The sequence below is a fragment of the Solanum dulcamara genome, chromosome 10 (genome assembly GCF_947179165.1).
Source record: "Solanum dulcamara chromosome 10, daSolDulc1.2, whole genome shotgun sequence".
In the NCBI taxonomy this organism is placed as follows: domain Eukaryota; kingdom Viridiplantae; phylum Streptophyta; class Magnoliopsida; order Solanales; family Solanaceae; genus Solanum; species Solanum dulcamara.
This window is the reverse complement of record NC_077246.1, coordinates 35,964,676-36,108,854: the sequence shown is the minus strand read 5'-3', so window position 1 is coordinate 36,108,854 and position 144,179 is coordinate 35,964,676. Positions and strand designations below refer to the sequence as shown.

The window sequence follows — 144,179 nt, the reverse complement described above, 5'->3', positions numbered from 1 at the left end:
CAAAGTCTAACCGACCATCTTCCATACTTTGTTTTTGTTGCTCCACATCTTCATACTCATAATCAGGCTCGAATAGGCATCACTAAATCATCCTTAAGCAAGAGCCGATATTTCGAACCCGACAGTTACTTTTAATGCGGAAGGAATAGATCAGAGGTAAATAACACTTGATATGAATAAATCGCACGAAGGGAGTAAAAACAAAGAAATTCTCCTATTAAGTATCTTGTAGCCTCTCGAAGATAAGTACGGACGTCTACGTACCGATCCGCAAGACTCTACTAGACACCCTGCTCTTTAACTTATAAGACCGGTGAACCTAGTGCTCTGATACCAATTGTCACGACCCAAAAACTGAGGTCATGATGGCACACATCTCAAAACCCAATCTGATGTGTAACCCTAAAAATAAAATTCATACAAGACTCCCAAAGGGGAAAGTGATTCCACGATTTAAATAAAAAGAAAGAAAAACAATGAAGAAATTATCCCAAAACCTGGTGTCATAAGTATAAAGAGCATCTAATACAAGGTTCGAATCTGAAGATACAACATAAGTCTCTGAATGATACAAAAGACTGAAAAATAAAGATAGACTAGTGACGATCCGAATTCTGGGACCTCACCACTAATCTGAGAATTACACAATCCGCTAGAATATTAACTGCCACGTGGGGTACCCCGACTAGTATCTGCATCAAAAAGGGACACAGAAGTAGGGGTGAGTACAATTCACATGTACTCAGTAGGTTTTAGCTGACTGAGTATAAGGAATTAATCAAACCTATGAAATAAACTAAGGAACGCTTCCACCTGCATATAGAAAAATCCCACTTTGGCATCGGTGCCGCCAGTTTATATATATAGTGGCACGAATAAAGTATAATAACAACTCATAATCACAATTAATCAAATAATTCAAGCAGCACAAATGTCAATGCAATGCAATGCAATATGATGATGCAATGATGTGGTGGTACGGTGGAATCAAGACTGTCGCACAGCCTGTCGTATACACCTGCTGAGCTGTGCTACCAAGCAGGACCCATGGGGGTCTCACAGACCATATACCTCAATCACAATATCTCATTATCCTTGCCACCTCCTCGTGGTCAAGGGATCACAATGCATCCACTACCCTGCCGGAAAACTGCCTCGGTCAGGGACTCAAGATACAAAGGTTAGGATCACAATGCATCCACTACCCTGCCAGAAAACTGCCTCGGTCAGGGACTCAAGATACAAAGGTTGGGATCACAATGCATCCACTACCCTGCCGGAAAACTGCCTCGGTCAGGGACTCAAGATACAAAGGTTTAAAGGTGTTTCATTTTCTTTCTCAAAAAGAATTTCCATATTTCTCAACTTCCCAGGTTTCATGATATGATGAATGAGGATGAATGCATCAAAACACATATGCATGGAAGTAATAATCAACTCACATGTGGTATAAGGTTCAAAGTTCTCAAAACTTAACCTACACATGATATTCACCCTCAATAAATAGTAATGGGAAGAACACACTTTCATTTAAATATTCACCCCTTTCTCAACAATATTTCAATACTCAAGTATGCTCAAAACCCCCAACTCAATCTCTCAGGCGGCATCACAAGTCAAATAATATACTCAAGCCTCTCTCTTAGGCAAATCATAATTCACATGCTCTCAAAGCAAATAAGATAACAAATAAGGCCCCCACACGGGCTATGTAATACAAATAAACCCCGTCACGGCAACACATTAATAAATAAGCCTCCACACGGATATCACAATATATATAACATTCTCAACTCATACTACAACCCCATCCCAAAGTCTATAACATATGAATGATTAATTACCCCATCTCAATCTCAAAGAAAGATAGCCAAACCTACCTCAATTGCCGAAACCGCACTCGAATACCTCCACCGGACAAGTAACTCTCGAATTCAGCGCTCGGAATGACAACCCACTATCAACAATGAAACATACACGTCACAAGGAGTCCAATGACACCCATATTGATAGGTTTCGGAATCGGGGGTAAAATAGTCCAAAAATTAACTATTTTCGAAAAGGGTCAAATCTGTAAATTTATTGAACAATCCCATTCTATTGGTAATAAGGAACTCATGGTTGAAAAACCCAAAAAAATAGAGCTCAAAACGAGTTGGAAATCACAATTTTCCTTAAATTCGGATTAGGGAAGAAACAAGGATTTTTGGGGTTTGAAACTAAAATTTAAGAGTTAAAATCGTCGAAAACTTAATGAAAAAGGAAGGTTTTAGGTCAAAAATCACTTACCCAACACTTTGCCTCGAAAATCTCTTCTCAAATCACCTCAAGGAGTTCAAGAACTCAAACAAATGTTGAAAAATATTGAAATGAGAAGAAAGGGGCATTTTCTGCCCAAAAAGTTACTGTTCACGCGTGTTACTGTTCACGCGTGTTACTGTTCACGCGTGTTTTGTACAAATTTACGAAAATCACCCTCAAGGTCATTACAATAATCCTTCAACAATTCAAACTATCTCCTTTGTCGAAAATTCAATTCCTTTTGAGTGAACACATATTGAAAGCTCTTATGATCAGTGAATGAATCCACATGGACATCATATAGATAGTGTATCTACAACCTCAAGGCAAATACCACAACTGTTAGCTCCAAGTCATGGGTCAGAAAGTTTTTTCATGCACCTTGAGTTGCCTAGAAGCATAGGCTATCACTTTACCATTATGCATTAAAACACCACTAATATCAACTCATGAAGCATCATAATAAACAACAAACCCATCAGAACCTTTCGGTAAGGTCAACACTGGACCGGAGTTAAGCCTATCCTTTAACTCGTGTAAAGTCTTCTCACATGCCTCGGGCTATTAGAATTTCACCTTATTTTGAGTAAAAGTAGTCAAGGGTGAGGCAATGGAAAAGAAACCTTCCACAAATTATCTATAATAACCGACTAATCCCAAGAAACACCGAATATCAAAAGGAGATAATGGTCTAGGCCAATTCTTAATCGCTTTGAGCTCAACCAGAATCCACACTTACTAAATTTAGCAAATAACTGACGATCCTTGAGAATTTTCAAGACAATCATCAAATGATCGGATGCTCCTCCTCACTCTGATAATAGATCAAAATATCATCAATGAATACAATTATGAACATATCAAAAAATTGCTTGAATACCTTGTTCATCAAATCCATAAAACATGCAGGAGCATTTGTTAGTCCAAAAGACATAACTAAGAATTCAAAGTGACCATACCGAGTTTTAAAAGTCATCTTCAGAATGTCACACTCTATTACTCGGAGTTGGTGCTAACTCAATCAAAGATCTATCATTGAAAAGTAGCTTGCTCCTTGAAGTTGATCGAACAAGTCATTAATCGTTGGAATAGGATACTTATTATGTTACACCCCACACTCTTGAGCTTGGAATATCTCTTAAGCTTCTTAGAAGTTACTATGTGAGCTGGATAGTCTACAATGCTATTAAACAACTCCAAGGAAGGAAGAATACGATACCTATAGTAGGGAAGGTTGGAAATAGGGTTACGAAAAGTCAGAAGAAGCGGGAGGCAGAGTAAGGAGTCGTAGGACTCGACTTACCTGTGTAAGCTACTAAATTAGAAGTCCTACACACTTAAGCTACTTGAGTACACATCGAGCTTAAGTAGCAAGGAGTGCATAGGCTCTTGAAGTAAGACGAGATTATGAGCTCATGAAAGAGAAATAAGGAAATGACGCGCCTACTCAAAGAAAGTAGGTGATGCACCTACTTGGACTAGAAGATGATGCACCTACTTAGGGTCAAGTAGGTGATGCAGCAGCTTGGGGTGGACCCCACTACCACATGGCAGCATGTGATTGGCCATATGGGTTTAGGTGGCACCCTAAGAGGCTGCCACGTGTCCCCCTAAGGGGCTGGCACGTGGAAACTTCTAAATATGTGTATATATATGTGTTAAGTGACTCTTAGTAACATTTTTCATCCAAATCTCCAGCCAAAATAAAGGGAAAAAACGTGAAGAACACAAGGAACAAGGCAGCCACAATTTTGAGAAATTAAAGGTAAGTTCTTCAATTTTTCTCCATGAATTAATTATCTATGGTGTTTCTTAAAAACATGGAGATGTACATATGTATATTAAAATACCTATGGAACCATATCTTCAGCTTTACACCTAGAAGAGGATGAAAGAACAAGAGGAAAACGCTAGAGGGGCAAGGGGAGGAGCTACGGGTTTGGGGGCTGCCAAGGTAAGCCTCTGAGTTTCATTCCGCAAATTAATTATTTGAAGTGTTACAAGGTTATATAATATTATTTTATAACCAAAAATTCCAATTTGAGGCAGCGGAGAAAGGACATAAACAACCCGCTTAATTTTAGCACGTTTGGAAAAGTTCCGAGTTTAATTTGGCAGTTTTGGCCAATTTTGGGTAAGGTAAGGTTTTTCCTCTTAATTTGGAGTTTATGGTATTGTTAAGAAGTGTATTATATGTTGTTTAAGTGTCTGGAAATGTGAAAACATCATAGATATGATTGACATTCGAAATAAACTAAAATGGAGTCGCTATAGTTGAATTGTCGTCGAAGTAAAGTGTTGTGCTTGTGGTATACTACTGAAGGTGTGTGGTGGTTTTTTGCAGGGCCTAAATGTGTTCTAAAATGGGTGTGGGTGCTTCTGTTTTAATCCACATGACCCATCGTTTCATATAATTAAAGGTTCTACAAAATAAACACTAGACACCCTATTTTGGTATCGTAGCTCCGAATGAGTCATTTTTGAGTTTATGTTGTATATTGTTCATGTGAACTGCTTAAACATATGTTGCAGGTTGTTGTTGGTTGGATATAGGTATTAGGAGTGGAATTGGAAATCCGGATAGGGCACATTATAGGGGAGGTGTTGCCTGATTTTCATAAACTCTTTAACTAGTTAAGAAACTAATCGAGAAAGCAAGCGAAGGGTTGAGTTCTATGAATACTTATGTGTAGCCTAAGGTGATGGAAAGCCAAGGGTTGTTAATACTTGTATTTATTTTATGTTACTTAGGTTTAAAGGATGACGAGATGAACGGGATAAAGAGTAACCCCTAAGAGGTATATGAAGCTTCTCTTGGTATGTTTTTGGTATAGGTATGTAAAGCCTATATTTTCTCTTTATTTTGTCATGTCTTAGATATAAGCAGGATGTGATATGAGCTTTGGAGTTAATTCCATTCCCAGGTTCTGAATGTGACTTCAGGACCCTCATTTTTGAATGTTAAACTTTAAAGTAGTAAGCTACTATCTTCGAGTCTTCGATAGGTTAAATAATAACTGGAGGTATAGGCCTTTATCCTTAAGGGCTCTACGAGGACAGACATCTAGATCCTATAAGTTGTTTGGTAATATTGTGACACATGTCTATGGTTCCTGACGCTCTATACAGTCCTCCGTGACACCTAGCAGGTACTTCAATTACTTCTAAGTAACGGTTCACTTGATGACTTCATTGAGTCTCAGATAATAATTTAAATTGTGTTTGGTTTTTCACTACTCTACTCGTGCATACTATAACACTTCTTTCATCGACCCCGAGGCCGGGAATAGTAATCGTGCACAATTCTACTATATTGTTCATCACGCCCTCACTAGAGGGCCCGGTACATATATATATATATATGATGTTATGATGATGTGTTGTAATAAGGAGGTGATGTTACTATAGTTATGATTCACCGGATCCCTAATAGGGCCGGCTATATTAAAAATTTGAGTATGCATTATTTTACTTTTCCAGGTACAGGTTTTTGATTTGATATTTTATCCCCTGCTTCTCTATTTTAGATGTGCCTCTAGTCGTATTGTGTTATGTTTTACATACTCAGTACATATGTCGTACTGACCCCCTTTTCTTGGGGGCTGCATTTCTTACCCGCAGGTACAAATACAGGTTTTGGGAGTCCGTCAGCTTAGGATTCCATGCAGCTCATCTAGAAGAGGATCCATTGTATCGGAGCCTAGTTTTTGATACTAACCACTAATGTATAAAATTATTTGGTCTATTCAGGGGTAAGGCGGGGGCCCTGTCCTGCCATATGTTGTAATAATATTTAAGAGGTCTGCAGACATATATATGTGGGTTGTGTATATCAGTTTGATTCAGCTGGGTCTACATGTTGTATGGTATATGTTATTATGTTATGGCAGCCTTGTCGGCTTGCATACCCTTTCATGTTACAACACAAATGAAAAGGGCTACAGGTTTATAAAAATATTATCGCCCAATGGGGCTCTGTTATGTGATATTATTTTATTTACAGTTCAATTTGACCACAACTGATAGTTAGGCCGTGGCCTATGGGGTTGGGTCATGATAGAAGTGGTATTAGAGCAGTTCGTCCTTGGAGTATCTACAGACCGTGTCTAGTAGAGTCTTGATTATCGATGTGTTATGCGCTACATCTATAAACAATAAGCTACAGGACATTTAGGATGTTACCTTTCATTTACATCTGAGATTGTGCTATAGATCCGAGTCATAGGACAATTCCTTATACTAACCTTGGATCTTAACAGAAGGACGACACCAACAGAAGGAAGTAATTGACGACATGGGCAGTTACGAAGCACGTTGGCAAGAAAAAGAAAAGACCCAAAAGACATCTATTTTGTAAGGTATTGACATGTGATTGAAATGTAAAGTTGAAACCTAAAAGGAAAGCAGAGAGGAAGTGCAATAGATGCAGTTTGAAGTTGGACATACGAGGTAAGTCCAGTATTTTTATATTATTATTGACATTGAAATCCCTGTGTGGCTGTAATATGAGATGATATTGAAATCCCTATGCGGCTGTGATATGATACAAATATATATGTGTTGGCCCTGTGAGGCATTGTTGGTATTTTCTATGTGCAAGTTTGGGATAGTAAGGAGTGTAGAGGAAACTCTGCCAAAATTTTCCAAAACAAGAAAAAGGGAATAAAACATAGCTTTATAACATGTCTTGAAAATTGATACCAAGTACTCATATTATGCCAAATTAAAGCTGTGAAAAGCACTTTTCATGTTGTCGATAAGAGGTACCTTTCAGGTCGTCAATAAGGAATACCCTTTTTACTTGGGGAAGTTTATTTCAGAGAAACAGAAGTCTGTCTGAGCAGTACAGTTTAGACCACAGTATCTCCAGCCGTAATTATGCTGTAGAAAAAAAAACTCAGGTTGAAGGGTAAGATGTCTAGTAATTGATATTCAATCATTTTGAAAGTACCAAGCCCCCAACTCCTAATTGTAAATTAGATAAGTTGTTCATAACTCGAGATAAACTCAGAAGGAGACCAGATAGGTCAAGTATTAAAAGGAAATACTGTGATGTTTAAGGGATTCTAGTTTCTTCCGACAATGGTTGGAAAATGGTTTACTATGACAGTTTGTAGTTCTCCACCGACTAATTGGGGAAAGAACTTCTAAATAGAAGCACCTCAAAGAGATGTCAGAAACTGAATATGAATATGAATTTAAACGTGTGGTATAGCAGTACGGGGACAAAGTGAAACCGCTAATAAGGCGCACTTGGTAGATGCTAACTAAGTTAAAAGCCTGCGTGGAGTACACAGTAAGAGCATGGAGCTTAAGATATAAAGGAATGACGCGTGTACACAACATCGCCCCAAAAATAGTGGAACCTTTAAAGGACGAGGACGGCAAACTTAAGAAATAATTGGTGTAACCTATATTCACCCCAAGGAATAAAAGATATAGGTTGGGGTAAAGCTACTATTTCAAAAGAACCTTGAATAGTTATCGCCGGAATACTAGCATCGCCCAATTGAAATTGGAAATACTACAAGTAGTAATTAATTTTTGATAAAGATAAGTAGAATGTGGCCTCAAACGAGTAGTCCCATGGGTCCCATTACTCAAGTACTATTATACCCCGCACTTTTGAACCTTGAAAGTGTCCCTAATCATCTTGAAAGTAGCCATGAGACCCTTATTATCCACACATATCAAACAATTCTAAGGAAAGAAGATTGTGATACCTCGTGAGAAGGAAGGTTGGAAATGGAGTCATAAGAATCCGAAAGGAATTGGAGGCCAAGTAATGAGTTGTAGGACTCGATTTACCTATGTAAGCTACTAACTTGGAAGTCTTACATACTTAAGCTATTGGAGTACGTACCAAGCTTGTGAATCATGGATTACATAGGCTCTTAAAGTAAGACGAGATTACAAATCCATGAGGGAGGAAAAAAATTATGACATGGCAGCCTAGGAGAGTGACACGTGGCAGCACCTCAAGCAGGAAGGTGACCCACCTTCTTGGGGTAAAGTAGGTGACCCACCTGCTTAGGGGAGGTGGACCCCACTTCCATGTGGCAGCACCCCATTGGCCGCATGGTTGAGGTGGCCCAATAAGGGCTTGACACGTGTCACCCTTAGGGGATGACACGTGTCACTTCCTAAGGGACCATATATATGTATGTTAATGACTCTTAAGTCATTTGAAGTCTAAAAATCAGCCAAAGTATAGAGAGAAACGTGAGAGAAAGAGAGTACACAACGGCAGCCACAAATTAGAAGAAATTAAGGTAAGTTCTTCACTTTTCTTCTGTGAATTAATTATGCACGGTGTTCCCTAAGTACGTGGATATTTATATATGTGTTTTATGATGTTTATCGAAATGAAAAATTCAGCTTTACAATTGGAAATTTGGAAGAAAAAGAAGAGAAAAATGTTAAAGGGGCAAGGAAAGAGGGCTACGGGTTTGGCCCTTTTGGGGTAAGCCTCCGGGTTTCATTTCGTAAATTAATTATTTGAAGTGTACCTAAGTTTTATAATGGTTTTTAATAACATAAAATTTCAATTTGGGTCAGTGAATAAGTAATACAAACAGCCCGCTCAATTTCAGCGCGTTTGGAGAAGTTCTAAGTTGCGCTTTGACAATTTTGGCTAAATTCAGGTAAGGTAAGGATTCTCCTTTTATTTTGGAATTTATGGTATTGTTATGGAGTATATTATACACCTTTTGTGTGGATGTAAGTGTGTAAATATTATTGTAACATTGACGTTCAGAACAAATTAAATTGGAGTCGCTAGAAGTGAATTGTCTCGAAATAAAGTGTCGTTCTTGTGAGTTATTGATGAAGGGGTGTAATGTATTGTTGCAGGGACTAAATTCATTATAAAATGGGTGTGGATGCTTTTGGTTTCATCCACATGACCCCTCGCTTCGTATAATGAAAGGTGTTATAGAATAAAGACTAGACGCCCTATTTTGATATCATCTTTTTGAATGAGTCATTTGGAGTTTATGTTGTATATTGTTGGTGTGAATTGCTGAAGGTTGTTGTTGTTGGTTGGATTTAGGTCTTAGGGACCTAATTAGAAATTTGGATAGGGAACATTATAGGGGAAGTGCTGCCTAATTTTCGTCGACGCCTTAGCGAATAACAGAACTAGTTGGGGAAACGACTAAGGAAGTAGATTCCATTAACACTAAGGTGTAACCTAGGGTGATGTAAAGTTAAGAGGGGTTGATATTCATATTACCTTCATGTTGAATAGGTTCAAAGGACGGCGAGGCAAACAGGATAAGGAATAATTTAGACAAGGTATGTGAAGATTTCTTTTGGCATGTTTTTGGCATACGTATGTAAAGCTTATCTTGTTTCTTCTTTTGTCATGTATTCAAGTTAAGTAATGAATGATATGAGATTGAGGGTAAATCTACTCATAAATGCCAAACATATTTCACGGTCCTTATTTACTTCTTGATGAAAGCACTCTTAAAGTAATTGAACTAGGGCTTCTCAAGCCTTCCATACGTTAGGAAGTGATGAGTATGCTTTATATACTCAGTACATATATCGTACTGACCCCCCGTTCCCTGGGGGGCTACGTTTCATGCCTGCAGGTATAGATGTTCACTCTAGAGATCCATCAGCTTAAGAGTTCCTCTCAGCTATGTCGGAAGTTCTTCACTGTTCTAGAGCCTAATTTTTTATACTGGACACTTAATGTATATATTTGTACATTAAGGGGTACGGCAGGAGACCTGTCCCGCCATATGTTGTTGTTACTATTCCTAGAGGTCTGTAGACATATGGATGTGGGATGTTTGTGAGTTCGTTCCGATTATGCCTATACGGCATTTTGTGAATATAGTTATATTACAGCAGCCTTGTCAGCTTGCATGCCCTTATGTGCTATGAAAAGAGTGAAAGAGGCCGCACGTGCATGAAAAAGCTTTAACTCATTGGGGTTTTTGAGAGTAGTATCACCTTGTTCATAGTTCAGTATGACTACAACTGATAGGTAGGTATACGGGGGTCCAGGTCGGACCCTAGTCGCGACCTACGGGGTTGGGTCGTGACAAGTATGGAGTAATAGATGAGGTGTCACACTATATATGAAAAGGTTCTCGTTGTTTCATAATTTAGCCAAGATTTTGTACGCGGATAACCAGGTTGTAAAATATACAAGAAGACGGGGACTTGATGCAGTACCAAGTAGATAGGAGAAAGAGATTGGATGAAATTGAGACTGGAAATAAATACATATAGCAAGGTATAAGCAGATACAGGTATAAGTACCCTCTAAAGAGGGAAGCAAGTGAGAAAACTGCAAGGGTAAGATAGAGGCAATTGATGGAGCAATATGCTTGAGACGGACGCGTAAACTATAGTAAGATCCCTTGCTGAACCAAGTTAGAAAGATCTAGAAGACACCGGTAATTGGATAGAAGTCATAATGGTATGTAAGACAGCGTTAAAACGTTTTGACAAGACCCTAAATGATATAACACTAGAAGGTGGGTGCGTATAAAAGCAAAAGAATTTACCAATGAAAGGATATCGAACAACTCAAGGGATACTATGAAGGATAATGATAGCAAGCTAGATCAAAATCCATATGTTGGCTGTAGAGTTGGTCGCAAATGATATTTCGATAGATAAATAACCAAGGAAAAGAAATAGCAAGACTGTTATGGTAGGAGATAAGATGAGCAAGGAGTAAATAAGGAAATATAGAGAGGGGCGATAAGGTATTTCTTCCACTCTCTCATATTCTCGTAAAGGTAAAGAATGACATGAGAATGTGTCAAGAAGGTTACAAGGAGGGGTAAGGAAATATTGTAAAATAATTTAAATAAGACGGGTAGAACTAGCTGGTTACTACAGGATGGCGAGTTCATATGCCAAACTTCTTTGGGACTATACCAACTAAGGATAGATGGAACTCAAAGTAGCTCTAAAGGTCACTATATGAATGAACTTTAGCGCTACGCAGTAGCCAACCCCAATGAATGGGTGCGTACAAAAAGGGGTGAATACAATAGGAGGAGTTAAACCAAAATGACCGAAAAAGGGCATGGTGATGGTGGAACTAAAGATCTACCCTTATACCAGTTGCAAGTTAATAGAGGAAATGGAAAGGAAACACATAAAGACTAGTTAGACGACGCTAAGATAAATTTTAGGCTAAGTTAAGTGCCCCGCACATTATTGCAAGGATTACCATGAAATATGACATGACGACTTCCCAAGGAGGTCACCCATCCCATTATTACCCTCGCCCAAGCATGCTTAACTTCTAAATTCTGGTGGAATTTAGTGCGATAGTGAGGGTGTGGTCACGCGAGATAGAAGAATCTGAACTAGCAGTGGAGAAACGACATGAGATTATATTCCTAGAGTACTATAAGTTACGTTGAGGTTATTGTAAAAAGGACTTAAGCAAGACAAGAAGGATTAGCAAAGTGCTAACTGACGACGCACTCGAATGCCACAGTTCTTCAACATAGTTAATGAGAGGCAAACCACAGAATGGCTATATGGTCCAGTGGGCGAGGGAATTTAGATACCACTTGGCAACCAACTCTTAGGGCAAAAAAAACCAAAAGGTAAGGGTACCAGTTAATATAATTTATGGAAGATAGGAAGTAATACGTGAGGTCGAAAATCCCACAATATGACCAAGGCTACAAGACTCACTTCGCACTCTAGCGCCAGATGACTCTGGAGGGAATATTACTTGTGGATTATCGATATTAGCCCCTACTCTATCAATCAAAGGCTACCTACTCAGCCGAGAAGGTGAAAAATTATAGGGTAAAAGTGTAGTAGGACCTTACGGAGTTTCCATAGCTATTATCCCAGAAAAAGGAGGCCGAGTTATAATTAACTACCGAGGATCAGTCCATGAAGAAACTGGGAAGATAGATAAGTCTTCATACACTACTTTACCCTCAAACCTGATGAACAGGCTAAAGCGTACCACTTAAATGATAGAAGATATGTCATGAGCTAGTGTTGTTAACTTTGAAGATAGCTGGGATGATTATCTATCACTTATCAAGTTGCCTACAATAATAATTACTACTCCAGTGTCCTAATGGCCCCGTACAAGATGAGTAAAGTAAGACGTGTAAGTCTCCTATTGGATGGGTCGATGTTAAAACGACTAAGCTAAAAAGACCATGACATGATTAAGCAAGCTATTGACTAACAGCCCAGAGTCAGCAAAAATGATATACAGATAATCGCCATCAACATACAGAGTTCAAATTGATGATTGGATGTTCATAACAAGGTCACCTAGAAAAGGAAACTTAACCCAAAATACATTAGATGGTATCAAGTTGCTCGTAAGATGAGCACAGTGATCGGTAAGTTGAGCTTACCATCTTATTTGGAAACTATACGCCCAACCCATAATATAAGAATGCTTCACAAGGGTACTGGCAAACCACCTGGGATATGTTCCATATATGATGTCCAGAAAATAAAATCCTATGACAAAACACCTATCGCCATCTTAGATCGGTAAACAAGAAGATTGTAGACTAAAATACATGCCTTCCATCAAGATACTATGGAAAAAAACCAAAACTCAAAAAGGGGATGACCTGAGAAATTGAAGAGGACATAAAAAAAAGTATTCGAACCTATTCCCGATGTCTACAGGTAACCCTAACTCCTGAAACTCGTATATTAATTACTTGGATGAAAATATGTGTGATCACAACAGAAAACAATCTCCCTACAATCGGTATAAAGTCTTGAGGGAAGTTTTATTTAACATTCGGGGATGAATTTTCTAAAGGGGGGAAAGATGTTACACCCCACACACTTGAGCTTGGAATGTCTCTTAAGCTTCTTAAAAGATACTATGTGAGCCGGATAGTCTACAACGCTATTAAACAACTCCAAGGAAGGGAGAATGTGATACCCCATAGTAGGGAAAGTTGGAAATAGGGTTATGAGAAGTCGGAAGAAGCGGGAGGCTAAGTAAGGAGTCGTAGGACTCAACTTACCTACGTAAGCTACTAAATTAGAAGTCCTACACACTTAATATATTTGAGTACACATCGAGCTTAAGTATCAAGGAGTGCATCGACTCTTGAAGTAAGACGAGATTACGAGCTCACGAAAAAGAAATAAGGAAACGACGTGCCTACTCAAAGCATGTAGGTGATGCACCTACTTGGACCAGAAGGTGATGCACCTACTTAGGGTTAAGTAGGTGACATAGCAGCTTGGGGTAGACCCCACTGCCATATGGCAGCATGTGATTGGCCACATGGGTTGAGGTGGTACCCTAGGAGGCTACATATCACCCTAGGGGGATGCCACATGGCACCTTCTAAAGAGGTGTATATATATGTGTTAAGTGACTCTTAGTCAAGTTTTTCATCCAAATCTCCAGCCAAAATAAAGGGAAAAACGTGAAGAACACAAGGAACAAGGCAGCCACAATTTTGAGAAATTAAAGGTAAGTTCTTTAATTTTTCTCCATGAATTAATTATCTACGGAGTTCCTAAACAACATGAAGATGTATATATGTATATTAAGATACCTATGGAACCATATCTTCAGCTTTACACCTAGAAAAGGGTGAAAGAACAAGAGGAAAATATTAGAGGGGTAAAGGGAGGAGCTACGGGTTTGGGGGCTGCCAAGGTAAGCCTCCGAGTTTCATTCCATGAATTAATTATTTTATGTGTTCCAAGGTTATATAATAGTGTTTTATAACCAAAAATTCCAATTTAGGGCAGCGGAGAAGGGACATAAACAGCCCACTTAATTTCAGCACGTTTGGAAAAGTTTTGAGTTGCAATTTGGCAGTTTTGGCCAATTTTGGGTAAGGTAAGGTTTCTTCTCCTAATTTGGAGTTTATGGTATTTTTAAGAAGTGTAATATATGTTGTTTAAGTGTCTGTAAATGTGAAAACATCATAGAGATGCTTTACTTTCGAAATAAACTAAAATGGAGTCGCTATAGTTGAATTGTCATCGAAGTAAAGTATTGTGCTTGTGGTATACAGCTGCAAGTGTGTGGTCATTTGTTGTAGGGCCTAAATGTGTTCTAAAATGGGTGTGGGTTCTGCTGGTTGAATCCACATGACTCCTCGTTTCGTATAATTAAAGGTTCTACAAAATAAAGGCTAGACACCCTATTTTGGTATCGTAGCTCCGAATGAGTCATTTGGAGTTTATGTTGTTTATTGTTCATATGAACTACTTAAACATATGTTGCAGGTTATTGTTGGTTGGATTTAGGTATTAGGAGTAGAATTGTAAATTCGGATAGGGCACATTATAAGAGAGGTGCTGCCCGATTTTCGTAAACTCTTTAACTAGTTAAGAAACTAGTCGAGAAAGCAAGCGAAGGGTTGAGTTCTACGAATACATATGTGTATCCTAAGGTGTTGGAAAGCCAAGGGTTGTTAATACTCGTATTTCTTTTATGTTACTTAGGTTTAAAGGATGACGAGATGAACGGGATAAAGAGTAACCCCTAAGAGGTATGTGAAGCTTCTCTTGGTATGTTTTTGGTATAGGTATCTAAAGCCTATCTTTTCTCTTTCTTTTGCCATGTCTTAGATGTAAGCAGGATGTGATATGATCTTTGGGGGTAATTCCACTCCCAGGTTTTGAATGTGACTTCAGGACCCTCAATCACTTTTGAATGTTAAACTTTAAAGTAGTAAGCTACTATCTTCGAGTCTTCGATAGGTTAAATAATAACTGGAGGTATCTATCCTTAAGGGCTCCACGAGGGCAGACGTCTGGATCCTATAAGCTGTTTGGCAACATTGTGACACATGTCTATGGTTCCTGACGCTCCATACAGTCCTCTGTGACACCTAGCAGGTACTTTAATTCTTTCCAAGTGACGGTTCACTTGATGACTTCATTGAGTCTCAGATAATGATTTAAATTGTGTTTGATTTCTCACTACTCTACTCGTGCATACTGTAACACTTCTTTCATCAACCCCGGGGCGGGGAATAGTAATCATGCACAATTCCACTGTATTTTTCATCATGCCCTCACTAGAGGGCTCGGTACGTATGTATATATATATGATGATATGATGATGTGTTGTAATAAGGAGGTGATGTTACTACAGTTATGATTCACCGGATCCCTGATAAGGCTGGCTATATTAAAAATTTGAGCATGCATGATTTTAATTTTCCAGGTATAAGTTTCTGATTTGATATTTTATCCCCTGCTTCTCTTTTTCAAATGTGCCTCTAGTCGTATTGTGTTATGTTTTACATACTCAGTACATATGTCGTACTGATCCCCTTTACTCAGGGGGCTACGTTTCTTGCCCGCAGGTACATATATAGATTTTAGGAGTCCGTTAGCTTAGGATTCTACACAGCTCTGCTAGAATAGGCTCCAATGTATCAGAGCCTAGTTTTTGATACTGACCACTAATGTATAAAATTATTTGGTCTATTCAGGAGTATAGCGGGGGCCCTGTCCCGCCATATATTGTTGTAATATTTTAGACCGAGTATCTCTCCATAGAGATAGGTTGAGCATCAGGGAGAAAATCAATATTGAAGTCTATTTCCCTTTTGGGAGGGATACCTAGGAGATCATCGTGGAAAACTTCAAGAAACTCATTAACAATCAAAACTGACTCAAAAGTAGGAGCTTTAAAATTTGTATATCTAACCTGGACTAGGTGATAAATGCAACCTTTGGAAATCATTTTTCAACCTTTAAGGCACAAAATGAATTGACATTTAAATACGGAATTACTACATTTCCATTCGAGGACTTGCCCATTTGGAAACTAAAACTTGACCACATGGGTCCTAAATATATAAAAGCATAGCACAAATGAAGCCAATAAATATTGAAAATAACATCAAAATCGGTCATATCAAGAACTACAAGATCAACTAATTTAATTTTATTGAAAACTGAAACTGGATAATTTTTATAGACTCTTTTAGCCATAACTAAATCACCAATAGGAGTATAGATCGAAAAAGGCTCTAACAAGATCTTGGGAATAACAAAGAATTTGATATCAATATAAGGAGTAAAAAATGATAGAGTATCACTCGGATCTAATAATGCATAAATATCAAAGTCAAAGACTTTCAACATACTAGTCACCACATCGGGCAAATCCACTAACACCTAACTAGTCTAATGGACATAGAATATGTGTTGGCGTTGTCCTCCACAAAAAGTAGTGGCAAGCTGATCTTGATAATTGGTAGCTTGAGTCTAGTTATGAGGTCTACCACCACACTTATACTCTTTCGAATAATGACCAGGCTTTCCACACTTATAGCACACATTGGATCCCGCTAAGCATTGTCTGTTGTGGTTTCTCCCACACTTGTTACATGAAGGGATGACTTGACCACTCGTATCTCCTCTTTGTGCCTTAGGATTAGGCATCAACCCTTATCAAATTTTGAAGACAGAGTGTTAGATGAAGCTTGGCCAAAATACTTTTTATGAAACTGAGGACAGCCACCATTCCCATACTTATCATGAGACAAATTACCATTATCAGTTCGAGCCCGCTTAGAATCCCTTATAGACCTTTCCTTCAACTTTTCCTCCTCATTTTTCTTGTAATATGACATAAACTTCAAATATCCATCTTATTGATAAGTATGGCAGTTCTACATTCTTTAACCATCAAATCAGACACACCCAAAACAAACTTTCTCATACGAGCCCTTGGATCCGCAACCATGAAAGGAGAATATTTTTACAACTTAGTGAACTTGAGGGGAAACTCCCTCACAGTCATATTACCTTGGCGAAATTTTATGAACTCTTGCATCTTAGCCTCCCTCAACTCCAACGGAAAGAATCAATCAAGAAAAGCATCTTTGAATTCTTCCCAATCAATGGAACCATCATATCTACCTCTTTCCATTGGTCATACCAAACTTGAGCAACCCCTTTGAGTGGATATGTTTTCAAGTTAGCTTTTTCCACAGGACTAACACCCATAATGTAAACAATTTTACCAATACCCTCTATGAACTCTTGTGGGTCCTCATCCACCTTCGAACCATGAAACTTAGAAGGATTCATATGGGTGAAATCACAAACTTAGCTAGCCGCCGTACCTATTTTTTTATTTCACGAGAGCTACCACCTCTCAATTCACTTAAGCTGCCATGGCTTGAACAAGAATTTAGAAAATGACTTAGAACTCCACATGAGATACTTGTTCATTCAAAGGTTCATTTGGAGCTTGTTTCTCCTCCTCTACATTCCTTTAGACAAGGTTTCTTCTTAGAGGAATATTTCTGAAATCACAAAGGGAAAACATTAGGAGAAGAAGCCTTAGATTTCAACTCTATCGTACGATGATATCATGAAAGAAGTGATGTATTTTATAAGATGCCTCATAGCCTCCTATTCATATATATGGTGTGCTTCACACCGATGAACAATACTTTACTCCATGCGACATGTTAGACTCTCTATTACACTTGAACCTTGTGCTCTGATACAAAGTATGTCACGACCCAAGATAGACCCAAAGTGTGACACGGCGATTAAAATCTTGAGGCACCCCAACCAAACATCTTACGATATCATTCATGAGTATACTTAAAGTAAATAAATAATAAATAAAGACATAGATGCAGAAATAAAGCCTCTACATGAAAGTCTCAATAAAAGAGAACAAGTCTCAACTCGAAGTGAAAGACGACATAAACTCCATAAATATCCAACATACCTCTACTAACTAGATGGGATCTTAGGACAAGCTCCTAGCTCACCCAATATAAAAGGTAAAAAAGTTATATGACGTAAAGGAAATAAAATTTCTTGTCCTCGAAATAGAAGACTCACCACAAGTATAAACATAATAAGCTCTAGCCACAAATAAGAGGATGAACATGATTGTCGGATCCTACATTATGATATAATGTAGGTAAAAGTATGCGTTAGTACATGGAATGCACTAAGTATATGAGAAATATGCATGAACAATGAATAAAGGACATAATAAATATGAATCAAGAGATGGAAGACCAATATCTTAAAATATGAGTAAAACCATGAAAAACTTTAAAACATCATCATTATTGGTCAATGCAACAAACATAATCATGAGAACTTTATACTTTTTCTTTTACCATAATGTGGGATAGGAAATTTAACCGACATATAAGATCATTTGAGCTATAACATGGAATTTGATGATCCCCGCATTGAAAAGGGAGAAGGCTACCTTGCTAGGGTAGACTTTTTGATGGTACTCTCTCTAACTTTGTGCTATAGTGGATCCACTAGCTTTGCCATAATGTCATCATAAACCTATGCAGACAACATAAATAGGGACTAAAGGTTGTTACTAGGATTCCCTTGGGTAGTTATAATGGCTACCGAACAGAACTCTACCTTAAAGTCCTCTCGGTGCTTAGTCATTATCCCAATGAAACTTCATAAAAACATGATAATTAACATCATATAGGAAATACAATAATACATATCAATACTCATCATAAGAAAATCATATGATAGCTTATTAACGAGATTGATTCATAAGAATCCATTAGTTGGTGAGAATTGTCCTTTCACCTGCTTAACATGATTGTGCAAGAATTGTCCTTATTTTACTATAACTCATTTACTTAAAGCATCATTGAAATACCAGTCATAACTTGTTGCTTAAAGCATCTTTAAAACATCATTCATAGCTTCTCATTAATAACTAATTAACCTTGGTAATAATTCATAACCTTTCATTGAAACCACTTCGAAATCATGATCATAATTCATTAAAAACATACTTGAAACTACCATATAGCATGGGTCAATGAAATTCATCTCAAAATAATGTAATATGATGTAAATTATGTATAATTTAATCAATAATCATAAGATATATCATGAGTGAGAAGACCCAATGTAAATTCATGAAACTAGGGCTTTAGTTGAAGAATTCATGAAAATATCACAAGAGATTTTGAGAGAAAACTTAAAATTCCATGGGTGAAAGAGCCCAAGGAGGAATTCTCACATACCTTTGATCTTAGGAGCCCTAAATTGCAGATAATTGAAGCTTGATCTTGAAGATATCCTTTGGATTACTTGAGGAAAAAGAAGATTCTTGAGAAAACACTTTTAGAGAGAGAATTTTGATTTTGAGTGTTTGAACGATAATGAGAGGGTTAGGAGGGTTTTAGTTAATAAGTTAGAACAAAACCCCCAAAATCATCTACATTCTTTAATGGAAACATGGGGATAAACAAAAACACCCCTGAACTTAAACTGAAATTCCACCTAGATGAGGGAACCATCAGTGTCTATGAAGCTCACCATGGCCCGTGGTGGTAGTTGTGGTGAAGGACCCTATTTTTGGTCTGAGGGAGGTGACCTACACAGAGGCCAACATGGCTTGTGGTGCTCACCACAGCCTGTGGTGCCTCTCGTGGTCCTCACCTTAGCTCGTGAGTCTTGGAGGTTTAGTTCATGGGGACTTCACGGTTTGTGATACTCCCTACGGGCCGTAGAGCCCTCCGTAGATCTTCTCAGTTACATTCCCTCATCTTGGAAACCTACACAAATGTTGTCCATGAATCATGGTGCCCACTACGGTACGTTGTGGATCCCGTGGTAAGCCTCTATTGAAAATTTTCCTGTATCTTCCTCAAATATACCATTTTTCTGACTTTCCAAGTTCCAGGGTCTTACAATAAATAACTAAAAAATTGCACTAGTAGACTCTATAGAGATCACGAATAGGATTATTAATTTTCAATATGAAGCTTGACAAGTAATACCTTATATAAACAAAATAATAACTCAATAATATTTTAGTAAATACTTTTTATAAACAAAATTTTCTCAATTTTTCTAGATATGAATAACACTTCTTTGACTCAAATTGTACTAGTAGACTCTATAGAGACCATGAATAGGATTATTAATTCTCAATATGAAGCTTTACAAGTAATTCCTTATATCAACAAACTAATAACTGTAACATCCCTCAAAATATGTTCACAAATACCTTAAGAATGCCTTGCGAATAGGCCGCTAATGTACTGCATTATTCTTAATCTTTTTGGAAAATTTGAGTTCGGAATATCAATTAGGGGGTCAAAACCTGTGGGAAAATGGTCTCTGTAGATTTTTAGGACCCGTATATCGGAAGATAGATTTTTGAAAAAATTCATGAAACAGTAGGGCCGACGACAGGTCCATGAAGGAAGAAAAAAAATCTTCGCTCGATGATTATTTAGTTTCTCCTGTTACCTTGTTTCAAAGCTAGCGCCCTGGGAGATTTTTCTAGCCGAGTGGAGTTTTTAAGGGCATTTTAGATTTTTCTCAAATTATTAGTCAATAAACCTAGATGTTTTTAGGGCCTAATCCAACTCTATAAGTTCATCTAAGCCCCTAATTCTATTCAGTCTCCTACAATTCATCTATCAAATATTTCTCTCTTTACAAAAAGGGCTCTGAAGGGTTTCCATTGAAGAATTCAAGTAATCTACTCAATTTCTCCATCAAACTCTCAAGTTCTTCCAATTATTTGGTGTTATCACTCAAGGTATGTGGGTATTGTTTTATGGATTCTTTCATCCATGAAGCCCAATCAATTTCTCAAGGTTTTCTATTAAATTAAAGTATGGTATTTTATGGGTTTTATGATCTCTATTCCTATTGCATGAATTATGATTTAAAGTATGATCATTATTCTATTTTGATATAAATTGATGGTTAATGCATTGAATTGAAGAGTTTTCCCATGAATTCTCCTATTTTGATCTCTAGGGTTCATGATGTAAATTATGAGTATTTTGAATTATACTTCCAAAGAATATTATCTATACGAATTATGTATGGACTGATATAAAATTGACGATCATACATGTCTTCAAGTTAATTACATGATTTTCAAAGTCAATTGATTATGAAATTGAGTTTTACTCTAAGTTCAAGGTATGAATTTCATGCAAGTTATGAAGTAGAGTGACATAGGGCCCTATGTGGTGACCTAAGGCCTAACGATATGAATTATGCAAATATGATTATAATTATGAAAAGACAATTCTCACATTACAAGTATGTTATGAAAATGAGCTACTCTATGATTTCAAACCTATGATTATGACTATGATATATGAAATCATGATCTTATGTTATGTATGTATTCCGTGGAATTTGACTTAGCAACGAGTAGACTTCAGGTGGAGTCCCTACCAAAAGCCTTAGTAGCAGCCTCATGTCCCATAAACTACGTATCACTGTAGATTGCCTTTATGGCCTAGCTAGTGGATCCACAAATAGCACATGTTCATGATCAGGAGTCTACCTTGGCAAAGTAGCCTCCTTCTTCTCGATGTGGGTATCATCGGATTCCATGTTATAGTTTGCATAGTCATATTATCGGTTATGGTTCCTATCCCACATATGTATGATCTCAAGTATGTTATGATTTTCAATTTATGTTTTTAAATGCTTTGATCAATATGATTTTCTCATGACTTTATGTATTCTATCTTATCATGTGATTTACTTGACCTTTGCATTCCATAATTTACGTTTCATGTCACGCCCTCATACTTAGTACATTTCAATATACTAATGCATACTTTTTGCCTACATTGTCTTATAATATAGGGGTTGAGGTTGAAGATCTTAATCGTCCACGTAACTAGTAGGCGTTCTCTATCCGACTGTGTTGTGGTGAGTCCTCATTGACCGGGGACTAGTTTCAAGTTGGTTACTATTTGTTTTTCAAAAGACTTTTATTTATGTTGTATATTGAGGGTGAGCTAGGGATATGTCTTAGCCCCCGCCCATACTCATGTTTAGAGGCATCTAGTTGGACATATGTTTGAGTCTATGTTGTCATAAGACATTTTCAGATTTCTATTCATGTTTTAGACTCTCTTATGATGTTTCTGCTTTTACATTTCACCTTGTGTATGCTTATGATATGTACAAGAGGCTTGGTTGGAGCCCTTCGGGGTTTCGATTGCCATTTTACGACTAGAACCTAGGTCAGATCATGACAATAACTCAATAATATTTTAATAACTACTTTTTATAAATAAAATTTTCTCAAGACTCGACTAGAATTTTAGAAATTTGATAAACAAAACTTATTCTAACAAGTGTGAACAAGGGATAAGCTTGATTTATATAAAGTATCAACCAATGCGTAGCTCAATTATGAATAAGTTACAATAAATACATAGCTCAATTACGAATAAGTTACAAGAGAAACATCCATATCCTTAGTAGCATACTTAACATGACATATTTTTATTCTCGATAATAATTCCAACAATAATCTCAATTTCTATGATCTCAATACATCACAAAATAATAAAGGCATACTAACTCTTTGGTATGTATGGATAGAGCATACAAAGGTATCAAGAAACCAAGATTGCATTGATAGTGCTCAATTACACCTCTCGAAAGATATATAGAATATCGTTAGCAGTTTATTTTACCCAACTAAGAGTCGGGGTCGAACCCACAGGGAATAGGTTGAAACAAGAACTATTAGCTATCATTATTCAGTTTTAATTACTACTTTCCAAAAATAAACTTGCACAAAATAAAATAGGGGGTTTTGTTGTTTAATTTAGTAGTCACTCAATAATCTTTTGGCGAAGTAACTAACAATTACGTTGTGAACAATATGAAAATTTAGCTAAGATTGTGTTTCCCATTACATGTAACTCAACGGACAATTTGTATTCATGATATCGCTCAATGTATTGCATGCAAAATCTATCGATTTATGTAACATCTAATTTACCTCCCAATCCTTCTTAGACATATCCTATTCAGCTTCTCCCAGTCTCAGAATGTATGCTTTACTAAGCCTTGCTCTAGATCTCGGATTACTATCTCCTCCTAGTCTCAAGTAACTTAGACGAAGTTTATCGCTTCTTTCAAAGTCAAATTCTTCAAAATACTATTGTGATATTCTTTTTCTAATCACTACCTCCCTTTCGGGCAAGCAATAAATATGGGAAAGTTTTTAATGCGTGTAATCACTAAGAAAGACTTTTAAAGTAAGAAACCACAATAGATGTAAAAAAATCACAAATATCAATCCTAGGTTTTGCCTATTTAATTAAATTGTCATGGTTTCCCCAAGCCTAGTTGTGGTCTTAGATACACATAATTGTAAGTAAAAGAACAAGAATTTGTGTAGAATTCATGATTAATACCTACACAAATGAAGAAGTAAACATTGAATCAAACACACGAACCACAAATCAAGAATGAAAACCAAAATGGTATTTCAAGAATCAATCTCTAGAAGTAGTAGAGTGTAGCTTCAATATATTCACAAAGTACTCAAAAAACTAAAAAAATGCAGAATCCTAAAAATAAAATAAATTTGGGTATTTATAGAAATACAAAATTAAATCCTAAACCAACTAGGAAATTTGAGTCAACGCATGGCACGGTGACACTTCACAGGTCGTGGAGCCATTCATGCTCCATGGTGTGTAGTCGCGGTCATCTCCTTCGAAAATATGTTGCATTGATAAGATATTCACAGGGGAGCTTTCACAATCCGTTCAGAAAACCACGATCTGTGAATTGTTTAGTTGACATCTCCTTGAACTTTTTCTTTGAATTTCTATCATCTTTAAGCGCACTATTCACAATCCATGAAACTGTATACGACCCGTGAATTGGTTCATAGGGTCTTCCTTGATATTTTTCTGAATCCCATTTTTTCTCACAATTCATAGAACCTTTCATGGCTCGTGCAAACTTACACTCCCCAAGAAGGGTGTCGTGGGGATGCACCTTGAATAATTTCTTCAAAACAGTCTTCAGCAGTTCTCTTCACTAGGCCCTACTATAGAGTTTTCACTAGTCCACGATCCGTGAAGCTCTCGTGAACCCACACTTGGACAGGTTTTCCATAGAAACTTATCGATCAGTCCAAAAACATGCACGACTCCAATTTCCTAAAAAACAAACAAACCACACATCATATCTACTAAAATGTGTTTGTAACGTACACTAATCCACCTTTTTGAGTGTCAAAAGTGTCATAAATACACGACACATCAACGCCCTCAACTTAGAACTATTGTTGTCCTCAAGCAATGACACAAAAAAACATAATATGACACAAAAATAGGACTATAAATAGATATATAGCAGCCTCACACATCAAATCAGACCCTTCTATTCAATTTTACTCAATTATGCAATACACTGGCAGTCCAACAAACTCAGAATAATCAATTTACGACATTGCACTACTCATAGTCAACCAAGAAAATGCAAACGATAGTGAACTAGTAAACATAGAAACTCAACAATATAATCATAGTGCCCTCCAACAAAGAATTCTCTCACACAGCATTCAAAAACAAAATAGAGACTGAGATGAACTCACTCACACTCATAAAAGAAGTTCAATAAATGCACACGTACAAACCATAGGTTTGCCCTTATTTTCTACACTGCACTTTCGAATAGCTCTCTTAGGATCACATTAGGACTTTCTTTGCTTGTAACGTTAGCTCAAGCTTAGGTAGGATGAATTTAGGATTTAAGTGACTACTTTTTCCCACCTTGACGCTACTTTGACTAAGCCAAACTATTTCCCCAGCGGCCACACCCCCTATGCTTATTATTTTTCTTTTCATCACACAACTCTTTTTATACCCCACTTTTCTGCTTTTTCTCTATAGTAACCACCCTCAACTTAGGCTTTTGGTCTGAGTTAAAGTACATAATCTCCTAGGAGGGACCATGGCCAAGATAAGGGATCATAGACTGATTCCCCTTATAGTAGCCACCCTCAACTTAGGCTTTTATCCTGAGTTGAAGTACTCATTGTCCTTGGAGAGACTAGGCTAAAATAAAGATTCACGGACAAACAAGAAAGGTGAATTGTGGTTAATCAAAGAAAAGGTCTATTCAGACTCAAATATTTGGTTCAAAGGATAGCTTTTATTTGGTCAGTTATTTTTAGGCTAAATGACTCATTTTCAACAATGGCCTATGATCCTGTCCTAATCAAACTATTCAATTATTTCAGTGACACTAACTAAGCAAGTTCTAGCTTACAGATGCATTCGAACTAGAAAGTTAAGCCCACACACACATGGCACATATGTTACATTGTTCATCACTAATCAACACAGTTATATCCTAGCTAGTATTTGACTGACATGACAATATGTACAATGTCCTATAAAGATCATAGAAAGTCAGTTTTCATAATCTAGGCCAATCACATAGCATTTCACAAGAGTTTGAATTAGTCATTTTTGTTCAGTTCAACTCATTCTTTTTCACAAGATACTATATATTTCGATAGACTCTTGTATTTACACAGAAACAACCTAACCATGACAGTTCTACTATACATATGTTTGCAAAAAAAAAGAAATATGAAAACAAAAACTCCAAGCATCAAGATGCCCCACCCCCTATCAAAAAATATATACATTATCCTCAGTTGCATGTCAATATGGTCAAAAGTAAATACAAGGGAAGTGATCATACCTATGAAGCCCTAGGCATTAGTTTGTGGTAGTGTAGTGGCACTAAATGATGGAGGCTCTCCCAAAATGTCATCACCTGCAATAGGAGTAAGAGTGCTAGGAAGCACGTCACTCACAGACTCTACTAGAGCCGAGATCTCAACAGTCCTAAAAAGTGCAGCTCCACTAGATAATGCCCCAACCTTAACAACTTCAACCTGCTATCTCAGTAGCTCTGCCTTCTCCTGGCTTCCTTTGCTAAGATGTGATTTGCTCTCTTTTATGCTTTCTTCTCAACCCTTATTTTCTTTTCATCCTCATCCGGGGAGCTGCCTCTCTAGTGTTATTTATTGCCTTTGCCCTTTTTATCGGACTCAGGGGAAAGAGTAGAAACCCATGCCTCTTCCAATATAGTGGGCCTAGAAGGAGAAACAAGGGTAGAAAATAACTGTAATAAAGCACCAGTGGCAGCTGGAGGTAGAGCTGCGGTAGATCTCTCCTGAAGCGCAACCAAGTCTCTTCGTAGGTCGATCAATAAAACTCACATGGACTCTATATCTACAGAACCCAGGATAGCTATCTGTGCAGTAATGTGGTCCTCTAAACCATCAATACGACCTTGTAATAGTGAAATCGCCTATTTGGGATTTGAGCAAAAGTGGGTCTCAATCTACTGACCTTGAGTTTGAACCACTTGTGGAAAATGCTTTATGATCTGGTCTACTAGCGCCCTAGTCTGACGCTGCTCATCTACAAGGCATGTAAGGAAATTGTACGACACAATCACCATTATCCTAGTATTTGTTATAGTTGGAGGAAGTTGACTCTCTCCCTCGACCAGATCAGAAGCCTCACTGATCGGTGGGGCAAGAGAGACTCCTTTTAATAACAAATTAGTTGGAGGTGGACCTAGTGTGATAGTCACTAGGACAACTGCTCAGGATGTCTTGACCTTATAGATGTGGTTCTTGATATCTTTTATTAGGTAAATATTAGTAGACTGAGTAACTATGGTGTGTTTATCCAAGAATCGACAAAAATGAACTTTGTAGCAGACATATAGCGATCGAATCAAGCAAGGAAAGAGGAGACCGGATTTTTTAATAAGTGCTCGATCTCATATCTTTGTCGCTATCAACCAACCCACATTTAAACCTTATCGAGACATGAGGCAGGCGACCAAATATGCCTGAGATGGGAGAAGGGTATTATCATTAACAGTGGACTTCAACTGGGCATGAACTATGACACACTAGAATGTAGTCGTGAAAGTGAGAGATCCCCTGGTAATTGGATGTCTCAAGTTATTCACCCAAGCTACCTCGTCCCCTTGATAGAAATAATTTGTGCAATCCATCTCAGAATCTCAGTTTATTATGCGGGATGATCCATCAGCTCCTTGTCTATCGTTAAGTGATGCTGATGCTCGTACATAATGTATGGGCGTGGAGTATATTCAAGACCATGCAAAAACCAGAGAATAGTGGCCTTCGATATGTTGACTCAAGCACCCTTCAATTGTACTATATCTAGCAGAGGCAGCTTCAAGGCCAGGGACTGACTTCTTCTTCTTCTATGAGGTCTCATTAGTATAGAGTTTAGAATAGTGGCCATATATGCAGATAGAACTTTAGGATAAGATGCTCAGAATATCTCTCCTGCGGTCTACTCATCCACCCAAACTGATGGTTGTCAAACAAGGCCTTTATCTCGGGCATTGAGGAAAAGTTATTCGGTGACAACTTTGATCTATGGAACTATGGCCCATTTTCTTAGACCGCTGGACCATTTGGTCAGACCATAAGTAAATATTTTTGACCCCTGGGACTGACCATCGAGTCTACAAAAATTTTATGAGAGCCCTTCGTTCGACCTGATCAAATGTCCAAATGATTGCATACCACTTAATACTGTCTCTACTCTCAACTTCTTCTTCACTGCTTCCGAAACCATTACCTTCTTCACCGGACTGCTCACCCTCACTACTTTATTCATTTCCCGACCCTACCACCTCCTTTTTAGACTGGGAGTGAGAAGTTTTGGCCTCGATGGTAGCTATTTCTCTAGTAGTGCATAGTGGGTAAGGCAAGATAGTCTTGTCACATCTGACTTCGTACCTACTAGATTCCCCTTCTCCCTACTTCTATTCAGAGTTTGCTTCTGATTCTGGGGAGGCAAGTCATGGAGTCGAGACTTGGGTTTTGTGTGTTTAGGTACCATGGTACCTGGAAATAAGACAAGTGGTTAGTATCTAATCAACAAAGTGCGACAAATTTTAAATTGGTACTCAGACTTCCCCGCTAATAAACAAGCATAGAAATAGCCCTTAAAAAGTGACTTCGCTCAATCCATCATACACTAGCCAAAACTTTTTTTTTAGTTTCAAGTGTTTTTACACAGAGCTCATTACGAGCCATCAATTGCACCACATATCATGGACTATATCATTAAGGGGATCCAGTGAGGGGTGTTTAGAAGCAATGTGAAAATTCTTCCAAGTGATGGACCACGATTATCTTAACGGTCCGTGAAGATATTTATGCCTCGTAAAGAGTTTTGTGGTCCTTAACTTAAAAAGTTTCCCAATTTTACCTATACTGAAGACCATGGGAACTTACCACAAACCGTTAAGTGCAATGCGGCTCATGGAGGTACTAATGCCCTAAGCAAGATAGGTCAGCAATGGTGTAATTTAACCTCTTTTCCATTTTTAACCCAATCATACCAATATCAACAAAATAACCTCAAATTCAAGCAACTACATTCAATATCATGCAAACCCACCTTTTACACATTTTATTTCCATTCAACTCAAGAGTTTTGACCCACACCAAATGCCAATGAAGTGCTTTAAGCAAAAAACTCAATCACATTATGAAAATTCACCAAGAGTATTACTACATAGCCCACAACACCATAGGAAACTAGTAAAAATATGAAGTGGACTTACTTCGATAAGGAATTGACCGAACTAGGACTGGGTAATACGTTGAATTTCTTCACTGATGCAGACTTGATACACTAAACGAGTGGAAAATTGATGGCGTGGAGTTATTGTTTTAAGTGTGGGAATTTAAAGGAGAGTGATTCATAGTGGAAGTGTAGGGGTTTACCCATGTAATTTGTGAAATATGGGTAAAATGTAACACCCCCTAAAAACGTTGTATATGGTGTTTCAATTCTCGACAAAAATAATACTGCTTCTGTATTTTGGCATAACTTTTCATAGGATGGTCTACATTAGGTGATTCAAATTTCTGAGTAACACCCCAAAATAATTACCTACAACTTTGGTGAGACCATAGCTTAAGCTTTAGAGGCTAAGTAGGTTAAATAAATTAATCTTTGTGAGACCTGGTGATGTGACAAAATAGAGTATTTGTAGAAGAAAAACCATATCTTACCTTAGGATGATACCATTTAGTTGGTTCTTAAATGACATGAAAGGAGACTTCTATAGCTACAATTTATATGAAGACACCAAATCCAAATTAGAAAGTTATCTTGTTCAAACGTAGCTCTGAAAAAGGGTATTCCGTTGAAAAGAAGATTCATCTCACCAACCATGGAAGATATAGATCCATTTGACATCACCCATAATATCAATAGTCCTCCATTTGACATCACCCATGATATCACAATCCTTCATGAAATTTTTAGATTTTTCATTATAATTATTTTAATTGTTGTTAGGTCATTCCTTCACCCCTATAAATACCCACCTTATTTCATCATTTTGTTCATCAAGCTTTCTCAAGCAAATCTTCTCTCTATACACTTCTTTACTCATTCTCAAAATATAGTTTTAGTTCTTAGTAGTGTTGAAATACTATTCTGGTGATTCATAAACTTCGGGTAGTACGCAAAATGCTCCGGCGAGAAGAAAATTCTAGGATTCAAGAGTGTTCATTAAGTCCTTCGATTCTGAGTAAAGCTTTGGATTCCAGGTATGTAAAGCTTCAATGGGAGTATTCCTTCTACTCTCATGCCTAAAGTATTTTGATTATATGATAAATTATATTTATTTACCCAATTCGTTTCAAGCTTTGCTCTAAGGTATGTGAGAGTTTATCCATGGGTTTTTTCCACCTATGTAGTTCAAAACTCTTTCAAGTAAATCTCTTGATTTTAAGTAAGATTTTCTTATGGATAATTCTTATTTCTACTTAATAGAATAAATCATGGTTAAACTAATGATTAATGATCTATTTTGATGCAAAATAATTTCATATGTATGAATTGATTATTTTCAAGCAATTTCTCTATTTATCTCTTTAAAGGTTCTTGAAATTCATGGTGGGTTGTTTAAAGCGGGATTTTTAATGAATGGATTTCAAAATATTTATACATAATTTTATTTACATACATGTTTGAAAGTTGAAGTGATTTACACCCACCTAGTTTTACTATATTTTCAATAAAATTTGACTTGAAAGCTTTGACTCCAAATAAATGTTTATGAAAGCAATTTCTATGATAAAAGGGGATTCTTATAAAATAAAAGAATGACAAAATACTATGAATGATGGATTATTTATGCTATAAGGACAATTCTTGCATATTTGAATCACTAAAGGCTTTAATGAGCTATTCCACAGAATGTGATGTTTTGAATTCTCAAGTTATATGCTATGACTATTTTAAAGTATTAAACCATTCCATGGGATTAATTTAGCACCGAATGGGGCATTGACGTGGGATTCGGTAAGGGAATCCTAGTAGCAACCCCTTGTCTCATTAACTATATGCCAACATAGGAGCCCTTGTAAGCTTAGGCTAATGGATCCATGAAAGCCCTTAAATTTAAGGTTAAAGAATAAATGTAAAGTTGACGGAGTTCTACCCTAGGCAAGTAAAGTCCCTGGCCAACATAGGGGTTTATGTTGGATTCCATGTAATAGCTCACATGGTCTTAATGTCGGTTATAGCCAACTCCCCACAAACGAACATTTTGAATGTTATTTACATGATTAATCATGCATGTATATATCCACATATGTATGATTTAAATTCTATCTACTTGATTTCTTATGCATACACTCATTTATGTACTTTACCTTATAAATGTCCTAAATATTTTGCTTTGTAATACATGCCTACATACATAGTACATTCAAAGTACTAATATTAGCATACTCTCTTAAGCCGAGGGTCTTTCGGAAACAGCCGCCCTACCTTTTAAGGTGGGGGTTAGGTCTGCGTACACTCTACCTTCCCCAGACCCCACATGGTGGAACTATACTAGGTTTGTTGTTGTTATTGTTGTTGTTTTGCCTAAATGATATTACCTTGTAGGGACAGGTGTTCCTCTTTATTCTCCTCCATGTGCCTAGTTGAGATTTCTTTTGAAGGCTAGTTTTGGTTAGTTCCCATGTTCCGAGAACAATACTACTTCATCTTTCTAGCTTATGATATGTTGGGACCTTCAGACACTTACTATGGTATTTCTTTCTATTATGATTGAAGGTGAGCTAGGGACTTGTCTTAGCCCCATTAAATCTAAAAGCTAGAGGTATTGTTAGACATATGTAAGTTGAAGATTTACTATTATGATTTTTACTTATTTAGTTATTTTCATTACCTATGAAAGTCTAAAGAAATGCTAAGAGGCTTGTTTGAGGCACTTTTAGGTTTCATTCACCATGTCATGTCTAGGCCCTAGATTTGGGTCGTGACAAAATTGATATCAGATCCTGAGGTTTTGAATGGTCCTCAGAGTACAATATACCACGTCAAATAGGATCTTGTTCATAGTTGTTGAAGTGCGCCATAACTATGAATAGGAGACTATGGGATGTTTGGCAAAGTTTTCACTTTTTTTTCAAATTCATGTCGTGCCTTAGAGTTTCCTAAGCTTTCCTCTAACTAATGACCCATTTCATATTCTCTATAGAATTATTATGAAAGAGTACCTCCAAGAGCAAGGGTTAACAATAAGGATGAAAATCCTCCAATTCCCAATGACCCGTAGCATGAAGAAGGGGTAACCCATGCCAAGTTTTGCAATATCATTATGTTTTTGGCTCAAGTCGTAGCCAAATAAGGGCATCAAGATTTTCATCCTCCCCAAATGAAAAATCTGGCCTCTAGGATTCGAGATTTCTAAAGGATGAATCCTCCCTAGTTCAATGGTTCTAAACTAGATGAGGACCCTATGGAGTTCATTGATGAGATGTACCAAATTGTGGCTATCATGGGTGTGCCACCAAATAAGAAGGCCGAGCTAGTGGCCTATCAACTCAAAGGTGGCTCGAGTGTGGTACGAACAATGGTTTATTGAAATAGATAAATAAATAGGGCCGATAGGATGGGAAGAGTTCAATGGTATTTTCCTAGACCGCTTCTTCCCATTGGATCTAAGGGAGGCTAAAATCCAAGAGTTCATCAACCCCTATCAAGGGAGTATGAGTGTGAGTGAGTATGCCCTCAAATTCACTAAGTTGTCAAAGTATTCTCCCTTCATGGTCTCCATCCCAAGAGCTAGGATGAGCAAGTTTATTTTTGGTATCTCAAGTTTGGTGTCCAAGGAGTGCAAAATGACCATATTTGTCAAGGAGGTGGAAATCTCTCAGTTAATGACTTATACGGAAAAAATTGAAAAAGAAAAGCTGAGAGAGAGATCAAGGGGGTTCAAAAAGGTTAGAGTGGATGGTTGAGGGTTTAACCCTCAAAGGTCCGATTATGGTAATAATGGTAAAGCACAAAGTGGGAAATGGTTTGTGGGATAAGGTTCCACCAATACTCCTCATCTAAGGTTCAACAAGGACAAGGTTGCTAACCCAATGGTTCCAAGAGAGAACTTTGGTGCTCAAACTTTCCCCGCTTGCAAGAAATGTGGAAGGACTCATAAAGGGTAATGCTTAGCCAGCTCTAATACATGCTAGGGATTGTTGAGATGGTGGTGGTAGGCCTCAATGATAAATTTCTCATGGTCAACAGGCTCAAGGAGGTGGCCAATGCACCAACAACTTTTATTCCTTGCATGGGAGATAAAAGGTTGAGGACGCACCCAATGTCGTTACCGGTATGTTAAAGGTTTTTGCTTTTGATGTGTATGCATTGTTATATCTAGGTGCAAAGTATCATTTGTTACTCTATTCCTTTCTAATAGGTTTGATGTGTCACCCAAAATATTATTAGAGCCTTATTTAGTGTCTACCCCTCTTGGTGAGTCGGTTGTTGCTAGAAAGGTCTATAGGGGTTATCCCATGTCTATCTTGTATAAATTTATTACTTGTGATCTCATTGAGCTTGACATGGTAGATTTCGATGTGATTCTTGGGATGGATTGGTTACATGCATATTATGCTTCCATTGATTATAGGACTCATCGAGTCAAGTTCCAATTTCCAAATGAGTCCATTATTGAATGGGAGGATCGTGATTCGGTAGTGAAGGGTAAGTTCATTTTTTGTCTTAAGGCACAAAACCTGATTGCTAAGGTTTGTATTTACCATATTATGAGGGTTAGGGATGTCAACTCCTAAAGTCCTCCACTTGAGTCAGTTCCCATAGTCAATGAGTTCCCTGATATCTTTCTTGATGACCTTTTCGGTGTTCCTTTGGAAAGGGAAGTTGATTTTGGTATTGATCTACTCTCTGATACCCAACCTATCTCTATTCCTCCTTATCGGATGACCCAAGCGTAATTGAAAGAGTTAATGGAACAATTAAAGCACTTCTTAGAAAATGGGTTCATAAGGCCAAGTTTTTCACCATGTGGTGATCCTATATTATTTGTGAGAAAGAAGGATGGGTCGCTTTGAATGTGCATAGACTACCGGTAATTAAATAGGATGACTATTAAGAATAAGTGCCCAATCCCTAGAATAGATGACTTATTTAATCAATTGCAAGGGGCAAGTCACTTCTCCAAGATCGACCTTCGGTCCGATTATCACCAACTAAGGGTGATGGAGTGTGACATTCCCAAAATGGCTTTCCTAATAAGGTATGGTCACTTCGAGTTTGTGGTGATGAGTTTTGTGTTGACAAATGCACTGACGATGTTCATGGACTTGATGAATAGGGTGTTTAAACCTTACCTTGATACTTTTATGGTGGAATTCATTGACAATATTTTTATTTACTCTCAAGGTGAGGAAGAACATAAGAATCACTTGAGAGTTGTGCTTTAAATATTGAGGGATAGACAATTGTTTAAAAAATTTAGTAAGTGTGATTTTTTGTTGAAAAAGGTGGCATTTCTTTGTCACGTAGTATCCGGTGATGGGTTCATGGTTGATCCTAAGAAAATAGAGGCAGTCAAGAATTGGCCTAGACCGTTGTTTCCTTCAAACATTAGGAGCTTCTTGAGTCTAGTCAGGTACTATAGAAGATTTGCCGAAGGGTTTTCTTCCATCTCATCTCCTATAACAAAATTGAGCCAAAAGAAATCAAAATTCATATGGACAGATGAGTGTGGGAAGAGTTTCTAGACCTTGAAAGATCAACCTACCTCCACTACTATTTTGACTCTACCGAAAGGATTAGAAGGGTTTGTGATTTATTGTGATGATTCAAAGATTGGTTTAGGTTGTGTCTTAATGCAAAACAGCAAGGTCATAGTCTATGCTTCTAGGCAATTAAAGGTGCATGAGCGTAACTACCCTACCCATGACCTTGAATTGGCGGCCATTGTTTTTGATTTAAAGATTTGGCAACATTACCTCTATAGGGTGCATGTAGATGTGTATATGGATCATAAAAGTCTTCAATATTGTTCACCCAAAAGGACATTAATCTAAGGCAAACGAGGTGGCTAGAACTCCTCAAAGACTAATGAAATGAGTGTGCACTATTATTTGGGTAAAGTTAATGTGGTTATCGGTGCACTTAGTAGAGTGTCTATGGGAAGTGTGGCCCATATTGATGAAGAGAAGAGGGAGTTGGTGAAATATGTTCACCGGTTGGCTAGATTAGGGGTAAAGTTGTGTGGTACCGAGTATGGCGGTATGGTTGTTCAAAGTAGGTCCGAATCATCTTTGGTGGTGGATGTTATCCATTATCGTTAGCGCAATAGGCTGCTCGATTTGCCATCTCAGCGCCCAAAAAGGTTTTTAAAGGGCTACAAAGTCAAAGCGAGATCTTGACCAGACGTTTATTGAGTTAAAGAAGTTGGTGAAGGAAAAGAATGTAGAGATTTTTTTCCTAAGGGGGAGATGAGGTGTTATACTACCAAGGTTGCCTATGTGTTCCGGATATGGATGGTCTAGTTTGATCTTGATAGGGTCTCAAATTCTACATACTCTATTCATCACGATTCGACGAAAATGTAGCGAGACTTAAAAGAGTTCTATTAGTGGGGTGGCATGAAGAATTACATAGCAAGTTCATGTCTGAATGTCTGAATTCCAACAAATGAAGGCCGAACATCAAAGGTCGGGTGGCCTAGCCCAAGATAATAAAATACCTACTTGGAAGTGGGAAGATATGAATATGAATTTTGTAGTGGGTTTGCATCATACCTGGAAGTGTCATAATTTGATTTGGGTAATTATTGATAGAATGACTAAGTCGGCTTACTTCCTACCGGTTAAGACTTCCTATAGTGCCAAAGACTATGCCAAGTTGTATATTTGAGAGTTGGTGAGGTTGTATGGTGTGCCGTTATCCATTATTTCGGATTATTGTACTGTAACATTCCTCAAAATCCTCACAAGTGCCTTAATAATTCCTTGGGAATAAGGTGATCATGTAATGCATTATCCTTAATGTTTTTGGAAAATCTGAGTCCGAAATATCGATCAGGGGGTCAAAACCTACAGGAAAATGGTCTCGGTGGATTTTTAGAACCCGTATGTCGAAAGATAGATTTTTCAAGAAACTGCACAAAAATGTAAGGTGTGCAGCATCTCCGTGTCATGGACTTGCTCAAGTTCAGTAAAGTTTTTCCTCGTGTCAAAATCTGGTCAAAATCTCATTCGCTCAAAATTGGCCTATCAGGGAATACCTCTGCATCGCAGACCTTGGCGATGTTTTTGTCTGAATTCAGTTTTTAAGTAAGGATACTTTAGACTTTTCTCTAATTGTTAGTTAATGAACCTGGACATTTTTAGGTCCTAATTCTACTCTACAAAATTACCCTAAACCTCTAATTCTATTCATTATTCTATAATTCACCTCTCAAATATTTCTCTATCTACAAAAGACTCTCAAGGACTCCATTCAATACTTCAAAGAAATTCACTCAAGCTCTCCATCGAAACTCTCAAGTTCTTCCAAATTATTTGGTTTTCTCCCTCAAGGTATGTGGGTATTGATTCATGGATTCTTTTATCCACGAAGCCCAATCAATTTCTCAAGTTTTCTATCAAATTAAAATATGGTATTTTATGGGTTTTATGATCTCTATTCCAATTGCATGAATTATAATTCAAATTATGATTATGAGTCTATTTTGATATAAATTGATGGTTATTGCATTGAATTGAAGAGTTTTTCAATGAATTCTCCTATAGTGATCTCTAGGGCTCATAATGTGAATTATGGTTATTTTCAATTATACTTCCAAATGATATTATCTTTATAAATTATGTACGGACTGATAGAAAGTATATGATCATGCGTGTTTTCAAGTCAATTTCATGATTTTCAAGTCAATTGATCAGACATTCACGTCTTACCTTAATTTTAAGTATAAGTTATGATCTTGAATTTTCAAGTTATATTCTATGAGAGTTTTATTTAATGATTTCAAATGTATTACCATGAATCTTATTCAAATGGATTATGCATTTGAGTTTTACTCTAAATTCAAGCATGAATTGTGATCAAGAATCTCAAGTACATTCAAGGTATGAATTTCATTCAAGTTATGAAGTAAGGTAACTTAGGGCCCTATGTGGTGACCTAGGACCCAGCTATACGAATTTTGAAAATATGATTGTAATGATGAAAGGATAATTCTCACATTACAAATATGTTATGAAAATGAGCTACTCTATGATTTCAAACCTATGATCGTGACTATGATAGACATCATTATGATATCTATGCTATGTATGTTTTCCATGGAATTTGTCTTAGCACCGAGTGGACTTGAGGTGGGGGCCCTACCAAAAACCCAAGTAGCAACCTCATGTCTCTTAAACTACGTGGCACTGTAGGTTGCCTTCATGTCCTAGCTAATGGATCCACATATAACGTATGTATGACCCGCCTACCAAGGTAGAGTCTACCTTGGCAAGTAGATTCCCCTTTTTCTTTTTATGGGGAGACAATGGGATTTCATGTTATAGATCGGATGGTCTAGTGTCGTTTATGGTTCCTATCCCACATATATACGATCTCATATGCTGATATGCCCATAGAGCATAATCTACATTCATTGCCCAATCAGTCCTGTTGGCATTTACAGACTTGGCTAGAATCTCCTTGATTTCTCATTTTGACACCTCAACCTGTCCACTAGACTGGGGATGATATAGAGTAGCTACCTTGGGTTGTCGCACACCATATTTCGCCAGTAGAGTCCAAAAAATCTTATTGCAGAAATGGGATCCCCCATCACTGATGATAGCCCTAGGTTTCCCAAACCTGGAAAAAATATTTATCCGTAGAAAACCAGCAACACTCTTGCTCTCATTATCTGGTAAGGCGACAGCTTCCACCCATTTTGAGAAATAATCAACCGCCATAAGAATGTATTTCATCCCATATGAGCTCATGAGCGGGCCCATGAAATCGATGCCCCATACATCAAACAAGTCTAATTCTAGGATTGGTGTCATAAGTAGCTCTTGACGCATAAATATGTTCCCCTGCCTTTGGCACTGTGACAACTCTTCACCAAGTCATGTGCATATTTGTAGATACAAGTCCAGTAGTATCCACATTATAGTATCTTTTGCATTGTACGGCTCCTACTATGGTGTCCACCTACCTGTGAGGAGTGACAGGCCTCCAAAATGCTTAACATTTCTGCTTCTGGGATGCACCACCTGATGACATTATCAGCACGCATTCTGAATAAGTATGGCTCATCCCATAAGTACCTATTAATATCATGTAAGAACCACTTTCGCTGGTGGAAAGTAATATCTTCAAGCATAAGATCACTAACAAGATAGTTAGCATAATTATCAAACCAAGGTATAAGATCAAGAGTGGCAGCCAAAACCTGTTCATCTTGTAAACTCGCAATTGACTCTAAAATCATTGTTGATTACTCCAATGAAAATAAAAAAGGCCCTCAAATTACCCCCGCTAGCCTTTGTAAAGTCGATATTTCTATCGAGTATCGGCAGGACAATTGGCACAGGCCTACAGTCGTTCTACAAGAGAGTCACTTTTGTTTTCATAATTAATCGATTTATATGCTAAAAGATCATATCTATAATATTTTTGAAAATTCTCTTTTGCTGGTGTTCCCCTTTAGGAGGTACGAAGTTGCTCGACCAACGTACGAAGTAGATCGACTGAAAGGAGAGGGGAGAGGAAACCCTCAAACCTTTTGGAATGGGGGATCCCCGTTGGCAACAACCACGGTAGTAGTTGCGGAACTATTGGGCCGGGAGAGAAGCGGAAAATCGTTCTTACCTCTATTTTAATCTCCAAACCTGGACAAGTGGTCAGCTACCTGATTTTAACTTCATTTACTGTCCTTCACCTTAAAATCAAATTCCTAGAGCAATAGTACTCATCTGATTATGTTACGACCTGACCTAAGGCCTAGTCATAACACGTCGATCGAAACCCCGAAGGGCTCAAACTAAGACTCTTGTTCATATCATAATCATACATAAGGTAAAATAATAGAAGAAATATCATAAGAAAGTCTAAACTATGGATAGAAAACAAAGAGTGTCACATGATAACATAGACTCGAAATATTTGTCCGACTAGATGCCTCTACTCATGAACTTAGACGGGGGCTAAGACTTGTCCCTAGCTCACCCTCAACATAAAATATAACAAAAGTGTCTGGAAACAATAGCCAACTCCGTAACTAGACCCTGATAAATGATGACTTACCACAACTTCGCCGTATAGGAAAGCTTAACTAGCCACATGGATGGATATGATCCTCAACCTCAACTCTTACATTATAAGACATTGTAGGTAAAAAGTATGCATTAGTACATTTGAATATACTAAGTATGAGGACATGACATGCAATGTAAATAATGGAATGCAATGGTGAAGTAAAGTACATGATAAGATGAGTTAAGTAAACCATGAGAAAATCATAATGACCAAATCATTTCAAGAGCATAATTTAGATCATGAAATACATAAGAGATTATAAAAATGTGGGATAGGAACCATAACCGACAATAAGATCATGCGAGCTATAACATGAAATCCCGATGTTACCCCTACATTGAAAAAAAGGGAATCTACTTGCCAAGGTAAACTTTACCCCGCTAGGCAGGTCATAACGTACGTTATATGTGAATCCACTAGCTAGGCCATAAAGGCAACATATGGTGGCATGTAGTTATGGGACAAGAGACTTTATATAAGGACCTCATATTTCAATTCACCCCTCAAGTCCACATTCAGTGCTAAGTCAAATCCCACGGAATACATACATAGCATGAAAATCATCATAGACATATATCATAGTCATGATCATAGGTTTGAAATCATAGAGTAGCTCATTTTCATAACATAAGTGCAATGTGAGTATTGTCCTTCCACATTACAAATCATATATACATAATCATAATTCATACTTGGAAATTAGGGTAAAACATGAATGCATGATCAATTGACTTGAAAACATGCATGATCATATACTTTCTATCAGACCATACATACTTCTTAAAGATAAAATTATTTGCAACTATAATTGAAAATACCCATAATTCACACTATAAACCCTAGAGATCAATATAGGAAAATTCATTAAAAAATTCTTCAATTAGATGCAATAACCATCAATTTATATCAAAATAGACTCATAATCATAATTTAAATCATAATTCATACAATTGGAATAGAAATTATAAAACCCATAAAATTACATACTTGAATTTAATAGAAAACTTGAGAAATTATTTGGGTTTCATGGATGAAAGAATCCATGAATCAATACCCATATAACTTGAGTGAGAAGACCAAAAAAATTGGAAGAATTTGAGAGTTTTGATGTAGAGGTTGAGTGAATTTCTTCGAGGTCTTCAATGGAGTCCTTGAGAACTATTGTAGAGAGAGAAATATTTGAGTAAGTGAATTGTAGAAGAATGAATAGACTTAGGCCCTAACAACGTCCAGATTCATTAACTACCAATTAGTGAAAAGTCTAAAGTGCCCTTATTTGAAAACTGAATTTGGATAAAATTTCTTCCCCAGGTCCGCGACGCGGAGCTGCTCTCTAATAGGCCAACTTTTAGCGAATGAGATTTTGGCCAGATTTTTCCTTGAAGAAAAATTACACTGAAGGGGAACAAGTGGGAGATGCAGAGCTGCCGCGCACCTTACTGTTTTGTGCAATTTTTGACAAAATTTATCTTTCAATACACGAGTCCTAAAAATCCACTGAGACCATTTTTCCACAAGTAATGACCTTCTGATCGACATTCCGTACTCGGATTTGCCAAAAAGAATAAAGATAATGTGGAACGCGAGCGGCCTATTTCCAAGGCATTCTTGAGGCACTTATGAGAATTTTGAGGAATGTTACAATATCTACCCCTAGCAAACATTCGTCCTCGAATGAGATTCAACTAATATAGGAAGAACATAGGAAGAGAACTAGCAACCCAACATGTACATGAGGACACTTTGGGAATGCATAGAGCATGTAAACTACATACTTAACATAAAACATGGCCTTCTTGAAAAATTATTTTCATGAATCATGCATGCATATGAATGACATATAGAACTAAAACGTAGGAGTTTAATCGATTTGATCATGAACAACTTAGTACCTTTAAGCTTGAGTGGAAGGAAAGAGATACGGATAACTCTTCATCATGTCCACTTCCGCTTCCCACGTAGAACTCTCTACTTGTTGATTCCTCTATAAGACTTTAACGGACACAACGTCTTTATTACTTAACCGCATAACTTGCTGATCTAAAATTTCAACCAAGACTTCCTCATAAGTGAAATTCTCTTCAACTTTCACAATTTCCAATGGCACAATAGAGTTTGGATCACCCACAAATTTTCTCAACATTGACACATGAAATACCGGATAAACCATAGCCAACTCAAATGGCAAGTCTAACTCATATGGCACTTTTCCAATACGCTTCAATGTCCTATAGGGTCCTACATATCTAGGACTCAACTTTTCTTTCTTACCAAATCGCCTCACACCTTTCATAGGAGATACCTTCAAATATACCCAATCATCCATATCAAATTCAAGCTCTCTCCTCCTAGTGTCCGAATAGGACTTTTGACGACTTTGAGTCATCTTCAATCTTTCTCTTATAAGCCTTACTTTCTCCATTGCATCAACTACTAAATCTGAACCAATCAATGTCATCTCACCCACTTCAAACTATCCCATCGGAGATCTACATTTTCTGAAGGCTTCAAAATGAGCCATTTGGATGCTAGAGTGATAACTATTATTGTAGGCAAACTCAATCAACAACAAATTCTCATCCTAACTTCCTTTAAGATCAATCACGCATGCCCTTAACATATCCTCCAAAATTTGAATCATTCTTTTGGCTTGTCCATTAGTTTGAGAATGGAAAGTGGTACTTAGCTTGACTCTAGTACCAAGACCTTTTTGAAATAAATTCCAAAAATGTGAAATGAATTGAGTACCTCTATCCAATATAATCAACAAAGGAACACCATGAAGTTTCACAAGTTCACGAATGTTCAACTTAGAATAGTCTTCGGTAATATAAGATGTCTTGACTGGTAAAAAATATGCTAATTTAGTCATTGGGTCCACCATGACCCAAATAGAATCATGTCGTATCTTAGTATGAGGCAAAACCGTTACAAAGTCCATATTCACATCTTCCCAGTTTTAAGTAGGAATCTCAATGTCTTGAACTAAACCTCTCAGTTTTTTATGCTCAACTTTAACTTGTCGACAATTAGGACACTTAGCCACAAACTCTACTATGTTTTTCTTCATGCCATTCCACTAATACACTACCCTCAAATCACGATACATCTTGGTGGATCCCGAATGAATTGAATACCAAGAACCATGGTCCTCATTCAATATCAACTTTCTTAATCCAATAATATTAGGAACACACAATCGACCTTGGTAATGTAATACCCTATATCCCCCTTGGGAGAAAGCCTCAATGACATTTTTGACAACCAACTTTTTCAATTTTGCCAATACTGTATCATTGTCTTGTTTGGCCTTAACATCTGGCACAAGATACAATTTCGAGACGTTATGTACGAGAATACCTCCATCATCGGAGTCAACCAAATGCCCACCTGAACGAGCCAATCTATAGACATCTTTAACCAACTCCCTCTTACCTTCCTCAACACATGCAACACTATTCATAAACAACCGACTAAGAGCATCAGCTATAACTTTTGCCTTACCCAGATGGTACAATACACTCATGTCATAGTCTTTGAGGAGTTCAAGTCACCTCTTTTGCCTAAGGTTCAAGTCCTTTTGGTTAAACACATATTGTAAGATTTTGTGGTCGGTAAACACATCAACATACACCCCATAAAGATAATGGAGCTAAATTTTCAAAGCAAACACAACCACCGCAAGTTCAATATCATGGGTTGGATAGTTCCTTTCATGCACTTTAAGTTGCCTAGAGGCATAGGCTATAACCTTACAATGTTGCATCAAGACGCAACCCAAACCAACACATGAGGCATCACAATAAACAACAAACCCATCCGAACCTTTGGGCAATGTCAAAATAGGAGCCAACGTAAGACAATCATTCAATGTTTGGGAACTCTTCTCACATTCATCCGACCATTAAAATTTCACCTTCTTTTGGGTCAACTTAGTTAAAGGCGAGGAAATAGACGAAAACCCTTCAACAAACCTTCTATAGTATCCGGCTAAGCCCAAAAAGCTTCTAATGTGCGAAGGAGATAATGGTCTAGGCCAATTCTTAACCACTTCTATTTTCTTTAGATCTATTTTAATCCCATAATTGGACACCACATGGCCAAGAAATGCAAATTCCCTTAGCCAAAACTCACACTTACTAAATTTGGAAAATAATTGTTTCTCTCTCAATGTTTGCAACACAATCTTCAAGTGACCTATATGATCTTCCTCATTTTGAGAATAATTTAAGATGTCATCAATGAACACCACAACAAATATGCCCAAGTATGGATTAAAATTATGATTCATCAAATTCATAAAAATAGCAAGAGAATTTGCCAAAGCAAACGACATTACTACAAATTTAAAATGACCATACCTTGTCTAAAATGACATTTTAGGAATATCACACTCCCTTACCCTCAATTGATATAACCGAAATAGAGATCAACCTTAGAAAAGTAACTTGCTCCTTGTAATTGATCAAATAAGTCATCTATCCTCAGAATTGGATATTTGTTCTTTAAAGTAACCTTGTTCAATTGTCAGTAGTCTATACACATTCGAATTGACCCATCTTTGTTCCTAACAAACAACACGGAAGTACCCCATGGTAAAATACTTGGCCTTATGAAACTCTTATCCAACAAATCCTTCAATTGATCTTTCAACTCCTTAAGTTCCGTCGGAGCCATAAGGTAAGGAGGATTAGAAATAGGTTGGGTATCGGGAAGGAGATCTATGCCAAAGTCAATTTCCCTTCTGGGAGGAATACAGGGCAAATCATTGGAAAACTCATTAACTATAGGGACCGACTCAACAATAGGAGTTTTGAAATCAACGTCCCTAACTCACATAATATGATAAAGGGATAATTATGCCACATGACCATTCGATAAAAGTAATTTACCAAAAAAATGGCCATTCGCTGTATAGCCATTTATAGTCAATGTATATTTCATGTATAGTAAAACTATATTCAACTTTTGAGTGTATCATAATGTATATTTAGTGTATAGTTCATGCATAAATAATGTAAATAAAACATGGCTATACTTTTTGTAAACTAATTAGTTTATTGTATGTAATTGAAATTGTCCCTATGATAAATGCACCCTTTGGAAATTATTTTTCGGGCCTTAAGACATGAGATGAATCGACCCTTAACCACGGAATCATTATCCTTCCATTCAAGAATGGGTTCATTAGGAAAGTGAAACTTAACCACACGGGTCCTACAAAATATAGATGCATAGGTGGCATGTAACCAATCCACACCAAGAATGATTTCAAAATAAGTCATGTCAAGTTCAACAAGATCATATAGAATAACTTTGTGCAAGACTGACACAGGACAATTTCTATAAGCTCTCTTGGCTAATACCGAATCACCAATGGGAATATAAATCAAAAAAGTCTCTAATAATATTTCGGGGCACACATCAAATCTCATAGCAAGGTAAGAAGTAACAAAAGACAAGTTGGAACCCAGATTAAGCAATACATAAAAATCAAAATTAAAGACCCGTAACATACCTATGAACACATCATGAGTTTCATCAACATCTTGCCTAGCATAAAGAGCATAGAATCAGTTGTTGCGTTGACCATCCTTAGGTTGAGTTTGGGCGCGTTGTTGCACTTGGCTTCCTCAAGGAAGACTTTCTTCACCCTTGTTGGCAACATAAGGTCACTTGGATTGCTTATGGCCCATCTTGCCACATCCATAACAAGAACCCGTCCCCATCAAGCATTTTCCTTCATGATTCTTAACACACTTTACACACTTAGGAAAAGAAGGGCTACTAGTATTCACACCTCCTCCTCTTCCTTGAGCTTTAGGGTATCACACCCTATCTTTAGCAAACTTCTTCCCCGATATTGGCCTTGTTGAGAGCGGCCACTACTACCACCGGTCTTACTATTAGAGAACCATTATATTAAGGAGTCGGGGGAGCTTGTGCTTCATTAGCATTGTTTCCCCTTGGCAACAGTAGTCTTCTTAGATCCATTTTTCTAAAAATTGCAAAGACTAATCGTTAGGGAAAGAAAGTCTTAGAATACACTCTACTGCATGACATGGATCAAGAAGAAAGTAAAGATTTCCTAAAAATGCCTCATAGCCTCCTACTCATAGATGTGGCGCGCTTCACACCCATGAATAAGACTCTACTTGATGCGGCATATTGGACATCCTAGGACACTTGAACATTGTGCTCTAATACCAAGTTTGTCATGACTCAACCTAGGACCTAGTCATAACACGGCGATCAAAAATCCAAAGTTCTCCAACCAAGCCTTTTATTCATATCATAAGCATACATAAGGTAAAGTAAAAGCAAAAACATTATAAGAGATTCTAAACCATAGATAGTAACGAAGAGTGTCATATGACAACATAGACTCTAAACATTTGGCCAACTAGATGCCTCTACTCATGAACTTGGATGGGGGCTAAGACATGTACCTAGCTCACCCTCAAAATGAAATATAACAAAAGTGTCTGGAAACAATAGCCAACTCGATAACTAGTCCCTGATAAATAAGGACTCACCACAACTTCGTCGGATAGGAAAGCTTAACTAGCCATATGGATGGATATGATCCTCAACCTCAACCCTTGGATTATGAGATAATGTAGGCAAAAAGTATACATTAGTAACTTTGAATATACGAAGTATGAGGACATGACATGCAACATAAATAATGGAATGCAATGGTCAAGTAAAGTACATGATAAGATGAGATAAGTAAAACATGAGAAAATCATAATGACCAAAGCATTTGAAGAGCATAATTTAGATCATCAAAATACATAAGAGATCACACATATGTGGGATAGGAACCATAACTGACAATAAGACCATACGAACTATAATATTGAATTCCGATGTTACTCCTACACAGGAAAAAAGGGAATCTACCTACCGAGGTAGACTCTACCCTGCTAGGCGGGTCATAACGTACGCTATATGTGAATCCACTAGGTAGGCCATTATGGCAACCTACAGTGGCACGTAGTTATTAGACAAGAGACTTTATATAAGGACCCCATATTTTGAGTCCCCACCTCAAGTCTATATTCGGTGCTAAGTCAAATCCCATAAAATACATACATAGCATGATAATCGTAATGGACATATATCATAGTCATGATCATAGGTTTGAAATCATAGAGTAGCTCATTTTCATAACATAAGTGCAATATGAGTATTGTCCTTCCAAATTACAAATTATACATACATAATCATTATTCATACTTGGAAATTAGGGTAAAATATGAATGCATGATCAATTAACTTGAAAATCATGAAATTGACTTGAAAACATGCATGATCATATACTTTCTATCAGACCATACATACTTCATAAAGATAATATCATTTGAAAATATAATTGAAAATACTCATAATTCACATTATGAACCCTAGAGATCAATATAGGAAAATTGATGGAAAACTCTTCAATTAAATGCAATAACCATCAATTTATATCAAAATAGACTCATAATCATAATTTGAATCATAATTCATTCAATTGAAATAGAGATCATAAAACCCATATAATCACATACTTGAATTTAATAGAAAACTTGAGAAATTGATTGGGATTCATGGATAAAAGAATCCATTAATCAATACCCGCATATCTTGAGTGAGAAGACCAAAGAATTTAGAAGAATTTAAGAGTTTTGATGAAGAGCTTGAGTGAATTTCTTGGAGGTCTTCAATGGAGTCCTTGAGAGCTCTTGTAGAAAAAGCAATATTTGAGTAGGAAAGGTCTAAAGTGCCCTTACTTAAAAACTGAATTTGGAAAAACTTTCTTCCCCAGGTCTGCGACGCAGAGCTTCTCCCGGATAAGTCAATTTTTAGTGAATGATATTTTGGCCCGATTTTGACTTGGGGAAAAATTACACTAAATGGGAAAAAATAGGCGACGTGGAGCTGCTGCGCACCTCACTATTTTATGCAATTTTTGACAAAATTGATCTTTCAATACACGAGTCCTAAAAATCTACCGAGACCATTTTCTGCAGGTTTTGACCCTTTGATTGACATTCTAGACTCAAATTTTCCAAAAAAAATAAGAATAATGTGTTATGTGAGCGACCTATTCCCAAGGCATTCTTGAAGAACTTATGAGCATTTTGAGGAATGTTACAGATTAATCTATGCTTAGTATCCTTCTTGGTCATCAAATATCACAAGGCTTAATGGTCAGTGTGCACTATCACCTTGTTACCCAAAAGGTACGCTCTAAATTTTTCGAATGCATACACCACTGCCAACAGTTTCTTCTCAGTGACAGTGTAATTCTTCTGGGCAGCATTTAGTGCTTTTCTAGCATAGTATATGGGATGAAAGATCTTTCTGCGCTTTTTGCCTAGCACAACCCTCAAGGCAACACCGCTAGTATCACACATGATCTCAAATATAGAAGACCAATCAGGGGCAAAAATCACTGGAGTTGAGATCAACTTCTCCTTCAAGCACTCAAACGCTTTCATGCACGCCTCATCAAAGTAGAATTTTATCTCCTTCTCCAATAATTTGCACAAAGTGTGTGCAATTGTAGAGAAATCCCTAATAAAACACCTATAAAAACCTGTATGACCCAGAAAGCTGCGGATACCCTTTACAGAGATAGGGGGAGGCACATTCTCAATCACCTCTATCTTTTCCTTGTCAACCTCCAACCTCTTTTTAGAAATCTTGTGTCCTATCACAATATCCTCTTTGACCATGAAGTGGTATTTTCCCAGTTTAAGACTAGGTTAGCCTCTTCATTTCTCTACAAACCCCTACTAAGATTCAACAAATAGTCATTGAAAGTATCACCTACCACTGAAAAATCATCCATAAATACATCAATAGTGTCCTCCACCATGTTAGAGAATATAGATATCATGCAGCGCTGGAATGTAGCAGGAGCATTACATAGTCTAAATAGCATATGCTTGAATACAAAGGGGCTATAAGGACATGTGAAGGTCGTCTTCTCCTGATGCTCTGGTGCTATGGAGATCTGGTTATAGCTACAGTAAAGAAAATAGTACCAACCTTTATCTGCCAACCTATCTAACATTTGGCCATGAATGGCACTGGAAAATGATCCTTCAAAGTCCACTTGTTAAGCTTTTTGTAGTTCATGCAGACTCGCCATCCAGTGACTGGCCTAAGGGACCAGCTCATTCTTATCATTCGCGACGACTATCATACCTCCCTTCTTAGGGACACGTTGAACAGGACTCACCCAGTTGCTATAGGATATGGGATAGACCACACCTGCATCTAACTACTTAATGATTTCCTTTTTTACCTCCTCTTGCATAGGGGGATTTAATCTCCTCTGGTGTTCGATACTAGGAATACAATCGTCCTCTAACTGAATTTTATTAGTGAAAATGCCAGGAGGAATACCTATAACATCAACAATAGTCCAACTAATGGCTTTCTTATACCTCTGCAATACCTCTACCAGTGTCGTAACCTATCCTTCACTCAAATCTGTAGCAATATTTACTGCAAAGTGTTATGCTCACCAAGAAATACGTAATTCAAAAAGACTCATAATTCTTCGAGCTCAAGTACAGGTGGCTCCTCTAAGGATGATTTAGCAGGTAGAGTCGGCCTATTCTTTAAGTCAAGATCAAGTTTCTTGGAAGCATATGAGTGTGAACCTACACCCTGCAAAGCATTTACAGACTCATCATACCCCTTAATACCATCACCATCGAAATTCATGATTACAACTACTAAATGCTCAATTACAAGCCTTTTCTCAATGGTCACATCAACAACACTCTCTACCTTAATATCTAACATAGACATCATGGTCATATCCTTTGGCTGCTTCATAGAGGTACATGCATTGAATTTCACTTCTTCATTATTTAGTCTGAATGTAAGTTCTCCACTCTCTACATCTACTAATGCTCTACCGACCACCAAAAATAGTCTCCCTAGGAGTATAGAAACCTCAAAACCAACCTGGAAACCTAGTATGACAAAATCAGCAGGAAAAATGAACCTACCCACTCACACCAATACATCACACAAAATTTCTACTGGAAGTTTCATGGATCTATCCGCCATCAGCACCGCATAAAAGTTAGTTTGGGAGCTCCCAAGCCCATCTGTCTGTAGATGGATAGCAGCATTAAATTGATGCTAGCTCTTAAATCACAAAGAGCCCTAGCAAAATCAAAAGCACCAATGGTTCAAGGTATGGTGAATGCGCCCAGATCTTCCTTCTTTTCCACCAATGACCTTGTAGCAATGGCGCTACAGTGATGTAAATTGTCGGTTGGCTCAAAAGAAACTGTCCTCTTCTTTGTAACCAAATCCTTTATGAACTTGGCATAACATGGCATTTGCTCTAGCGCTTCCACCAGAGGGATGTTGACTGATATATCCTTAAGCATTGAAATGAACTTCAAAAACTTGTTATCCTCGGCCTTTTTCTTCAATCTATGGGGAAATAAAGGTGGCGGCTTGCAAATAGGTGGCAAAGGGTGAGGTCCATCTGTCTATATTTGTTTTGTATCATCATTTTCTTCAGTCTTTTTTTGCTCTAATACTAGCTCACCAGCCTCATTGTCGTCATCAAATATAACTTCCTTATCTGCCTAATGTCTTGCCTGCCCATCAACCTCAGAAGCTGCATCCTTAGTTTGCTCAGTGCCTGCAATAATAGTGTCAGAAAGTACCTTACCACTCCTTGTTCTCACTGTCATACATTGCCCATCTTTCCTAGAATTTTACACCGTGTCACTAGGTAAAGCACCAGTCTTTCTCTGATTAAATATTGCTGAAAACTGGCCCATCTAATGCTCCAACTGATTGATAGAGGTAGAGTGTGAATCAACTAACTGACTGATGTTAGTCATGTCACCTAGCATATCTCTGACTCTAAATTTAGTTGCCTCAACCTTCTGTAGGACCTTTGCCATTATTTTTTCTAGCTTAGAGTTACCATTATTGTTACCGGCTCACTCTATGTTCATAGGTGGCACATACATCTCATTTTTGTCATTCTTGAAGTTGTCTTTGTTCTACCACCCTCCTTGATCATGATTTCTGGTTCGGTCATAGTAGATTTCTCTTTGAAAGTTTTGACCTTGGTTCTCAGAGTTGTATATTTGGAAACCTCCCTGGCTATTTAGAAATTAGGTTTCCTCCTTATAATATAAGTGTGGCCCATCATATCAGCTTCCAATATCCACATCTTTTACCTTTTCCATACCACCACCTAACAAGTTCTTAGTCAATAAATCTATTTGCGTCCTCATATGAGCCATGTCTTGATCACGCTCTTCCTCTTTTCACTTTTGCTCTGCTGACATCTCAAACATGAATCCCAAAAAATCTGCATCTCTGGTATACCAAGCCCTATTTTTCTTTGTGAGCTTATCCAGAATTATTATGGCTTCTTGAAATGTCTTAGCCATAAATGAACCTCCATAAGCCGCATCTATCACTGGCTTGGTCATAAAGTTGCAAGACCTGTGAAATATCTCTTTCAAGTGATCATCAGTCAAATTGTGATTTGGACATTTCTTTAGCTTTTGCCTGAATATTTCTCAAGTCTCATGCACTGCTTCATTAAGTCATTATTTATGAGCATTAATCTCATCCTTGATTTGCAGCTTCTTGAATTGTGGGAAGAATCTTTTCAGAAATGTTGCTCTCAACTCCCTTCAAGTTGTGATAGAGTCATGTGGAAGCTTATTCAGCCACTTTATTGCCTCCCTAGACAGAGACAATGGGAATAGGTGCAGTCGCACAACTGATTGTCTAACCCTAGAGATTTCAGATGACTTGCAAGTGGCGATAAAGTTCATCAAGTGTTGGTTGGCATCATCACTAGCTTCTCCAAAAAATAGTCGCTTCAAGTTTAGCATTTGCAGCATAGTACTAGTGATAGTGAACATCACACCTTCAGGTAGTGGTGGGAGGACTATAGATCCAGTAGCTCTTACACCATCTATATCAGAGCAAAGTTCACATGTCTCTGCTCTCTGCCCCATAAATCTCCATTGAGTTCATCCCTATTGTTTTCACCATCCCTAACTTGATTGTTAGGCAACTCTCTCAGTCATAGCGCCTCACAATTGTTGGGAAGTAGTGGTTCACCCTTTCTTCGGGTGTTTCGCATTTACTATCTATTCCCTTCAAAAGAACAAATAAGAAATAAAAAGTAAAATTAGGAAATAGAATTACAAACGGAATTAGCAACTAATAAAATATATAAAAGCTATATTCCCCAGCAACTGTGCCATATTGATAACACTCAATTACACCTCTAGAAAGAGATATAGACGATCATTAGAAGAATATTTTACCCAACTAAGAGTCGGAGTCGAACCAACAGGAAATAGGTTAAAACAAGTTCTATTAGCTATCACTATTCAGTTGTAATTACTACTTTCCAAAAATAAACTTGCATAAAGTAAAATAGGAGGTTGTTGTTTAATTTAGTAGTCACTCAATAATGTTTTGGTAAAGTAACTAACAATTATGTTGTGAACAATATGAGAATTTAGCTAGGATTTGTGTTCCTCATGACATGTAACTCAACAGACAATTTGTATTCATGATATCATTCAATGTATTCCATGCAAAATCTAGCGAGTTATGTAACATCTAATTCACCTATTGATTCTACTTAGACATATCTCATTCATCTCCTCCCGATTTCAGAATGTATACTTAACTACGCTTCGCTCTAGATCTCAGAGTACTATCTCCTCCCGGACTCAAGTAACTTAGACGAAGTTTATCCTTTTTTTTGAGTCAGATACTTCGAATTATTGTTGTGGTATTCTTTTTCTAATCACTACCTCCCTTCCGGGAAAGCAATGAATGCGTGCACTCAATAAGAAAGACTTTCTTAAATGAATAAATCACAATACATGCAAAAATAAATCACGAATATCAATCCTACGTTTTTCCTATTTAATTAAGTTGTCATGGTTCCCACAATCCTAGTTGTGGGCTTAGATACTCATAATTGTAAGTAACAAAATAAGAATTTGTGTAGAATTCATGAATTAATACCTATGCAGATGAAGAAGTAAACCTTTAATCAAACACACGAACCACAAATCAAGAATGAAAACCCAAATGATATTTCAAGAATCAGTCTCCAAAAGTAGTAGAGTGTAGCTTCGATATGTTCACAACGTACTCAAAAAACTAAAAAAATATGGAACCCTAAAAATAAAATAAATTTGGGTATTTATAAAAATACAAAATCAAATCCTAAACCAACTAGGAAATCTGAGTGGATGCATATCACGATGACACTTCATGGGCCGTGGATCCATTCACTCTCCATGGTGTGTAGTCATGGTCATATCCTTTGAAAATCTGCTACATTGATAACATCGTCACGGGGAAGCTTTCTTGGTCTATTCAGAACACCACGATCCATGAATTGTTCCATTGACATCTCCTTGAACTTTTCCTTTAAATTTCTATCTACTTCAAGGGCACTATTCACGATCCGAGAAACTGTATACAACCCGTGAATGGGCTCGTGGAGTCTTCCTTGACATTTTCCTGAATCCAATTTTTGCTCACCATTCACGGAACCTTTCACGGCTCGTGCAAACTTACACACCCTATGAAGGGTGTCATGGAGATGCACTTTTCACAATTTCTTCAACACAGTCTTCAGCAGTTCTCTTCACGAGGCCCTACCAAGGAGCTTTTACTAGTCGACGATCCTTGAAAGCTCACGTGCACCAATACTTGGCCAGTTTTTCCACAACAACTTATTGATCAGTCCAAAAACCATGCGCGGCTCCAATTTCCTGAAAACAAACAAACCACACATCATATCTACTAAAACATGCTTGTAACGCACACTAATTCAATGTTTTGAGTGTCGAAAGTGTTGTAAATATGTGACACGTCATGCATCAAACCTAATGATTCAAGGAGTAGATTAATTTATGATTATACATCCTTTAGCTCATTTCTTGATAAATACTATTAAAACGACATTTCATGCAAAACTATATTGAATTTCCTTTACATATATTGATTCTATTCATTTAGAGTATTACAACAGTTGAATGATCATTTGATTTTTGAAATTAAAGCAATGTCCAATAACAAGGTGACTCTAAACAACCATATAACATACTCAATTCATGCCTTCAATTCAACAAACACAAGACAAGCATTTACATCAAGAGACTTTCAAATCTATCGATGTTCGTAGTACTCAATATTTAGTATCACTAACAACAATATACTTCCCTTATATGAGTCTAACAGATTAAAAATGGCAATGAGATCTCTCTACATACCTTCTCGTCGACAAATACATCAATCACAATGGACAAAATTTAGACTCACGATTTTTTATCACCGCTTGATGAGTCGTACCAATAAGATATAGCTAGAACATTAAGAGAATGACATAAATGAAAGAAGTGGACAGATTCATACCTTAATTTGAAGAAAACCCAGCTCTTTAAACTTGTGATAGCCAAGAGGGATGGTTGTTTCTTCAGTCTAAAGAGGGATTTAAGTAAATTGTATGACATGGTTGAAGAGTAAAACTTAATTCTTGATAGATCTTACATTGATATATACAAGAGGAAAGGGGTTGAAGAATCTGGCAAGAACAGCTCACAAAATTACTTTAGATATATCCCCAGTCAATTCATCTGAGGTTTTATCTTTAAGAATATCAATACATAATTGACAATAACTACATGCTACGTGGAAATTAAATGACAAAAGAGGGCCAAAAAGTTAAACATATTCATTTTCCAACGAAAATTATTTTTCTTCTTGGTTTGCATTTGCAAACAAAGTTGATGAACATAGAGATGGTGTCGATATTACCATATGTTCCCTCTTTTATTTTGTGAGCAAGCAAAATAGAGAAAAGAAATCCGTTTACTTTGTCTTATTTTTTGTTTATTTTTTTCGTCCTTACCCACAGTTGTCCATGCCAAAAGAAGTATCAAATGACCAAAAATATCATCATATCCACCACCACAAGATTTAAAGATTTAAAAATATTTATTGAATGCGTCGCACCATGCATTCTCTATATACTTGACATACGTAGTACATACAATCAAAAAATGATCTTTATGCTTGACAATACAAAGGATATTTCAAACAAATATCGACTCTCCACAAAAATATGAATCCTAAGGGGTAGGCTCACAAATTATTAAATAACAAAATATGATTCATCTACATGAAAAATAGTGAAATAAGAAAAAAGATTCCCATGGAAGCAAAGGCCAGAGGATTTGGAGAAGTAGACTGTGAGGAAGAAGGCTTGGCAGAATCTGAGTGATCGATTGAAGGAAGAGGAGATGGAGAAGGGGAAAGATAAGAAAGTGTCTTAAAGCCAATGGTGAAATTGCAAGTCCCTTGGGATGGATCCTTTGTGGTTACTGTTGCTTTGCCTTCAAAATTACAACTTTCATCTTTTTGTTGTTGGTTTTGGAAATAGGCATTCACTGCATATGAAGCCTTGGCAGCGTCACTAAGGTCTTGGCAAGATGATCCATTAGTAAGAGGTGTACAATCTACACGATCACAAGCATATGTCATAACATCTGTAAAATTCTTAACATCCGGCTTTATCACACACCATTTTTTAGAGAGTTTCTCCACATTTGATACGGACACAAGAGTATTTTTATTTCCATGTAGATCAAGAGGGAACTTTGGTGTTCCATCGTCATAGTAGAGACCCCAATGTGTCTCAAAGTTACCTGGGAGTGTGCTCTTCCTATCCTCATCAAATAAGGCAAATAGGTATGCCTCAACGTTACCAGGGCGACGTGGGCTACCTTTTCCTATGGCTAGATATGATACAAATCCTTTGTAAAACTTTTCAGCCAATGTCACATTGGCATAAGGGTTTCCATCTGTAGGCCATCCCATTTCTCCTACCATAATGGTCATGTTGCCATAACCTGCTCCTGCCAGAGCAGCTGCGCAAGTGTCAAGATTGGCATCAAAGCAGTTTGTGTATTCAACACCATCTTTGTCCTTAAGAGGATTGCTCACACCATCAAAAAAGGCATAGTCAAAAGGGAAGGCACCATTTCCATAGAAAAGACTAAGAAAAGGATAAATATTGACCATGAAAGGAGCTTTGTTCTTGTTCAAGACCTTAAGAATGTAGTTAAGTGGATCGATGATGTCAGAGCGGAAAAATCCCCCAGAAGGGACAAGATTCCAGCTTGGTGACAAGTAAACATCAGCATTTAGAGGTACAGTTGCCTTGGTGGTGTCACCAAGTCCAGCGTCATTCAGTGCATTTTGGATATTCTCTAATGCTGGGCCTGTAACATTTGTTAGTGTGTCCTTGTAATCTCTCAAGAATGGCTCATTACCAACACCTACAAGTCTGCACCAATTATAAAAAGCTTGTACACTATTTATGAATCATGCACATTTAATTGTATTCGAAGATATATGACAAACGAATCAATGTAAAAAGATGCACTTACGTGATATTAACTCCTTTAGGAGACTTTGGCTTAAAACGAGTGACATTTTCTTTTACCCATTTCTTGGCTACATCAGGGTTCACCAAATCTTTGAGGAGTTGATTGGAGATGCCAATCATGACCTCAATGCCAGTTCCAGCCAAGGCATTCAAGACAGTCTCATCATTATTGAAAAGCTTCACCTTCTTAATGTCGTTTTCTTGCAACATTTTGACCACATCTTTAGGAGGCAACTTGTGGGAGGAGATGTCACCCCAGTTAACCCCAAGTCCTTCCACTTTATGCCCCAAAAACACCAAGAAAGTTACTAGGAAAACATTCACCAAAAGCTTTCTCATGTTTCTTTTTGGTGTTTAGTTGTGGTTTTTTATTTTTATTTTGGTTTTCCTGCTGGCAGGAGGAAAAGGGGATATGAATTCTTAGACACCTGCCAATGCTAATAAAAATAATGGAGGTGAATCTATAGATTAATAAAGAGAGCCTGAGAAATCAAAGGAGCATTGAATGTACGTGTGAGGTCAGGTGATGGTCAACAACTCAGGCAGGAAATGACTAGTTAAACAGGAAATTCAAATGAAAGACAATCAAATCTATTCTAAGGTATCCGGAGGCAGGGGAAAAAAGAAGCTAACTCGAATGAAGAATCTTTCCGAGGAGTGACCCCAAGTAAAAATTTTAGTCATTTATGCAGCTGTCAATGGATTCAAATTCCATTTTTTTGAATAAATGATTGGCTACCAGTCATTAAATGAGAGGCCCAATAATGTCGAAAATCAAGGAATGACTGCTTATAATTCGGACTGCTTGAAAATACGTGAATATAAACAAACTTAATGATAATATTGTTAGTTACTCTAAAAATTTACAACCACACAATAGGAGTAAAATATTTTGAAAAGTTGAATAAAAGTTTGATGGCAATTTAGTTGTTCTTATTTAAAATATGATATTTTATGGCGTTTGAATGTGGTAATTTTGTCCACGTGTAGTTTCGTATCATGAATATGATTTTCTTTTCCTATTGAAATTAGCCAACAAATCTTTTACATATCCGGGTGCACAATAAGTTATATCAAAGATTTTGGCACACACTTCATAAAAATCATTCAATACTATTAATTGAGAGGTGTTTTCCAAGTTACATTATATTAAGCTACTCATAGGTTATATTTATCTAGCTAATATCTCTGCGCTTCGCTCAATGATAAACATCAATATAACGTCATATTTTATGCATATAGTTGACATAATATGATAAAACTGTATATAATACGTATAAAAAAATTAATTCTATAAAATAAAGGGAAAAGTTAAATAAAAAAAAAGTAACATGACTACCTGCTCAACCCCTTGGCGCCTAAAAATAATGTGATAAGTCTTTCGTAAGCCAGACAATTCAAATTAGCCTGTAAAGAAACTCCATTCCCTTGGAAGTCTCCTAGATTATGCAATCATCTTCGTGTTTGTTGTCTTCATTCGCCCAAAAAACGACACATTTGGTGTCCATTTGGAAATTTTTATTATACGTACCTTTCACTTCTTAGAATAAGCTTATATTAGCTAAATATTTTTGAACTATTAATTTTTTGAAATTTATTTGAAAAATAGTAAAAGAAGGCTCAAAAAAGTTCTCATATTTATTATTTAGAAGACGACAAAGGTGAAGATTGAAATTCAAGGATGACTGTTTAATTTACTATCAATTTTTTTCAGTTCTTAAGCATTTATAGTAAAGCATGAAAATTACAATACTATAGACAATTTTTCGAAATAAACCTCTACTACTATTTTGGTTTAGCAGAAATGACAGAGAATACGCAAAGAGAGATCATCTTTAAGTCTTGAAGGATTAAAGGATGAACTTTAGCAGGAGAAAAAGATATCAACACATGTACTTACGCTTTCCATTTCTTTCTCTTCCGTACGTCCTTTCTTAATTGGTGAAACAATAGAACATCTGTACAATTTACTACATTTATTTCGAGTTATGATCCAAAATACAGAAAGATAGTAATAATAAAAGATTTATAGAAAATAAAGAAAAGTCTTAAATGTGATAGACGGGGTCATAAATTTATGAATATTAGGGCTCTAGCCTCATTTTATTCGAAAAGTGAAGAAAGTTCAAATGGGGAAGGACACACATACCTTTATTGTATCTTACACAAGCCGTTGGATAGAAAAGCACAATGTGTGAGTCTCAGTGTACATATATTTATATGAATCTTGAATTAAAAGAGGTGTCATGTGAACATTCTTTGTCCCTTATGTATAGGGATATAAATAGCGCAAGATAACTTTCATTTTTCATATGTTGAGCAATCTTTTCAACTAAGACGTAAGGTGTCAATTTTTCATCACTTTTTGCCAAATGAATTTTACTATAAAGTTAAATGATGAATATAATACTTACTTCTTAGTCATATTAATTGTAGTATCAGTTCGTTCTCTCCTTTTCTGCTTTGATTTTTTTTTCATTTTTTGATTTCTGTCCATTAGTTTATATATTTTAAAGCAAAACTTAAATGACTAACATAATAATAATATATCATACTTATAAAAGATACAAGCTTCGAAAATAAACTGAAACTTTTAATTGAACGAAGAAAGAATCAAATTGGAAATAACAACTCAAAATTTTCTTTCGCTCAAAAACAAGTGGACGGAGCTTACAAGATGGGAGAAAGACTCCATGATTAAATTACGTTGTATTTTTCAAATTAATCACATTTTTTTCATGAACATATCATTTAGTCATAAATTGACTACATTTTGACTAAACATAGTAGTCTTAAAATTGACTCCTGATCAATAATACAATTCATTTTGTAATTGCAAAGTAAAAAAAATTTTTATCACATTTGTTATTTGTACTAATCATGACAATTTATTGTGGTGATTTTGTTGTGTTGATAAAAATAATATTTTCAGTGACGACATGATAGGTTTTAGTTACAAAATTATAAGCATATTTTTGTGAAAACAAAATTGTCACTAATTACATTTGGGGACAAAATATATATTCGTATATAAAGATTGTAATTGATGACAAAATTACTTTTGTTCAACTACGAAACACATATAACTTTGGAGACAATTGATCGATGTCTATTAGTGACAAGCTAGTATTGTTGCTATTAATGTCCTTTTTGGTGACGAAATACACTTATCAACTATAAAAAAATATTTACTTTTTTTGACAAATAAGTTTGTCATAAATATTGTGCATTTTGGGACAAAAAAGGATTTCGTAGATAATTTAACTTTGTTTAGGGATGAAACACTAAATCGTATTTGTATACATTTAGCGACTTATGATTTTGAGATGAACGGGTGACAAAAAAAAATCATCACCAAAAGTTTTTTATGACGAAATATGCTTTTTAAGTGACAAAATAATTCGTCATCAATAATTGAACTTGTCGTAGTGATAATGTCTGCAGATTATGTTATTAAAAGTAAATAGTGATGAAGTAATACACATAAATGATCATATATGATGATAGAAGCAAGCATGATGGAAAAGCAGAAATGGATGAGAAATTGAATAAAATCCAAGTACAGAAGTGGAGAATTAATAACATTTTCACATAAGATAATTATGCATCTAAATCATGTGGAGTTTGGCTAGAAGAAAAACTGTTGCTGAAGTGACGCCAGGAATAAAGATGTCATTAGGCATGGCTTGTGGAATAACACTTTGCTTGATGAATAATGCAATCACTGGGACTCCAAACAAGCATAACAATACGTCTTTGGCTCCAGAGCCAGTGATTTTTGTATCAACAATGATTTCAACAACCATTTTCTGATACTCTTCCTTAGTCAAACCTTTTTTACTGCATATATCATATTCCTGAAAATTCAACTATCCTTTTTTACTGCATATATCATATTCCTGAAAATTCAACTATCTGTTATATGATTTTTTGTTACTATGTATTTATTTTTAAAAACTTTTAATTTGCACCCTAAGCTTATCATCAATTCACATTTAACGTACGATGTAAGTTTTCTTTTGCAAATCATGAACACCAACTTAATCACTTTAAAAACTGAACAAAATATTATAAAATAAAAAAATTTAAGAGAAAAAAATAAAAAAGAAACTAAACGGGGCGGGCAAATTTCAAAATATACTAAATGCCGCGAGGTGGGTCAAAATCTTGACTTGCCCTCCCCCACCCTGCCCTGCCCTAAAAACAAACTACAAGAAGTCCTAACGAACAAAATGTCAACCTTTATTTGCCCCTTTAAATCAAAACATATATATATAGCAACAAGTTAATCTACTCTTTGTATTAGTTTAGAAAAAAGTAATTATTTTGATTTATATAATTAAATCTCATTCTAAAAAAAATGTTACAATAACAAAATGTTCTTAAAGGAATTCAAGATGGGAGTAAATAAGATGATGAAATCCCTTTTATTAGGTAGAACTAACACCAACTCACCAACGTCTCTATTCCTTAACTAAATATACAAGAGCCCATGCAGGCACAGGCTCAATATATATGTTATTTTGTTTGTCCTAATTTATATGACATAATTAGAATATGTAGAGTCAATTAATTTTTTTATATGTGTTTTAAAAATATTTTAAGTTATTAATTCTTGTGATTTATAGTTATTTTTATGTCATATTCAAATAATATATGTTACTCTCTCTGGCACAATTTATGTAGCACGGATGGAATCAGGAGAGCCAACCAAATTTCTTATATAATGTTTAAATATTTTCAATTGCTAATTATTGTGATTAATAGTATCTTTTATGTAATTTTCAAATAATATATGTCATTTCATATATTCCAATTTATGTTGCACTGATAGAATTTTGAGAATCAATCAATTTTTTGAGGTTTTAAAAAATATTGTAAGTTGTTAATATTAGTATTATTTATAGTATTTTTCACGGAATTTTTAAATATATAATAGAATTTTTTAAGTTGTTAATTATTGTGCTTTATTGTAATTTTTACGTAATTTTTAAATAAATAACGTAATGTTAAGAATTTTGTGTTTGTAACCTCTTATTAGATATCAAAATATTTTAAGTTGCTAATTTTTGTGATTTACAGCACTTTTAACATCATATATAACAAATAAAAAGAAATTAAGACAAATAATTCAATTAAAACAGCGAGAATACTCAATTTATCAGAGTGGAGTCCACCTTTATTGTTTATTTCTCATACATTCATTAAAATTATTAAAACGTTTCACGTACACTCCTACATTACCAAACTAGGGGAAAACATATTTCATGACCGATCTGCAACCATAAAATTTAATTTAGGCGCAAATTAAAGAATCAGTAAATTTTAGCAGAAAAAGGAAGAGTACTAAAAAAAACGTGTAGCTCGTTTTTAATGATGATTTAGACAAAGTTACATAATACATGGCAATACCAGATAACATAGCAGCCTAACTTTCAAAATTTAAAGGGACTGAAATGATCATTATTGTCAGAATAATAGAAATTATAAAAGGAAAAAAAATCAAAAATACTTTTCAATTTTTATTTATTAGTTAATTTTATCCTTATTATTAAAATCAAGTTATTCATGTCCTCGCCGTCTACAAACTTAACAATATATTCCTGATTTAGACGATTTTTCCTAAATTGACTTTAATTGTCCAATCTCAATCAATTATCCGATATTTCCTTTAAACCCAACCTGATCCATTAAAATAATACTTCAATTCATACCAAATTAAACCTCCGAGATGACCAAATAGAGGATTAGAAATTTGACATTGAATTTGAGTGAACTTTGAAGGAAGTGACAGTGAGTTCCAATTAATTTCATGAATAGTCATTGAATTGGAGGTGATTTTCTTTTTCTTCTTCAATTGGAGGTGAAGTTTGAAGAACAAGTTGTTCCCTCATTCAAGAAAATATTTTTTTAGCTCGAGCTTGGTTTGAAAATTTGAAAGTCGCCGAGTTAGAAATTTATTGCGAATGGGTTCTATTTTGATCTATTTTAGTGTTGATTTCAGACCCTTTCGTGGTTATCCATTGATTTGAAGAGGATCAATTTGAAGGACAAGGCAGTCTGCCATTAAAGATGATTGAAGCTCAAGTTTGAAAAATCGAATTGCCGCAAATGAGTTCCGTTTTGAATGAATAATATTGCAATAGATCAGAAATTTCTTGAAAAGTTTATATCTGAAATTTAGAATAATTTGATGAAGGAGATAGGACACCACCGTCCATTTATGAGATTTTTCGACACTCATTATTGATAAACAACTTCAATTTTATTCTTTGTTGTTCGATATCATTTGAGACAATATGAATATGCTAAATATATGAGAGTATTGACTTATCATTCTTCTTAATTCTCAACATGAAACTTCAGTTACAAACTCCTCTATTGTTGAATCTTTCAACTTTGTTTACCCAGGAGATAGTATTTGATTTGTTTTGAGGAAATTGAAAATTATATTTGATTTTTATTTATAGGTGGATTTTTTAATTTAATTTGGATTTGAATTTAATAGGTGGAGGGTCGGATTTAATTGAAAATTAGTTTTAAATGGACAATTTTGATTGAAATTGGGCAATGAATCTCAATTTGGGAGATTCCATCCAAATCAGGGGTATATGTGTTAAGTTTGTAGATGGCGAGGGCATGAATAACTTAATTTTAATGATAAAGGTAAAGTCAACTAATAAATAAAAGTTAAGGAGTATTTTTGACCCTTTCCCCATTATAAAATGTACATGAATACATATTTAATAGAAATATAAATGAGTATTCCAACTATAAAATAGTATTTAAATTTATTTTCTCTATTCTTGTCTGAAAAATATTGACATAAAGCGTTGTTGGTTGCAATAAAATGTTTAGTATCTTGCTTATTATATGCTATCCATAAGTTGTCTACTAAACATTTTTGAGTTTTATGTCATGACCCGCCACTTGATCATGAAGACGGGGGAAAGATCTAGAGTCTTGGAGAGGTTAATAGAAGGCTCTAGAATGTCCAAGAGAATTCTAGAAGAAGGTAGAGGAATCTAGAGTCTTGGAGAGGTTAATAGAAGGCTCTAGAATGTTCAAGAGAAATCTTGAAGAAGGTAGAAGAACCTAGAGTCTTGGAGAGGTTAGTGGAAGACTCTAGATTCTTGTAGAAGCTTGTAGAGAAGTCTTGAAAGACTTGGAATTCTCTAGAGTGTAAAGAGAGTTCTAGAGTAGGGACTTCTTTGTAAATATGGGAGGACTTGTATAGTAATTTTTATTTACACTTAAGCCCCTTAGGAGTAGTATAAATAGAAGGGGCCATTCATTTGTAAACCATCCAGAAATCAAGCAATCAAGCATTCTTCTAAAGCAATACAAAACCCTTCTTCGTAAAAGCTCTCTTGTCTTTCTTGCAATCTAGCATTCCCTTAGCGATCTAGTCTTAAAGGCTTACTTGAGCTTACAAGATCGTGAAAGATTCGTAAGTAAGTTGTCAAGTGCCGCACGGAAGTCTTAGTGGAAGTCTAAGTCCGTGACAACGTGGTATCAGAGCAAGGTTCTACTAAGGGATATGGCAAGTGAGGGAGACATCAACGCCACTACCGCCACCAACGTCAAGCAAGATGTTGGAAGGAAGCACCGCAAGGGAAAGAAAAACTCTAAGAGAAATGAGGAGGTGCCGCTTGAGCCTACACCAAGCGAGGCCCTAATATCCTACTCACCCTCGGCCACTGAGGTGAGTGACGATGAACGTGGCGAGGAGCCCATGGACGTCACGCCCGGCATGGAGTGGATTGCAAGGGTGGATGCTGCCCGACAAGCTGTAGAGATATTAGGCAAGCGCTTAAACAAGGTCGACGGCAAGTTCAAGTCTCTAGAGGAGTTCACCCTTGAGGAGAACGACAACATCCGAAAGGAGTTGGAGGTGCGCAAGGCTGCCGAGTAAGAGGTGAAGGAGGTGATCACCTCCTTAGAGTGTCGGCTCATGGACGCGCTAAGCACGATGGAGACCATGAAGTCCGAGATGGAAGCACTTAAGGGAGATCTGGAAATGGGAAGATGCATGACGTCCAGCACGGACCGGGAGGCCAAGATTGACGCTCCCAAGCCACCAATGTTCAAAGGTGCCTGTGATGCACAAGAGGTGGAGAACTTCCTTTGGCACTTGGAGAATTACTTCAAGTGTAACAAAGTGAAGAATGACGAGACGAGGATCAACACGGCCGTGCTATACCTCTCAGAGATGTCCATGTTGTGGTGGAAGCGCAAGGAGTCTGAGATCGGGAGGTTCTTTGCACAATCAACACCTGGGAGCAGTTCCGGAATGAGTTCAAGAAGGCCTTTTTCCCCAACAATGTCATCTATGAAGCCAAACGCAAGTTTCGGGAATTGAAGCAAATGGGTAGCATACGGGCCTATGTGAAGGAGTTCACTACTCTCACACTTCAGATTCCCAACCTCACGGATGAAGACATGCTCTTCCACTTCATGGATGGAATGCAGAGTTGGGCCAAGACAGAGTTGGAGCGTCGCCAAGTCAGCACCATCGATGAGGCCATCACACAAGCTGAAGCTTTGACAGACTTCAGGCATGATAAGTATGACCGAGGAAGAGGAGACGAGACGATAGGTAGTCATGACCAAGGTGGGGGAGGTTGTGAAGAGAAACAACCTCATCCCAAAAACCATGACAATCTTAAGTCCGATAGTAAGAAGGCTGGACGACGAGGCGATGCCGATAGAAAGGCACAGAATGCGAAGGGGAATGGATGCTACATATGCGGAGGGCCGCATGGCTATGCAAGGTGTCCTGAACTGAAGAACCTTGGTGCCATCCTACGGGAATGGAAGGGGAAAGATGCACAAGGGCAGGAGCAAGGTTCAGACACAACGCAATTGGGCCTGATTGGACTATGCAGAGCTATCGCAAAGCAATTAGGAAAGTCGAAGGAGTACGGCGCACAATATGTAGACATCATGATCAATGGACGACCCGCTCGTGAAATGGTTGACACAGGTGCAGAGGACAACCTAATGACCAAGTCAGCAGCTATGAAGTTGGGGCTAAGTTACAGTCCAAGTGATGCCCGCCTCAGGATGGTTAATGCACCCCTTACACCGGTGTGCGGAGTCTCTCAAAGAGTAGACATCATATTGGGCAAGTGGCGAGGTAAGACCAACTTTACTGTCGCTCCCTTAGATATCTTTGATATCGTCCTTGGGCAGGAGTTCTTCCAGCGATGCCATATGGTGATCGACCCCTACCTCCAACAACTCGTGGTTATGGAGCAAGAGGGATCATGTATGGTGCCCCTAGTCAAGGTGCCGAAGACAGAAGGACCAACCCAACTTTCGGCCATGCAGCTTGAGAAGGGCCTAGAGGTGGGAGTACCGACGTTCATAGACACCATTGCGAGTTTGAGTGAAGACAATGGTGCTAGAGAGGCATTGCCACCTTACATGAAGAAGGGCGTGATGCCGAAGAAGTTGCCAAGACAGTTGCCTCTAAAGTGCCAAAAAGAACGGAGGCCAGTATTGACTGAACCAAGCAGGAATAGGGACAACAGTCCGCTGCCATTTTCTTCGTCCACTAGAAGGGACAATCTCTGGAAGAGGCCATATAAGAATGGCATGAAGACTTGTGGCAGTTTCAAGACTAAGTCCGGAGACTTTTGTAGCAGCAGTGCGCCGAGGTCGTCGCCATATCAGGTGGGGGAGAGTGTCATGACCCGCCACTTGATCATGAAGACGGGGGAAAGATCTAGAGTCTTGGAGAGGTTAATAGAAGGCTCTAGAATGTCCAAGAGAATTCTAGAAGAAGGTAGAGGAATCTAGAGTCTTGGAGAGGTTAATATAAGGCTTTAGAATGTTCAAGAGAAATCTTGAAGAAGGTAGAAGAACCTAGAGTCTTGGAGAGGTTAGTGGAAGACTCTAGATTCTTGTAGAAGCTTGTAGAGAAGTCTTGAAAGACTTGGAATTCTCTAGAGTGTAAAGAGAGTTCTAGAGTAGGGACTTCTTTGTAAATATGGGAGGACTTGTATAGTAATTTTTATTTACACTTAAGCCCCTTAGGAGTAGTATAAATAGAAGGAGCCATTCATTTGTAAACCATCCAGAAATCAAGCAATCAAGCATTCTTCCAAAGCAATACAAAACCCTTCTTCGTAAAAGCTCTCTTGTCTTTCTTGCAATCTAGCATTCCCTTAGCGATCTAGTCTTAAAGGCTTACTTGAGCTTACAAGATCGTGAAAGATTCGTGAGTAAGTTGTCAAGTGCCGCACGGAAGTCTTAGTGGAAGTCTAAGTCCGTGACACTTATCTATGTTACATTCTGGGAGTAAATTCGCTCCATCATCTCAATGGTTCCCTGAGGTCTAAAATTAAGCTTACCAAGCAATGTCTGGGCGTAAGAGTCGTTGGGGCTATTCCCTTGCCTTTGTCTGCTGGCTATTGGCAAGTTGGTCTCATGCTGAAACACAGTTATTTAATTAGTCTTTAGTTGCAATCTACTTAACTGATCAGCTAAATCATTATTTTCCCCTTTACATATTCAAAAACTATATTATTGTATATAGATATAACATCCATAAAATTTAGCCATCTTCTTTTACTACTTGCTTTACTATTGATTGTCTGGTGAAACTTTACTATTGCTTCACAATCCGTTCTTACTAACACTTCTGGTTTATTTAATATGTATAATTTAAAGCTGTTTAATCCATATATTATTGCTAACACTTCTGCGTCTATACTACTCATATTTCCCTTTTCTCTATATTTCCCACTTTGGTAGGCACATATTTTTTCTTCATTCTTACTACTATATTTATTTGGTCTAGTTTTTAAAACGGCTCCCTATCCTAGCTGAACCCCTTAAAGATTAAATAAAATGTAGCTCGGTGGTAAAGGGCCTTCCACTTCACTCTTGTGTTCAAAGTTTGAATCCCACTAACTACATTACATTTTACATTTAGTTTTTTTTTTTTTACATTTATTTTAACATTTAACTTTTGTTATTTTCTTTCGATTAATTTCCAAAAAAAGCCCACAACCCAACTATAATTATTTTTTTAAAAAAAATGAAGTGCTGAAATAGAGAATTAGGGACTTTTAATCCCAAAAATCAATTTTGTTTTACCTATAAACTATATACTACTGTCTTCCTTAGAATTGTGTTTTGTTGACTTATTCACATATTTATAATTTGTTTGTTTATAAAAGGGTTTTGGTTTACGTATGTAAAACCACGTAGTTAATGTGAAAAGAATAACCACAATTAGGGGTGTACATGGACCGGGTTGGTTCGGATTTTTTACAAATCAAATCAAATTATTTGTGTCGGGTTATTAAATCTATAAACCAAATCAAACCAATAAAAGTCAGATTTTTCGATATCAATTTTTCGGGTTTTTTTAGGGTTTTTCAGATTTTTTCGGGTTTTTCGGGTTTTTCAGGTTTTTCATAGTATCTAATAAAAAGCACAGAGCAGTGCTTCTTAAAAGAGTTCTAGTACAAAATATCAACATATAAAATGGAGGCAGAACACTGTTTGAAGTTTTAACTTTATAATATAACTTTATAAGATGAGTTTTTTTTGTATATTATTTAGATTGGCTTCTCAAGTCCAAATCTAAATGTAAGAAAGAAAACAAAAATTATGAATTTTTTTTTAAAATATTTATAAATTATATTTTAATAAATATTTTTATGTATAACATAATTTAAAAGTAGTATATCTTATAATCGGGTCGGTTTGGATTTGGTTTGACTTTTTTTAGTTAAAACCAAACCAACCCTATAATTGTCGGGTTTTTATTCCAAACACCAAACCAAGTCAAACCAAACCACTAGTCGGATTTTTTTTCCGGTTTGGTTCAGTTTGTCGATTTAGTGCGGTTTATCGATTTGCCCTGTACAGCCCTAACCACAATTGTTAGACAAAAGTCTCATTTGCATACTTACTTGGTGCAGTCGCTTGAGTGTCTTAATATCTGGCACCCTAAACTGTGTGCACCCTAGCTCTTCGTTGATATCTCTGCCAAACAATATAACATTGATATAAAAGAGATTTAAATAAGTATGGTTTATAACAGCTTACGCCAGACAATTGTAAGGTCCATTAAATTTCTAGGCTCTAATGACAAGAACAATATATTTTTCCAAGTGATGGCAACACATTATTCTCCCTATTAGTAAATTAAATTGTGGACTAATGGCTGGAAGAGTATAGGTGGCAAATTTTTTTCAAACAAACAAAACATAAATCTCACTAGTTTAGAACCTAATTAGGTGCCTTCACTTTACTTTTCAAAATTATTTTTTATACCACATTTACTTCGTCGAATATATGTGGATCAAATTAGGTGTAATTTATTTCAGATATATTGTATTCAAGCATGATTCACATCTATTTGGGATACACTAACTCTCTCGCTTGCCTCTCTCCCTCTTTCGTTCGCCTCTCTCCCTATGTATCTATACTTCAGAATGTATCTGATATCAAAGATACATGTAACTAGTATCAAAATATATGTTAACTCTCTTGTTCGTCTCTCGTCCTCTCTCGCTCGCCTCTCTCCTATGTATCTATACTTCAAACTGTATATGGTATCAAAGATACATATATCTATTATCTTTGATACATGTGTCTGACTTGAAATCTAAAGGAGTGGTGAATTTGACTTGAAATCTGATACAAAATTATTAATTAGTCAGATAAAATATAATTATTTTAAACTATGGAATGGATTAGTATTTATGATAGAAATATTAGTGTAATTAGGTAGTATTTCCTTAGAAAATATTATGAGGCTTATACACTAATCTATATTACTTTAAAAACATCAAGGTCCTTATACTTGTCGATTGAACATTTTGTTCTTCATTAAAAGATTCTACAATAGATAAAATTGTCATTTTCTAATTTCTTCAAATTATTAATTATCTTTATAATATTTATAATTAAGGAATCCTAAAACATAGGGTAAGAGAAAAATATATGGTAAAAGTTATGAGGTTTCTCCTCGTCACCTTTAACTATAAGACATGTCGATAGTTCTGAATCAATGTTGCAAACGTGAAGTTGCATATTGATTGCTTGACAAAATAAAGAAGGTAATTTTATTTTCTCTCAAATTTTACCCACTTTAAATTTCCTTTGTGTACTTGAAAATTCATTTTTTGTGTGTAACTCAAAAAATATTATTTTCCGAATTATATAGACAAACACTTCTATAAAAAAAGTCATTATTAATTTTATGATTTAGTGATACAACTACCGTGTTATTAGCCTCTTGATAGATAACTTTTAATTTTCTTCCATCGTAACTTTAAGATTGTCATATTTTATTTTACCATAATTCTTCCTATTATTGTTAATTTATTTCAAATAAAGGGGCAGCCCGGTGCACTTAAGCTCCCGCTATGCGCAGGGTCCGGGGAAGGGCCCGACCACAAGGGTCTATTGTACGCAGCCTTACCTTGCATTTCTGCCAGAGGCTGTTTCCAAGGCTTGAACCCGTGACCTCCTGGTCACATGGCAGCAACTTTACCAGTTACTCCAAGGCTCCCCTTCCATGTTAATTTATTTCAAATAGTTATGTTATATTATTATGATTATATATATATATATATATATATATATATTTCTCCCTTTGGAACGAATCGATCGTCAATGTTTTTTTCGATTGAATGAATTATGAACTGGAATTTTTTCTTTATCTTGTTGTTTAGAGTGTGTTTTCGTGCATCAATACCAATATAATTTTGAGTTTTGACATCAATGGTGAAGTTTTTTCCATTACATTTAATTTTTCTCCCTAATTGTTATGTGATGATGAGTTATCATATTCCTCTTTAAATACGCTTTTTATCTTTAAAATTTTTACATTATTTAATTAACATTTTGTACTTAATAATATAGCATACAAACAATATTTTTTTTTTTTACATTTATTATTAATTAACAGAATACTTAAAGAATGAAAGTCTCGTAACAAATAGCACTTAAACCATAATCCTTCTTCTCGATCCTACATGCAAAATCCTAATGTAACTACATGGCCAATGGTCACTAGTCAACCATCGCCAGTCCTCGTCGTCGTCTACACCACCACCTCCACAAACTCCAGACCCTAACCTTGACAGTTGGACTACCATGAACTACGTGAATACATAATTTAAACCACAAGCCTTAAATTAATAGTACCATGCGGAATTCTAACACTACTGCTAATACATACATACATACATATATATATATATACATATATATATATATATATATATATATATATATTCCAATGAAGGCTATCCATGAGGAGCCATATATTTAAAGGAATGAGAAGGAAATAAAGAAGATGGACATTATTGATGAAAACCTTGAACATGCTGACGTTGGTAAGTTTTCTTACGACTGTGAAGAACTAAGTACAAGCTATAATCCAAACTCATGAGTGTAGTATTAAAGATGATTGTCAAATTAATTTATTTCAAAATTGATACATTCCGATTAGTTTATCACTTATGACAGATTGAGTCTAAGCCTGCATATTATCTTAAGTAGAAGGATGGTAGTTGTCATAACAATATAATTAATTACTTGCTGAAGGAGTGCAAATTATAGGTTCACAATGAATTTAATTATATATCGAATATATGTTGCATCCTGAGTTAATCTCAAAGCCAACTTTTGATATTGATGATGGAAAAGGTGTAGCTAATGATAAACAAGGAAAAAAGAAAAGTGTGCCAGGCTATCAGGGGTAATAATCAACAAATTGAAAGCGGTTAGTTAGTAATAAAATAATCGACAATCCTGAGGAGTGGAATATAACCATTTAAGGATAAGAAGGTATTTATCAAGAAAAGAGTCAGCAAAGTAGATGAACAAGATCAAGGTATAGAACAAATATAATATAGATGCAAAAGAATAATGATGAGCGGAATATATAATAACCAAAAAAAAATCAAGAGAACAAGGGGGAAGGCAAGACTTAGAATTAATTCAGTAGCTGAAACTGACAAATAAAAATAATTGGGGATATATCAATGGCAAGAGAATTCAAGTGAAAGAATTGCGTTTGTCGCCATAGAATTACACAGCATGTAGAAAGTGTGGAGTAACAAGACGGAGGGAAAATTAGACAGTCCATACATATTCTAGTAAGTCTAGAGAATAGGTGGAGAGTTACCTTCTTATCAACAAAATAATTTAACTGTATTATAACATATATATGAATGATAATCAAAGTCAAGAGATAATTAATTATAGCTACTGAAATTTATAGGGGTGAAAGAAAGTAAAAGACACGAATGAATAATTAAGTTTAGATGGATGGAGAAAACATATATAATTAACAGGAAATAATGGGCATTAATGCTAGCTAACCTATTACAATAGAGGAGGTAAATGCATGATACCATATATACAAGGTCTAGACTTCTGGAGTAGACAAGACATAATGAGCTAGAGAGGTACGTAATTATTCAGGTGGATACGGACCAAATTGATCAACTTGCACTAGTTATTACTCATGTTAATATGGATAGATCCATAACTAATAATGAGGGGGGAGAAATTGGGTGATTGAACATATATATTTTCACATTGAAAAAAAAAGAGAGTTTTGCATGATATTGTAACATTTCATAGAGATCATAAAAGAGACTACTAATAAATCAACAAAATTATATTGGATGTCGATAATAAAGTGCAACAACAAAAGTGGAATGTTAGAAAGAAAAAAAACATTTCAATAATTGAAAAGTGCATCAATAATTGGAATTTTAAAGAGAAAGTGCAGCATCGGGAATTGGACTCAAGTGCTTGAACAAATTAAAAGATTGTTACAAGCATCAAAAATTGGATATACGATTTCAAATTACAGGAAATGTTGAAAAAATTCAAAGTGGTAGAAACCAAACAAATTATAAATGATTTTATCAGAGGAGTCAAAAATTTATTAATTTTATGAATAAAATATTATCATTCAAATATATGTAGAGAATATATTCTAACACACTATCACACATTTATTTATTGGTACTACTAGAAATAAGCTATTTTCTTATTATAATTGCCTATTAAAAATATGTAGTCAGAAATCTGAATAGTTTATCGATTACTGTAATCGGTAATTTATTATTCTATATTATTGAAATTTTTTAAAATTTTATCTTACCATGATTACGACTACTTAAGTCGTAAAGTTTTATGAAATAAAGTGAATAAAATAATTGATCAGTTTCCGATTACAGTAATCGAAAATTTATTAAAATAATTAAAAATTATTATTAAAATAGCGAGTATCATAGTCAGTCATATTACCATTCTTTTTAATTAAAAATTAATTTAATTTCCCGACTACTGTAGTCGAGGAAAGTAATATTATTTTTAATAATTAATTCACTCCAACCACAATTTTCCGCACGCGCTACCTCGTCTCTCTCATCTCCTCTCTTACCTTCGCCATCTAGGGTTTCAATTCTGTTGAGGTAAGTAATTTCTCCCTCCTATAATTGTAATACTGCACTATTGTTACAATAATAGTGATGGAATTGAGGTGCTAGTGTTCCATATGCTAGGATGTCGATTAATGATTTGGTTCTTATTCAAAATTTTGAAGAAGATGGCTTGGAACATTACAAATATTTCTAGCTTACACCATATATACATGACCGCCAAACTTGAAAAATTCAATTTTCTTGGTAATTTCTAGTAAGGAAATGAGCAAATGGAAGACTGGTTTGTTAACCATAAGGAGGAGATATGAAGCTATCTACTTAGTATGCAGTGTTTTTTTTACATTATCAAACTACCTTTAGTTGTGTTTTGGGGTGTGACTAGAACCTTTTCCTTCTTTTTTTTTCTAACTTTGGATGTATAGCTTCTTTTTCTACAGGTTAAGTCAACCATTTTTGGAGACTTTAGTCCTGAAACTGATGAGAAATTGCCTGGTCTACTGCAGAGTCAAGAAGTCAAGTCTTGGGCTAATGTGAAAGTTCCCTTTTTTTCTAAGCCTTGCCTTTCTTTCCTCTATAAGTCCGATTATGTTTGGTTCCACCTATTATTTCTTTTTGACAAATTTTGCCAGTAAGATAGAGACTATTAATTGAGAAAGTGTTTAGAAGTTATGGAACTTGATCTTATAAGATACAAGTTCAATAATATAAATCTTAAATTTCAATAACATAAATCTTAAATTACCGTCATTTAGCTAATCTCTATTAACTTATCCTAGAGGTATTTTCTACCATGGGCGTGTGCTGGTGAAGCAGAACTTTTCTACCATGGGCATGTGTTGCTGAATAAGATTTCAATCGACTGAAAATCTGAATGAGGTACTCTTTTCGGGTCTAAATGTCGCACCATACTCTACTGTAAAACATTGGCAAGGTTTGATTCTCAATTTATTTATATGTTTTAGCATTAAATTTTTTCCTCTTTTCCTTTTTTTTCTTCTTTTGCTTTGTTTTCGGAGAAATTGGTAGTAGGACACTCATGCCCACAACCTTTATCCTCTAAGCATTCTTAGAAGTCCATAGTTTTTGTAGGGTGCACCGGAGTCCCATATTATATCCTCTACTGTGAGTGTAGTGTTGAAATCTTCTAGTACTATCCAAGCCCCATCCATTGACGTTTGGATATTTCTTAATACTTTCTGAATCTCCTTTCTCTCAGATATAGTATTGAAGTCGTAGATAAATGTCATGAAATATTTGAATTGTGATTCCTTGTCTTCTACATAGCAATGTACTACATGTGGTCCAGAATGCATGATCTGAACTCTTACCAAAGCTTGCTTCCAGCATATCTGAAGTTTGCCATTAGGCTTTTTTGAGTAATCTGCAAAGCGGCAAAGCCTTATTTCTTTATAACTAAGGTTTTATCTGAAACTACATTATAAACTTCCTGATTTGCAAGTATTTAATATATTTAACACCAAAAGTCACTTACTACTCAAATTACAACGTCACTTATTACCATAGATTTTTTTAGGTACATCACACTGTATCTAGACTCTGTGTGAACACGAGATGCTTCGTGTACCGAACTACCCTTTATATACAACTATTAATCTCTTGTCTCTTTAACACCACTAGCACCAAATGGGTGCAAAATCTGAAAATAGACTGGGTAATAATTAAGAATAATGAACAGAATTTGCCCTATTAACTAAAGATGGGGATTTAGTATTATGCCTACATCATATCGTGCTTCATTATCCCGAAAAAGTATTGGTTTTATAGGTTAAGAAGATGTTCCAGGAAAGGTAGGTGTAATTGAAATTGTTATCTATTTGCAATTGGTTGTTACTTATCTGAAGGACAAGTAAATCTTGTAAACTAATAACCAAATGATGCTTTAGTGAATTGTATTACAAAAAAAATTCTAGCAGTAAAATATAGTCATTTGACACAGAGAAATTGTGCAAAACTTGATGTAGTGGAACAAAATAAAAATACCGGATGCAACGATATTGAAATATTTGGTACATGAAGCCACGATTTGATAGATATACATCGAAATCTACAATCATTGCTCAACTTTGTTTTGCCTCCCTGTCTTTATTTCTTCCACAATTGTGTTTCTATTTGGAATTTGTCCTATTAACTAAATTTAATGTGTTTCTTTTTTAAAAACATGAAATGTGTTTCTTTCCTATTCGAATGTCAATGAAAAACTTGAATATCATTTTTTGGACTTCTTTAAATCATATCTTTGACGTAGTGGGCTAAATTGTGGTTCTAATTATTTATAAAACTTGTGTGTATTTGACAAGTTTCCATTCTAATGTAACTTAAAATCTAGGTTCTCTTTTGTGTGTTCTTTATTGAGTTGATTAGTAAGAGTTGTTGCTGGTTTGTTTAGTTAAATTCTCAAAAAAAATTATTTATGTAGATGGAATTTGCACATCGTAAATGGATGTATAATAGAACTCATCCTAATCGTGCGGGGTTGTAGGAGCACTTGGATAGGCGTCGCGACTTTGGGTATTGTAGGAGAATAAAGGTTGAGGAGGTTAAGGGAGCTGTTCGTAGGATAAGCAGGGAAAAAGCGACCGGACCTGACGAGATCCCTGGGGAATTTTGGAAGAATGCAAGTAGGGTAGGATTGGAGTGGCTGACTGCGCTATTTAATGTCATTTTCAGGACATCAAAGATGCCAGAAGAATGGAGGTGGAGTACAATCATTCCCGTGTACAAGAACAAGGGAGACATTCAAAGCTGCACCAACTATAGAGGTATCAAGCTGCTAAGTCACACTATGAAGGTGTGGGAAAGGGTGATAGAAACGAGGGTGAGGAGTAGTGTGTCTATTTCAGAGAACCAATTTGGATTCATGCCGGAGCGCTCGACTACAGAAGCCATTCATATTTTAAGGAGATTGGTGGAGTAGTATAGGGAGCGAAAAAGGGACTTACACATGATATTCATTGACCTAGAAAAGGCCTATGACAAGTTCCAAGAGAGGTCCTATGGAGATGCTTGGAGGCGAAATGTATACCTGTGGCGTACATTATAGCGATTAAAGACATGTATGATGGAGCTAAGACTAGGGTAAGGATGGTAGGAGGGGACTCGGAGCACTTTTCTGTTACGATGGGGTTGCACCAGGGATCGACTCTTAGCCCATTTCTATTCGCCCTGGTGATGGATCAATTGACAAGACAAATACAAGGTGAGGTGCCTTGGTGTATGTTGTTCGCGGATGACATAGTCCTGATTGACGAGACTCACAACGGAGTTAACGACAAGCTGGAGGGCTGGAGACAGACGTTGGAGTCTAAAGGATTTAAATTGAGTAGGACCAAGACAGAATACTTGGAGTGCAGTTTCAGTGGCCTGCCACGTGAGGCTGACGGGGAAGTGAGGCTTGGTACCCAGGCCATTCAAAAGAAAAGAAGCTTCAAGTACCTTGGGTCTATTATACAGGAAGATGGGGATATCGACGACGATGTTTCACACCGTATCGATGCAGGGTGGATGAAATGGAGTCTCACCTCCGGAGTGTTGTGTGACAAGAAAGTGCCACCAAAACTCAAAGGCAAGTTCTACAAAGTGGTGGTTAGACCGACTCTATTGTACGGGGTGGAGTGTTGGCCAATCAAGAAACTTCATGTTCAGAAGATAAAAGTCACGGAAATGCGAATGCTGCGGTGGATGTGTGGGCACACTAGGATGGATAGAATTAGGAATAAAGATATCTGAGACAAGGTGGGAGTGGCATCAGTGGAGGACAAGATGCGGGAAGCGAGACTGAGATGGTTTGGGCATGTGAAGAGGAGAGACACAGATGCTCCAGTGCGGAGGTGCGAGAGGTTGGCTATGGACGGTTTCAGGAGGGGCAAAAGGAGGCCGAAGAAGTATTGGGAAGAGGTGATTAGACATGATATGACACAGTTGCAGCTCACCGAGGATATGACCTAAGATAGGAGGCTATGGAGGACTCAGACTAAGATAGTGGGTTAGGTGGCCTATCTTTTCTCCATAGTAGTCGTAGTCGCGCTCATTTGTTTATTAACATGTGATTTTTGCATGAGATTACTGCTTATATTAGTTGGCCCAATCTACTTTGGGTATCCTATTTTATCTATAGTAGTTAATGCTCCTTTATCCCCGATTTTTCCTACCCTGACTTTATCGCTCTCATTATTCATATTTTTATATTGTTTGCTATATGCCTGGCTCTACTGACCTATGTCTTGTTTTCCTTGTTTCTCCTCCCTTGTTCTTCTCTCTTAAGCCGAGGGTCTTTCGGAAACAGCCGCCCTACCTTTTAAGGTGGGGGTTAGTTCTGCATACACTCTACCCTCCCCAGACCCCACATGGTGGGACTATACTAGGTTTGTTGTTGTTGTTGTATCCTAATCGTGCGGGGTTGAGGGTGGAATTTTAGACGGAGTTAAAGAATTTATTGCAAAGGCGAAAACTAGAAATGATTTTCTTATAGAAGATACAACAAGGTGCCCTTGTGCGAAACGCAAGTGTGTCAAGTTATTGAAATCGGATAAAGTTGAATTTCATATTTTGAAGAAGGTGTTTATGAAAAATTATTATGTGTGGACAGTTCATAGAGAGAATGATGCCAATGTAGCTAATGTTGATTTTTAGAATACGTTTGATGGTGAGGATAGTCCATAGAGAATAATAATGTTGAAAATTCTAGATTCAATGAAATGTCAAGGGATGCTTTTTGGATGTTCCCAGGGGTTCAATCTGAACCAAATGATGAGGCTAAGCGCTTCTATGAACAGTTAACTGAAGCTAGTCGTCCATTATATGAAGGTTCAAAACATTCTATGTTGTCTGTTGTTGTTAGATTGCTAAGTATAAAATCGGATTATTTGATTTCTCAAGCGGGCATGGATACCATCATTGGGCTTATGAATGAGCTTAATCCGAGTAAAATTGAATTACCCAAAGATTTCTACACGACAAAGAAGTTGATTTCTAAGTTAGGACTTTCATCAGAGGATTGACTGTTGTGAAAAAGGTTGCATGTTATTTTATAAAGATGATGTAGCTTTAGAAAATTGCAAATTTTGTAATCAAGCTCGTTATAAGGAAGTCACAAATGTCAAAAAGAAGAAGGTTCCAATAAAGGCAATACATTACTTACCCCTTATACCTAGGCTAAAGAGGTTATATGCATCAATGAGCTCTGCTCTTCATATGAGATGACATTATGAACATAAAAGACCACCTGCTGTTCTATATCATCTGTCAGATGGAGAAGCATGGAAGCATACTTTGCTAGTGAACCTAGAAACATTAGGTTGGGATTATGTATTGATGGATTCACTCCATTTGCGGTCTTTGCTACATCATATTCATGTTGGCCAGTGTTTGTTACGCCATATAATCTTCTCCATGAGTTATGTATGACAAGTCCATATTTGTTCCTAACTTGCATTGCTCCAGGTCCACACAATCCAAAAAGTTTGATTGACATATACGTGTAGCCTTTGATCGATGAGTTAAAGTTGTTGTGAAATCAACGTGTGAAAACATATGATGTATTCCATAAACAGAACTTCATATTGCGTGCTGCTTTGATGTGGACTATAAATGATTTTCCTGCTTATGGAGTGTTGTCCGGGTGGTCAACTGCTGGTAAGTTAGCTTGCCCATGTTGTATGGAAGACACAAAAGCATTCACATTGAAACATGGAGGTAAGAACTCATGGTTTAACTGTCACCGCCGGTTCTTGCCAATGGATCATGAATTTAGGAGAAATACTAGTGCATTTATAAAGAACCAAACTGATTTTGAAGATCCACCAGCAACTTTATCACCCGAAGAAATTTGGCATAGAGTTAGGGATCTACCTAAGATAACGGATTCTCCACTATCTAAGATACCTGGTTATGGTGTTATACATAATTGGACAAAACAGAGCATATTTTGTGAGTTACCTTATTGGAAGCTTAACCTTCTTCGACATAATTTCGATGTCATGCATATCGAAAAAAACTTTTTTGACAACTTATTTGATACTGTGATGGATATCAATAACAAGACAAAAGATAATTTGAAGGCTAGGATGGACTTAAAAGAATATTGCAGGCAAAGTGAGTTGTACTTGACATACCTTAACAACAAGATTCAAAAGCCCAAGGCTAGTAACACATTCACTCTGGATGAGAAGAGAGAGATTTGTGATTGGGTTAAGAATTTGAAGTTGCCTGATGGATATGCTTCAAACTTATCTAGATGTGTCGATATGAAAGAAGGAAAATTGATGTCTATGAAAAGCCATGATTGTCACATTTTCATGGAATCTTTGATGCCTATTGCATTTAATGCCTTGCCTGATAGAATATGGAAACCCATCACAGAAATAAGCCTTTTTTTCAAAGAGTTGTGTAAACCTAAATTACATGGAAAGTAACATTTGTCTAGCTTTAAACAAGTTGGAAAAAATATTTCCTCCTGGCTTTTTCAATGTAATGGAATATCTCCCAATTCATCTTGTGCAAGAGGCACGACTTGGAGGGCTAGTTCAAGGTAGATGGATGTATCCATTTGAGAGGTAATGAATTTTAATTATTTTTCTTCTGTGTTTGAATTAAAAAATCTTTCATCTAAGAGTCATACTTTACAGGATTATTGGCAAAAGTAAGAGAACCATAAAAAATAGATCGAGAATGGAGGGATCGATACGTGAAGCATATATCGCAAGAGAAACTTCTCATTTTGATTCATACTGTTTTGAAAATGATGTGCCTTGTTTGATAAATAGACCCAATCAACATGACGATGGAGGAATTATCGATCCTTTATTACCACCCTTTTCCATATTCAATCATCCAGGAAAAGGAGGTCCAGAACATACTCCAAAGCGAAAGTTAATTGAGATGGAGTTAAAGTCGGCTACAACACATGTATTATTGAATTGTCCCGAGGTCCAACCTTATCATAGGTACATATATATATTACCTACTTTCAAACAAAATTCATCATCCCTTTAACCAATAAAAATTGTTATTTTGTTGGACAGTTTTTTTGTTGGTACATATGGGAATGATGCTGTTTATTCTAGATTTTCAGAGTGGTTTAGAGAATATGTAAGTGCTACCTAATACTATTAAGTATTTGCACATCAATTATATGTATTTTTAAAATTCTAAAATTTCTCTAATTTAATATAGGTTCATAATCCAATTAATGTCATGGATGTCGTGAATGTCTAATTTTTGCGTGATATTGCTTGGGGACCTGATCGTAGAGTCAGAATAATGTCTAAGTACTTCATCAATGGATACAAGTTTCATACAGAAGAATGGTCCAAATGCAAGAAAACCAATAATAGTGGGATGTGGGTGAAAGGTGAGGGGGATATTGATTATTATGGTGTGCTTCAAGAGATTATAAAACTCGAGTATATTGTTGGTTGGGCGAAGAAAAAGCTAGTACTCTTTCGGTGCAAATGGTATGATCCTAATTCTAGTGGTACAAAGGTGCATCCTTTATACAAAATAATTGAAATTAACCACATGAGACAGTATCGTTTCTATAATCCATTTATCATTGCACAAAATGTGAAACAAGTGTATTACGCTCCTTATCCTTTGTGCAAGAATAAATCTTCGTGGCATGTAGTTATAAAAACAAAACCTGTGGGGAGAGTGGAAGTTGAGGATGCATTGGAGGTAGCATATCAAAATGATATTTCAAGTGTTGAAGCAATGGTGGATGATGAATTAGCAGGTGAATTACAACATAGTGAAGGCATCTATGAAGAATTTGATGCTATTGTCCTTCAATCAAATCTAAATAATTCTGGGGAAGGAACATCCAGGGCTAATGAGGAGGAATCTACCGAAGAAGAATCTCCAACTGATGAATATGAAATAAATGACGATGAATTACTTGAAAAAAATGAAATAAGTGATGTAGAAGAATTTGATAGTGATTATGAATCAAATGAAGATGATTAAATTGTTTGGTTTGTTCTGTTGACAAATTTTGATATGAATTCTGTTTTTGTTTGAGTATTCTTGTTCACTGCATCTCTAGTTGTGGCGTTTCTGGTGAAAGTGGGTGAAATCAAATTATCTCTTTCTTAATTTTGTCTGATATTATTGAACAGGAGTGATCAGGGAGCAAGTTACATAAAATAATTAGATTGCAGCATCAGGAGGAGACATATAGGGTGTTATGTTGGTATTAAGTACTTTTTGGCCTACTTTGGTGTTTATCGTACTTTTGTGCCAAGTATTTTAAATTCCAAACGAGCTAAAGGCTATAAGTTGATCACTCCTAACTTATCGATTTTCAGGTTAAAAGCTAGAAGCAATTCGAGGGTCTCATCTTTTTAGGCAATGAAGAAGGCATCTGTAAAGCGTCGAAAACATACAACTAAGAAGAAACAACACAATTCGCAACCAGCTTCAAGTCACTCAAGCCAGCAATATGTAGCTCCTCCTGAGGCAAATTCATTGCCACTCACCTTACCTCCTCAACTAACTTCACTACCATCTGTCGTTCCTCCTCAACAGACTTCACTGCCACCCAATATTCCTTCTCCGTCGACTTCATTACCTCCTGGATTTCCTCCCCTGTCGACTTCATTACCACCTTCGTTTTTTAGTGTACCACCACCTGGACCTATCAAAAATTATTCCACAGCTTCTCAGGGCATGAATACAAGTCTTGATTATAATATTGTGCCCACACCTCATATAAATTCTTCTTCGAGTTGCCATATAAGTCAAAATGGTAACTCCTCATCTCAGATTCCATCATTGACTCCAGCTGAATCTCCAACGTCATCAACACCTAGCATATCTATGTCAAATATTGGAATCCGTATACCAGCATCACCATCTATCAGTAGTACTATTGCACCAGCCTTTTCAAGGACTCAAAATGTTGGAGATACTAGAGAATATGATTCTTATCATAGATTGATTATCACCCTTGATAAGGATGGGTAAGTTATCTTTATATTAATTTTAATTTGGTGAATGTACTTCTTACATAAATTAAGTTTAATGCAGGTTTGCGCCATCATATGTCGTCTCCCATATGGTTTCAGAATCTATTCAACCATTCTTCAATGATGCTTGGGGTAGATGGAAAGACTTTCCGTACAATATCAAGGAACAAATATGGAATCAATTTAGGGTACAAATAAAATTTATTTTTATATTAGTTATCAAATATATAATTTTTAATCTAATGATATTATTTATTATGAAGTCGAAGTGTGCATGGCAGCCATGTTATGAGAACAAAATAAATTTCATTTTTGAGAAGAAAGCTCGTATACGAGTTGTTGATGTTGTTTGAAGTTTGAAAAAATAATGAGAAGCACGGATGGTTACGAGAAGAAATATGGCTTAAATTTGTGGAGAAATGGAACACTCCTGAATTTAAGAAGAAGTGTGAGCGAGCAGAGGCAGCTCGGGCCTCCGTAAAGGGAGGCTCTTTACACACCGGAGGTTCTATGAGTTTCGCAGCCCACCGAAGAAAAATGGTAATTTCCTTTTAAGTAAATGCGATTGAAATTTATTTAACTCTTATTTATTATTTTGTAGACAAAGTTAAAAGGTGAAGAGGTGTCTGATGTTGAGGTATTTGAGGAGATGCCTAAGAAAAGAAATAAAGATGGTACAAGGGGAGAATGGGTAGAGTCACGTGCAGAGGAGACATTTGTAAGTTATAACACTTAAATATTATTTCATTTAACATAAGCTTAGGATCCATTGCTGGAAAGGGATAGACAACTTTTTTTAAACATCAGATTTAATACAACTATGACACCAAACATGGAAGTGTTGCCATTTTTTTCAGCCTACTAGACAAAAATGAATGCTTATGAGGATTTTGTTTGCTTCTTTGGAGAAAAAAGGCAACTATCATATACGAAATTGCAACTTAGACATTATTGTCGTCAATTTCTAACAAAAGGAAATTAAAAAAAAATCTATAGTTTAGGCTTTTCTTTATTTTCATGAATTTTTGCTGCTTACAAACAGTTATTCCTTAACAAGAAAGAAAAGCCAAAGAGGGAAAGTAGCAATTTTCTTAATATTGACAGAACAAATCACTGTAGTAGATCTAGACAATATAACCCAGCAGCAGTCATTGATGTCTCTCTTGTTTTTTTTCTCCTTTTTCTTTATTGCTAATGATAGGCTAACCCAGCACTTTATTGACATCTCTCCCTTTCTTATTTTACATTCTTGGCACTAAATTTTTCCTACTGGGTTTCATAATACAAGCTACTTGTTGATATTAGCTTCTGCAAGTTCAATCACTTTCTGAGTATTGAAGCTAATTGTAAATATTAGATTCTACTAAGTGCAATCTTCTGTTGTAACTTCTTTTTGTTCTCGATTTATAAGTACTTAAGCTACTTTGAGACCTTCCATATGTTAATATTTTTCTTTTAGTACTTATAATTTGACTTGTATAATTTCGTGATATTGAACCTCAGTTCAGATTTTAGTTATATCAAGTTGTCCCTGAAACTACATAGTAATGAAGTATGCATATCACATAGTTCATAAGTTATAATTTGATCAAAGCTTCAGAAGGGTTCTAAGATTGTTGTTCAGAGCATCAGCTACACTCATCCTAACTAATTCCAAGCATCCATATCAAAGTCTCTTAAAACAGATGCAATAACATTCCACCAAATAGCTAATTCAGTACGACCTGCACATAAAACACTAACAAACTACCAAATTTTTCAACCTGTCACTCTCATTTTACATATCCTACTTTCTTTTGATTTCTGAGTACTTATGCTAATTGTGTTTTTTTATACATTTAGTCGATGTCGTTTATTTATACATTTATTTCAGGTTGGATTTCAAAGAGGCTTGGACGAATGGCATCAAACACAACCTACTTCCGAGGCTGGTTCCACAACCCAACTATCATCTGATGATATTGCTTCAATATGGACAAATGTGGCAGGAGGTGTGTTGGAAGGTAGAGTTTATGGGCTTGGAGTACAACCTTCCTCGTGTCTTCCATCACCATTGTTGTATGGTGCTTCTACTACTCAATCTACGGAAGAAATGGAAGGAATGAGAAGACAGATTTCAGAGTTGACAGAACGACTTCAAATATCTGAAGCTCTTTGCTAAAGTGGAGAAGTTCATGGAGAAACATATGGCTGGATATGATGATGGTGAAGAAGAGACTGATTCTGATGAAGAGTAGATTGTTTCTGACTATTTAGATATTTTCTATGATATTTAGACTTGTTTTAAACTATTTACTTCTGTTTTTAATAACAACTAAATACTTATTAGACTTGATTTTGATGATGCTTGAACTTTTAGACTTAGTTATATTGAATGAAATTTGAATGTTTAGGAATGTATTTGATGCTTGGTTTTATGGTTGATTTTTTATGGATGGATGGTAGTATAATTTAGCAAGTGGTGCACCATATAAACAATATTTTTCTGTATTAAAAATGTAGCCTTTTCGACTACAATAATCGGCAATAACATATAATTTTTTTAAGGAAATTTAAAATGTCGACTACAGTAATCAGAAGAGAATAATAAATTAATAATTTATACCAACTATAGTAGTCGGAAAAGTAATTAAATGATCATAAATAAGTTATATATGCCGACTAAAGTAGTCGAAATGCATATTAATTAAATATTTAATTATTTCAATGACTGTAGTCGGCATTGTTTAAATTAATAAATTATTATTTTTAATAGATTTCTGACTACAGTAGTCGATCATTTAGATAGTTTAATGGTCAGGTCTAGTTTAATATTTTCCGACTATAGTAATCGGGAAAGTCTGACTACCGTAGTCGGTAAATATTTTTCGACCTTCAATATACTGACTACTCAAAAATAGTTGAAAAGTCATTAGAAAACTCCATTTTTCGACTACATTCCGACTACTAAAAGTAGTCGAAAAACAACGAAATTCTAGTAGTGTGGTGAGTTATCAACACCATGTCTTACGATTATATAATGTTGCGTAGATTAAGTTTACTTTATTTTTTGGGCAAATTATGTAAAATGTAAATCCATAAGGTTTACTTACCATTTTTTTAGCCCAATTTATATTTAAAAAAATACTAAAATGGCCATTCAACCCTATTTTTTTCAACAAAAAAGAAATGGCTCCTCTACGCCTTCTTCTGCGTCTTTTTCTTCTTTGTTGTTTTTCCTTTTTCTTTAAAATTTGATGTATCGTACATGCACGTGAATTGTGTCGAGCGTATTATCTATTAAAAAGCTCCTAAAATTTGGGACTGCTTAGAGGTGTTTTTGAGTTAATCGAGATTGAATAGTCAATGTATACTTCATGTATAGTTAAGCTATATTCAGCCTTTTGAGTGCATAATAATGTATAGTCAGTGTGTAGATCATGCATAGGTAAACTATATTGTATAGTCAGCGTATATTTTCCTATACTTTTTATGACTTTTCACAAGCTATATTGTATTCACTTGTTAGCATCTTAATAATTACATTAAACGGCCATGTTTTGAATTGAGACATCAAATCAGAAAATTAATTAAGACAAAAATATTTCCTATGAAAAATAAAAATTTGAAGGGAACTTGGGGCAATGCTAATTTCTTTGATTTTAATGCTAATCGTGGCATATTTATTTGATCAGAATTTATGAATATGGAAGGTTACTTACTTGACTGTTTGGCAGACAGCATGGCAAAATTCTGCTAAGCTCCATTTGTGAGTGTTCTTAAAATGAGTCATGTAGCAATTTTCTATTATTGGACCAATATTATCACTCTGCTTACCATTTGCTGCAAAACCAAAAGCAAAATATTACAAAATAGCCTTATTCTCCTTTACACTTGGTAAAAATTCCTTCAATGATATGAAAAGAAATCGGGTGTGCAACAGAGAGAGAGAGAGACCAAATTTCTTGAGGGATTGTCCCATACTCAGCAAATATTAGGAAATACAAAAGTGAAGGTGAAACGATCAAGAACAGACACGTATATTACTTCAAATTTAGACAGATGTATTAATGTGAAAGGAGACTTGAAAAGGAGGAGTATATCTTGAGCATGAAGCACAAACACTTGTGACTTTTCTATGTACAAATTGATACACACGACTTTTCGTAGCCAAGGAAGGAATGTTTGATCACTACTCAAGATTTGAGACAACCAAAAAGACTATTTTTTTATTTCAACTTGAATGGACAATAACTTTTGCCTCAAAAAAGAATCTACTAATTTCTTTTTCCAAGTCCAATTGGATCGAAAGAAGAAAGTCACACGAGTGTTACGACCAAAATTATCCTAAGTTGCGATGGTACGTAACCCAAATCCTTTACATGAACCCACTAGCAACGATGGGAAAACATTATAAAGCACAAGTTTGAATCCAGTACAATCTCTTCTAATGTTTCTTTTTTCATTTGACCAATTTAGTTTTTATTTCTAGATACGTTTTGTTGTCTTACGTAACATTTTACTTAATTTTAAAAAAATTCGTTTAGCTGACCTTAAAATTCAGCAGTACATCTATTGACCTTCAAAATAACGACCATGAATGAAGTGTTTACAAGAACTCTAACACACATTAAATTTATACACATTGAGTATTGCTTGCCAACTGAGTAAATGGGAGATCCAACCATAATTATCAGGCCAAAATCAATTCTTCAAAAGTCATAGCCTCTTTGGCCTATTCGTCCAATTCATTCTTCCTAATTGTAGTATAGATACACCATCTCTTTTTGCATTCAAACTGCCAAATATATACTTAATTTTACAGAATAGCAACTTTCTGTAGAAATTGCCATTACCAACTTTCATTGAACTCTTTCAGAATTAGAAGCTAAAATTGTACAATTTTGTATGCAGCAAAACTTAGCCGAGCAAGCTATTCCAGTGTTGTTTAAGAATCTCATATGCCTTGAAGCAAGGGACTGCCTGCAGTTCAGTGTGCCCATTTAAAGAATCCTGCGTTACAATACCCAGCCTCACCAATGTACTTATGGCTTTGTCTACAGGCATTTCAACCTGCACATAATGCATGAGTGTCAAGATGGAAATATATATACGGGACACCCTTGTATTTGTTCCAGTTCATCATCTCGGTCCCTTTACTACACACAGTTTCATTCAAACACTTGTACATGTTCAAAACTAATATTTTAAGCCCTTCCGAGAATGAATGTCCCTCACTTGCACTGACATGGATGACACATCAGATCCACATCACTTACCAAATAAAACAAATATTAAAGAACGAAAAAATATATATGAATAAAAAGAAATTTCAAAATAAAATTAAAACTTATTCTAGGAAATCCCCTTCATTTGGTTCTTCCCCCATCTGTTCAATATCTTAGAAAACAAGGTCATTCCAAGTTAAAAGACATCCATACAATACAAGGGTGTTAGAATGTATGCTTCCACCAGAACAATCGACACCAGGTCCCTTATCAGAAATCAATACATAAACTTAAAGAACAGAAAGGTAAAATCAGACTCAAGATTTTACGTAGAAACTCCTTGCTCAAGGGAGAAAAATCACGATCTGTCCCACAGGATTTCAGCTCAAAACTTCACTAAAACAGTTGAGCCAAAGATTTAGACTACAAGCTCTTGCAATCTAAGAATTGCACTCACAATCTCTCCTCTCCTTGTAACAACTCTATTACAGATCTAAAGCAATAACTATTGCTTCCTAACTCACTAGACTCCTAGCTGATTTAGACTTCAAGTAGTCTTCATAACTAGCTCTAGTTACTTCGACAAGATGAACAATAGAAACGAAAAACAATGAACTGGTCTAGCTTCCTTTATAGATTAGGAGTAGACCTTACAAGATTAAGACCAAGAAATTACAACTCTAAAACAAGAACAAAAACAATTGATAACTCTATCAGGTCCTTGGTCTTCTTCAAGAACAAATTTCAGATTCTTGAGAGCATGAGCTTCAATGGATTTTTCCTTTTTCAATGATTCCAAAAAGTCAAGTGAGAATGGTTGTAAAGAATGCATATATAAATGATATACATTTTGTTGGACGATTTGTATTGGTTAGACAACTAGCCCTCTACACAGGGACTCGGCCGCGTACACACAGACCTGTAGACTTGGCAGGATCTGTTTTGTACTATTTGTCTGCTATCGTTATCAGCAAAGTGTCCTCAAAGGGACCAGGTCCTTTACCAATTCCCTGAGTTTGTTTAATCATCAAAACCAACTAACACTGAGCATTATCGATTTCTTCCTTTTTGATGATGGCAAACTCCTTTACAACATTCTCGCTTTATCACCTAAGACCAGAGCCAGAAGCAAATCTCCCTAGCCAAATATTCAATATTCCCCCTTTCACCAATATCCAGGTAACAGAAACAAGAAATGAATTTCCCCCTTTCACCAAACTCTCCTTTTCCTATCATCAGCTAACAATGTTCCCCTTTTTGACATCATTAAAAAGGACAACAACAACAACAAATCCAGTATAATCCCACCATGTGGGGTCTGGGAAGGGTAGAGTGTACGCAGATCTAACCCCCACCTTGAAAGGTAGGGCGGCTGTTTTCGAAAGACCCTCGGCTCAAGAGAGGAAAACAAGATAAAAGGTCAGATAGGGACAAGCATATCGAAAACAAGATGAAAACAAAGAATAACAAAAGTGAGAAAGTCATGGTAGAATAGTACGAAAAGAAAGAGACATTAACTACTATAAATAAATAAGATAATCAAAGTACAATGACCCCACACCTATAAACAACAATACAATCATTAAAAAGGACAAGAGTAAACTAAAACCCAAGCATGCATTATTATAGAAAAATCAAAGCCACTAAGGGCAACACAAGCACAAGCCAATAAGTAATGAAAGGGAAGATTAACTGAAGAAACAGAAACATTCATTCATTCATCACAAATAAAGGACAATATTCAAAACATTACAAACTGAAGAGGAGCCTTGGAGTAACTAGTAAAGTTGCTGCCATGTGACCAGGAGGTCACAGGTTCAAACCTTGGAAACAGCCTATGGCAGAAATGCAAGGTAAGGCTGCGTACAATAGACCCTATAGTCGGACCCTTCCCCGAACCTTGCTGATAGCGAAAGCTTTAGTGTACCGGGCTGCCCTTATTCAAAACATTACAAACTAACTGAAAAGGAAATCATTGTGATCAGTTCAAGAAAGGGAAATGGCAACAGAGGATGACACTAGATGGATGGGTTTTTTAGGTGAGGGATTTAAGGAGAAGGGACATCTGATCAGCATGACTTTCATGATGTAGAAACAATTTATCTTTGAGACTGATGACCTGTGCTGCAAGGCTAGCATTTTCTTTTTTGAGTGCTTGCAACTCAGAAGAACCTGGTCTCTCTGATTGTGCTGTAGCTAGCTGTGCCTTAAGCCTGGCAACCTCAGCATTTTTAGCACTTAAGAGTGCTGTCATATCTTCCAAGTCATGCTTTAACTGCCCCTGCTCAAACAACAATTCAGATATCCTCCTTACTTGCCCAGTTTTTCCCTCAACACATTCGCACTCAACTAAAGTGTTCATGGAGAATGACTGCTTAACAGTTACTCTTTGGAAGAGATATTTAAGAGTATGATCAATGTGTTGATGGACCAAGGAGAGAGGGGGGAAAATATTGAAGGAAGAAAGAAAGGCTTTGAACTAGTGAGTTAGGTTCTTTTTGAGAAAAGAACAACAATTTAGTTTCGACTGATTGGACAATGATTCAAAGATATATAGTTGACATGTGGCAATCACAATGGTTCACACAATCAATTAATAGAGCAATGTAAAGAGTACTAACCTTGGGACAGGACTAGGTCCCTTTCCACTGTTTTAGAATTGAATTTTCTAGCCTTCCAGTTCTCCTTTTATTCAATCTTAATTCTTGTGAGTGTATACCTGTAAAGGTACCAAATTGACTTTTCATGAATAAAGTAGTGACGGTTAAAGATACCTGCATCCTGATTATAGTCAAAGCGAGCTGAAGCTTCAGATAATGCACAGATCAGTTCAGCTTTAGCAACCCTAACTTCAGTCTGTTCTTCTCGAACTGATCCCTATTCAGAGCTTTTGTGAAGATGTCAACAATTTGATCCTCGGTTTTACAAAATTTCATAGAAATATATCCCTTTTCAACATTGTCTCTTAGAAAGTGATGCCTGACATCTGTGTTTTGTTCTCTTGTGGTGCACTAGATTTTTTGCCATATTTAGAGCACTGGTGTTACCACACAAGAGAGGAATTGTATGAGTGACAATCCCAAAGTCTTCCAGTTGTTGCTTAATCCATAGTAGTTGTGCACAACATGATGCATCTTCTACATATTCAGCTTCAATTGTTGAGAGAGCAACAAAATTTTGCTTCTTAGTGTTCCCCAAGAGATAAGACATGAACCCAAGAAATGAGCCATTCCTAATGTGCTCTTCTTGTCAACCTGAATACCCTACATAGTCTGCATTTGCATATCCCACCAAATCAAAAGAATCACCCGATGGATAAAATAGGACCAAGTCCTCAGTCTTCTCCAAATATCTTAGAATTCTCTTAGCAGCTTTTAGATGTGATTCCTTTTGGACAAGCCTGGAACCTCGCACACATTCCAACACTGAACATAATATCAGGCCTTCTAGCAGTTAGACATAGTAGGGACCCAATTATCCCTCTACACATAGTTTCATTAACTGCAGGATCAGTTCCAGTAGCATCCAACTTTAGATTGGTTCCCATGGGAGTATCAATGGGCTTTGCATTCATCATGTGAAACCTTTTTAGTAGTTCCTTGATGTACTTTTCTTGACAAGTAGAGGTTCCAGTTGGTGTGCTTAATCTGCAGTCCCAAAAAGATACTAAACTCTCCCATCATGCTCATTTCAAACTCACTTCCCATAAGGTTTGCAAATTCTTTACACAGAGATTCAGAAGTGGCTCCAAAGATAATCATCAACATATACTTGAACAATGAGCAGTTCCTTGAACCTAGACTACAAGAATAAGGTGTTATCAATCCTTCCTCTTTTGAGCCATTTCCAAGAAGAAACGTTGATAGTTTCTCATACCATGCTCTAGGAGCCTGCTTTAGTCCATACAAAGCCTTGTCCAATTTGAGAACAGGATTTGGATGATCAACATCCTCAAATCCAGGAGGTTGTTTCACATAAACTTCTTCCTTTAAAAAGCCATTTAAGAAGGCACTTTTTACATCTATTTGAAACAGTTTAAACTCCATAAAAGCTGCAAAGGCAATAAGAATTTGATGGCTTCCATCCTTGCTATAAGAGCAAATGTCTCATCATAATCTATTTCTTCTTCTTGATTATATCCCTGCACTACCAATCTTGACTTGTTTCTCGTTATGACTCCATTTTCATCTAGTTTGTTTGTAAAAACCCACCTTGTCCCAATTATGGTTCTATCAGAAAGTCTAGGAGCTAGATGCCATACCTTATTTCTTTCGAACTGATGCAATTCTTCTTGCATAGAGTTCACCCGGTCAGCATCCCTCAAGGCTTCCTTGATTTTTTTGGTTCAATATTTGAAATAAATGCTGAGAATGCCATTGGATTTCTTGTCTTGCATCTAGTTTGTATTCCAGAATCCAAAGGAGAAATCAGATTATCAAGTGGATGAGACTTCTTGTATTTCCACCCTATTCTGGATGTTGAGGGTTGAGTAGATTGCTCAACTTCCTCATTCTCATTTTCCAGATTCTCATTTCAGTTTGATCAATATTAATCACTGGAGAGTTATCAAAGAGACCAGGTCCCTCTTCAAGTTCAATATCCTCATTTGTTCCTTCACCTTGTCTAGGTTCAGTCGCATCAGTAACAGACAGGATGTACATCATTTGTGGTGACTTCATTAAAGATATCTCTCTGAATTTGTAACAGTTCTTCCAATTCATCATTATCTCTGCTTTTCAAATCTTTGATTTCACCATTTTCATCAAAAATCACATGAACACTCTCTTCAATGCATAAAATTCTTTTGTTATAAACTCTATACGCCTTGCTCGAGGAGGAATATCCTACAAAGATTCCTTCATCACTTCTAGGATCAAACTTTCCAAGATCATCTTTTCTAGTGTTCAATACAAAACATTTGCAACCAAAAGCTCTTAAATAGCTCAATTTGGGCTTCTTATTATTGAGAAGCTGATACAGAGTTTTATTCAGAATTGACCGGTCACATAACAAGCTGTGTTAACAGCCTCTGCCCAGAAGTTTTTTGGAAGATTTGAGTCAATGAGCATGGTTCTGGCAACATCAACCAGATTTCTGTTCTTCCTTTCAACTACACCATTTTGCTGAGTTCTTGGAGCTGAGAAATTGCAATGTATTCCATTTTCAACACAAAAGTTATCAACTCTTGCATTTTCAAATTCTATTTCATAATCAGACCTGATTCCAGCAATCTTGCAGTTCAACTTTGTCAGAATCATCTTAGCAAATATCAACAATACATCATATGTCTCATCCTTAGATCTCAAAAACATCGTCCAGGTGTATCGGGAGTAGTCATCCACTATCACCAGAATATATTTCTTTCCTCCTCTACTTTGAATTTTCACAGGACCACACAAGTCCATATGAATTAACTCCAGAGGTCTTGTGGTGCTCACTTGTTTCTTAGGCTTGAAAGAGGATTTGATTTGTTTTCCTTTGACACAAGCATCACACACTTTGTTATCCGAAAGCTTTACTCTGGGCAGCCCACGAAACAAGTCCTTGGATACAAATTTGTTCAGTAGTGACGAGCTTACATGACCCAATCTTCTATGCCACAAATCAACACTCTCACTTTGAGCACTCAAGCAAGTGAGATCATTTCCTTGAGCAGTATCCAGATTGGCAACATACATGTTTTTGCATCTATGAGCAGTCGGAATCACTTCTCCTAATTTTAGATTTGTAACAATACACATCTTTGAACGAAATCTAACTTCATTTTCTTTGTCACATATTTGAGAGACACTTAGAAGACTATATTTCAAATAGTTCATGTAGTATACATTCTCAATAGAGTGTTTGAGAGATTTACCAATTCTTCCCTTTCCTAAAATGTATCCTTTCTTGCCATTACCAAAAGAGACACCTCCATCTTGAAGTGCCTCAAGTGAGAGAAAGTTTTCATTCTTGCCCGTCATGTGCTTTGAGAAACCACTGTCCATGAACCAGCACTGCTTGTTACTTCTTCCACTTTCCTGTAGCACAAATTATTTGTTAGATTTAGGAACCCATTTCAACCTAAATTCCCAATAGTCAGACAAAGGTTAACAAGAGATTTTTTTTTCCAATGAGGTAAAGTATCTTTTCTCATCTTATGATTAAGTTCAGAAGTAGGACAAGGTGCCTTTCTCTGTAACACTTTCTGATCATAATATGAGACCTTCTCTAGAGACCTTTTCAAAGCTAGACAATCCTTCTTCAAATGACCATCACGACCACAATGAAGACACTGCCAATTTCCAAATTTTGAATCATACTTGCCACAAGAATTGCAAGAGGGACTGATTTTAAGACTTTCTAGACTCCTACCATTGTTATTTTGATCAATAGCTTTTTCAAGAATCTTTGGAGAAACAATCCATTTTAATGATTTAAATAGTTCTTCTTTTGCCAGAGCAAGATCCTTTTCAAGCTGTACATTTCTATCAAGAATCATAGCCAACTTTACTTTGGCATCACTAAGCTTTCCTTCTAACTCCAGTTGTACACTACTGATTATTCCTTTGCCATTAACACAATTTTGGTTCAACTTCTTAAGATCAAGATTAAGATTTGTATTTTCTGTCACCAAGACCATTATCTGTTCTTCTAGATCTGATATTTGTAGAACTAAAGACAAATTCTCATCTTGAAAAGTATCTGAGCAGTTCATACTTTTATCCTTATCATTTGATAGCTCAATAATTGAATCTATCAATACAGCAACAAGACTTCTCAATTTTTTCACAGACTAAGTGTGCAGGTTCTGTTTAAGATCAAGAAGTGTTACCTCTTCTTCAGCTTCTTCCTCAACTTCCGATTGAGCCATGAGAGCAACCATTGAACCAGAACCAATATTGTTATCTTCCACTTCATATATTTCTATAAGAGCATCCTAGATTTGCTTTGCAGTGGTATAGTTGAGTACTTGAGCATACTCATCTAGTCCAAGATCACAAATAAGTACAAGCTTAGCTTCTGCATTCTTTTCCAGTAATCTAAAATTATCCACTTCATATTCACTCCTTTCCTTTTTCATATCATTACCTTCACGATTTCTCTTCATTGGATATTCAGGACCATTAGTAATTCTTGTCCAAAGTTCATAGTCTTATAAAGGCTTCCATTCTTGCTTTCCACAGTAAGAAGTATTGTCCCTTGAACACTAGAGGTCTGTTGATGTTCTGTCCTTCGGGGTATCTGAACGAAGCATTCATCTTCACAGGACTTTCTCTTGGTGTTAACCAGATAGAGAAAATTTGTTCTGATACCAATTGTTAGAATGTATGTTTCTACCAAAACAGTCGGGACCGAATCCCTTATTAGAAATCAGTACAGAAACTTAAAGAACAGAAAGGTAAAATCAGACTCATGATTTTACATGGAAAAGTCCTTACTCAAGGGAGAAAAACCACGACATGTCCCTCAGGATTTCAACTCAAAACTTTACTGAAACAACTAAGCCAAAGATTCAGACTACAAACTTTTGCAATCTAGGAATTGCACTCACAATCCCTCTTCTCTCCTTGTAACAACTCTATTACAGATTTGAAGCAATAACTCTACTGGTTCCTAAATTAACTAGAGTCCTAGCTGATTTAGACTTCAAGTAGTCTTCATAACTAGCTCTAGTTACTTCGACAAGATGAACAATAGAAACGAAAAACAATGAACTGGTCTAGCTTCCTTTATAGATTAGGAGTAGACCTTACAAGATTAAGACCAAGAAATTACAACTCTAAAACAAGAACAAAAACGATTGATAACTCTATCAGGTCATTTGTCTTCTTCAAGAGCAAATTTCAGATTCTTGAGAGCATGAGCTTCAATGGATTTTTCCTTTTTCAATGATTCCAAAAAGCCAAGTGAGAATGGTTGTAAAGAATGCATATATAAATGATATACATTGTGTTGGACGATTTGTATTGGTTAGACAACTGGCCCTCTGCGCAGGGACTCAACCGCGTACACGCAGACCAATAGACTTGGCAGGATCTGTTTTGTACTATTTGTCTGCTATCGTTATCAGCAAAGTGTCCTCAAAGGGACTAGGTCCTTTACCTGTTCCCTGAGTTTGTTTAATCATCAAAACCAACTAACACAGAGCATTATAAAAGGGTACTCCACTTGTTCGCACAATAAATTCTCAACATCTAATTCACTCAAGTTAACATCCAATAACTTCTCTATTTCCTCAAGAGCTTTATATGCCATTCTCTTCAACCTCATTCTTCCATACTCTTCAATTTCAAGAACAATCAATGCCAACTGGCTCATATCAACTGAATTCGACATGAACAAACTCATAATTTTGGACCCATTTTTTGACATCACCTTGAATGTCAACACCCACAAACATAAAAATTGGAGTTTCCAAGGCAAGAAAGAAGAGAATTCAGGATGTAATCTGAAGGAATAAAATAGAAGGCAACGAAGGTCAATGCAAAGTTGGAGGAATACGACGGAGGGGTTTTCATCACTGAGGCTAATACACAACCACCATTCAATATTTTTTGACGATAAGGAAAACCCACAGCCACTACCCTTTGGGTGCGCATAGGGTAAAACCCCCCATAACCACCATTCAATATCTATATATGCTAACAGTGTGATAGTCCCTTTGATTTGTCCTATGTCTTTATTTGTGATTTTTTTTAATTCTTTGTGAATCAGGAGAAGATGAATAGGAAAACTAAAGTGGACGGCTGTTTAGTGGTGGTGGGATGGTGGTAAGGGGGTTTCATGATGGGATGGGTGAGGAGAGAAAGAAGAAGAAGATGGGACGATTTGTGGAATTTCTTTTTTTTTCTTTTTAATTTATTATTATTTGTTTATGATTTTAATACTTTTTTGTCAAAATATTACTTTCTACAACTCAGTAAATCGAATGCCACACAAACTTTGCTAATGGTCAGAGGGACTTAAAATACTACTTTTGAACACATACAAATGTTTAAATAAAACTGTGTAGCTGAGGGGTAAGGATGACAAACCGGAACAAGTATAAGGATCTCCCCGGCCATTCTGCCAAAAATATAATTACAAAATAAATCAATCACCAAGTTACCTTTTCTTCCAATAGATCATAAATAAACTTCTCACATCTGGCTCCGATATTTCTAGGACAACTTTCCTGCATTCAAGTTATTTTGACAAGAATCTCAAATGGTTAAATTCAACATAAATTTTTTAACTAATTGGAAATATTTCCTTAAGTGATAACAACAAGCACGTGCCTACACCTTCAAGGCCTTTCACTTGTAAAGCTAAGGAGCTACAAGTATTTGGATTACTTGTGATGAGTGAAAAGCATCAATGTACCAACTAACTGCTTTATCATACTTCTTCAACTGTAAACAAAAAAAATTTCTACAAACTTGCTTCATAACTTTCAGAGTGAAAACACGTTATTCCACTAACCCTTTTTTTAAAAGCGGCAACCGAATTCATAACCTGACAATTCATCCTATCACCATGTTCTCCTATCATAGTGTAATTCATGTACAGCTAAATGATCATGTATGTAAAAGAGAAGAAAGTCAATCGAACCAAAGTGCACCCGAAGTGCAATACTTCCATTTTTCACATAATAGTGTTCTGTAAAAATCTTTATTGGTTATGCCATTTAAAGGAAGTGATGGAATCCAGAAATTCAATTAGTCTTTAAAATATTGACATCACAAGAATGAAGAACAAAATCAAGAAAAAACATAGAACACCACTAAGATATGTTCATTATCCAAGAAGCGATCACAGCACTTGAAACCACAATATTAGGCAGCTCTTCTCAATTGCTTTCATTCCTGTAGGACAGGCAACTCCTCAGGGATTCTAGATCCAATTCAAGCTCCAACTAAGAATAGGAAGAAGACTTAATTAGACTACAAGGTTTCATGAGTATGAGATTAGGCACCGCTTAACTCTCTTAACTCACTAGCGCCCAAATTTCCAAGATTTCCTTTCCTAGGCACCTCAATCGAGATTGTCAAGGATCACACATTTGGATTCGTTTAAAGGAAAACAACAAACAGATAAAGTTTTCGCTGCACTGAAGAGAACAGTGGGAAATACAAAATGGAAGGTGCAGACGGAAGTGGGTCTATTTGTTTTCTGTTGCTGTTGCAATTTAACAGTGATATTCTTAGAATTTTATTTCCGATGCAAACAGCAAAGAGTGGATGATATCAAAAGAGGTGATGCCTCTATGTAGTGAAGCTATCGCGGTAGTGCGGGTTGGTGTATATATTGATCAATCCTAAGAAGTGAAATAATCTGAAAGGAAAGAGCAAGTAGAAAAAATGAAGCACAGAGAAAAATAAAGTTATCAGAATTTTTGTGCTTGTTATTTTCCCTTAAGTGTACTATATCCCGGTAGCTATAAAGAAAAGAAAACCTTAGAAAGCAGAATAAGAAATTATAAAAAGATTTTATTTATACGGACAAATCAAAGATCACTGAAAAGAAAATAGTAGCACAATTAACAAGGAGAACATAGTGCTCTAGGGGTATTGGTATGATCAAGGAAAACCTGGCTGCTTTCTTTCAGCAGAACTGCATATGCCAAAATGGCTTCTTTGTACTGCAAAAGGAAGAATGCAAGAATCAGGTGCCTATAAATTTCCTCAGAAAACCAATTACCTTCATTTGTGTAGAAACAAGTGTTAGAGACTTCTGTTACCTGCTGTTGTTCAGAAGCATCCAGGAGAAAGTAAACAGAACCAAAGCCACTTGCTATCGTTTTCTCATTAAGTGTCCTGTTGACCAGAAGCTAAATATAGCTTAAAAAAATGAGTAGGCATAAAAAAAATTGAACTTCATAAAAAGAAATGGAGAATGGAAGTGATGGACTCACTTGATATCTATCCCATGTTTGCTTGTAACCCAAGACCACACGGCTCACATATATCACAAGAGCACTGACTGCAAGCACATCTAAAAGTATTGCGGATCTGTAATCAGATAATCAAGTTACTTTGCGCAATTGAAGCACACAGAGTAATCAGACTAGTTGTCTTACAATTATTTTAGTATCAAACAAAAACAATTACATCAAAGAAGCCATGACTAACTAGTGGAGGATGATGCAAGTTTGATTTGACCCACAAGTTTGAGAATCTTGAAATGTCAAAATCATGTGTACAGTGACCTATTATTCTAACTCTAAACCAAAACCAGACTGAGGTACCAATAGAATACAATAGTGACAAAAATAAGATAAGCTTCAAATAAGCATGTTGGATATGATTTTACTAATGTATGAAAAATAAGTAAAACTCAGAACAACAAATTTGCCGAGCACACTTATTTTAAGAACCATGATGAGGAAAAGAGGAGTTGGATGACGGCAGTGCCTTAAAAGTACTGTTTGTCTCTCTTTATAAAAGAATTTTGAGTCGGTTAGGGAGACTAAAGAAAAGATAATGTCCTAACAAGACACTGTGCATTATTTTGACAACTACATCATGGATTGAAAACTGCATAGAGATCATGAGAAGGTTGACCAATCATACAGTGAAAACATGTTTTCGAACTTGTAGTTTATGAAGTATGCCAGAAGTCCAAGAACCGAGGCAATGTCCAGGCGTACCTACAAACAAAAGTGAAGTATATCTTCAGGATAAGCAGCGATATGAAGAAAAAAAACAGTACCCCAGCATTCAATACACTAGAAACCTCCATGAAATAATGGTAACAATTAGTATTACGAGTGAGCATTCTCAGTCCACTGACTAAAGAAAAATTGGTAACAATTAGTATTACGAGTGAGCATTCTCAGTCCACTGACTAAAGAAAAATAGTTATATCTTCTTCAAACACAAATAAGGTCGGGGTGGAAAGGGCTATGACAATTGCATTCGTTCCACAAGTAGTTTGTGATCAAATTCATATAGACTTTTAAGGTTTCCTTCTAATATTTGACCTCTAGAATTCCCAAAATTGAAGACATAATTAAGCAAATAAAAGTAATGACTTCGGTCATGAGAAAGAAAAAGACTTCAAGTAAGCAGGTATAGTGGCTAATCTGATACAGCTTATGCCGAGAATTTTCTACTAAGAACTCCACCTTAAGTTTTGTATGATATGCCTTTCTTATATCTGATTTACTGTCTACATTAGGAAATACTGTTTTTCTAATGTGCTTATATCTTTCATTTATTTATCCAATTCAAAGATGTGTTGGATTATATCTATTTCATTCTTCTTTCTTTAAAATTCTGCCCAGAAAAATGTCACAAGATGGCAACAGAAATCATGTCAGATCAACACTTGGAAACCAACTAAAATTTACAGAAAATTTGATGCCTATAATACAATGGTTATCCAAGAAGATTGATACTAACTTTTACGTATTTTCAGGTAACACATTAACATCGTCCCAAATTCCAAATTTAATATCTATATTCGTACCGCACCACACAAACAGCTAAGTCCTAGAGGGCCCTATGGTACAACTGATGAGAACTTGTGTGCTTTCCTTTCACCCACTTTTTCTTGATACCAAAATGTAATAGTTTAAGGTTTCATCTCAAGGTCATTAATGCAGCATTTTGGTGTATGAATTACTATGTCATGGATTATATATAGTTTGTCGTATTTAACAAATTAGGAAATGTACAAGGCATTATGATAAGCAATTAAACATCCAATCTGAGTATTGGTTACCAAACTTATCAAGCACTCATTGGTCTGTAGCATGTATTAAGCCCAAAACCAGCAGGCTTGCTTGCCTAACCTTACGATATTACAATTTTCAAAATTCATTTCAATTCAATATAAGATTTGGGCAAATTAATAAGATCACTTGAAAATTGGCTTAACAAATCAATCAAAAAGCAGCACTAATGCAGACACAACAAAAATGATGAACACCATTGTCAAAGTCTCCAGGATCAAACTGTAGAAAATTCATTTTTTCCATACTGGAACGATGTTAGTGTTGAGTCTCACGTTGGAATAAAATTTCAATTTCAGCTCATACCGAGTCTAGTATGCGGAAAGACAACTTCTTGTGTGGAAAAACAACCTACAAAGAGTAACAAACATAATAAGTTGAAGTACATACTAAATCAAAATGTGCACGGAGAACAAATACAATCATAAACTTCTAGTAATTTAATAGTTGATCAAGTATATTCCGTGTTCAAGGATTTACTGGTAGATCTGGAATGGGGATTTTCTCGTAGATCTTCAGCTGTAAGGAGGGAAACTCGGCTATATTTGTGTCACCTCCTTCACAAGTTCCCTTGATGTATAGCAAAATCAACTCTTGGTAAGCTGGCTCCTATAAGAAGCAACTATCACATTATATGAGGATGCAGATCCTGAGAATAAGGTTTTCTAGCAAAAGATGAATACATAAGTATTTAAATGTTTTCTTTGACAGTTTACTCGACCAAGATCAGTTTTAAAGGCATAAGTACTCTTAAGGGTGCAGCACTCCATTGCTATTGCTAGAGATAAGGGTATTCAATACACAGAGTAACATAGGAGATGCAACAGTTGCAATGAATTATTTCAAGCACTACAGTCAGATGTAACATTCTAACCACAACAAAAGAAATGTAATGTTCATGATGAAAGAATTTAGGAGTAAATCAGTAAATCAAGGTCAAAAAAAAATATACGGTTTTAAGAAGGGGAAATGGAGAGAAAAAGAATGACTTGCAGTTGGATAAGTGGTAAAAAAGAATGGCGCTTATAAACAATATATAAGATAAAAGGCAAGGCAATCTCAAAAGAAAAGGAAAAAGGAAGACTAGTGGAAACAGAATAAATTGTAATATCTTTTAAGTAGTTTGAATTGAAGATGGTGCAAAACCACGATATTCATTGTGCTTCATCAATTATGAGGACAAAGAGAGGATAGTAAGGCATTAATGTCATATGCTATGAGAACCGAACTTCAACGTAATTGAAGTTACCTGGAGAGTTGATTTTGACAGAAGAATGGAAATAGAAGTTCTCAACATTCTCCAAAAATCATTTCCACATAGTTTGCGTGATGCAGGTTCCCATATATCGCTAAGTGATATCCTCGACAAAAATATTGGCCTAGACAGAAGATTCTCTTTGATGACATAGTCATTTCAAATATCAATGAAATTTAAATCTCATTCTTTAACCATAGAAAATAATAACAGCAGCAGTAGCAAGAATAACAACAAAAAAAAAACTTCGACAGATTGGGGTAAAAGATGAGTTTTTTCTTACACATCAGATCGAATGAAAGTCTTATTAGAATACATACACTCAGTCACACAGCAAGATATAATTTAATACTCAAGTGGACAAACCTTAAATAAGACTCAGTTTCAGTGACATCTATTTCAAGCTCAACTTGCTGTTTATGTGTTGAAGGTAGAACTCCAATCAACACCAGCAGCTTTTTTAGAAGCCTACCACGCGGCCCAGCTGCTGAAAGATTTTCTTCATAACGAGCTACTGCATTCTGTGCAGCTTTCGAAAGGGGAAAGTCATTTTCTGATAATGTGTCAACTTCAAATGGCTTATTTGATTTGTGCTGGTTGTCACTAGATGTTTGCTGGAAAATCGGAAAATGTTTCAAGCAAAGCTTGATTTTTTTGGCCCAAATTTGAGCATCGTCTTTTGTAATAGATCTTTCCAAAACCTGGCTCAAGAATAGATAGAAATCTTAGAATGATTCTAACGACCTTCAAAATCAATGGAAATTTTCACATCTACATCAAAGCACTGAATGCATTAGCAAAAAATACTATATCACATCAAGTCGAATTATCATCAATTCATCATAAATCAATCAATATGGTTTCAAGTATATATGTAATCATGAATAAACAAAGACCAGAATGATTGAGCTTGAGAATTAGTTGGTAGCAGCCTTTACATGTGCTGCCTAATTCTGCCACTGTTTGCTGCTTTCCTAGCACATGACTTTTCAGATTTCTAGTAATCTTGTCATCTGTCTCAATTAAAGCAATCCAGTTGATCTAGGATAATGTCTGAGTAAAATATTTGAAATGATGTTCATTTGACCACAGATATATGCTTTTCAATAACTTTTTTTGTTTAGCTTCTTTTTGCAGATTTGAAGAAGCTCATTTTAAAGAAAACGCCCTAACTTGGTTAATGTTTCCAATTCTTTTGGAGATACATGGAAATCTATAATTGTGATTGGCCATCAAATCCAAGAAATCAGGTTCATATGTAATCAGGAGAAAAACCACCAAACCAACAAAATTTCCCCTCCCAATAAATATTGAGGACCCTTAGAAAGAAACTTTTCAGTTTATCTCTACAGAAAGGAAATTTTGATTTACCGGTACCAACATACCTCAGTCAACCAAATACTAACTTTCTTTAGAGGTTTGACTATCAGAGAGAAAACTCCTTGTAAAAACTTTGACTGCAAGTAATCTAGTTTTTCAACAATTAGCAAACCCTTCTGCCTCTCAGTTGCATAACCACGCCTGCATGCAAATGTTCATGAATTTAATACAAAAAAGAAAACAAGTCAAAAAAAAGAGGCGTAAGGGAAAGTGTAATGAGATAGGAATTTCAACAGATATCCTCCCACAATGTAAACCCCATTAGATATCCTCCTATACTCCATTTAGAACTTTAATATCTCAAAACCCTCCCACAATTGTAATCCAACTTTGGGATTCATACGTGAACTCTGAATACAGACTTACTAGTCTAATAGCCTGTTTGGATGGAGTTATTTTAAGCAGCTTATAAGTTGAAAACTGATTATAAGTTTTAAAAAAACAAGTAGGTGCATCCCAACTTATTTTTTTTGACTTATAAGCTGTTTTCAACTTATAAGCTGCTTAAAATAAGTCCATCCAAACAAACTCAATTATTTATTGGGGCTTATTTTAAGCACAAAATGACTTTAAATTGGCCAGTCAAACACTCAATAAAGCTAAAAACAGCTTAAGTCAATCCAAAAGGGCTCTAAAAGTTGGCTCTGATTCCATGTGAAAGAATTTGAGCATTTAACCCAAAACCATAAGGCAATAGTGGATCACGAGCTCTATAGATTCATTAGTTGCCCCTGTACATCTGATGTAGACTTTAACAAGAAGTATCTTCTCCAGCTGACAAGCGAACTTATGCAACTGGTCAGGCCAAACTTCTCTTTATTTTCTAGATTTTACTAACCACTTCTTTCAGGTGAGTTTCCAACAGCACCATACCACTTCTTCTGCTGCTGATTCTTCAAGCAACTGTTTCTGAAAGATCTTTCTTTTTTCCCATGGCAGTAGAATTTGGATGTTGAACCCACCTGAACATCGATTTCTGGACATTCTTCTGCTCTTTGTTTTTCCCTTTTTCGAGTTATCAGAGTTTGATTTTGAGTTCCCTCTCTGAATGTTGACTTTTCTGTCAGTTTCAGGCATTGGTCAGTAGCAGGGCGGTCCACGTAAGAGTAGGATCCTATTTCACATCCACTATTATTGAGCCCATTCTGGATCTTGGGAGCACATTGAGTATTCCATTCTTTTGTATAGTCGGATTGAGCCTGTTACCATATTCCTTGACATTGCGAATAACTTACATTTTTGTCGTTATGTTTAAAGGGAATGTTTGCCCATAAAGGGCCACTTATTATTCTAAAAGTTCAATCAAAAAAAGAAGATTTACTTTTGTACCACACTTTCAAAATCTATTTGTTGTCGTAGAATAAATTAATGAATTGAGACACAAGGGCAAGGTAGAGGTCAGGTCTACGTACACTCTACCCTACCCAGACTCCACTTTTGTGGGACTACACTAGGTATGTTGTTGTTTTTGTTGAGATACATGGGCGAGGTGGGCAGTTTCTACACTAAATCAGTTTGCTTGCAGCAAGTTGGAAGGTGTCGGGTGCCAATAACGTCTCATTCCATTTTGGAGCGTGAAACCCAGATTGCACACCACCTTGAAGGGGTGTGGATGAGGAGAAAGTCCAGAAAAATCATTAAGACTATTATGTAAAATATTATTATTTATTATTTGAAAGTCAAGATATTAATTGGATAAAGAAATAAGAATAATTTTCATACTTTGTACAGCCAAAAGCTCCTATATAAGGAGCCCTTTTGTATGTGGTTAACAACTAAATTAAACAAGAGCCTCTTCTATTTCAGAAAAACTACACGAACCTGAATAATATGGCACTGGACTGAAATGCACTCTTCCAGTCAACAGATATTGGCAAAGTAAGAAGATAATCAGTATTTAGAGCAGATGTCAGACTTAGATCTCTAGCAGACAATTCTTCAAATCCAGCATTGGAAAGGAGCTGCAGGAAAGCATGTTGAAAGCGACTGGAAACGGCAGTTCTACTGGAAATTTCAGATGGTAAGTCACATATAGTTAAGAAAAATCAATGTCCACTAATTGTTATCATGAGAACACCGGTGTAAAAAAGCAAAAGCATATACTATTAAATACTGCAAGAGTTCTAATAGATATTTGATGTATAGGTTTGATCATTTTTGCTGTTATCATAGATCTCTTGCTTCAGCTCAACAAAGCACTGTTTTTAAGTTCACATAGTTCTCATTTCTCTAAAGCATTTATTAATAAAATCGTCAGTGATCTGTCCCTGTCTTTTGTCATGTTGCCTAAATTTGAAGCAGTCTAAACCCATATCAAATTTCCTCATGTTTCTTCAGCTTCTTTCATTTTTTCTGTATTTCCATTATAAGACTAAGATTTTAGACAAACATAATTAGGAAAGTAATTCGGCAAACAACAAGATACACCATATTTTTTGAGAGAATTCCCACAACCAACTTTTTCGATGGAAACAAGATACACCATATTGTTGGTTGTCGTTGGGTTTATGCAGTCAAAGTTGGTCCGGAAGACCAAATTGATGAAGGCTCGACTTGTTGCCAAAGGGTATACTCATATATTTGGGCTTGATTATAGTGATACTTTCGCTCCCGTGGATAAAATTACATTTGTCTGTCTTTTTCTATTTATGTTTGTTGCTTGACATAGACCTCTTTATTAGTTGGACATTAAGAATGTTTTTCTCCATGGTGACCTTTACGAGGAAATTTATATGGAGCAACCACCTAGTTTTGTTGCTCAAGGGGAGGCTAGCGTGGTGTGTCAACTGCACCAATCACTTTATGGTCTAAAACAGTCTCCTCGAGCCTGGTTTGATAAGTTCAACACAGTAATTTAGGAGTTTGGCATGACTCGTAGTGAAGTTGATCACTCTGCGTTTTCTCGACATTCTGCTCCAAATTTGTGTATTTATTTGGTAGTTTATATTGACGATATCGTTATTACCGACAAAGATCAAGGTGGTATCATTAATTTAAAGCAACATTTCTTTTAGCATTTTCAGACTAAAGACCTCGACAGACTCAAGTATTTTTTAGGTATTGAGGTTGCTCAGTCCAGATCAGTTAAAGTTATTTTGCAATGCAAGTATGCTTAAACATTCTTGAGGAGACTGGAATGGTGGCATATAGACCCATTGACACTACTATGGATCCGAATGTTAAACTCATGTCTAGACAGGAGGAACCACTTAGTGATTCGGGAAGATATAGGCATCTGGTTGGTAAGTTGAATTATCTCACAGTGACTAGATCTGACATTTCTTTTCTTGCAAGTGTCGTAAGTCAATTTATGGATTCTCCCTATGCTAGTTATTGGGATGCAGTTGTTCGCATTCTGAGATATGTCAAGTAGCTCCAGGTAAAGGACTACTCTTCAAGGATCGAGGTTATGAGTAGATCTTTGGATATACAGACATTATTGGGCAGGATCACCTTGTGATAAGCGTTCTACATCCAGATATTGTGTTTTAGGAGGAGGTAATTTGGTGTCGTGGAGGAGTAAGAAACAAAGTGTGGTTACTCAATCTAGTATAGAAGTAGAATATCGAGCAATGGTTGTAGCAACTTGTGAGCTAGTTTAGATTAAACAGTTGCTTAGAGAGCTAAAATTTGGAGAAATCAGTCAACTAAAACTTGTGTGTGATAACCAAGCGACCCTTCATATCACATCAAATCTGGCATTTCATGAGAATATCAAGCACATTGAGATTGATTGACACTTTACCAAAGAAAAAACACTCTCCGGAGATATTGTTACAAAATTTTTGAAGTCGAGTGATCAGATTGTAGATATTTTCACCAAGTCCCTTGTTGATCCTCGTATTCATTACATTTGTTCAATGCATATGACTTGTATGCACCAACTCTAAGAGGAGTGTTTGAATAAGATATGAATATAACTTATATATAGTATCCTACTTGGAGAAGGATTGTCATGTAGTATCTACAAATAGGGCTCAGTGTAATAATGTAAATACACAATTCAATAATATTTTTATCCATTATTCTCACAGTAATTATTGAACTTTATGATATTACACAAAACTCCAGAAGACAGCAACATACCTAGACTCCTCAAGAGAGTCTTTGTTGACAAATTTGAGAAAAGAAACATAGGGAGATCCTGAGAATTGATTAGAACCTGAAGTCCATAGATTCTTCAGTTCCATGTCCCTGCCATATTTATATATGTTTTCAACCTTCTCAACATCACTTGTGACAATGTTAGAACCCCTTCCATTTGGCGTAAAATTTCTTTCTTGACCAGATGAAACAGCAGTATTATTAATACTATCATTCGTATGAGAGCGATCATATTCAACTCGCATTTCCTCTAAGATAATTTTGTGTTCAGCATGGAGAATCAGGTCCAGGCATCTGCAATTACAGAAATTCAATAAGCACAAATCAGAAACTGAACATCAAAAAGCATTTAACAATTAATGTTCTAACTTTTAAAGGAGAAAAAAAGGGGAAATGATTTACACAACTGTAGAAGAGAGTCACTAGGATTCTGACTTTCATGAAACATACTTTTTTTTAATCAAGTAAGGTTTTCATTTATAATAACAAGGCCAACTTGGCCGTATCAAAAGATACACCAAAAAGGAGAGACTCACAAAATATGGTTCTCTCCAAAAGAGACCCAATCCTCTATACAAACAGGAACTACAAGGATGCACCAAAAGAAAATAAGGGATCGGGGACTACTCCTCAACTGAGCAAAGCTCATCTCCAGCCATTCGAAAGCTCTCCTATTTCTCTCTTTTCAAATGATCAACATTAGAGCTAGAGGAGTAACCTTCCACACCTTGTGCCTTCTTCTCCTAGCTCCACTCTTCTAATTGAACATCAACTCCTTCACTGATCTTGGCATTATCCAAGGGACGCCAACTCATGTGAACATATACTCCCATAACCCCATCGCTAATTTGCAATGTAATAAAATATGATTCACATCCTCACCCGTCTCCTTACAAAGGAAACACCAGCTCATGTGGACAACCTTTTGCTTCCTAAGGTTCTCTACCATCAAAATCACCCCTCTAGGAGCTAACCACGTGAAGAAGCACATCTTTCTCGACACCTTTGGTATCCAAATCTTCCATGTATTCTGTTTACACCAAAATAAAACAAGACAAGGCATTTCATCTTATCTTCTGGGTAGAACTACACTTATCTTCAAAACGTCTTTGATTTATCTCTTTCTCCACATTGTCCACCAAATACAAGTTGGGACAATCCTCTATCTTTCTTTCTGGATGGAATGACTATCATATTTGTTCTAGTCTTACCGTACTAAAAGTACTTCCCCCGGCATTACCCAAATCAGTCCTTTCATATTAATAAACATCCTCTATAATTGACTAGTAATTTTACAATGTAAAATCAAATGATTGATTGTCATTGTCTCTTCTTCACATAAATAACATCTAGGACATAACTGGTAGCCCCTTTTGGTGAGATTATCGTGAGTCAAGAATGCCTATTTTGGCAGAAGCCAGACCAAAGAAGTAACTTTATGTGGAATTTTAACTTTCCGAATAGCTTCCAAGGCCAACATCCAATTTGATTATTGGATGAATTGAATCCCCTATGAGCAGCATTCACTGAGAATTTGCCTTGTCTATGTCTTTACCATGTTATACCATCTTCAAAAGTTGAGTGTCCTTTAAATTGTCCAAGGTTTTGAAGAAATTTGTAAGTATCTCAAAATCCAATCATTCAGTAACATCCTGAAGCTTAAATTCCATCCTTGATTCGTCCAGACCTCTCCGGCTGCTGCACCTTGCTGCTGGTTTAGGTTGTAGAGCTGTTTCAGTGTCGTTTAGCCAAGCCAATTGGCTCTTAAAAGAATATTTCATGCCATCCAATCCCTATTTCATGCTAGCTTTCTATAGACTAACTCCATTGGGTTTTTAACAGATTTGGTTGTCTAATTACTTTCCATACCATATGTTCAAGAACGAAAAAAGTTTCACATCGGTGGTTAATAAGATCGGTGGTCTCCTTGTAAGGCTTGGCAATCCTTCTCCCTTTGGACTAGCTTTTGGGGTGTAAGTTAGGCCCAAAATCTAATTTTACATGGTATCAGTGCGGGATGCATCTCACGCAATGTTGGGCCCCTAAATTAAAATTTGTCCACGAACCAGATGTCCAGCTCTGGGCGTGAGGTGGGGTGTTGAAGAATGAAAAAAGTCGCGCATCGGTAGTTAATGAGATGGATGGTCACCATATAAAACTTAGACAATCCTCCACCCTTTGAGATAACTTTTGGGGTGTGAGTTAGGCTCAAAGCCTCATTTTACACCATACTTCATCCCCATTAAATCACTCCACAGTAATTGCTCATTAGTTGCAAGTCTCCAAAGTCATTTCATTATTAGACTTTGATTTGGGATTTTCAGGTTCCTTATTCCCAGACCTCGTGCCTTCTTACTACCAAACTACCTGTTAGCACATCCCATTTAACCAAGTGGATTTTTTATGTCATTGTTGCCTTGCCACATGAAATTCATTCTCAGAGCATCCACTCTTTTATCTATATTCATAGAAATGGAAAACAGGGACATCAAGTAAGGTTTTTTTTTTCTAATTTAACTAAAGGCTACTAGGCTGTTTACCTATGGTATCTTATTGAATAATCAAAATCAAAACAAAATTCTTACAACTAAAACAAGAACGCAAGAATTTAGAGCTAGAATCTACCAAAAATGAAATGCCAAATGTGATGTTGTTGATCATCGAGGTGGCCCTAATTTTCTGTTGTTGATGTTGCTTCTGAGTTCTGATGTAGCCCGTATTGAATCCCCTCTTAGGAATGATGATTACTGCTCTTTTCTGATCTTTCATATTAATGATACTTATATATCTACCATATTTGCTAAAGTTCCTCGAACAAAAGAACTCAGTGAAATGGTCATGAAGCTTCCACCTCCTAACAGAATATCCCAGCACTTTGGAAGCCACCTTAAAGAGTGTAAGCCAGCCCCTCTATTGTCTTCTGGATGAAACTAGTTCTAGTCATCATTTTGCAACCACTTTCTACCCAATCGTACCAAGTATCAGGTCTTGACTCAATCCTTGTTATGTTGTAAGATTTGAAACCCACCGCAAAGTATATCATATTATCTCCCATGCTTAGCAACCTAATTAATTCTGGGAAAGATTGCCCGAAAAAGCCTCTCCAGAGGTGTGAAATCTTGGAGGAGTTTTCCTCGGTAAACGTGAGAGCATTTTTAACTTAGAGCCCGTTTGGATTGGCTTTAAGTTGGTCAAAACCAACTTAAAGCCCCTTTTTAGCTTTTGGACGTGTTTGCCTAATGCTGACTTTAAGCCATAAAGTTCTTAAAGTCAGTCAAAAATGAAAAGTTAGGATTTCTAACTTTTTTTTTCCAAAGTGCTTAAAGTCATTTTCTTTGACCATGGAAATTACTTTTATATCCCTTATATTTTAACTAAATTCCTAAACTACCTTTTTTTATTCTTTTAACCCTAAAATTCACATCATAAACACTTTTATCCAAACACTCAACTGCTTATTTATAAAAATAACTTTTAGCACTTCAAAGTTCTAAAAGCACTTCATACATAAAAGTTACTTTTTTTAAGCCAATCCAAACGGGCTCTTATTCCTAAAAGTATAGAAGAGTAATCTTTAGACATGGCTATTTCTAAGTTGTTATTAGCTAACATTTTTAATTTCCATACCCCACGAAGCTGTTAGGATTTTTTGAAGAGAGATGTAAGCAACAACGTTTGTGGATCACATTCTCCACGGGAGATATAGGCCATCCTTCCCACAAATCACTTATTTAAGTTGAATGCCAATTCAAGGAGGAATAACTACTTGAGGAGTCTTTCCCCCATTCTTTGGAATAAGGCTCCACAGCCACTCCATGAAAAACAGAGCTTCTTGGGAATAAGACTCCATTTTACCTCACCTACAAAAGTAATGGGCAGTTGAACTCTTCTCCACTATAAAAGGAGCTCTTAGCTCTCTGAATAGGCATCCAACAGAGGATATCTCCTCTCACGTGCGTACAAAATACTACACTTTCTTAAACACGCTAGAGAACAAACAGCTATATAAATGAAAGGGAGCTCCCCTACTCTCCATCGATAAAGTAGTAGGTGGATAAAGTAATGAAGTAAGGTTTTCCCAACAGTAACCCCTCCCCACCCCACCAATGTGAATACAAAAATAACCTTAAAAAGTAGGAGCATTATCCATAAAAGAAATGCAGCATGTGAATTAGTTTTAATGTACATGAGTGATTGTGATTTATGCAGATGGAAAGACATAAGAAGCAAAACGTACAATGATACATGGCGAAATTGATGGGCTTCATCAGGTGAGTTAAACATAGTGGTACCGATGGCATCCAACAACTGCGATTTAGAAGCGGCAATATATCTTTGCCTGGGCACTTTAATTCCAGAAATTCCTTCATTCTCAGGTGAAGCACTACTGCTGCTGCTACTGGTAGAGGTAGGTTTTGCTTCAATAGGAAGGAAATTGACGGCAAGTGGTGAGCAATTAGGGACATGACTAGTCGCTGTGAAGAACTGAGATGACGACCGCGGAAAAGGCAGAGGAGTACTCATTTGCAGAGACATGAGTAGTAGTAGTTCAGAAAGACGAATGGAGGAACGGATTACTTTCGCCAAATAAAATAATACAACCAATCTCTGCCTTACTTTTCTTTTGACATCAGAATCTTCTTTCTTTTTCTAATGTGCCAACTTATCCAAATAAAACTAGGAACGGACCAATTTTCTAGATTTTTCTACCAAATAAAATTTGATGAAAAACTCTTTGCAGGTATGTAAAGACCCCTTTGATTGTTTTGATAAAATCAACTATTGAAAAAATTTACAGTTAGAAAACTTTTTGTGTATTAACTTAAAATTTTAGGCTACGCCAGTTTCACACGAAATTTGAGTAAGGTGAAGTCTAGTTCAATCTAGGAAAAGTTTGGGGTTAATATCTACGCTTGGGTTGAATTTTCTATTATTTAAGTCGTTGCGAGTCTATAGGACCTTTTGAAATTGAAATCGGGTTAGTAGAACTCCGGATATCGAATTTGGCGTGAATGGGTTATTTTAGAACGTTAAGGTTCGAGGGTGTGTTGCAAAATGGGGACTTGGAAAAAGATTTTCGAGAATCTGTCTTCATGCAAGTCGCTATGGTGGGGTAAATCCTTCTATAGCGTGTCAGTCACAATTTAATGCAACTAACTGTTGTGTGGGTTCCATGAGAGAATCAAGTTGGTTGTTGTGTTGTGGTTGTTTCATGTCTATTGTGCTTATCAATTCAAGGTAAGGACTGGAGTCCAGGCTTTGCTATAATTGTGATTAAATTGTATATTATCTTTTTTACTAAGTTGTGGTTGTCTGTTCATATTTCATATCTTGGAACTGGCCGATAATCCTACCAATACACTGTGGTTTTTTTATTGATAATGCACTTGCTTTTTTTTGTTGAGTACAGGACATATTCGGGTGGCCCATACGAGACCTTAGTTGTGAGATGTACTGTTCTGAATCCAAGGGTGAGCTACTTCTTCTGGGATGCCATGGATTATTTCTGTTTCTTTGTTAATTTTTTCAGACTCAGACATTCATAGACTAATTTATTGCTTTCTTGTTTGAGGTGCATCCCCTTATTTTCAAACTAAGGTAGAGTTTTTGTACTATGACTTTGAGATTCTAGGGCGATTATTTTTTTCGCAGATGATTTTGACAAATGAATGAGTTCAGGGGAGCTCGATATTTTACTTGTTTAGAATTGATTTCTTAGCATTTACTGTAATGACTTACTTCCTAAAAATGGTTTTTGATGGGTTAAGTTCGGGTTGGTAATTGGTTCTCCCATCGGAGGGTTAGTATGAGTGTCACTCACAGCTGTCTAGGTCATGACAAAGTTGGTATCAGAGCCCTAGGTTCATTGATCTCATCGTACCAAAACGTGTGTAGTAGAGTCTTGTGAAATTATACAGAGACATCTATACTTTTCTTCGAGAGGTTACAGGACTTTAGGAAAATTCCCTTCTTTCTTCTGCCGTGCTATAATTAGATTCCACTTTGTATCTGGCAATGCAAATTGGTATCTAGCTTCCTTCACTCTTCTGTCTGTAGATGCTTGGTACTCGAAGAAATGGTGCAAGGGCAGTAGCTCTAATTGCGGAACTGAAAGTGTAAAGTAGAGGTAGAGGTAGAGGCCGAAGTAGAGGTAAGGGCAGAGGGAGAGAAACACCCCCAGGGGTGGAGCTCGGGCGGCGACTGAGCCTAGGAAAGCGACCCCTCCCCCCCCAGGATCATGTAGAGGAAGAAGTTTAGGTAGAAGTCGAAAATGAGGCAGAACCAAAAACGGCAACACAGGTTAGGGGTACACGTCATCCCCTTAAGTCTTCTGAGGCGGTGCAACGGGTGGTACGTTTATTGAGTGAGTTAGCAGGTACTGGAGTCATTCCCACAATATCGGCTCCTCAGGCTCCAGTTACTTGGCTTATGGCTACTACTCTTTAAAGAAAGCTTTGGCACTAATGCGTTCTTCCATCTATTGTTTGGCCCCGTGATGACTGGTACCAAATGTGAGATGATAACCAAGTTTCTTAAGTTAAAGCCTCCAGTGTTTCATGGTACAGAGAGCGAGGACGCCTTTGTATTTTTTTTATTGCTATGAGAGATTGCACAAGTTGGGAATTGTGCAGTAACATGGGGTTGAGTTTGTTACCTTTCGGTTACAAGGCGAAGACAAATAGTGGTGGAGAGCTTATGTGGAGTGTCGATCATCAGTTTTGCCTCCACTAACTAGGACCTAATTCCATGCCTTGTTTTTAAAGAAGTATGTGTTGCGTACTTTGAGGGATAGAAAGAAGGATGATTTTCTAGATCTTGAGTAGGGTAATATGTCTATAACTGTATATGTCATGTTTTGTCTCACTAAGCTACCCAGCTTGTGGGCACTGAGAAGAGAGGATCTGCCTCTATGCGAAGGGATTAAACACTGACTTGTAGGTTTTGTCTATACATATGACTTTAGCTGGTAAAATCTTTAATGAAGTGACCGAATATGTTAAGAAAATTGAAGGAGTTCGATATGTTAGATAGGTTAAGGCTTTAGCTAAAAGGTCCAAGAATGTGGGAAATTTCAGCGGTTCTTATTCTAAGGGTTCTGGACAGCAGGTTTATTCAACCTGTCTAAATTCATTCTGTTTTGCCTGCTTCTACGGGTGGTTATTTGAGGGTTCCACAGCAGTCTCTGACTCAGGGTGGTCAAGGAGCTTCTTATTCATCATCCAACAGGCCCTCACTTGACCGCCCATGATTTAATTGTAGAGAGTCAATACACTTTGAGAGGGAATGCCCTCACACACATATAATTGGTCAGGCACAATAACGGGTAAAGGTTGTGGTACCAGCAGGGGGAGGTGGTAATGGTTGAGTACGCTGACATGGTAGGTGAAGTGGTCATCAAGAGGCCGTGAAGGCCGAGGAAATGGTAGTAAAGGTAGATGAGCGATGTAGCCAGGTAGAAGGGTTGGCCATAATGATGATAGAGTGCAATGTTACACCTTTTCGGGCAGGACTGAGGCTGAGGCGTCTGACGCCGTGGTTATAGGTACTATTTTTATCTATGATTGGATGGCTACTCTTTTGTTTGATCTGGAATCTACTTATTCATACGTATCAGTTAAATTTGCTTTAGAATTTGACTTGATTTGTGATATCCTTGATAGACCTATTCATGTTTCTGCCCCATTGGAAAGTCTATAGTTGTTACCCATGTATGTCATACTTGTTATATTTTATTTGTGGGTTTTCAAACTTGGGTAGACTTGGTCATATTGGATATGGTTGATTTTGATTTTTCTTGGGAATGATTTGGTTGTCTCCATATTATGTTGTGCTTAATTGTAATGCTAAGATTGTGACTTTAAAGATCCGGTTAGGGAAAGATTAGAGTGGGAAGGGGTATACAAGCATAAGCCAGTAAAGATCATATCCTTTATTCTAGCTAGAAGGTTAGTAGGAAAGGGTTGTTTAGCCTATTTGGCTCATCTTTGGGATGCTAGTGCAGAGTCCTTTTCCATTGAGTCAATCCTAGTAGTTTCTGAATTTCAGAAAGTTTTTCCTACGGATTTGCCTTGTATGCCTCTGGATAGGAACAATGATTTTTGTATTGATTTGGATGCAGGCACTCGCCCAATTTCTATTCCTCAGTATCACATGGCTCCAGTAGAGTTGAGACAACTCAAGACTCAACTTTAGGAACTGCTTGATAAGGGTTTTATTCGTCCAGGTGATTTTCTTTGGGGTGCTCCAACTTTGTTTGTAAAGAAAAAGGATGGTAGCATGAGAATGTGCATAGACTACATGTAGTTGAATAAGGTTACTATCTAAAACAAGTACCCATTACCTCGTATAGATGATCTCTTTGACCAGTTGCAGGGTGCTTATATTTTCTCTAAGATTGAATTGAGGCCAGTGTACCATTAGTTAAAGATCAGTCTTGAGGATGTACCCAAACTGGCATTCAGGACTCGGTATAGCCATTACGAGTTCTTGGAAATGTATTTTGGGCTGACTAATACACTAGCGGCTTTTATGAGCCTGATGAATGGGGTTTGCAAGACACTTTTTGGATTCTTTTGTAATTTTGCTTATAGATGACATCTTGATATACTCTAAGAGTAAGGAGGAGCATGCAGATCACCTTTGTCATGTTCTAGGTATCTTGGGAAAACATAAATTGTATGCTAAATTTCTGAAGTGTGAATTCTGGATGTCTTCGATTGCCTTCTTAGGGCATGTGGTTTCAAATAAAAGGGTGTGATAGATCCCAAAAGATTGACGTATTCATGAATTGGATCTAGTCTAGTTCTATGATAGAGATTAGGAGTTTTGGGGATCTTTCTAGCTACTATCGTAGGTTCATCAAAATTTTTGATTCTATTGCTACACATCTGACTAGACTGACCCAGAAAAAGGAACCTTTTGTGTGGCTGATGAGTGTGAGGAGAGCCTTCAAAGGCTTAAGACACTCGTGACCATTACTCTTATTTTGACATTATTAGTGGAAGCTAAGGTCTTCGATGTTTATTGTGATGTTTCACATTTTGCCTTAGATGTTGTGTTGATGCAGGACATAAATGTCATAACCTATGCTTCAACGCAATTAAAGATTCATGAGAAGAATTACTCGACAAATGATTTGGAGTTGGCAGGGGTAGTGTTTGCTCTTAAAGTTTGGAGATACTATCTTCATGGTGTCAAGTGTGAGGTATTCATGGATCATCGCAGTCTACAACATATGTTCACTCACAAAGACTTAAATTTGAGATAAAGGAGGTGGATGGAGTTGCTAAAGGATTATTATATGACCATTCAGTATTCTCCAGGTAAGACCAATATGGTGGTAGATGCATTGAGCCAAAAAATAGTTAGCATGGGAAGGTTGGCCTGCTTTGGGGTGTCTAAGCGGCTCTTGGCTCGAGATATTCAGACTCTAATATCCAAGTTTATGCACTTGGGAATTTTAGAGAAGGGTGGGATGTTGGCCAGTATTAAGGTCAAACCCACATTCATTGAGGACATTAAAGCTAAGCAATTTGAGAATGAGAATTTGAACAGGCTTCAAACCAATGTGGTAACTAGAGAGGCCCAAGATGCTGCTCTTGATACGTGGGGAGTTTTGAGTTTTAGAGGATGGATTTGTGTTCATCGGATTGGTGACTTAATATAGAATGTTCTTGTAGATTCTTATGGTTCGCAGTATTTGATTCATATAGGTGTAACTAAGATGTATCAGGATTTGAAGTGGCTTTATTTGTGTCCTAGAATGAACAAGAACATAGCAGAGTATGTATCCAAGTGTCAGAATTGTTAGCAGGTAAAGTATGAGCACCAAAGGCCTTTAAGTTTGCTTCAGACAATGTCCATTTCTGAGTGGAAGTTGGGAAGGATAGCTATGAATTTTCTTGTGGGTCTTTCTAAGACTTTGGGGAAGTATGATTCGATGTGGATCATCGTGTATTGATTGACGAAATCAGCTCACTTTATTCTGGTCAGAGTGGACTACAACACGCAGTAGTTGGCTAAGATTTATGCCAAGGAGATAGTGAGGTTGTACGGTGTGTCCCTTTATCATTTCAGATAGAGGTAAGACGTTTACTTCAAAATTCTGAGGCAAGTTACATGAAGATTTGGGCACTCAACTCATTTCAACACAATTTTTCACCCTTAGATTGATGGTCAGTCAGAGCAAACAATCAAGTGTTGGAGTGTAACACTCAATACTATTCAACCCTAGATTAAGTTCGTGAATCAAAAGGAAAAAGGATTGAGAAAACGTTTTCCTAAGTTGGATCGAGTGCAAAAGAAACTGGAAGGTGAAGCTAGCCAAGTTGTTCGGCGACTCGCCAAATGTACTCGGCGACATGCCAACATGCCCTTAAGCTCGCCAAAAGGTCTTGAAATGTCTGCTTATAAAGCAACGACTATTGGCAAGATGAAGGATGATTTGGTGACTCATTGTCACGACCCAACCTTGTAGGCCGCGATTGGGGTTCGACCTGGACCCCCCCCACATATCTATTAGCTGTGGTCATATTGAATCGTAAATAAGATAATATCATATAACAGAGCCCTACTGGGCGGTAACATTTTCATAAACCTATAGCCCTTTTCATTCGTATCACAACATGATAGGGCACGCAAGCCGATAATGCTGCCATAACATAATCACATATATCATATATCATGTAGACCCAGCTGAATCAAACTGACATACCCAACCCACATATATATGTCTGCAGACCTCTACAAATAATAATGACAACATATGGCTGGATAGGGCCCCCGCCGTACCCCCGAATGGACAAAACAATGTTATACATCAGTGGACAGTATCAAAACTGGGCCACGATATAATGGAGCCTCTTCCAGCTGAGCTTTGTAGAATCCTAAGCTGACGGACTCCCAAAACCTGTATCTGTACCTGCGGGCATGAACGCAGCCTCCCAAGAAAGGGGGTCAGTACGACATATGTACTGAGTATGTAAAAAATAACATAGTACAACTGGAGGTATATCCAAAATGGAGAAGCAGGGGAACCAATTATCAAATCAGAAACATGTACCAGTACTCTATGAATCACAAAAACATGCATGCTCAAATTTTCAATATAGCCGACCCCATCAGGGGTCCGATGAATCATATATGTAGTATCAGTATCAGGCCCCGTGCCATCGCCACCTTATTAAAACACATCATTATCATATATATACATACGTACCCGACCCTTTAGTGAAGGGCTCGGTGGATAATGTAGTGAATTGCACGAATCTGATAACCAGCCCGGGACACGAAGAAGAAGTATTACAGTATACACGAGTAGAGTAGTGAGAAACAAAACACAATTTAAATCATTATCTGAGACTCAATGAAGTCATCAAGTGAACCTTCACCTGGGGATCAGGGTAGAAGGTATCTGACGTATATTCTCTAACTGTCACTAAGGACTATGTAAATAGAAGTTTTTAGAAATCTTAGACGTATACCAATGTGAAATATATTATAGCAGTCCGAGCATTGGTTATCTCAGAGCCTTTCTTTTTTACAAACAAGAGCTTAGTCGAATCAATTGTTATACAGTCATATAGAAGACTCGAAGATAGCAACTTACTACTTTAAAGTTTAACATTCAAAACTGAGTGAGGGTCCTGAAGTCAGATTCAGAACATGGGAATGGAATTACCCCCAAAGCTCATAGCATATCCTGCTTACATCTAAGACATGCCAAAAGAGAAAAGATAGGCTTCACATACCTATACCAAAAACATACCAAGAGAAGCTTCACATACCTTGTTTGAGTTATTCCTTATCCTGTTCGCCTCGTCGTCCTTTGAACCTATCCAACACAAAATTAATATTCATATCAACCCTTCTTAACTTTCTAGCATCTTAGGTTTCACCTTAGTATTAATGGAATCTATTTCCTTAGTCATTTTCTCGACTAGTTCTTTAGTTTGTTAAGGCATTAACGAAAATTGGGCAACACCTCCCCTATAATGTGCCCTATACAAATTTCCAATTATGTCCCTAAGACCTACATCCAACCAACAACAACAACCTGCAGCAATTCACACCAAGAGAATACAACATAAACTCCAAACGAGTCGCTCAAATATACGATATCAAAATAGGGTTTCTAGTTTCCATTTTGTAAAACCTTTAACCGTACGAAGCAGGGGGTCATGTGGCTGAAACCAGAAGCTCCCCCACCTCATTTAGAATATATTTATACCCTGCAACCACAAGCCACACCCCTGCAGCAGCACCTCACAAGAACAATACTTTATTTCGACGATAATTCAACAATAGCGACTCCAATTTAGTTTATTATGAGCGTCAAGTGTTTCTATGCCATTTTCACATTTTAAGCCACCTATAGGGAGTGTAACACACTCCATAAAAACACCATAAATTCCAAATTAAAAGGAGAAACCTTACCTTACCCGAAATTGGCCAAAATTGTCAAATCGCAACTCGAAACTTCTTCAAATGCGCTGAAATTGAGCGGGCTATTTGTATGACTTCCTTGCTGACCCAAGCATTAAATTTATGTTATAATCACCCTAAATTCATCTTAGTATACCTTGGATAATTTATTTATGGAGCGAAGCTCGGAGGCGTACCTTGGCAGCCCTTAGGCCGTAGCCCTCCTCTCTTCTTCCTCTCATGTTTCTGTCCAACTTTTCCAAGTGTACAGCTAAAGAAATGACTTATTAGTCATCATAATATACATATATATACATATATACATCTCCAAGTGCTTGAGGAATACCGTAGATAATTAATTCACGGAAGAATAATGAAGAACTCACCCTTAATTCTTCCAAACCAAAGCTGTCGTAGGTACTCTCTTTCTCTCATGTTTCCTCTCTATGTTTTGGCTGATTTTTTGGATACATAATGACTTAATTGTCATTAACATATATATCCACCCTTTTTAGAAGGTGCCACGTGGCAGCCCCTTGAGCGTGACACGTGGCAGCCCCTTAGGGCGCCACCTAGGTTCATGCGGCCTATCACCCACCACCATGGGGCAGCAGGGTCCACCCCCAAGCAGGCAGGTGAGTCACCTGCGTGCTTGAGGTGCTTGCTTTTCACCTGCTTGCTTCACTTTCGTAACTTCGGAAACTAGTTTTTGCTCCCTCTTGTAGGTTCATAATTTCGTCTTATTTTAAGAGCCTATGTAACGCATGCTACATAAGCTTGGTACGTACTCCAATAGCTTAAGTATGTAAGACTTCTAAGTTAGTAGCTTACGTAGGTAAATCGAGTCCTATGACTCATTACTTGGCCTCCAATTCCTTCTGGATTCTTATGATTCCATTTCCAACCTTCTCTACTACGGGGTATCACATCCTCCCCTCCTTGGAGTCATTTGATAGTGTCATAGCGTATCCGGATTACATGATAATGTCCAAAGAACTTATGAGACATTCCGTGTTTAAAAAGGGTGGGGTGTAACATATTTCCCCCTTTAGAACATTCATCCCCGAATGTTCAACAAAACTCCTCTTAATACCTTATACAAATCGTAGGGATATTCTTTGCGATCTTCTTAACACATACTTCCCTACAAGTACTTCATATACGTGTTTCAGGAGTCGGGGTTACCTGTAAATATCGGTTACAGGTGCAAATACTTGTATTTCATGTTCTCTTCAGTTCCCAGATCACCCTCTTTCTGGTTTTGGTTTTTCTATCGTATCTTGCTGGAAGACATGTCTTTAGTCTACAATCTTCCAGTTTGCCGATCTAAAATGGTGATAGGTTTTTCCTCACAAGATTTCATCTCCTGGACCTTACCTATGGAATATACCCTGGGTGGCTCGTCAGTACCTTTGCGAAGCATCTCCATCTGATGGACTGGGCGTATAGTTTCCAAATGAGGCGGTAAGCTCAACTTACTAGCCATATGCCCACCTTATGAGTAACTTGATACAGTCTAATATATTCCAGGTTAAATTTCCTTTTCTAGGTGACTCTATTATGAACATCCAATCATCAATTTGCACTCTGTATATCGATGTTGATTATCTGTATATCATTTATGCCGACTCTGGGTTGTTAGTCAATAGCTTGCTTAATCCTGTTTGGCCTACCAGCTTAGTCCTTTCTCCAATAGGGGGACTCATATACTCTGCCTTACAACATCTTGTAGGGGGTTATCTGAATACCGGAACAATAGTCCTTCTTGTAGGCAAACTCAATAAGTGGTGGACGATAGTCCTAGATACACTTAAAGCCAACCTCATAAGCTCGCAATATATTTTCTAGTAGTTGATAGTATGCTCAGCCTATTCAGCAGCTCGAGGAAAACGCGGTACGAAGGCCTGTCTGTGCTCCTGACCTCTTCTTGGACTAAGGTCAAAACATTAATCATAATTGAAGTCCTTCTATCTGAGATATTAGCTAAGGAGCCTCACAAAACCTTACTACCTTCATGTTCTATAATTCCACCTAGTTTCAGCTGCATAGGTGCTCTTGCTTAAAAGTAAATGGGCTGATTCGTTAGCCTTGTATAGTCCTTCTTGACTCTTTTCAGAACTGTAATTGGCATTCTATCTTTTGGGTCCTTCTTCTCCTTTTTTTCCCATTCCTTAGGGTTGGCTACTGAATAATACTGCAGTCCCCTCATGTAATGGCTCTCATAGTCGTTTTGTGCTTTGTCTAACATAATCTGGTATAATTCCACCATAATCTTGGCATATATACTCGCCATTCTATAGTAACCAGCTAGTTCTGCCAGTTTCGTTTAAACTTTTTCACCACTTTCCTTACCCTCACTTGTAACTCTCTAGACACATTATTCTGTGTCATTTTCTTCCTTTCAAAACGATGAGAGGGTACAAGAAATGTCCTAGCGTTATCTCGCTAGTCTTCCTATTTTACCTTGCCTTTTCCTCCCTTATCCTACATTCGATGTCGGGGGAGATCTTTGGCCCAATCGTGGCCATGTATTATGTCACTCATAGTACCAATTCCATCTTGATAGTTTGGCTTAACCTATCTTTGCATCTCTTGGTAGTTAATTGTAACTTGGGCTTCTTTGCTTGGGACAATAACTATGGGGACTCCGTAAGGTCTTACCATTTCTTTACCCTACAATTTTACACCTTCTCGGCTGAGTAGGTAGCCTTTAATCAAAGGAGCAGGGACTAATGTCGTTAATCCACAAGTAACATTCCCTCCAGATTCATCTGGCGCTGGAGTACGAAGTGAGTCTTGTAGTTCTGATCATATTATGGAATTTTTGACCTTGGGTATTGCTTTTTGTCATTCGTAAATTATATCAGCTGGTACCCTTACCTTTTGGGTTTTGCTTTTTCGCCCTCTGAGTTGGCTTCCAAGTGGTGTCGAAATTCCCTCGCCCACTAGTCCATATAGTCATTCTGCGGTTTTCCTCTCATTAATTGGTTTTATGTTGAAGAGCCATGGCATTTGAGTGCGTCATTAGTTAGTAGTTAGCTAATCCTTTTTGTCTTGCTTAATCCTTTTTACAATCCCCTTAACGTAACATATAGTATTCTAGGAACATAATCTCATATCATTCCTCCGCCGCTAGTTCCGATTCTTCCATCTCGCGTAATCATACCAGTACTAACACATTAAGTTCCATCAGAATTTCGAGGTTAAGCATGCTGGGGCGAGAGTAATATTGGGATGGGTGACCTCTCTAGAAAGTCTTCGTGTCACGTTTCATTGTAATCCTTGCCATAATGTGTGGGGCACTTAGTTTAGCTCCAGATTTACCTTAGCATTGTCTCGTGAGTCTTTATATTTTCCTCTGTCCTTTCGTCTGTTATCTTGCATCCAGTATCGGCGTACACCTTTAGCTCCACTATCCTCTATTCACTTTGTGTTCTCCCTATTTTCTACCACTGGAGGCTTTTTATTCCTTTTTCTTTGATTAAATATCTATCGCAACATCATTTGCGACCAACTCTATAGCCAACATTTTGGCTCTTTGGTCTAGCATGTTGTCATTATCCTTTGTAGTGTTTCTTGAGTCATTCGATATCCTTTCATGGTTACACTCTTTTGTTTTTGTATGCAGTCACCTTCTAGTGTTATGTTGTTTAAGGTCTCGTCACAACTCTTTAACGCTGCCTTATGTAGCACTTTGACTTCCATCCCATTATTGGTGGCTTCCGGACCTTCCTAGTTTGGTTCGGCAAGGTATCCTATTTGAAGTTTAAGCATCCATCTTAAATATGTTGCCATATTGATTTCCTTCACCTTACTTTTGCCACTTTCTCATTAACTTTCCCCCTTTAGAGGGTACTCGTACTTTCCTCTGTTTGTACTTATAGTCGTTCCAATTTCAATTAGGCAGTGCTAGTATTTTGACGATAACTATTCCAGGTTTTCTCGAAGTAGTAGCTTTGTCCCAACCTGTATTCTTTGTTTCTTAGAGTGAAGGTGGGTTGCACCATCTATGTCCTAAATTGTCCTCGTTCTTGACAGATTCCACTATTCTCGGGGCGATATGTACACACGCATCATTTTTTGTATCTTAAGCTCTATGCTCTTACTGTGTTCTCAACGTAGGCCTTTAACTTAGTCAACGCGTACTAAGTGCATCTTACTAGTGGTTCCACTTTGTCCCTGCATACTCGTATCACACTGTTCAATTCATACTTACATATCCCCCTTTTTAATTCGTATTCGTGTTCAGTTCCTCACATCTCTTTGAGGTGCTTCTGTTCGAAGCTCTTTCCCCAATTAGTCGGTGAAAAACTATAAACTGTTATCGTAAACTATTTTCCAACCATTGTTGGAAGAAACCAGGACCTCTTAAATATCACAGTACTTCCCTTTTAATACTTGCCTGACCTGGTCTCCTTCGGGGTTTATCCTCGAGTTATGAACAACTCGTTTAACTTACACTAGGGGTTGAGGGCTTGATGCTTTCAAAAAGAGTGAAGCTCAATTACAGTTGGAGATACTGCAGTCTGAACTGCACTGCTCAGAGGGACTTTTGTTTCTTCGAAATAAACTTCCCCAAGTAAAGAGGTTGTCCCTCATCGATGACATGAAGAGTATCTCTTATAACTTGAATTTAGCATCCTATGGGTACTCGGTATCAATTTCCAAGTTATGTTATAAGCTATGTTTTATTCACTTTCCTTGTTCTGGGAAAATTTCGATAGAGTTTCCTCTATACTTCTTACTATCCCAAAACATGCACACAGAAAATACCAACAATGCCTCACAGGGCCAACATATATATATATATATATATATATATATATATGTATTCAGGTCATATCACAGCCGCATAGGGCTTTCAATATCATCTCATATCGCAGCCACACAGGGCTTTCAATGTCAATAATAATATAAAAATACTGGACTTACCTAATATGTCCAACTTCAAACTGTATCTGTTGCACTTTCTGTCTGCTTTCCTTTCAGGTTTCAACTTTACATTTCAATAGTACTTTAATACCTTACCCAACGGATATCTTCCGTGGCTTTACTTTACTTACCTTTATGCTTCATAACTTTCCATGTCGTCAATTACTTTCTTCTGTTGGTGTCGTCCTTCTGTTAAGATCCAAGGTTAGTATAAGGAATTTTCCTATGACTCGAATCTAAAGCACGATCTCAGATGTAGAAGAAAAGTAAATTCCTAAATATCCTAAAGCTTCCTGTTTATAGATGTGGCGCGCAACACATTGATAACCAAGACTCTACTAGACACGTTCTACAGACAATCGAAGGACAAACTGCTCTGATACCACTTCTATCACGACCCAACCTTGTAGGCCGCGATTGGGGTTCGACCTGGACCCCCCCCACACATCTATTAGCTGTGGTCATATTGAATCGTAAATAAGATAATATCATATAACAGAGCCCTACTGGGCGGTAACATTTTTATAAACCTATAGCCCTTTTCATTCGTATCACAACATGACAGGGCACGCAAGCCGATAATGCTGCCATAACATAATCACATATATCATATATCATGTAGACCCAGCTGAATCAAACTGACATACCCAACCCACATATATATGTCTGCAGACCTCTACAAATAATAATGACAACATATGGCTGGATAGGTCCCCCGCCGTACCCCCGAATGGACAAAACAATGTTATACATCAGTGGACAGTATCAAAACTGGGCCACGATATAATGGAGCCTCTTCCAGCTGAGCTTTGTGGAATCCTAAGCTGACGGACTCCCAAAACCTGTATCTGTACCTGCGGGCATGAACGCAGCCTCCCAAGAAAGGGGGTCAGTACGACATATGTACTGAGTATGTAAAAAATAACATAGTACAACTGGAGGTATATCCAAAATGGAGAAGCAGGGGAACCAATTATCAAATCAGAAACATGTACCAGTACTCTATGAATCACAAAAACATGCATGCTCAAATTTTCAATATAGCCGACCCCATCAGGGGTCAGATAAATCATATATGTAGTATCAGTATCAGGCCCCGTGCCATCGCCACCTTATTAAAACACATCATTATCATATATATACATACGTACCCGACCCTTTAGTGAAGGGCTCGGTGGATAATGTAGTGAATTGCACGAATCTGATAACCAGCCCGGGACACGAAGAAGAAGTATTACAGTATACACGAGTAGAGTAGTGAGAAACAAAACACAATTTAAATCATTATCTGAGACTCAATGAAGTCATCAAGTGAACCTTCACCTGGGGATCAGGGTAGAAGGTATCTGACGTATATTCTCTAACTGTCACTAAGGACTATGTAAATAGAAGTTTTTAGAAATCTTAGACGTATACCAATGTGAAATATATTATAGCAGTCCGAGCATTGGTTATCTCAGAGCCTTTCTTTTTTACAAACAAGAGCTTAGTCGAATCAATTGTTATACAGTCATATAGAAGACTCGAAGATAGCAACTTACTACTTTAAAGTTTAACATTCAAAACTGAGTGAGGGTCCTGAAGTCAGATTCAGAACATGGGAATGGAATTACCCCCAAAGCTCATAGCATATCCTGCTTACATCTAAGACATGCCAAAAGAGAAAAGATAGGCTTCACATACCTATACCAAAAACATACCAAGAGAAGCTTCACATACCTTGTTTGAGTTATTCCTTATCCTGTTCGCCTCGTCGTCCTTTGAACCTATCCAACACAAAATTAATATTCATATCAACCCTTCTTAACTTTCTAGCATCTTAGGTTTCACCTTAGTATTAATGGAATCTATTTCCTTAGTCATTTTCTCGACTAGTTCTTTAGTTTGTTAAGGCATTAACGAAAATTGGGCAACACCTCCCCTATAATGTGCCCTATACAAATTTCCAATTATGTCCCTAAGACCTACATCCAACCAACAACAACAACCTGCAGCAATTCACACCAAGAGAATACAACATAAACTCCAAACGAGTCGCTCAAATATACGATATCAAAATAGGGTTTCTAGTTTCCATTTTGTAAAACCTTTAACCGTACGAAGCAGGGGGTCATGTGGCTGAAACCAGAAGCTCCCCCACCTCATTTAGAATATATTTATACCCTGCAACCACAAGCCACACCCCTGCAGCAGCACCTCACAAGAACAATACTTTATTTCGACGATAATTCAACAATAGCGACTCCAATTTAGTTTATTACGAGCGTCAAGTGTTTCTATGCCATTTTCACATTTTAAGCCACCTATAGGGAGTGTAACACACTCCATAAAAACACCATAAAGTCCAAATTAAAAGGAGAAACCTTACCTTACCCGAAATTGGCCAAAATTGTCAAATCGCAACTCGAAACTTCTTCAAATGCGCTGAAATTGAGCGGGCTGTTTGTATGACTTCCTTGCTGCCCCAAGCATTAAATTTATGTTATTATCACCCTAAATTCATCTTAGTATACCTTGGATAATTTATTTACGGAGCGAAGCTCGGAGGCGTACCTTGGCAGCCCCTAGGCCGTAGCCCTCCTCTCTTCTTCCTCTCACGTTTCTGTCCAACTTTTCCAAGTGTACAGCTAAAGAAATGACTTATTAGTCATCATAATATACATATATATACATATATACATCTCCAAGTGCTTGAGGAATACCGTAGATAATTAATTCACGGAAGAATAATGAAGAACTCACCCTTAATTCTTCCAAACCAAAGCTGCCGTAGGTACTCTCTTTCTCTCACGTTTCCTCTCTATGTTTTGGCTGATTTTTTGGATACATAATGAATTAATTATCATTAACATATATATCCACCCTTTTTAGAAGGTGCTAAATGGCAGCCCCTTGAGGATGACACATGGCAGCCCCCTAGGGCGCCACCTAGGTTCATGCGGCCTATCACCCGCCACTATGGGGCAGCGGGGTCCACCCCCAAGCAGGCAGGTGAGTCACCTGCTTGCTTGAGGTGCTTTCTTTTAACCTGCTTGCTTCACTTTCGTAAGTTCGGAAACTAGTTTTTGCTCCCTCTCGTAGGTTCGTAATTTCGTCTTATTTTAAGAGCCTATGTAACCCATGCTACACAAGCTTGGTACGTACTCCAATAGCTTAAGTATGTAAGACTTCCAAGTTAGTAGCTTACGTAGGTAAATCGAGTCCTACGACTCATTACTTGGCCTCCAATTCCTTCCAGATTCTTATGATTCTATTTCCAACCTTCTCTACTACGGGGTATCACATCCTCCCCTCCTTGGAGTCATTTGATAGTGTCGTAGCGTATCCGGCTTAGATGATAATGTCCAAGAAATTTATGTGACATTCCGTGTTTAAAAAGGGTGGGGGTGTAACACTCATCGAATGGAAAATTCCTCGCTAAATAGATTAGAAATTTCTAATCAAACGCAAGGCCAAGTTAGCAAGGAAAATAAGGAAACGACGACTCACCGATTTAGTCACCATGCCAAATCATCCTCGCCAAATATTTCAGAGAAACGTTATTCAGAACTCGAGGAGGTTTGGCAAGAAGGGCAAGGAGATCAATGACTTACCGACTAGTACGATGAGCTCAATCGATCTCGGCAACTAGTCTCCGTCAATTATTTCAAGGTTATTTTAGTCTTCTACCCACCTTTTCCAAACTGAACCCAAGACTTTTTGGGACTAAAATTAGTTCCTTATTAGTTCTCAACGTATCTTTTCTCTCATTATCTCCTAAACTCTTTTGAGATCAAGAATTGGAGAGAATGAGAAGCTACGGTTCAAGTGTTTCAAGCCAAGTCTTCGAATTTGACTTAGAAAATCTTCGTTCCAGGTATGTAAGTCTATCACAATATTGGACTAAGTTCTTCATCGTGACCTACATGTTCATAAAGTCAAGTTGAGTTTTGAGTTTGAGTTTCCAATTCTGATAAAGTGAATTTTTGAGTTATCTGTATAAATTCTATTCAGTTCTTATATATATACAAACATACCTTGATGATTTTCATGAGTTGAGTTTTGAGATTATGGGTTCATATTTGCATTAACATAAACCCTAGTTGAGTTTTACATTAAATATGTTTTGTACTGTTTTGAGTTAAAGAATGACTATTTTCATCATATAATTGAGGAAGAGTTTGAGCACGAGTTAAGTCAAGTTGAGAAGTCTCTGAATTATTATTTGAGCATGAGTATTTTGAGTATAAATGAGTTGAATTTTAATATACTTAAATATCTATTTTTGAGATTGAGTTGAGAAATTAATGTTTGAACAGCTCGTTCATCAAATCCATAAAAGCTGTAGGGGAATTTATTAGACCAAAAGACATAACCAAGAAGTTAAAGTAACCATACCGAGTTCTAAAAGCCATCTTCTGAATGTCAAATTTCCTTACTCGGAGATGATGATAACACGATCAAAGATTAATCTTTAAAAAGTGGCTTACTCCTTGAAGTTGATTGAACAAGTCATCAATCCTTGAAATGGAATACTTGTTCTTAATTGTGACCTTGTTCAATTGCCGATATTCAATACACACACGAAGGGAACCGTCCTTCTTTCTGACAAAGAGAACCGAAGCACCCCATGAAGAGATACTCCGCCTAATGAAATCCTTATCTAGGAAATCCTTCAATTGATCCTTTAATTATTTCAATTCTGTCAGGGCCATTCGATAAGGAGGAATAGAGATAGACTGAGTATTGGGAAAAATATCGATACCGAAGTCTATTTCCGTTTCAGGAGGAACGCTTGGCAGTTCATCGAGGAAAATTCCTGAAAACTCATTAACAACTGAAACTAACTAAAGAGTAGGAGTTTCGAAGTTAGTATTTCCAACCCGAACTTGATGATAGATACAACTTTTGGAAATCATTTTCTGATCTTTAAGGCATAAGATTAATTCACCCCTTAAATACGAAATTACTACCTTTCCATTCTAGGACTGACTTATTAAGAAACTGAAACTTGACCACATGGGTTCTACAACATAAAGAGGCATAACATGTATAAAGCCAATCCATATCGATAATAACATCAAAATTGTCTTATTGAGCTCTACAAGATCAATTGAGGTAACTTTTCTTTTTATGAGACACTGGAACTGGAAAATTTTAATAAACTAGTTTAGACATAATTGAATCACCAATCAGAGTATAGACCAAAAAGTCTCTACAAGATCTCAGGATTAACAGTGAATCTCATAGCAAGATAAGTAGTAACAAATGATAGGGTAGCACCTAGATCTAACAATACATAAATATCAAAGTCAAACACCTTCAACATACCAGTCACAACATCGGGGGAATCCTCTAACTCCTAACGAGTCTGAAGGGCATAAAAAAATTTGGCGTTCATCGCCACCCAAAGTAGTAGCACGTTTATCCAGATGACTGCTAACCTGAGTCTGAACCTGGGGTGTAGCCCCACTCCTACACTCTTTTGTATGATGACCCTGCCAAACACTCTCCCCTATAGTTTTTTCCATACATTTTACATGGAGGGATAACTTGACCACCCTGAGCTTCTCCTTGTTTCATAGGATTTGGAAACTTGTCCTTCTTAAATATTGGATCCAGAGAGTTTAAATAACCTTGGCCTTGAAACTTTTGACCCTGTCGGAAATGACCATTACCACCACCAGATTTGTTCTGAGAAAACCCACCTTCATATCTAGCCCTCTTAGACTCCCTTACATTCCTCTCCTTAAGCTTTTCCCCTATCATTTTCTCAGCATAAGTCATGAGCCTAGAGATATCCATATCTTGATAAGCATAGCAGTTCGGTATTCTTTCATAACCAAGTCCGACATTGCCAAAATAAACTTTTTCATTTAGGCACAAGGGTTGGCTACTAAAGAAGGAGCACAATTGGAAAACTTTGTGAATTTGAGGGCATACTCCCTCAGACTCATGTTTCCTTGTTTAAGTTGAAAGATTCTAACAACTTTGCCTCCCTTAACTCAAGTGGGAAGAAGTGGTCGAAAAATGAAACTTTGAACTTTTCCCAACCTATGGGACCCTTTTCAACCCTTTCGTCTTTCCATTTTTTGTACAACACTTGAGCGACACCTTTGAGTGGGTAGGCCACCAATTTTGCCTTCTACTCTGAAGACACTCCCATAATATCCACAATCTTGTTCAACTCATCAATAAATACTTAGGGGTCCTCATCAACCTTGGATCCATAAAACTCGAGAGGGTTTATCCTCATTCTCTAACCCTTAAAGCTATTATAGGTACATTTGGGAGAGGAACTACTCCTTGGTTCACCTGAGTAGTCACGTCTTGGGCTAAATTCTAATAAGAGGCTCAAAACTCCGCATTAGTTAATTTTTCATTCAAAGAGGCATCGAAGCTTGTGTCTACTTTTCAACATTCCTTCGGATGGGAGATCTTTGTGGAGGCATGGATCTATAATCGTAAAGAGAAAGCATTAGAGGAGGAAATCATGGAGCTCAACTCTATAGCACGATGAGATCATACAAGAAGTAAAGTGTTTCCTAAGATGTCTTATATCCTATTATTCATAGATGTGATCCACTTCAAACTGATGAAAAGGACTCTACTCAATGCAGTATGTTAGACTCCCTAGGACACTCAAACTTTGTGCTCTGATATCAAGTTTATCATGACCAGACCTATGGCCTAGCGGTAACATGATGATTAGAATTCCGAAGGACCCTAACCAATCCTCTTACCATAACATTCATGATCATACATAATGTAAATGAGCAGTAAAACTAAATTAAGATATGGAATAAAAATATCAAATCTAATATGTCTCAAACGAGAAAGTGAAAACATAGACTCTTTACTATCCAAGATGCCTCTACTACTAGATGGGGACGTAAGACAACTTCCTGGCTCACCCAAATAAAGAACATAAGAGAAATGAAGTAACATAAATCAACTATGATATATGTGTCACATCCTCGAACTGTGAGGACTCACCAAAAACAAGCTAATAGCATGCAATAGCCACAAGTGGAAGGAGGATAAGCATGATCGACGGATCCTATATTATGATAAAATGTAGGCAAAAGTATGTCTTAGTACATGGAATTTACAAAGTATGTAAGGAGATGCATGAACAATAAACATAGGTCACAGTAAATATGAATCATGGGATGCAAGACCAATATCTAAAACATGATCAAAACCATGAAAACATTAAAACATTACAATATTTATATCATTGGTTAATGCATCAAAATCTCATAATTATCATAAGAACTCATACTCAACTGAAACTGTTGTGGGATAGGACATTTAACCGATATATAAGACCATGTGAGCTAATACATGAAATCCAATGACTTCCACATCAAGAAAGGGGAGTCTACCTTTCTAGGGCATACTCCATTAGTAACTTATTTAACTTGGTTATGTGGATCCACTAGCGTCGCCATATTAACATCTTTGAACCTACGCAGGCAACGTAGTTTGGGACCAAAGGTTGCTACTAGGATTCCCTTGGGTAGATTTAATAGCATACCAGACCAAACTCCACCTAAATGTCCTCTTGGTGATTAGTCATTATCCCAACGGAACTTTCCTAAATCATGATCATAAACATTATAGGGAAAGATAATAATAGATATTAATCGATCTTTATAAATAACATAAGAATAGCTCATCTATTATGTAACTCATTTAATGTGGGTGTAGGCCTCCCATAATTGAATATAGTTATTCATAAAACATGTTTAAGGAACTTGACTCACCCTATCATTCACTGGATTGAAGTATCATAAAATCATCATTCATAAACTTCTTTGCATAAAGCATCTTTAACTCATTCATAAAGCTTTCATTGAAATAACTTGAAAATCATGGTCATATCTCATAAATCATATTTGAAACTAGTATATATCATGGGTCATTTAAATTCAACTTAAAATCATACAATATAAAGTGAATTATATATAATTAAGCTGATAGCATGGAAGTATATCATAATTGAGAAGACCTAATGAAACTCATAAAATTAGGGCTTTTAATTTAAGAAATCATAAGAGAATTTGAGAAGAAATCTTTGGGATTCCTTGGGTGAAAGGTACCCATGGATGAATTCCCACATACCTTGACCTTTAGGAGCCTTATACAGAAGAGAATTGAAAGCTTGACCTTGAAGAAATCCTTTGAATTGCTTGAGGAAAAGGAAGACTCTTGAGAGTAAACTTGGGAGAGAAGATTTTATGATTTTTTGGAATTATTGTGAGAATGAGAAGGTTAAGGGAATTTAGGTTAGTTAATAAGAGAGAATCTAGCCTCAAAAACTATCTACATTCATTAATGAAATATGGACAAAGGACCAAAATAACCCCAACTTAAAATTAAATCCGAAACCCAAGACGACCCTCACCACTGCCCATGAAGATCAATATGGACCGTATTGGGGGTTGTGGTGATGGACTTAACATATGGTAATGGGTATTTGAAAGGGGGATACCCACCATGAGACCCACCATGGTCCGTGAAAGGTAATACAGCCGTGGTAGTTGGGTCGTGGTCCTTGACTTGGAATGAATTCTGAGGGTCTCTTGGGGGGCCACCATGGAGGACACCACAGCCCGTAGTCCTTGTCATGGACCTATCCCTGTAGAGTTTGAGGCTTTAAACTTTTACCAAGGCAACATACCATGAACCATAGTGAGGAAAACAACTCATGATGGCTTTCGTGGCCAACACCTGGTGCCAAAAATTGTGTTTTTTGAGAAATCGTCTTTTGATCCTCATTTTTATGGCTTTCCCACTTTCGGGGTCTCACATATTGTAACACCTCAGAAGTCCCTAAGTCCAATTAAGATTTCACAATGCTCAAAAATCCAAGTCTACAGAAAATTTAGAAAATACAAGAGGGTATATGGGTCATTAAAGGAAGTATTGCTCATATAAACCATACATAGATGAGACCAGAAAATAGGAAATAAAATTTGGTTTTATGGTCCGTAAAACCCTTTTGGGTCATAGATCATCCTCAGAAACTTGGTGTCACCACCATGTTTAGGATTATGACCAGTGCTAAAGGGGAGAATCCCAAAGCAAGCCTTGATGGAAATTTATAAAAAATTAGGCAGAGTTTTCTCTGTTTTTGGGCCTATCCAATTATTTCCTGTCTCAAAATTCAGCAACACCACTAAATAACATCTCCAAATCAAGACATAATATCTATTATCAATCCATTCACAACATAGTAATACTAATTCATCCCCAAAAATGGAAAGAAATTTTAAAACTAGGCACATGTCTATAATAATGAAAGAATACACATGACTCAAATAAAGGAATGATTATGGAGTAACTCTAGGTCTTCAAGAAGGGTCAATAACAATGAATAACTTGATGCCACACGAACAAGTGAGATCTCACCATAGATTTTCCAACTCGCTAGCTTTAGTTAACAAATTCCTCGCCAATGTTACCTTGTGCTTTCCGTAAAAAAACAGTTAGCGGAGAGTGAGATAGTAACTCAGTGAGTAATAACACTTAACCACAATTATTTTTAACGAGGGAAAATTCAGAAAACATGCTAGTATGATAATTGAAATCATGAAACAAATATCTTTTTAGGAAAAATGATAACAATATCAATTCTCATCTATCTTATGTAAGAAAAAATAAAGGTAAGCATATATTAATGAATCTCAGTAAAGCACTTTTATATCAAACCTTATATTTGGGAGGTTTCCAAGAATGAATCATATAATCGGTGTGACCCCTCATAAAGGAGTCAAATATTCATATCAGAAGACCCCTTCTCAAGAGATATCGATAACGGTATGCTAGTTCTACCTTCTCTCTAGCGAGGGCTATATCGGTAATCTATAAAATACAAGGTTCACCAAGTCTAATGAACCCGCCGTTAGCTACAGTTCCATCAAGGTCTACTCCTACTTATTCTTTTCTTTATAACTAGTAGAAGCATATTTTTCAAATATTACAAGAAATTCAAGTTTTTATCAAATCACCTTATATAAAACTTAAACCACAAAGTATATCAAGACACTTACTTTCAAGTAAATAGCAAACCTTTTCCATAATGGTAAATCATATTTCAATTAACAATAAACAAGTCTCATATAAGAGAGAGCATCTCACAAAATTGTTTCAATGTCATATTAAGTAAAAGACTTGTCCCATATATACAAGTTCAAAAAGTTCGGTAACACATTCACTTTATAAACCATGTATAAATCATAAAATTTACAAAAGCATAAATTGTGATAAGATTACTACTCACGGTACTCATGCCGAAATACCAAGCTCGTCACTTGAGTAATCCGTGCGTTCTTTTGGTGAATCTAGAATCACACTCATATCAATTTCGTATCAATTTTCCTTCATTTAAGGCTAATTCATACTAAATTAGAATATTCAACCCTCGGGATTTTGAGATTGACTTCCATTCATCGAACTCCATCTATTCCTGCTATGAAAAATTCAAAAGGTTTATATTCTTAGCCATTTCAACCTATTTATACAATTTATTCATTCGATTTCTTACCAAGAAGTTTACCAAACTAGTGCTTAAGATCAAGAACAATACCATTTCCTACTATTTTGTAATGGCATCAAACTAACTTTGTACCCACAAAAGCCATAATCATAAGAATTTAACCTATTTTCTTTATCTATTTAATCCTTAATTTTTCTTAACTTACAATCTCAACTCTAAGATCATGAATTCTAGAAATTTAAATTTTCAAAGTAAGTTCATGAAGTTTGCCTTCCTCTTCTTCTTTCTTTCTTAAAATATTTGGTAAGATTGATTTTTTTCCCTCGCTTCTTCACTGGAACCACGAGGCAGAGCCTCAATTGTTTCTCCTTTTCTTGAACTGCTGCCCGCAAAGGTACCAATCCCTTAATCCTTATTTTTCCCCTTAATTTGCTTTAGAATGCAGTCCGTTGGTGTTTTGGGCTTTTAGCCCAATTCTTCTTATTATTTTTGTTTTGGTCATTAACCAAACAAACAATTTGTCTTTTTTTTTAAAAAAAAAACTAAAAAACATATTTGACCTTATTTAAATGTAGGGTATTACATTCTCCCCACCTTAAGAAATCCGGTCCCCAAATTTAAACAAGTGAATACCTGAGGGCTAAAACAATTTAGGATACTTGACTCGATGTCATCCTCTAACTCCCAAGTAGCTTCTTTAATGGTATGATTTCTCCATAAGACTTTTATGGACATAATTTCTTTTGATCTTAACCTTCTTACTCTTCTATCGACAATAGACACTGGTTCAGCTTCATACGTTAAATTCTCATCAATCTGAATAGTTGGTGCTTTAACAACATGAGAGAGATCCGATATCACTTGCGAGGTGAAACACGTAGAGCATCAAAATGCATTTCTTATGACATTTGTTTATGGAAAATGTAAAGATACTCTTAGAAGGCCGCTCTGGGATAGGCTCCTTCACCACGCTCCCACTAACCTTCCTTGGTGCACAGTTGGAGACTTCAATGTCATTACCTCCACTAATGAGAAACTAGGTGGAATCCCTTATAACATGCGAAAAAGCTTCGAGTTTATCAGCGTTATTGAAGCTTGCGGCCTTACAGATTTAGGGTATCATGGCTCAGACTACACTTGGTGTAATCAACGAGATATGCATAAAAGAATTTGGAAGCGACTCGATAGAGCTATGGTGTCCGATAATTGGTTAGCCGTTATGCCTCACACTTCAATTACCCATCTTCCCTCTACTGGTTCTGACCATAACCCTTTACTAATAGAGATGAATGCTAGGCAGGATTCCGCGATTAAATATTTTAAATTCTTGAATTGTTGGGTGGATAACCCTACTTTTCTCGAAACAGTAGAGTCCTGCTGGAGCAGACCCATGACAGGGAATCCAATGTTGTCCTTCCACCATAAAATGAAAAGACTTTCCTCCACCCTTAGCAAATGGTCGCGAGTGGAATTCGGCGACATTTTTGCCAAGGTTAAGGAATATGAAGAATTGGTGAAAAGTGCCGAAAAAAATCTGATAATGTCCAATAATGAAGAGAACAGGATGCAATTGCATGCTCTCAACGCCGAATACATCAGATTTCTTAAAATTGAAGAGAACATTCTCAAACAAAAAAGTCAGCTACATTGGTTCAAGGATGGAGATGCTAACACCAAGTATTTCCATGCTCTAATCCGTGGTAGGAGAAGGAGACTGTTCATTCACAAGGTTACCAACGAAGAGGGGGAGTGGATTCAAGGCGACGAACACATTGCTAGAGCAGCATGCGATCATTTTTAGAAAATATTTACAGGCGATGAGTCTCCGATTCCGGAGAACATCTTGAATTATGTTCCTAGAATGATCACAGATGCTCAGAATGAAAACCTTCAAGCCACGCCTACCATAGAGGAGTTGAAACAGGTAGTCTTCTCCATGAATCCTAATTCTGCAGCTGGTCCGGATGGTATGAATGGAAAATTCTTCCAAGCTTGTTGGGAGATTATTTCGGAAGACCTACTAGCAGTGGTTACTTCTTTCTTTGGGGGGTATGCTATGCCTAAGTTCTTTTCTCATGCCTGTTTGATCCTGCTCCCAAAGGTATATCACCCCAACACACTCTCTGACTATAGACCCATTAGTCTCAGTAACTTCACCAATAAGATCATATCAAAACTCATTTGCCTCAGGCTTGCTCCGATTCTCCCCGGTCTTATTTCTCCTAATCAGTCCGGGTTTGTAAAAGGAAGAAGCATCTCCGAAAATATCATGCTAGCACAGGAGATTATCCACGATATCCGAAAGCCTGTTATTGGCGACAACGTGGTTATCAAGTTAGACATGGCCAAAGCATATGATAGAGTCTCCTGGTCCTATACTTGTCTGGTACTGAGAAGGATGGGCTTCGGTGAGACCTTTATTGATATGATTTGGCGAATCATGTCTAACAACTGGTACTCTGTTATCGTTAATGGGTCTAGACATGGTTTTTTCCACTCCACCAGAGGGCTCAAACAGGGTGATCCTCTTTCTCCCGCCTTATTTATTTTGGGAGCGGAGGTGCTGTCAAGAATGTTGAATAGTCTTCATCGTTACCACTTCTACCGTGGTTTTCATATGGAGAAAAGAGGCCCACAGATTAATCATTTGAGTTTTGCGGATGACATTATCATCTTTTCCTCCGGAAGGAGGGAAATTCTTCAAATTATCATGAAGACCTTGACTCTGTATGAAAAAACATCGGGGCAGCTTATAAACAAGAATAAGAGCCACTTCATGATGCATCCCAGTGCGCTCCAAGACAATGTGGAAACGGTGAAACAGGTTACGGGTTTCACTCAGAAGCATAGTCCCATTACCTACTTAGGATGCCCTCTGTACATTGGCAGGCAGAGAGTCATGTACTACACGGACATGGTCTCTAAGGTTGTCAACAGAATTAGAGGGTGGCACTCCAAAATCCTCAGCTACGGCGGTAGAGCTACACTCGTGAAATACATACTTCAGTCGCTCCCCATTCACCTTCTTTCGGCCATTACTCCCCCCCGTACCACTCTCAAACAGATTGAGAGAGTCACCGCTGATTTTTTCTGGGGGTGGAAGGATAACAAAAAAAAATACCATTGGGCTTCATGGAAAAAACTTTGTTACCCTTATGACGAAGGAGGTATTGGGTTAAGGAGAACTATAGATGTGTGCAAATCTCTCCAGTTAAAGCAATGGTGGATCTTTAGAGCTAAACCAACGTTGTGGGGTGAGTTCCTTAGAGCCAAATACTGTCAGAGAGCCAACCCCATCATCAAAAAATTCCATTCTGGCCAGTCGCTTGTGTGGCAACACATGATGCACAACAAACACATTGTCGAACCTCACATTCAATGGAGGATTCACTCGGGTTCATGTTGTTTTTGGTGGGATGATTGGCTAGGTATCGGACCCTTAGCCAACTATAGGCAGGAGTTGGGAAGAGCAAGCAATGCTAGGGTGGCTGATTCTCTTATAGATGGATAATGGAACATCGATATGCTAAATCAATTGGCACCAGCGCAACTAGTTCCTCTTATCACTTCTTCCACACTTCAACTGCAAGGAAACACACCGGACCAGGCCATTTGGAAGCTGAATACCAATGGGAACTTCACATGCTCCTCGGCATGGCAGCTTGTGAGGGAACATAGGACCAAGACACTTTCCGACCATTACACTTGGCACAAAAACATCCCCTTTAAATGCTCTTTTTTGCTGTGGAGGGCTTTTAGAGGCAAGCTGCCAACGGAGGAAAAGATCATTGCATTCGGTCAGGTTTCCACTCCATGCTATTGCTGCCACAGTCCAGGTCCAGACACCATAGAGCACATTTTCAGCACGGGCCACTTCGCTAGGAATATTTGGCGCTACTTCTCTGACTCCCTAGGGATAAAGCATGAAGCCACACCCCTCAAACCTCTTGTTATGAGTTGGTGGCTTCACAAGTACCACACAGAAGCTCACAAACTTATCTTTCACTCCACCCCAATATTTATATGTTGGAATTTGTGGAAGAATAGGTGCGCGAGCAAATACGGGGGAAAGATTTCTAGCCTGGCGAGAGTGAAATTTGCCGTTTTCAAAGACATCTCTAATCTACTTAGAATCGCGTACCCCTATATCCATTGTCCTTCGAACTGGATCCACACTATTTCCTACATAGATAAGTGTGCTCATGAAATGAAGATCACCCAAGTCTCGTGGACTAAACCACAACTCGGTTTCGTTAAGCTGAATACTGACGGAAGCGCGTTGGGTAATCCGGGGGCAATTGGGGGGGGGGGTGGCATCTTAAGAGATCATATGGGTAGATTCATCTTCGCCTACGCCATACCGTTAGGGGAGGGAACCAATAATCAAGCCGAACTAGAGGCGGCAGTTTATGGGCTTAAATGGTGCATTCAACAGGGCTTTCAGCACGTTATCCTAGAAGTCGACTCGGAGTTGATCACTAAATGGATCAATCATCAGACGAAACCTCCGTGGAGCCTTCACCGGATAACTCATGACCTTGTTGATATTTCCGAATTATTTGTTTTCTTTTCTTGCAAGCATGTATACAGGGAGGCAAACTTCACTGCGGATGCTCTCTCCAAGCACAGTCACGCTCTTACCACTCCAGGCCACTACACCACCCTCCAGCAGCTACCTCGGGGTACACGAGGATACTACATGCTAGATAGAGCCGGCCTACCTAGATTTAGACGGAGGAAGACCAAAAGGATTAAGAAGCCTCCATGATCTACTACTAGTGTTGCAGCATTGGATTGAGCGCCCAATTGCAGTGTTTGTCTCCATGCTATATTTTTAGCCATGTTATTTGATGATCCTCGTTGACGCTAAAATGTATATAGCTTTTATGAGGATTCATCCCCAGTTTTATTTAGATTTTTCCTTTATTTTATGTAAAGGGCGGGTCTCCCTTATTTATGCTTTCCTAGTTTCTGTGTATCGAGATGAGTCCTCTTCTTTAGGTGCATAGTTTCTAGGTTTCCTTTTCGTATGTTTGTATCGGGAATGAGTTGGCTGACCTTAGTAGGATGACCGACTTATGAACCACCATAGGATTGAAGGTTATGTTTATGTCCCCCTCCGTGTATTTTTCTGTTTTATGTATAATAAGGCTTGGGGGTGTGCGGCTCAACCCCTGGCTGTGCACGAGAGGTGGGAGCCTCGTGTAGGGTCTGTTCCCGTTAAAAAAAAAAAAAAAAAAAAAAAAAAGAGATCCGATATATATTTCCTTAACATAGAGACATGGAACACTAGATTGATGAAAGTCATTTTAGGAGGAAGTGCCAAACGATATGCTACTCCTCCTACCCGATCAAGTATTTTATATGGTCCAATATTCTAAGGGCTCAATTTACCTATTTTACTGAAATGCATCACCCCTTTCATAAAAGACACTAGTAAAAAAACTTTTTTCCCAATTATGAACACTAGATCTCTTCTCCTCTTATCCGCATTGTACTTTTATCTGCTTTGAATGGTAAGCAATCTCTGTCTTATCAACTAGACATTGTCCATAGCTTCCTATACCAAGTCAGGTCCCAACACATTAGCCTCTCTAATTTCAAACCACCCGATAGGAAAACGACATCACCTACCATACAAGGCTTCATATGGTGCCATGTGAATTCTTGATTAAAATCTATTGTTATAGGAAAATTCAGCATAGGTAAGTAACTATCCCAACTACCTCCAAAATGAAGAATGCAAGCCCACAACATATCCTCTAAGAATTATATAGTGCATTCAGACTGTCCGTCTGTCTATGGATAGAAAGCGGTGCTAAGATTAACTCGCACACCCAATACCTCTTGGAAGGATCTCCAAAAGTGTGAAGTGAACTGTGACCCTGTACCAGATATGATGGATATTGGAACTCCGTGAAGTCGAATAGTTTCATTCATAAAGATCTGGGCATATCTCACTCCACTAAAGGTGACCTTTACCGGCAAGAAGTGTGCTGATTTTGTTAGTCGGTCTACTATTACCTATACAGATTCATAACCTCTAAGGGTTTGGAGTAGACCAACCACAAAATCCATATTGACTTTTTTCCATTTCCACTTTGGAATCTGGATATCCTGTAGTAACCCTGCTGGTCGCTGATGCTCTGCTTCAATCTGTTGACAAGTAGAACAACTTAAAACAAAGTTAGCAATATCTTTCTTCATACCTTCCCATAAATACAATTTCTTTAGGTCATGATACATCTTCGTGGAACTAGGGTATATCGTATATCTGGATTTATGAGCTTCCTCGAGAATAACTCTTCTTAACCCATCTATATCTGGTACACATAACCGATTACCTAGTCAGAGAATTTAATCACAGTCAATAATCATCTTCTTACTTTTACTGGGTATGACCTCATCTCTATGTCTGCAAAGTTGTTGATCCTCATATTGAGTAGCCTTAATGAGCTCTACTAGTGAAGATATGGTTTGCCGATAAGCTAGTAATGTCTTTGAATTTCCCACGCTAAATCTGACACCTAATCTTCAATTTTTTGCATATCCTTCACCAACTGTCACTTTTTAGGAGTTATATGTTCTAAACTGCCCGTAGATTTTCTACTCAAAGCATCAACCACAACATTGGCTTTTCCAGGATGATATAAAATAACACGATCATAATCCTTGAGTATCTCCATCCAAACACTATCGAAGGTTTAGATCTCTCTTCTGAAAAATATACTTTAAGCTCTTATGGTCGGTATATATCTCGCAAGTCTCTCTGTACAAATAATGCCTCCAAAGTTTAAGAGCAAATATCATTGCGGCCATCTCCAAATTATGTGTAGGATAGTTCTGCTTGTGCTTCTTCAACTACCTAGAAGCATAGGCAATAACACGACCATTTTGCATAAGAACACATCCTATTCCCACTCCCAAAGCATCACAATATATACAGTGAATCCACTAGAACCCTCTGGTAAGGCTAATATCGGTGTAGTTGACATGCCTATTTTGAGTTTTTCAAATCTCTGCTCACATTCCTCTGTCCACTAAAACTTCACTTTTTTTTATGTTAGCTTGGTCAATGGGGCTGCTATTCTAGATAAATACTGCATAAAATGCCTATAGTAACTTGCCAAGCCCCAAAAGCTATGAATCTCTATAGGCAAAGCAGGTCTAGGCCATTTCTGTATAGCTTCTATCTTTTTAAAATCCACCATGATTCCCTCTTTGGATACAATATGCCCTAGAAATTCTACCAAGTCTAGCCAAAATTCGCACTTTGAGACTTAACATAAAGCTTATGTTCTCGCAAAGTCTATAACACGGTCTTCAAATGATTATTGTGTTCTTTTTGGCTACAGGAGTATATCAGGATATCATCAATAAATATTATTACAAATCTATCTAGGAACGACCTGAACACCCTATTCATTAGGTCCATGAATACAACTGGAGCATTGGTTAACGACCTAAACACCTTATTCATTAGGTCCATGAATGTAGCTGGAGCATTGGTTGACATGAAAGGCATCATAAGGAACTCATAGTGCCCATATCGAGTTCTGAATGCTATCTTTGAAATATCTTCTTCCCTGATTCTTAGTTGATGATAGCCAGACCGAAGATCAATCTTTGAAAAATGGGCAGCTCCATATAATTGATTAAACAAGTCCTCTATACGAGGTAAAGGATACTTATTATGTATCATTATCTTGTTTAGTTGCTTGTATTCGGTGCACATTCTTATTGACCCATCTTGCTTTTTTATGAATAATACCAGTATGCCCCATGGAGATATACTCGATCGGATAAAACTCTTATGAAGTAAGTCCTACAACTGCTATTTCAGTTTCGTCAGCTCTGCTGGTTCCATACGATATGGAGGTATAGTTATTGGTAAGGTATTAGGAGCCAAATCGATACCAAAGTCTATCTCTTGTACTGAAGGTAATCCTAGAGAATCCTTAGTAAATACGTTAGAAAATTCATTTACCACTGATATCTTCTCCAAGCTAAGTGTTCCCTCTTTGGTGTCCCTTACCATAGCTAAGAAACCCATGCAAACTTTCTATAATAATCTCATTTACAAGAGATATAATTTTACTAACCTCTGGGACTTGACCACCTTTAAATACAAATATAGGCTTATTGGGTATCTCAAACTTGACTATCTTCACATGACAATGGACTGTAGCGTAGCAAGGAGATAACCAATCCATGCTCATCAACACATCAAAGTCAATCATATCAAGCACAATTAGGTTAGATAGAGTATCCCTACCCTCAACTCTAGTTTGACAATCACGATATACATATTCAACTTATAGGGAATCTCCCATAGGAATCACAACAACAAAAGGATGATTCAACATATCTTGTTGTCTAGAAAACTTCAAAGCAAAATATGAGGACACATAGGAGTGGGTAGATCCTGGATCAATCAAGGCATATACATCAAATGAAAAAACTGAAAGAATAGTTGTAACACCGCATTTTAGGCTTGAGCATCTTAGCTAGTAAGTGTAAAAACTCTTGCGTGGCCTCTACCACCATTTCCCTATCCTTGAATTTCAGTAACCCAGTCTCTAACACCTCGACCCCCTATTTCCTGTGCCAGCAGAACCTGAAGCATTACGATTAGTCTGAGTAGGTGCAACTACCTGAGTAGAAGTCTAGGTAGAATTTTTTAGAGGTAGAGGAAAATCCTTAAGGTGATGCCCGAACTAACGACACCAAGAAAACCCTCCGATCAAAATATGACATTGGCCTATATGTATCTGCCAAAAGTCTAACAAGATAGAGTAGTGGCATATACTTTCCCAGAATTACGATGTCTCTATATTGATGGTGGTTCCTAAGTACCCTGTTTATGATTTGACCGGTATATGGACTGTGAGACTATATCCATTCCTGCTTAAGAGTCCAGTTGTTGTCTTCCCTGACTTCCTATTTTGTGACTTGCATTACGATCGCCGCCGAAAGAACCCCCTATCTTGGCCTTCTTACAGCATCAAAGGCTTCTCACTCTTTACGACCCTTGTTTTTAATCTTTCCAACAATGTAAATTACACTCGAGTACACCAAAGTACTCATATTTGGGCTACTATATTGAGTAAATGACTAACCAATCCATTTATGAACCTCTAAATTCTAGCTGCTTCATTGGGTACTAAGTAAGGAGCATATCTAGATAGTTTACAAAATTTGGTATTATAGGTTGACACATCCATATTTGGAGTTTGTACAAACCTCTCAAATTGAGTTGCATATTTTTGCTTCTGACTGTCAAGAAGAAAATAATCCATGAACAACTTAGTGAACTCATCCCACTTTTGTGGTGTTGCTCTAGCAGGTCGACCCAGCAATACGATCTCATACCATGTGTTAGCCATGTCCTCAACTTTGTAAGCTACAATCTCTACAACTCTCTCACTAGAACATCTTAGCGCCCATAACACGTTGAATTTCCCATCTAAGAAACTTTGAACCTTGTTCAGCTGCCTATAGTCGATGCACATTTGCCGCGATCCATCTTTCTTCTTAACAAATAGTACCGACACTCTCCATGGTGATATGAAGCCCTTTTCCAGCAAGGATTTCAGCTTCTCCTTTAGATCCTTTAACTCTGCGGGTGCCATTCTATATGGGGGATAGAAATAGGCTGAGTATCTGGTAGCACGTCTACTATGAATTCTATCTCCCGTTCAGGGGGAAGACCTTGGAGTTCATCTGGGAACACATCTGGATATTCATTAACCATGGGCACCGACTGAAGAGTTGTCACCTCTTCTTCCAAATCAAGTACGTAGACTAGATGACAAATATACCCCTTTTTGATCATTTTCCTTGCCTTAAGGTATGAAATGAATCTACCTTTCGGCGATGCTGTGTTCCCTAACCATTCAACAACTGGTTCATCTGGGAATTAGAACTGAACCACTTTGTTTCTATAGTCTATGTTGGTATGATAAGAAGCCAACCAGTCCATACACATAATAACATCAAACTTCACCATATCTAACTCTATCAAATCAGCCAAGGTAAGATGACTATACATGTTTATTGGGCAATTCCTATTACTTGTTTTACCGTAATAGAGTCCCCTACTGGTGTAGCCACCTCAAATGATTCCATTAACTCAGGTTTAATTCTAATTTTACTAGTAACAAAAGGAGATATATATGATAAAGTAGAGTCTCGATCCATCAATGCATATGCGTCTCGAAGGAAGATTGATAATGTACCTATGACCACGTTTGGCGACCCCTTTTGGTCCTGTCTATTGGCTAGGGAATATATGTGATTAGAAGGGCCGCCAGAATTAGAAGCTCCACCATGGCCTCTACCATGGCGTACAGGTACCTGCATACCCCTCCCCATCGGGCACATAGCCACAGAAGAGGAAGAACCCACAACTGACCCAGTTGGCTGAGCCACACCACCTAGAGTACCCTTAAGTGGACATTCCCTCGCAATATGGCCTTGGAGGCCATAAGAAAAATAAGTACCTGTAGTCCAGCGACATTCCCTAAAATAGAGTCTATTACAATGGGGACACTGGGGTGCTGGTGGTCTTGACTGTCGAGAACTCTGGTTTACATATATACCTAAAACTTTGGAGCTTTGACCAGCCCCTGAATACTTGGTGCTCTCAAATCTTCCACCTAGAAACTGTAGAGGTGCACTCCGAGCAGGCTGGGAGGGATATCTACCAGACTGCTAGAATCGCCTGCTTCGAAATTCCCCTGGATAACCAACCGACCTAGCCCTCTTAGGCTGAACTCTATCAAAACCTCTGTCGGGCTAACGCCCTCTATGCTGCTCCTCTACCCTTTTGGGTGTATGCCTGTACCCGGGAAATATGCTTGAGCTCAGAATGTCTTTTAAGCTTTTTAGAAGTTACTATATGAGCCGAATAGTATACAACGCTATTAAACAACTGTTACACCCCACCCTTTTTAAACTCAGAATGTCTCATAAGTTCCTTGGACATTATCATGTGAGCCGGATACGCTACGACATTATCAAACGGCTCTAAGGAAGGGAGAATGTGATACCCCATA

At 37.0% G+C, this 144,179-nt stretch overlaps 5 protein-coding genes across 27 annotated transcripts; 2 read left to right on the top strand and 3 right to left on the bottom strand.

Moving 5' to 3' along the window:
* Nucleotides 1–53,954: 53,954 nt before the first annotated feature.
* On the bottom strand, nucleotides 53,955–55,658 carry LOC129871179 (glucan endo-1,3-beta-glucosidase 8-like). The gene is made up of 2 exons (XM_055946060.1): nucleotides 55,229–55,658; nucleotides 53,955–55,125 (listed from the first exon to the last, which is right to left on the bottom strand). The coding sequence occupies exons 1-2, from the start codon at nucleotides 55,564–55,566 to the stop codon at nucleotides 53,955–53,957; spliced, it is 1,509 nt and encodes a 502-aa protein (XP_055802035.1). The 5' UTR covers nucleotides 55,567–55,658.
* Nucleotides 55,659–58,718: 3,060 nt separating this feature from the next.
* On the bottom strand, nucleotides 58,719–84,665 carry LOC129870259 (uncharacterized). The gene is made up of 4 exons (XM_055944974.1): nucleotides 84,578–84,665; nucleotides 84,343–84,463; nucleotides 67,158–67,230; nucleotides 58,719–59,084 (listed from the first exon to the last, which is right to left on the bottom strand). Exons 1-4 carry the CDS (start codon nucleotides 84,600–84,602, stop codon nucleotides 58,836–58,838), a joined length of 468 nt encoding a protein of 155 aa, XP_055800949.1. The 5' UTR covers nucleotides 84,603–84,665; the 3' UTR covers nucleotides 58,719–58,835.
* LOC129870257 (uncharacterized) lies at nucleotides 64,396–65,654 on the top strand. The gene is made up of 2 exons (XM_055944973.1): nucleotides 64,396–65,017; nucleotides 65,088–65,654. Exons 1-2 carry the CDS (start codon nucleotides 64,444–64,446, stop codon nucleotides 65,099–65,101), a joined length of 588 nt encoding a protein of 195 aa, XP_055800948.1. The 5' UTR covers nucleotides 64,396–64,443; the 3' UTR covers nucleotides 65,102–65,654.
* On the top strand, nucleotides 71,603–83,041 carry LOC129870255 (uncharacterized). Of its 17 annotated transcripts, XM_055944957.1 has the most exons (9): nucleotides 72,598–78,232; nucleotides 78,305–78,622; nucleotides 78,701–78,767; nucleotides 78,852–79,029; nucleotides 79,793–79,866; nucleotides 79,982–80,635; nucleotides 80,703–80,829; nucleotides 81,243–81,359; nucleotides 82,515–83,041. In XM_055944957.1, exons 6-9 carry the CDS (start codon nucleotides 80,025–80,027, stop codon nucleotides 82,800–82,802), a joined length of 1,143 nt encoding a protein of 380 aa, XP_055800932.1. In that variant the 5' UTR covers nucleotides 72,598–78,232; nucleotides 78,305–78,622; nucleotides 78,701–78,767; nucleotides 78,852–79,029; nucleotides 79,793–79,866; nucleotides 79,982–80,024; the 3' UTR covers nucleotides 82,803–83,041. The 17 variants fall into 17 exon arrangements, with proteins under 17 accessions (XP_055800931.1, XP_055800930.1, XP_055800937.1 ...); XM_055944956.1 differs by lacking the exons at nucleotides 72,598–78,232; nucleotides 78,305–78,622; nucleotides 78,701–78,767; nucleotides 78,852–79,029 and adding exons at nucleotides 71,603–71,690; nucleotides 72,098–72,190; nucleotides 72,437–72,536; XM_055944955.1 differs by lacking the exons at nucleotides 72,598–78,232; nucleotides 78,305–78,622; nucleotides 78,701–78,767; nucleotides 78,852–79,029 and adding exons at nucleotides 71,607–71,690; nucleotides 72,083–72,190; nucleotides 72,437–72,536.
* Nucleotides 84,666–85,272: 607 nt separating the features above from the next.
* LOC129871739 (uncharacterized) lies at nucleotides 85,273–109,968 on the bottom strand. 7 transcript variants are annotated; one of them, XM_055946712.1, is made up of 14 exons: nucleotides 109,522–109,965; nucleotides 105,267–105,578; nucleotides 103,002–103,184; nucleotides 101,186–101,321; nucleotides 100,167–100,501; nucleotides 99,795–99,924; nucleotides 99,026–99,154; nucleotides 98,852–98,896; nucleotides 97,383–97,459; nucleotides 96,725–96,821; nucleotides 96,551–96,640; nucleotides 96,401–96,451; nucleotides 94,940–95,005; nucleotides 85,273–85,693 (listed from the first exon to the last, which is right to left on the bottom strand). In XM_055946712.1, the coding sequence occupies exons 1-14, from the start codon at nucleotides 109,818–109,820 to the stop codon at nucleotides 85,541–85,543; spliced, it is 2,103 nt and encodes a 700-aa protein (XP_055802687.1). In that variant the 5' UTR covers nucleotides 109,821–109,965; the 3' UTR covers nucleotides 85,273–85,540. The 7 variants fall into 7 exon arrangements, 5 of the variants coding, with proteins under 5 accessions (XP_055802687.1, XP_055802688.1, XP_055802691.1 ...); XM_055946713.1 differs by having other exon boundaries at nucleotides 103,002–103,181; XR_008762306.1 differs by having other exon boundaries at nucleotides 85,614–85,693; nucleotides 94,940–95,222; nucleotides 109,522–109,968.
* Nucleotides 109,969–144,179: the final 34,211 nt, after the last annotated feature.

Bases quoted from the DNA above. Each gene is read 5' to 3' on its own strand.
- LOC129870257 (XM_055944973.1), top strand. From the start codon at position 64,444: ATGGTGATCGACCCCTACCTCCAACAACTCGTGGTTATGGAGCAAGAG.
- LOC129871179 (XM_055946060.1), bottom strand. From the start codon at position 55,566: ATGAGAAAGCTTTTGGTGAATGTTTTCCTAGTAACTTTCTTGGTGTTT. The intron at 55,126-55,228 runs GTAAGTGCATCT...TAATTGGTGCAG, and splicing joins CCTAAAGGAGTTAATATCAC to ACTTGTAGGTGTTGGTAATG.
- LOC129870259 (XM_055944974.1), bottom strand. From the start codon at position 84,602: ATGGGACAATCCCTCAAGAAATTTG. The intron at 67,231-84,342 runs GTAAGTAACCTT...ATTGTTTGGCAG, and splicing joins GCTGTCTGCCAAACAGTCAA to AGATATCAACGAAGAGCTAG. The intron at 59,085-67,157 runs GTAAGTATGCAA...TTGAATTTTCAG, and splicing joins CACTCAAGCGACTGCACCAA to GAATATGATATATGCAGTAA.
- LOC129870255 (XM_055944956.1), top strand. From the start codon at position 80,025: ATGAAGAAGGCATCTGTAAAGCGTCGAAAACATACAACTAAGAAGAAA. The intron at 80,636-80,702 runs GTAAGTTATCTT...AGTTTAATGCAG, and splicing joins ATCACCCTTGATAAGGATGG to GTTTGCGCCATCATATGTCG. The intron at 80,830-81,242 runs GTACAAATAAAA...ATTATTTTGTAG, and splicing joins AAATATGGAATCAATTTAGG to ACAAAGTTAAAAGGTGAAGA.
- LOC129871739 (XM_055946712.1), bottom strand. From the start codon at position 109,820: ATGTCTCTGCAAATGAGTACTCCTCTGCCTTTTCCGCGGTCGTCATCT. The intron at 103,185-105,266 runs GTATGTTGCTGT...TGAAATTTCCAG, and splicing joins GACTCTCTTGAGGAGTCTAG to TAGAACTGCCGTTTCCAGTC. The intron at 96,822-97,382 runs GTATGATTGGTC...ATCTGATTACAG, and splicing joins TTCGAAAACATGTTTTCACT to ATCCGCAATACTTTTAGATG.